General features: G+C 44.7%; 7 protein-coding genes and 2 long non-coding RNA genes across 13 annotated transcripts; 3 read left to right on the top strand and 6 right to left on the bottom strand.

Annotated features, from left to right (window-relative positions):
* Positions 1–2,296: 2,296 nt before the first annotated feature.
* Positions 2,297–4,120, bottom strand: LOC310748722 (olfactory receptor 5V1-like; the record flags this gene model as incomplete). Its single annotated transcript, XM_083584564.1, has 2 exons — positions 2,297–3,269; positions 4,116–4,120. The coding sequence occupies 2 exons, from the start codon at positions 4,118–4,120 to the stop codon at positions 2,297–2,299; spliced, it is 978 nt and encodes a 325-aa protein (XP_083440690.1).
* A 659-nt stretch (positions 4,121–4,779) lies between these two features.
* On the bottom strand, positions 4,780–7,374 carry LOC310748751. Its single transcript, XR_014541353.1, has 3 exons — positions 7,252–7,374; positions 6,903–6,975; positions 4,780–4,843 (listed from the first exon to the last, which is right to left on the bottom strand). It is a non-coding gene; the product is annotated as an uncharacterized lncRNA (long non-coding RNA).
* Positions 7,375–10,572: 3,198 nt separating this feature from the next.
* LOC310748966 (UPF0764 protein C16orf89 homolog) lies at positions 10,573–25,758 on the bottom strand. Of its 3 annotated transcripts, none has more exons than XM_083585359.1 (9): positions 25,369–25,758; positions 21,598–24,742; positions 20,542–20,691; positions 18,986–19,133; positions 18,288–18,402; positions 14,854–14,989; positions 13,333–13,437; positions 12,527–12,601; positions 10,573–11,950 (listed from the first exon to the last, which is right to left on the bottom strand). In XM_083585359.1, exons 2-9 carry the CDS (start codon positions 21,767–21,769, stop codon positions 11,880–11,882), a joined length of 972 nt encoding a protein of 323 aa, XP_083441485.1. In that variant the 5' UTR covers positions 21,770–24,742; positions 25,369–25,758; the 3' UTR covers positions 10,573–11,879. The 3 variants fall into 3 exon arrangements, with proteins under 3 accessions (XP_083441485.1, XP_083441484.1, XP_083441486.1); XM_083585358.1 differs by having other exon boundaries at positions 21,598–21,997; positions 22,131–25,653; XM_083585360.1 differs by lacking the exons at positions 21,598–24,742; positions 25,369–25,758 and adding an exon at positions 20,976–21,038.
* Positions 20,642–21,760, top strand: LOC310749050. The gene is made up of 3 exons (XR_014541462.1): positions 20,642–20,754; positions 20,996–21,169; positions 21,659–21,760. It is a non-coding gene; the product is annotated as an uncharacterized lncRNA (long non-coding RNA).
* Positions 25,759–25,838: 80 nt separating the features above from the next.
* Positions 25,839–38,836, top strand: ALG1 (ALG1 chitobiosyldiphosphodolichol beta-mannosyltransferase). Its single transcript, XM_083585287.1, has 13 exons — positions 25,839–26,063; positions 27,051–27,128; positions 27,376–27,479; positions 28,257–28,405; positions 29,974–30,063; positions 31,061–31,177; positions 32,168–32,292; positions 34,048–34,086; positions 35,100–35,159; positions 35,934–36,044; positions 36,963–37,077; positions 37,707–37,782; positions 38,568–38,836. The coding sequence occupies exons 1-13, from the start codon at positions 25,847–25,849 to the stop codon at positions 38,697–38,699; spliced, it is 1,413 nt and encodes a 470-aa protein (XP_083441413.1). The 5' UTR covers positions 25,839–25,846; the 3' UTR covers positions 38,700–38,836.
* A 531-nt stretch (positions 38,837–39,367) lies between these two features.
* On the bottom strand, positions 39,368–41,400 carry LOC310748973 (olfactory receptor 10A7-like). Its single transcript, XM_083585370.1, has one exon. It carries the CDS (start codon positions 40,613–40,615, stop codon positions 39,683–39,685), a length of 933 nt encoding a protein of 310 aa, XP_083441496.1. The 5' UTR covers positions 40,616–41,400; the 3' UTR covers positions 39,368–39,682.
* Positions 41,401–54,293: 12,893 nt separating this feature from the next.
* Positions 54,294–55,971, top strand: LOC310748972 (olfactory receptor 2K2-like). Its single transcript, XM_083585369.1, has one exon. It carries the CDS (start codon positions 54,366–54,368, stop codon positions 55,299–55,301), a length of 936 nt encoding a protein of 311 aa, XP_083441495.1. The 5' UTR covers positions 54,294–54,365; the 3' UTR covers positions 55,302–55,971.
* Positions 55,972–56,315: 344 nt separating this feature from the next.
* EEF2KMT (eukaryotic elongation factor 2 lysine methyltransferase) lies at positions 56,316–67,268 on the bottom strand. 2 transcript variants are annotated; one of them, XM_083585347.1, is made up of 8 exons: positions 66,893–67,267; positions 62,847–62,909; positions 61,579–61,659; positions 60,536–60,637; positions 59,881–60,014; positions 58,463–58,773; positions 57,202–57,351; positions 56,316–56,984 (listed from the first exon to the last, which is right to left on the bottom strand). In XM_083585347.1, the coding sequence occupies exons 1-8, from the start codon at positions 67,013–67,015 to the stop codon at positions 56,884–56,886; spliced, it is 1,065 nt and encodes a 354-aa protein (XP_083441473.1). In that variant the 5' UTR covers positions 67,016–67,267; the 3' UTR covers positions 56,316–56,883. The 2 variants fall into 2 exon arrangements, with proteins under 2 accessions (XP_083441473.1, XP_083441474.1); XM_083585348.1 differs by lacking the exon at positions 61,579–61,659 and having other exon boundaries at positions 66,893–67,268.
* An 845-nt stretch (positions 67,269–68,113) lies between these two features.
* Positions 68,114–133,521, bottom strand: LOC310748939 (ectonucleotide pyrophosphatase/phosphodiesterase family member 7-like). 2 transcript variants are annotated; one of them, XM_083585286.1, is made up of 7 exons: positions 133,416–133,521; positions 122,955–123,152; positions 98,759–98,942; positions 93,876–94,021; positions 79,075–79,701; positions 73,689–74,020; positions 68,114–69,164 (listed from the first exon to the last, which is right to left on the bottom strand). In XM_083585286.1, the coding sequence occupies exons 3-7, from the start codon at positions 98,850–98,852 to the stop codon at positions 69,104–69,106; spliced, it is 1,260 nt and encodes a 419-aa protein (XP_083441412.1). In that variant the 5' UTR covers positions 98,853–98,942; positions 122,955–123,152; positions 133,416–133,521; the 3' UTR covers positions 68,114–69,103. The 2 variants fall into 2 exon arrangements, with proteins under 2 accessions (XP_083441412.1, XP_083441411.1); XM_083585285.1 differs by lacking the exons at positions 122,955–123,152; positions 133,416–133,521 and having other exon boundaries at positions 98,759–99,032.
* Positions 133,522–134,052: the final 531 nt, after the last annotated feature.

Genomic DNA, 134,052 nt, shown 5'->3' with positions numbered 1-134,052 from the left:
CACCAGGCAAACCGCAAGGGAAGGGGAAGGTGCTGGGTTGAGGAGGAAAGGAATATTTATTTATTACTACATTTATATCCCAATTTTTCTCCAAGTAGCTCAGTGATTTGAACCCTGCTCTCCCAGCAACTAGTTCAGCTTTCTAACCACTACACCACATTTTGATTATCCCAGCTACATGTTGCTTAGGGTTGGGTGCAGGCTCCATTGCAATAGTGCAGCTAAGGCAGCATCCACATCAGACATTTAAATCACACGTCTTCCCCCAAAGACTTGGGAAGTGTAGTTTACCCCTCACAAAGCTACACTTCCCAGAACCTTTAACAAACTACATTCTTTGGGATTCCAGGGATTGATGTTAGCTCCAAATGATTGCTAAAAAGCGGGTTTTTGCGTGGAAAGCTCCAGAGCCAAAAAAATGGTGCTCAGACACGGAGCTTTAAAGGATGGACCACGTCTGGAAAGGTAAGTGTGGATAAGCTGATAGTTTCACTAAATTCAGTGGAGCTTTACTCCCAGGTAAGTGGGGCTAGGATTGCACCCGTAGGCCATCGCGTCCTTTCCACTCTGCCTTATTCCAGTCCGCTAATGGTATTTTGTTGGGATAGATGAGCATTTTCCACCCGCTGCTTTGCACAGGTTGCTGCTCTGAGTGATGATTTTGCATTTGACCCTGGGACTTGCTTATCTACTAGTTTCCTCAGCTGTGTTTACATGAAGCAGGTGGGGATATGAATCTGTGAGCGAGGGACAGCACATCACAAATCACTGGCCTAGCTCCTTTGTCTGCCCATTGAACTCACCCAACCACACCCAGCACCTGCTGCCTGAGGACAACACCCCACTGTCTAATGTTAGGGCAGGCCCTGAAATCTGTCAGCACCCCCACCTGCATAGCAAAGGTGGAAAAAGAGGATAGAGAGAAGTTTTTTTCCATTAATTGTCATAACACTAGAAACTGGGGCCATCCAATGAAGCTGAATGTTGGAAGATTGTCAGGACAGACAAAATACTTCTTGATGCAGTGCATAGTTAAGGCACCAAGTAAAAAGTTTGCTCTATAACCAGACCTTCAACTATTTGTGGCCTTTTAGAAATGAGTGGGATGTTTTAAATGCACCCCCCTCCAAACTCACCCTTGGTTTTAATATATCTATGTGGGCTATGTGGGTTTCTTGGTTTGTTGGCTGTAAGTCACTTTGGAGAGTCTTGGGCAAGATAAAGCAATGAACAAATTTAATTAATAATAATAATAACAACAACAACAACAACTTTGGACTCGCTCCCACAGGAGGCAGTGATGGCGACCAACTTGGATGACATTAAAAGAGGATTGGACAAATTCATGGAGGACAAGACTATCAATGAGCACTAGCCAATATGGCTATGCTCTGCCTCCTGGTCAGAAGAAATAGACCCAGTTGCTGGAAACCACAGGAGGGGAGAATGTTGTTGTGCTCCTACCCCACTTGTGGGCTTTCTGTGGGTATCCGGTTGGCCACTGTGTGTACAGGATGCTGGACTAGATCTAGGACTCTTGTCTTATGTTCTTAAGTCAGTGCACCTAAGAGGGTTGTGGGACCACCACATCTCTAAATTGATGTTTTGCATTATCTAGGGTTTTGTTTTGTTCTGTTTTCTGAGGGGGGTGGAAATTTGGTTTATAGATGGACAGCCTCCATTTAATGAATGAGAGCTTGGTTCGGGAACAATTCGAAGCGGGGCATATCCACAACCGCTGCCACCAACTGTCCTATCCAGTATAGAGTTCCTCTTGCTCAGAGTGGATTTTTCAGGCGACTTTGGCTTAAGTGATCGGGGGGGGGGGGGGGCGCTTGTCATTACGATAGCAAGCAGAACATGGTGCTCAAAGTGGTAGGGAAGAAATTTAAAGTGTTCTTCAAAAAAAAAATATCTACTCTTAACAGCACAAGCATACATGTTTACTCAGAGATAAATCCATCCAAGCTCAATGAGGCTTATTCCCAGTGTACAGGACTGCAATCCTAGTTACTTATTTGTCTTTTAAAGTGTCCTGCTATATCCACAATAGGAGTAGCTAAATGGGAAAGTATCTTCTCACAGGAAACCCCAGTGTTTCTACATGAGTTATTGATTCTAGGTATGCCTCGTGGTTGGAAGGAGAAAAGCCAAGGGAGCAGGGGCTCATCCAGAGAGACACCAGGCAGCCGCCTCTGTGGATGGGTCTTTCTGCTTTCTGAATCAGGAACCTCAGGGTTCTAGCAAATAACGAAAATAGTAGATCTAGTAAGCCTGGTATCTGCCCATCTTTGATTTAGAAGACGTTCTGCTTTGCACTTGCCAGTCTTTTCACTGCCAGCTTCACTTCCTGGTTCCTTAGGCTGTATATAATGGGGTTTAGCATGGGGGTTACAATGCAATAGAGGGCTGAGACCAGTGTGTCCACATCTAAGGAATAGCCTGCGCTGGGCCGATTGTAATTAAAGAGAGCAGTCCCAAAGAACATAATGACCACTGCAAGATGAGACGTGCATGTAGAGAAAGCCTTCCTCCTGCCCTCTGTGGAACGGATCTGGAGGATGGCTAAAGCGATGAAGACGTAGGAGATGATGATGAAGAAGCAAGGGCTAACCCCAATGAACATGCTGGCTGTGTGGAGCACAATATTATTCAGGGCTGTATCCGTGCAGGACAACTCCAAAAGCGGGGGGACGTCACACATAAAATGGCGGATCTCCCTCGGCCCACAGAATGACAGGGTGGATGTCAAGAGAGTGTGTACAAGGGAGTTGAGGAAGCCCCCTGTCCAGGACCCAGCCACCATTTGGAAGCAGACTTTCCTATTCATGATGATCGTGTACAGCAGCGGGTGACAAATGGCTACATATCGGTCATAAGCCATGGCCGCTAGGAGGATGCACTCTGACCCAACACAAGAAATGAGGGAGAAGATTTGGACCATGCATCCAGCGTAGGAGATGGTCTTGGACTCTCGGAGGAAATTTGCCAGCATTTGGGGGACGGTGGCGGTCATGTAGCAAAGATCAATGAAGGACAGGTGGCCGAGGAGGAAGTACATGGGTGTGTGGAGACGGCTGTTGGCCATGACAACCAGAATGATGAGGAGATTCCCTGTCAAGGTCACTGTGTAAACGATGGAGAAGGCCAAGAAGAAAAATATTTGCAATTCGGGATGGTTTGAGAATCCCAGGAGGACGAATTCACGGATGGAGGTTTGATTTCGGAGGTTTCCTACACATTGGGAAGAAGAAAGAGTATGAATGAAGCTTTGGAAGTCATGTGATGTAGTGATGGTCACTAACCTAAGCCTTATTTAGGTGTTTTCATCCCCAAAAGTTAAAATCTTGAGGGGGGGCAGTAATGGGGCAAGCATTATAACTCTGTGCACGCACACACACATGGCCCCTCCTGAAGTCCTTTTTATTTTGCTTGCAATTATTTGTGCTCATGATGCTGTCAGGACTATTATACAAGATCCCACCTTCAATGTTGTTTGAGCCTGCAAAAGTTTTGGGGTGGACGTGCTCTTTCGTCTTCAATTTGTGCCTGTTCTGCAACTTCCTGCCAAAGTCCCGCAACTCTTTATACTGCAAACATTCTTGCTTATTTTTGTTTGGCTTTTGTTGTACCGTAGTGCAAGGGAGCCCCTCTGGGCAGCAATAATGCAGTAATATGGGGAAGCATCACAGAACAACGAAGAAAATGGAATGAGGCGTGGACAGTCCAGTATAAATCCATGCACAATGATTGCATTAAGAGAAATTGAGTTCATCTGAGGCTTTGGTTAGATCCAGAATGTGCAGAATGTCCATTGTCTTTTGCATACACACTTGACTTTCAGTTTTCTCTCCTTCCTTTGAAGTCTCTTTGGGAGATTGATATTGGAAGTGTATTGGATAATGTGCAGTGGGAAAAGCTATGGCTTACTACTCCCACATTTAGATCCGTCTCAAAAAAATACCAGTGGAAACCCCTTAAAAATAATCCATCAATGGTTCTTGACTCCAGTCTGCCTGGCACATATGTTGGATAATTTATGCCCCCTTGTCTGACCCCCCCCCCCATGCATGCCAATATCATCATCACCCTCCAAGATATGGAGAGAGAATTACTTCATTTTTACCTGTTGATTATATATTTTTCACAAAAGTTACAAAAAAAAGCAACACTTATTAACAGAGTAAAAAGAGCAACGTGTGTGGGGAGGGTGGTAGTTTTGAAGAAATCCAGCAAAAAAGATTTACAGAAACAGACTTCTGTGGTCACAACACACATTCCAGTAAACTATGAAATCCATCCATTTATCTGCAACATCCATCTATTCATTGCTTCTGGTGGGTCATTTCAATCAAATTTCTATTTTGTCTCCTTTTCATGAACCATGTATATATGATATGCAGTGCAAAGTTATATGGGGACATAAGCAAATAAAGGTTTTATTGGGAAATGGCGCAAACCTGATTTTCTGGTTTTTCAGATCACAGGCAGGCTGAACTAGTAAGACCTACTCAGCAGCCAACTTTTGTTAACACCACCAACTTTATCTAGGGAAATTCTAGAAAGCATTGTGGAAAAGGAGGAAAAGAATAAAGATTGAGGATTTCTAATAGCAGAATGCTCAGGTTTAAATACTTCTAAGCCATTGTTGCTCTTATGCTATATAAAATTTATTTAAGATATTTATACACCATTTAATTATTCACATTTCTAAGCAGCGGACTTAAAGAAAATGAGACAAGAAAACAAAACAAAAAATATCATAAAACCCCAATGATACCTTAAAATGCCGTATGGAGCAAGAAAGCGGGCTGGGGGTTCATCAGAAAAGATTGCAAAGCAGCTTGCAAGGGAAACAGAACAACAAAATTAAGTGATAGAATCTATAAAGCAATAACAGCATTGAAATCCATAGAACAGGGTTCCACTCCCTCCTTGCCGCATGGATGCCACACACATTCACACACCAAACAAACTACACCTACATTTACACACACAAACATGCCTTCCCTCACTCTCAACAATTCCTTGTCCCAACAGCCCCCTAGACGCAGATTCAAAAGGAGCATAAGAAATGCTGGCAGCCTAAGACCAGGGGACTAAAACCAAATCTAACTTGCAAATCTCTCTCTGTCTGTCTTGAGGATGCACACCCGCCTTTCAGTTGAAAGGAGCTCAAGGTGGCTTATGGAAGGTAAAAGGACCCCTGACCATTAGGTCCAGTTGTGACCGACTCTGGGGTTGCGGCACTCATCTCGCTTTATTGGCTGAGGGAGCCGGCGTACAGCTTCCAGGTCATGTGGCCAGCATGACTAAGCCACTTCTGGCAAACCAGAGCAGCGCACGGAAACGCTGTTTACCTTCTCACAGGAGCAGTACCTATTTATCTACTTGCACTTTGATGTGCTTTCAAACTGTTAGGTTGGCAGTAGCAGGGACCGAGCAACGGGAGCTCACCCCTTCGCAGGGATTCGAGCCACCGACCTTCTGATCGGCAAGTCCTAGGCTCTGTAGTTTAACCCACAGTGCCACCCGCATCCTGGCTTATGGAAATTATGTGGCAAAAAAGGACAGAGGCATACAAGTAAAAATCTACCAACCGAAAATCTAACAATGTTACTTCAACAGTTCTGGATCCAAATGAAGAATGTCGAGGAAAGAGCTGCAGCAAATGGAACCCTTTGTTTTAAATTCTGTTTCTGCCTTCAGCTGGTCTCTGAGCGGTGTTTTGCTGATTTGTGACGCCATGCATTTTACTTTAAGGGCTCGCCCACATTTCCACTTCTCTCGTGCCTAGAAAGCATGAGTCCAAGTGGTTTTCTGCTTGCCCCATGCTTTATTGCCATGGCTCTGAGCGGTTTTGCCTTTGCTCTGCTGCTTTCCCACTGAAAACCAACTTTTTAGCACTAAATCAGAACAAACAGCAATTGGGGAAACCGGAGGAAAGTGGTGGAGCAAAGGGAGGTTTGGATGAGCCCTAAATCAGAACCTTTTGCCTGCCAGGGGCTGCTGGACTACAACTCCCCTCATCCCTGGCAACTGACCATGCTGTCTGGGGTGATGGGAATTGGAGTCCAGCCACATCAGGAAGGCCACAGGTCCCCTGCCTCTTCTTCCTCATCCTCCTCCTTCTCCTTCTTCTCTACAGGAGCTATTAAGGACATCTCCTGTGTAGCTGTTCATATCAAACTAGCAGCCTCTTTTATACTGAGACATTGTTCCTGGTGCGGATGGGCAAATCTGTCAATTTCAGTTTCACCAATTTCTAATTTCCCCATTCTTAAGACCAGCTCTCCACATTTCAACAGTGCAGAACTGGCCCAGGTGCATTTGTAAGAGATCAATCTTTTGGTGTGGCAGCACTCATACTTTGGAACCTTGTTGACATCTGGCAGGTGCCTTCACTGTACTCTTTTCAGCACCTGCTATAAACATTTTTCTTTAGGCCAACCTATTCATCCATGTAGAATGTTGACATGGGCTCATGGGCTTTAGCTTAGCATTGATTTTAATTTTTTTAAAATGTTTTAAACAGCTATTTTTTCTGTTCTCTCTCTCTCTTTATTGATGATTTCCTTGTTTTATTCTTTTCGTAAACTGCTTTAAGTTTTTTTAAAGTAAGCTGTATATAAATTTATTTTATTTTCCAAGAAATGTCTTTTCTTTTCCAATATTCACATTTTCGTCTGCAATTTTGCTGCATATGTGGACATCTCTGCAAAGCAAATTTCCCCCTAATAAAATGCATTTGGGTGTGTTATTTTCACTAATACATGCATTTTAATGCACATTTTAGCCCAGTCTGTGCATTTTTGTACATATTACAAGCTACATGCAAACTGAACCTAATTTCTCCCTTTGTTCCTCATTACAGCTTCCACTTATACCATCTAAACACCTACCATTGAAGCCAGGAGCCATGATGGCCAATGCAGAAGGCTGCCTCACTGGAACAGAATTGTAAAGCAAAGGGACCTGCGGACATGAAAGAAGAAAATAGAGGTGCTGCAGAGCATTTGAGAATTTGTTGCATGTATCTGCTGAAAAAATTCAGTGTTTTTATAATGCGGCACAGCTACAATCGGTGATGATGTTCCCTCACTATTGAGTACCAGCCCTTGTCTTTTCCCCCAGAAACTTTCCACATTTGTATTAATGCTGAATCTTCCTTTCTGGACCATCAAAGCTGGGTTAGCTAGAAAAACATCTACCCTGATTTTAATAAGAGGTGGGGGAAGAAGAGGTGCTTACCTTGCTGGGAGCCAAGGTCTACAGAAATGTGCTTACTTGGGTTGGCATTTTAAAATACTGCTGTGCCTCTGAGGATATGTATTCACCAAAGGCTCTCAGATCCAGCAATCCACACCGTGGGGGTTCTGTTGTCACGGATAATGAAAAGGGAATAATTAACATAAGAAAATACGAAGAGCCTGCTGGATCAGGACAGTGGCCCATCTAGGACAGCATCCTGTCCTCACAGTGGCCAACCAGGTAAGAAAAATCTAGCTTAAAATCGTCTACATCAGGGGTTGTCAACCTGGTCCCTTCCACTCACTAGTGGGTGTTTCAGGATTCTAGGTGGGCGGTAGGGGGTGCTACGGCACAAGCTGAAACCTCCTTACATCGAGCACTGGTAGGCAGTAAGGAAATCTTACCATCAAGAAAGATGCATTAGTGGGCGGTAGGTATAAAAAGGTTGACTACCCCTGGTCTGGGACGCGGGTGGCGCTGTGGGTTAAACCACAGAGCCTAGGGCTTGCCGATCAGAAGGTCAGTGGTTCAAATCCCCACGATGGGGTGAGCTCCCATTGCTCAGTCCCTGCTCCTGCCAACCTAGCAATTTGAAAGCACACCAGCACAAGTAGATAAATAGGTACCGCTCCGGCGGGAAGGTAAACAGCGTTTCCGTGCGCTGCTCTGGTTCGCCAGAAGTGGCTTAGTCATGCTGGCCACATGACCCGGAAGCTGTATACTGGCTCCCTCAGTCAATAAAGCGAGATGAGCGCTGCAACCCTACACTGACAATGGCTGTCCAAGCTTTAAGGCAAGGGCCTCTCCAAGCTGCATTTGGAGATGCTGAGACCTGATCTCGGGACCTTCTGCATGCAGAGCACATGCTCTGCCACTGAGCCAGGCTCCTTCCTCAAGCATTTCTAGGGGTCTACCCTAAACAATCCTGTTTGTGATGTACCCTCCAACATTTATCTGATGAAACGGACATCCTAAGGAAAAGCGGGACATTCTGGGATCAAATCAGAAACTGGGACGGCTTCTGTAAATCCGGGTCTGTCCCTGGAAAATAGGGACACTTGGAGGGTCTGTGACTGAAGCTAGGGTGGTCACAGAAGTGTCACTAGAGAACCAAACAGTGCATATTTGCACAATCTAAACGGAGACACACTGCATCTTACCCTAGTGGGGAAGGTGGTGAGCAGGTGACTTGTGTTGTTGGGGTCTGCTAATCGGGCCCAAGCTGTCACTGAAAAGCCAATAAATGCTATAGACAGAGGAGATTCCCATAATCACTTGTTTATTCAGCTGAGTAAAACAGAGCAGGCGAGCCACACTCACCAGTGTGATGGTGAAGCCTCTCCAAATAGCCTTTGTTCATACTTTTTATAGGCAACCCCTCCCTTTCCCCCTATCAAAGTTCCTTGCACTGATCAAAACACCCTGCCCTCAAGGTCTTGAAGGGGAGAGTTGCCTGGCAGAGGGAGGTTTTCCTGAAAATCACCTAGCAACGTTATCTGGTCTTCATGTATTTGTGGCTCACCCTCCTAAATTCTAAAGCAGGCAGTTTTTTTACAGAAGCAAAATGGCGTTGGTTAGGCTAACCAAAAAACAGGACAAGGCCTCTGTGGCTTTTCCTGAGACCCCCCCCCCCAGTGTGCCTCCTCACTCTGCTCTGCTGGTGCTCACTGGGTGTGGGCAACTTTGAGGCCCCCTTTTCTCTCCTTCCTTGGGATTATTTGTCTTTAAACTGCTCTTGGGCCAGGCAGCCCTTCAAAGAGAGAACCCATCAGATGGAGAGAGTTGTCCTCTGTACAGTAAGACACACTGGCAGGTTCATGTGGACATAGGCCAGGGCTGGCCCACCCATGAGGTGAGGTGAAGCCATGGGGAGCAGTTGGGAGAGGTGTTCTTTGCTGCACAGTTTGTAGATATGCCTGAATAAAACTGCATATCCTAAAGACACCACTGTCTCCGCTGAGCCTCATTCCAAGGGAACCGAACCCTGGGCAAGTGTTGGAATCCAGTGAATACAATTGGTACAGTTGCTTTCAGTCCACAGAAAATACATTCTTGATTATGTCGTCCCCTATTTGCAGTGTGTTTCCTTTGCATGGAAACAAATGGGGTGAAATAACATAATGATGATGCCATTTGTGGAATGAATTATGTAAATTACATTAAGTGTGTGATTTTGCCACAGTGGACAGTGGGTTTTTTTTTCGTTTTGGGAAGATGATCTGCAGCAGAATGGAAACAGTGCTCGGTTTCAAATCCCCACTCATCCATTAAACTTACTGGGTGATATTGGGGTCAGTCGCTCGCTCTCAGCCTAACCTACCTCACAGGTTCAGGTAGGTAGCCGTATTGGTCTGACGCAGTCAAAATAAATAAAAAAACTAAAAAATTGTCCAGCTTATATCCAGAACAAACTTAGTTGGTCTCTAAGGTGCTACTGAACAATTTAAAAAAAAATTTAAATTTATTTCTACCTCACAGGGTTGATGTTAGGACAAAATGGGGGGTGGGTGGGAGGAGGACTGTGTACGTCACCTTGAGCTCCTTAGTGGGATATAAATGTTATAAATAAATGCATGTGAAATACTGGGTGGAGCGGAAAACAATGGCTTCTCATATCCCTAGTAGCAGCCATTGTTTTAAGGAATACCTTGACTGAAATTTGGATAATGGACAGATGTAAATGCCTCAGGGGTCAGATCCAGCTGCTGGGCCTCTGCCCAGATAATGCACACTAGGAGGACAGCAGGCTCATAAGAGATGCAAGCGACTTAACTTCTTGTAGTGTTTATTTTTTAACCTGTTCCCGGAGGAACTGTCCCTCAGCTACTGCTACGTAAAGCACAATGTGTGGGATCATTAAAAGTTAGCTGTAGTTTTTTTTCTAGTAAAGGACCTGTTTAACTTTCAGGTGTGGTGCCTGGGGCCTTATTATTGTCTCCCAGCTTTCTTTAAAATGCTTCAGGGGGGAATTCCTTATTAAGATACGTTTGAGACTTATTTTCTAGTCTCCGGTGCATTCCAAACTCGAAACCATCCCTCTGGCTTTTGGTTAGCTCAAAACCAAAATAAGTATATACATGGGAGACTTTGCTTTGTTTTTGTTTTATTGTCAAGAAAAGCAACATTATGTCTTCTAAACATACATTTTCCCTCTGCGTTCTAAATAGCTGGGGGGGGGGGAATCACACATGCACACTTTAGCGGGTTTGTTTCATATTGTCACAAAGGTTGCACCACCCCTAACATCTACTGAGTGGTAGGAAGATTCCAGGGGCGTTCTTCGTGTTTCCATTAGGAATCAAAGCACAGCAGAGGCTGTCATGTCTTTAAGAAATATGGTTTATTAACACACTTTTACAACTTGAGTGTAGATGCAATGCAGACTCGAACAGTGCCTGTTGGGGTCTTGAACCAAAAATTGTAATCAACCATGGCAGAAACCTGAGCATCCAGGTGGAGAGACGACAAGTCAGATCTTAGGGTACTTGAAAATGCAGTTTATTGCAAAAATAGGTAGAGTAAGTACATGGGTGGCACATTCAGATGGAAATGGCAATTATTTGGTTAAAACTATAGAGAAGGCAGAAGATATGGAAGACTGGGAGAAGCAGGATAGCACACGGTGCCGAAGGAGGGAACAATGCAAATGGAGCCAGATAGACAAGTGAGGAGCCTAATTAGATTGGATAAAAGAGATTAAAAAGTAAGTGATGCCTAGGCTAGGTGTGGATGAAGCTGTCCATCTGAGGCCACATCTGCACCAGACATTTAGAACACAAACCTCTGTGCAGAAGCCTCTGGCTTTCATGTGGCTGGAATGTAGCCTACTGTACAAAAGTTAAGAGTCACATCTGTTGTGGCACTCACTTTTTGCCTCTGGCCCCACCCACACCACTGGTATGTGGTCCTTGGGTTGAAGAAATTGACTTAAGTTGTGCACAACAGAACCTGCACACCACTCATTCCCTTAAAACTGCAGCACCTTGTGTTTTCAGTGTCCCTAAATGCTTAGCTTTGGAGCATGCCGTGGCTAAACAGCTCCCCTTTCGTGCTTATTGGGCGACTCTAGGAAAATGGAGACAGAGACCCTGCTGCAGAAATTATCATCTTTAGCGATCACTCATAGCTGAGTAAGATTGTCTTCCAAAAACACAGTTTTAACAATGAGTCTGTAAGTGACTGTGGAGGCCAGTTCTGGATCCACACGTCCTTCCACAGTGGGGACATTGGTTTCTGGGCGGGAGTTGATCACGGTGTGGATCTGCCAAACGTGCCTTCCTCTTAGCACGTTTCTCCCTTGCTTCCTGAGTTTGAGTGTTCTTACAGAAGTTTCTTACAGAAATTGTAAGAGGTCTTCAACCCCAAAAATCCTGGGCCAGCACATCACTGCCCCTGCCCCATGCTGGAGAGATAGTTCAAGAAGACGGTGAGTCTTCTCCCCGTCCTAATGAGGGAGCAGTACAGCACCCCACAATATGAATATGATTTTTCCAGTGCCCTGGTTGAGAGCACAGTCATGTTGACTAGCACCCAAAATGTACCTAGAGAGAAGAGCGACAGGTCCTGTATTGCATAATAAAGCCAGAAAGTTAAGCTCAGTTGCATAAGAAAAAAGAAGCACGAAAGCATCAGAACTCGTAGTGGAGAAATCCTCCAATCGCTCCTACGGCCACGGCGGTGTTGTGAGAAGCGCATTCACCTGCAAGGAAATGAGACCTTTGGTTATCAAAGGGAAGAGAGGGTCATAATTTAAACTAGGGTTGGGGAACCTTTAGCCCTCCTGTTGTTGCTTAACTACAGCTCCCATCAGCACCGGGAAGCATGGCCAAGGCCAAAGGATGCTTGGAGTTCTAGTTTAGCAAATTCTGGGAAGGTTCCCACAAACTATATAATCTCAACAATGGGCTCTGTGCTTTATAGGTTTCTTACAAACATGGAACAAGTGTTATGTGGCACTTGTAATGGTGCCAGTTTTGCAGCTCAAAGATGTCAAGCGGACACATACAGGGTAAGGCAATCTCACAGATAAACTGTTTCCAAGTTGTTATGGTCTTCATATACTAATAGTAACAGCTTGAACTTTGCCTGGTAGCAAATTGGTAGCCAATGCAGGTCTCTGAACAAAGTATTAGACGTACTTTGTGGCATATCCATTGAAATCAGTGGATCCAATGAGTCTACTCTGTGGATGACTTGGTACATTATTTTTAAAATGTGTGATAGATTGGGAAACAATTTTTACCCATGCACCCACACCAGTTGCCATTATCTTTACCTTCAAGAATCTTCTCTGTTCTCTTTACTCTTCGTGCTTCCTTATGATGGTCTTCAGAAACTGGGCTGGAGGAGTCTAACAGGTCACCAAGAAAGAAAGAGTCATTTGCTTGAAGGCAGAGGATATGCTTTAGAATGTGGGTCCTCATTCAGTCACAAACTTACGAGGCAAACTGTGCATGTTACTCAGTGGGATTTCCCACTGAGCTTGATGGGACTTTCAGAGTAAACATAGACACATCTGCTCTGAAGTAAGTCTTGTTCTCTTCCATAGGGTTTACTCCAAGGTAAGAGGGTATAGGATTGTAGCCTTATTCTTTACCAACAGTGCAATCCAAACCCAAGATCTGCCAAGATGAGAGTTTGGATCTGGCAGTTCTTGGATTTTCCCAGCTTGGGTACCTTACGCCGGTTGAGCCAGAGATACACCAGGGTAAGTCCCTCAGCCAGTACAACTTAAACCAGAGTAAGTTAAAAAATGGGAGGTTATCGGAGGGCGTGAACAAAGCTAGACTCGCCCAGTGGCAGAGCTGCATGCTCCGGCACCGGGAGTGGAGAGCAGGCGGGAGTGTGGCTCGCCATCCACAGGGGTGTGGCGCCCGGTTCGGTTGGAGGGTTCATGGTGAGCATCTGGGGGAGCGGCCATGATGGCACCCCCTTCCCCAAAATTTGCCTAATCCTATTGAATTTGTAGCAACTCTACTCAAGTTGCAGCATTCATTTTCTCCATAGATTTTTTTTTTAAAACACAAATTATGTAATTTGCCACTCTAGCACTGGATGAATCAAACAGCTGTGCTCACTCACCGAACATCCAGAAACATCCTCTTTCCCTTTTTTGCCAGTTGAGAATGATGTCCAGCCACCGTGGTTTATAGAAATCAGAGAATCCAGCCAGGCCACAAAACAAAACTGAGAGACAGAATGCAAACATGTTAAATGGCAATTATTGTCTTCCATCCATCCTTCCTTCTTTCCATCCATCATAGAACCCAGCAGTCAGTCTCTCACCCAAACACCAAGCAGACTTGGACCAGCTTAACTTCAGCAAAGATGGTAGCCTCACATGTCTTCATGGGGTCCTGCCCTTCTTATTGTGCATTTGTGATGCTTTGTGCTCATGGTGCTATTTGGATGGCCCAACACAATCCTGCCTCCAACCTTATTCATGCCCGCAAAAGTTTTGGGGTGGACATACTTCTTCATTTCCGTTCAGTGCTTATCTTGCATTTTTGTTGTTGTTGTTGAAATCCTTTAACTTTTCATACCACAAATGTTCTGAGGGTTTTTTGGTCCCATTTTTATGCAGTGGTACCTGTTAGGATTGTCCTACTTTCGTGTAGGACCCTGGCAGAGACACATGCCCGACTGGCATGTCCTCTCCCTCCTGGTCGATCGTTCACGAGCTTCAAAAGCTTTCTTCAGCCTGAACATCACAGCGACTGATGCCAAAAGGCATTAGCACGCTTAGGGATCCTGCAGAGTATTGCAGTTCACGTAACAGAACTCAGTAGCACAGCATTTTGGCTAATCTACTTTATTTACATATAGTACACTCGGAGCATTCTGACTTAACTCCTTCCTCTTTCCCATCAGACAACAAAGAAAGAAAGAAAGAAAGAAAGAAAGAAAGAAAGAAAGAAAGAAAGAACAATAGCCCTACATTCTGGAACACAGTAGCACAAAACATCCTGTCTCCATCACTTCCCACATTGTGGAATGAAAACATATACCGTCATGTGACAGACAACAATCTCATGACTGCAAACATGGAGCAAGCATCCTAACAGTACCTTGGTTCTCAAACGCCTTGGGCTCAAACAACTTAGAACCTAAACACTGCAAACCCGGAAGTAAGTGTTAGGATTGCGAACTTTTTTCGGAAGCCGAACGTGCTCTGTTTTGAGTGCCATACTTCAGTTTTGAGTGTTACGCTGAGGTCTGCCTGTTTTTTGCTATTTATTTTGCATTTTTGTTTTTGCGGCTCTTTTTGTTTTGTTTTTGTGACTGTGTTCAGCTACTGATTGATTGTGTGACCGCAGTACATTGTTTAGTGCTTTCATTTTATGGATCAGTGATCTTGTTAGATAGTAAAATTCATGTTAAACTGCTGTTTTAGGGGTTGTTTTTAAAAGTCTGGAACGGATTAATCCATTTTGCATTACTTTCTATGGTAAAGCATGCCTTGGTTTTGGAACGCTTTGGTTTTGGAACAGACCTCCGGAACAAATTAAGTTTGAGAACCAAGGTACCACTGTAAAGTGGTTCCCTGAGTGAAGAACAGTGCCTTGAACAGTGACACTACAACACAGCAGTAAGGCCACTTACTGTTTTCCGTAAAAAGGTCTCCCACGGTCCCTAGGAGCGCTTGCTTTTCAGCTTCGACATTGATTTGCATCATTAAATGACAGAACACACTCTTGTAATATTGTGCATTGTGGAAGAGGGGATCCGAGCATCCTTTCTAGATGTGAACAAGAATCAGGGGAAGAAAGACTGTTTTTAATATACCATCTTGTAGCACAGTTTTGCTTTTCAAGAAAGGGATGGTGAAGAATGAAAATATTCAGCTAATCAGAGAAACTGTCATTGCTCTTCCTCCCAATATCATCATTAAACTAGGTACATAGAGAGAATCAGTGTAAATATTCACAAATATTCAACACTCTGAAGATTTCCAGTTTCGCCAGGACACATTTGAGTGGGAAAATCTAGAATGAGACTATTGAACCTTAAAAGATTCAAAATGAATGTGCTTTCAACCTGATGGCATTTTGTGATTGTTTTCGTAGGCAAAAGCCCCTATTCCCCTCACAGAGCTACAATACCCAGAGTGGTTTAACAATCAGTCATTTCCCCTAGCAATTCCCAGGGAATTGTTACTCTGGAATGGGAATAATAATAATAATAATAATAATAATATTTTTTTTATTTATACCCCGCCCTCCCCAGCCAAGGCTGGGCTCAGAGCGGCTTACAAACAATAATAAAAACAAGATGAATGATTACAACTTAAAAACAAAAATAAAATACAACATTAAAATAATGGAACATTAAAATATTAAAATGTAGCCTCATTGCAGGAGGAGAAGGAAAAGAAAAAAGAAAGAGAGGGAGGGAGGGAATCAAATTGGCTCCAAGCCAAAGGCCAGGCGGAACAACTCTGTCTTACAGGCCCTGCGGAAAGAAATCAGATCCTGCAGGGCCCTGGTCTCATGAGGCAGAGCGTTCCACCAGGCTGGAGCCAGAGTTGAAAAGGCCCTGGCTCTGGTTGAAGCCAATCTTAACTTCCTTAGGGCCTGGGACCACTAGGGTGTTGTTATTTATGGACCTTGAGGCTCTCCGTGGGGCATACCAGGAGAGGCGGTCCCGAAGGTACGAGGGTCCTAGGCTTTAAAGGTCAAAAGCAGCACCTTAAATCTGACCCTGTACTCCACCGGGAGCCAGTGCAGCTTGAAAAGCACTGGGTGAATATGCTCCCATGGCAGAGACCTCGTGAGGAGCCTTGCTGCAGCATTCTGTACCCGCTGGAGTTTCTGGGACAGCTTCAAGGGCAGCCCCGCGTAGAGCGAATTACAGTGGTCAAGCCTGGAGATGACCGTTGCATGGATCACTGCGGCCAGGTCGGGGCGGGAAAGGTAAGGGACCAACTGCTTGATGCGGCGAAGGTGGAAAAATGTCGTCTTGGCTGTTGCTGTAACTTGCGCCTCCATGGAAAGGGAGGCGTCAAGGATTACACCCAAACTCTTAACGGAAGGCAATGGCACTAATTGGGCCCCCGCAAGAGAAGGGAGTTGGTCCCTCATCCCCATGCCATCCCGACCTAGCCATAGGACCTCTGTCTTCGAAGGATTTAGTTTCAATCGGCTCCCACGAAACCATCCAGCCATAGCTTCCAAGCATCTGGTCAGTGTGTTTGGGGCCGAGTCGGTGTGGCCATCCATCAGCAGATAGAGCTGAGTGTCATCAGCATATTGGTGACAGCCCAGCCCAAAGCTCTGGATAATCTGGGCAAGGGGGCGCATAAAGATGTTAAAAAGCATTGGGGATAGAATTGCGCCCTGCGGCACTCCACACACCAAGGAGTGGCGCGACGACATTTCCCTCCCTAGTGCCACCCTCTGTCCCCGACCAGAGATAAAAGAGCACAACCAGTTACGGGCTATGCCCTGTATCCCCACGTCTGCGAGGCTGTGGTCCAGAAGATCATGATCAACCATGTCAAAGGCTGCTGACAAATCTAAAAGGATCAGCAGTCCTGACCCGCCTCGATCCAGTTGTCTACGGAGATCATCTGTTAGGGCAACCAGAGCCGTCTCCGTCCCAAAACCAGGACGGAAACCGGACTGAAATGGATCTAATGCCGATGTTTCCTCCAGAAACCTACCAAGCTGTTCAGCAACCGCTCTCTCAATTACCTTACCCAGGTATGGAAGATTTGAAACTGGGCGGTAATTGGATAGGTCTAAGGGATCTAATGAAGTTTTCTTTAAGAGTGGACACACCACTGCTTCCTTCAGTTCCCCTGGGAATGTCCCCGTGTCAAGGGACAAATTGATAATTTCAACCAGGGTGGTCCGCGCAACATCTGGACACTCCCTAATCAGCCAAGACGGGCACGGATCAAGGAGGCAGGTGGTGGGCCTACCAACTTGGAGGAATCTATCCACATCAGTAGGGAGTATCCGATCGAAATGGTCCAACACTGGACCTGAAGTCAGTCGAGGGGCCTCCAGTTCAGTCACTGTATCTAAATTGGCAGGGAGGTCACGGCGGAGCAACAGGACTTTTTCCGCAAAAAAGCTCGCGAATGCCTCACAGCTGTGGGTCAAATTTGTGCTTAAATTTGGTTGTCCTCCTAAGGACGTTATTGACCTAATTATTCTAAAAAGTTGTGCCGGGCGAGAGCTAGCGGATGCAATGGAAGCTGCAAAGTAAGAATAGGGGGGTCTCTTAAGAAGTCTCAGGACCTGGAACAAAGTATGGTTCCCAGGATTCCTTGTGGGAAGCCATGACTCTTTAAAGTGGTATAATACTTCTTTAGATTTTCTATTGATAACTGAAGCACTGGAAGGGCAATTTTCACCAAGATAGTGGCTGCATTGTGGTCCTGCAAGAAACCATCCCTGCTCCTAGCAAGGATTCTTTTTTAAAAAAAAACAACCCAAAACCCAGTACTCCATAACCCATAACCCAACTGCAATTTACACAATTATCTAACATGCAGTTAGCCCTAAATATAAGTGCTTTCCACCTAACAGCTGCTCTCAAGTACTAAATACCATTACATGTCAACCATTAAATACTACCCAGTACTAAACCAATGCATGTCAACTATCAATGCTGTCAAATATTGACACTGAATGTTAAAACCACATCAAATACAGACAGTACAACTTATTCTATGAATATTTGACCAATCTATTCAAGCACACACATTTATGTACAATGTGCCTTAGAAGTCATTCACAAACATTAACCTGTTTTAACTGTTTTTAATTCTGAATTAAATTGTCACTGGTCCTGCGTCCTGCGAGTGAAAGGTGGGTAATAAATTACTCTACTACCACCACCACCACTAGAGTAGTACTAATCTAGTAGTAGTAGTAGTAGTATTCATGGTACTTTTCGTCCAAGGTTCTTGATTCTGGATGAAAGGTGATATTCTGAACATAATGCTAGGCTCATTCCCATTCCCTACCCCTGCCCGCCCCCCATTAATGTTTCTGCCCTGTTAGCAAAGCATATGGCCAACTCCTTACCATCTCCGCAAACAGGAAGTAGAAAAGCTGATGGGACAGGCCATATCCCGAGCAGTGTGTTTTTCTCATGATGCTTCTGCAGTTATCTGGAACAAGGCAAGGTGTGCCACCAGCCCTTTTGTAGAAAAGCATGGCATTAGGCAATTTCAAGAGCCAGACAGGTGAGAGATTTGTGCAACAGGCAACCCATGCTTCGGGGGTACCTGGACTGCACGAGACACACCAGTACTGTGGTGTTAAACCAAGATGCTGTTGCATGCACCCCAATCTCTAGGTGGCGAGAGACTCCTGGGGTTCCAGCCATTACCTAGCATTTGGTTTTCTTAAAATGAAGGTCAACAGACACTGTGGCGTCTTTAGGATTTATGGTTTCATTTACATATATAAATCTAGAGCAGGGGTCGGCAACCTGCAGCCCATGGGGCACAAGTGGCCCAACGGGGATCATTTAAATGGCCCATGAGCCGCCCCCGAACTGCCTGCTTGGCAAGTCCCCCAATGCTGCACTAAACCGGTGCAGCGCGGAGCAGGGACTCACTTCCATGGCACCGGAAATCACGTTTGTGCAGATGCGATCTGGCCCACAGAACAATCTCCGAGGGAGTGAACCGGTCCAGGTGAGGTAAACCTTGCCGACCCCTGATCTAGAGTCACAGTGTCAACACTAGGTATGACAGAGAGGTAAGCAAAATTCCTACCCTGATCCTAGCAGGATGGATATGCAGTAATCGCTTGTATCCAAGTCCAGACATGAGCCGTTGGTTGGGGAGAAAGGAACAGGAGGGTCATTCTGAGCCCACTGATGGGGAATCTTCCAAAACCCTGGGCTTAAAGCTTGATGAAATGCTGCAGGGAGGGGTGGGTAGCAAGGGGAAGAGATAATTGTTATTATTTTGCAATGACTTAGTTTGTAGGCAATAATACTGAGCTAGAGAGACCATTGTTACGACTTGGAATAGGGGAGCTTCCTATGTCCCAATAGGACAGGGGTAGGGATGCAGGTGGCACTGTGGGTAAAACCTCAGTGCCTAGGGCTTGCCGATCGCATGGTCGGCGGTTCGAATCCCCGCGGCGGGGTGAGCTCCCGTCTTTCGGTTCCAGCTCCTGCCCACCTAGCAGTTCGAAAGCAACCCTAAGTGCAAGTAGATAAATAGGTACCACTTTATAGCGGGAAGGTAAACGGCGTTTCTGTGTGCGGCGCTGGTGCTGGCTCGCCAGAGCAGCTTCGTCACGCTGGCCACGTGACCCGGAAGTGTCTCCGGACAGCGCTGGTCCCCGGCCTCTTAAGTGAGATGGGCGCACAACCCTAGAGTTGGACCCGACTGGCCCGTACAGGCAGGGGTACCTTTACCTTTTACCTTAGGAACGGATGACAGCAGTGAATCTGTGAACCCTTACATAGCTAAGAGACGGGTACATCCTGCCTGAGGGCCTCATTGCCCTGACTACATTCAAACATATTTCATACACATGTCAATTTTGTGTGGATACCTATTTGAACTTAGGGAGGGCTGGCAGTATATGTTTCATTTAAGATTCATATACTGACGATCACTGTAACTGCAATGTGAACTGATGGTGGCTTAATGTTTTTATTAGTACAATTTATATATTAAATTTTATCATATTTTATTTTATTTTCTCTCTTTTTCTTCTTCTTCTTTCTCTTTTCTTCTTATTTAATTTGCAAATAAAAATCAATAATAATAATAAGACAGGGTGGTTAATCGTTTTCTGCCCAAGGGCCACATTCCCTTCTTGGCAACCTCCTGGGGGCCATATGCCAGCGGTGGGTGGGGCCAGAAGCAAAAGTGGGTGGGGCAGTACATGCAAATTTTACCATTGTTCTGTAGGCTAATTTCTGAACACACTTGCTGTCTTCCACAGGGGCGGCCCATCCCGTTTTGCCGCCTGAGGTCTACCTCAGGGACAGGCTGGTCCTGATACTCCAACCAGTCCAACGTGAGGGGTTATCAGAGTTCAGGGACACATTCCAGCCAGGCAGAAACATTTCTGGGTGAAGCAGGGCCATTGAGGGTTGTGGCCTGGGGAGAGTTACAGGGGCCAGAAAGAGAGGCCTGGGGGGCGACATTTCCCCCCTGGGGTTGAGCCTTGATAAGTCACCTTGAAACATGGGGATAGCAGATATTTGGGGAACGTCTTTGCCCTAAAGAGAGATTCCTGCCTGCCTACCGTCCTCTCTAGCTGCAGCCCATCCCTACCCCCATTCCACTATGGTGAGGTTTGATGCTACCTCTGTAAGAATCCGGCTGGTTCTTCTCTAGAGCACGCTTTGCCTTTTCAATCAGAGCTGACACCTTCGCATCCAAGCGTCGCACTCGCACTCGCTCCGACTCTAATCCAGACACCGAGGCCCATTTCTCCAATGTTCCATTCAGATACGCTGGATATTTAGAGAAGGGAAAGAAGATGTTTGAATCCTGCCTCTAAAGGATGAAGAGTTGGGGTGGGTCAATTCCCCCCCCCCCGTTATATCCAACTAAGTTCTATTCACTGTAAACCTATTGACATTGGTGAACCTAAGTGAGTCATGCCTATTTACTTCAATGGGTCTACTCTGCGTAGGACCAGCATTGGACACAGCCCACAGTTCTTCACATTTCTGCACTAGTGTTCTCTCTCTCTCCCTCCCCACCCCCCTAAATAAATCTACACTTATTTATTTACTTTCTGGCCCCTTCATTCAGTGTTATAACAAAGACAATTTTGCCTCTGTCTAGAAGAACCTGAAGGAAAAGCTGCTTGGTTTTTAATGCTCAGAGGGGCAGGAAGCACTCCTCACCCAAGAAAGACGTCTGGAAAATGACTGTACAAAATAAAGTCACACCCAGACTTGACGAGTGAAGCTGGCAATTTTTAAGGTGAGAGGAAAGAAAGAAAGAAAGAAAGAAAGAAAGAAAGAAAGAAAGGCGGTGTAATAGGAAGAATTAGTCTAAAACACACTTAGCTAGGGAGGGAGCCCCATTGAACATAATGGGACTTAGGGCTCAGCCACACTTTCCTTTTGCCCTACTCTTCGCAGACAAAGGCCCACATTTTGTAGGCCCTGAGCTTTCCCTACAAAAACCTGCTCAGTCAGAGCAAATGTCATTTTAGGTTTTCTAGGGATTGCTTCAGTTCAGCTTCAAAGAGCGAGTTTTCATGGGGAAAGCTCCGGAGCTAAAACACCAAAAGCGCACAGACCATGCCTGGAAAGAGGGGAGGAAAGGTGAGTGTGGATAAGCCATTATTCCTGAGTAAACATGCCTAAGGGTTGTGCTGTATGTCTCCAAATTAGCTGGAACTGTACCTTGCAACAGACGATATCCAAGCACTCCATCTATGTTGAGTTCATTATATTGCTCTTCCAGGAACAAAGCTGCTTTCTCCAGTGCGGAGATGATCAAATTCCTCTTGTCCTCACATCTGGATAAATTCAGGTTAAGGAGGAAAATCAACAGCTGGAAACGGAGGAACAGCATGCTTTGCTAGAAGGGCTCTGCCACTGAGGAGTGCCAGTTGCTTCTGAGCGGTGCCTGGGAAGTGTCCTGCTCCACTCTTTCAAAGCAAAATATTTTCTGTGCAAATACTTGTCAAAGGGAGGGACAAAGCACTACACTATGACTCCGTGGACACCTTCGGGAAACATTTGCATGGTATGTGAATGTCCAGGTGCTGTTCTTCTGATGAATCATTTGCACACATCCTTTCTCCTAGATGTGCAGGGTAGCTCAGGTGGTACAGCATGAGAATCTCGGGTTTGTGGGTTCAAGCCCCACGTTGGGCAAAAGATTCCTGCATTGCAGGGAGTTGGGCTAGATGACCCTCATTGTTCCTTCCAACTCTATGATGCTATGAATTTCATCTTCCTCTTGGTCCTTTAGTCAGTCCATGTATTCTCAGTGGCTGTTTCTTCTAGAATTTCAGCATGAGAGATACCTGAATCCAATCCTCTTCAGGGGACAAATCAAATCTACTCCAACCCCCCTGAGTTAACCATTCTGAGCTTTCAGCTTGAACAACTTCAGTTGACAAGTTTACCTCCTCTTCTTTAAGAATTTCTCTTTTTAAATTAGTGTTTCAGGCTTCTTCCATAAATGTTCCGCAGTTCAGTCTAAGGTGTTTGTGTATAGAGTGGATGTTTCTTTTTATTGTTCTCCTTTTCTTTACTTTTTTAAAATAATATTTTTATTAAAGTTTTCTTGGTTTACAAAGGTATGCGCAATGTCTCTTTTTTCAAGTTACATTTTCCATAGGTCAGTTTCATTTGTTGAGACATTAGGGTTACATTAGGAAGAAACGGGGGGGGGGGGAGAGGTGGAGGGAGGAAAGGCGAGTGGGGGTGGGGTCAGGAGGCGATGTTTCTATTTTGCTTAATGTATGTGTAGGGTTTTGCATCAGCATCGTTTGTGCAGATTCTCTTTGCTATTCGCTTGTGTTTCTTTGGTGGTGAGAGAAATTGGGGTTGGCCTAGGGTGCGGTCGCCGGTTGCCTGTTTGTGATTGGCTGTGGTGAACTTTGTTTTCGTGTGTGAGTGGGGTGGGTGGGTGTTTTTGAATCAGGTTAGCCATATTGATTCGTATGCTGTTGGTGGATTCTTGTCATTGTCTTGTTGGGCTGTGTATGTGATAAAGGGGAGCCATTTCTAACAGATAAATGGGTGAACGTCTTGTCTGCCTATTCCTTTGTGGTGATTCATGCTCTGTGAGATGGGACATCCCCAGGGACTTAAAGCACCAGGTCCCAGTTTTACAATTTAATGAGCAGAGTTGAATCTCCTTTGGTTGTTTTCTCTCAGTCTAGTTTTCCTGCAGAGTTTAAAGGCTTATCCACATTAACCTTTCCGCTGCTCTTTCCAGGCACAGTCCATACTTTAAACCTCTGTGTCTGAGTGCCCTTTTTTCTTCTTTTGCCCTGGATCTTTCCCCACAAAAACTCACTCTTTAAAGCTGATTCAGAGGAAATGGCAATCTACAGAAAATCCGAACCAATGTTTGCTCTGATTGAGTGTTAAAAGAGCAGCTTTTCATGGGGAAAGATCGGGGGGGGGGGGGGAGAAAAAGAAAAGGAGGAAAGAAAAACACTTGGACATGGAGCTTTAAAGTGTGGACATGTGCCTGGAAAGAGTGGATCAAAAGATAAGTGTGGATATGCCCTAACTGGAAACACAAGCTGAAAACCAGAAATTTGTATACGATCTTGGATACCTGTAGATCTCAGGGCAGTTCACTACATAAAATCACAATGTAAAAAACACAAAACATGTAATAAAAATATGAACAAAAACAAACACACATTTAAAAGGGCATTGGATATCAGTCAGCCAAAGACCAAGGGAAAATGTTCTAAAAAGACTTTATGGCATGGTTGTAAACTTTTACAAAGTTGTAAGTCTTATCCTGTTGCCTTGCAGAAGTCATGCCAAAAAAAACCCCTCTCCCCTCTGCCAACTTCCTCACTAAAGAATCAAGCAATTCTTAAAAAAGATTTTCTGTAAGTACAATGAAGAGCTTGTCTCCCAACTATCTCTGTTGCCATCTCGATCATTGGCAATTTGAGTGTTTTCAGCAGGTGTGATTTCCCCTGCCATCATCATGCTCTGCTAGTTCTTGGCATAAAATTAAAGGGGATATGCCCTTTAAATGTTGTATTAACATTTCAAGGTTAAATTGGTGCATTGTTGTAGTCCCCTCCTTATTCATGCCTTGACAAAACACCCTTTTTCAAGCAATTGTGACTGTGCAAGCATTTATCCAGCTGAGCTGGGAATAGAACCATCAGGTGGCAAAGTCTTGGATGAGTCCAGCTGGTGACCCCTGATTCCAATTCCCATTTTGGTGGGGTGATTGTTTTTATTTTTACTTTATAATACACAAAAAGCAATAGACAAAGCAAGTGAGTTAAAGAAAAGAAAGCAAGGCAGTGAGGAGAGGAGAGAGTGCTAGTATTCAAAAAACAGCGTTATAATTCCTAACAATTGTCCTTCACAAATACATTACAGTACTATTCAAGAATGTTTCTGCATAGCGGTCCATGAGAAGTGGGGGGCTGCCAGTCATGGTCCTTTTACCTTAATGTATTCAGTAAATGGATGCAAAACATTTGAAAAGTTGCTGTTCCTTTTCGGATAGTGTAGGATTTGGGCATCTTTTGTTAACTTCTCCATTAGAGCAATGGTCCACCAGCTCTGGAGGTAAAATCAGCATCCTTGTGTGCAGCCTGTAGGGCTTGGGGATGTTATTTGCAGCATCCTTGGAATAGGCCAGCTTCTGGACCATCCACCGGTCACCAGCCTTCTCTCCTGTGCCCTCTAGGAAGAAGGGGAGATCACTGTGGAGAGCTTGCTGAACATCTCCTGGCTGCTCAGGTCCATCTGCTTGCAGATGCAGGATGACAGCTAATGCATCTGCCCATTGCCTTCCTCCTCCTCCTTCTCCTGGCATTCCAGCTGCAACCTGGGAACACACTCAGAGTATAACCTACCTCGCAGGGTTGTTGTGAGTAGTGCTTTTTTCTGGGGGGGAGATGGGACGCAGGGGTATGCATACCCCTAAACATTATGTTAATCTAAGTTTGGCCTCATTGAGGAACAGTATTTCATATGGGTAGGAAAATGAGAGTAAAAAGGTAAAGGTAAAGGACCCCTGACAGTTAAGTCCAGTCGCCAACGACTCTGGGGTTGCGGCACTCATCTTGCTTTACTGGCTGAGGGAGCCGGCGTTTGTCCGCAGAGTTTTTCCGGGTCATGTGGCCTGCATGACTAAGCCGCTTCTGGCGAACCAGAGCAGTGCACGGAAACACCGTTTACCTTCCCGCCGGAGCGGTACCTATTTATCTACTTGCACTTGATGTGCTTTCGAACTGCTAGGTTGGCAGGAGCAGGGACCGAGCAACGGGAGCTCACCCTGTCGCGGGGATTCGAACCGCTGACCTTCCGATCGGCAAGCCCAAGATGCTCAGTGGTTTAGACTACAGCACCACCCGTGTCCCTAAACATGAGAGTACGTACCCCCTAAACATTTTTTTAAAGAAAAAAAGCACTGGTTGTGAGGATAAAAATGGGGAGAACTATATAAGCTACCTTGAGCTCCTTGTAGGAAAGGTTAGAAGTCTAATAAGTTCGTGAGCAATTATTGGTAGCAATGGGCTTCCGTGGTGGTTTGGGGCAAGGACTAGCTCACTGGACTCCACCACTCGCATCACCCACACTTTCCGTGAGAGAGGGTCAACCGAGTCACGAGTTGCACATAGACAACTTCCCTTGTCATAACCAGCATGCATTACATATTACGTAGTTCTCTTGGCATATTTTAATGTCCTTGCATGGGTTGGGCTAAATGACCCTTGGGATCCCTTCGAATTCTACAATGCTACGATTCCTCCGCACAGGGAAGAAGAGAAGAATCCCGCCCATCCAGCCTCGATTTGGATCCAAGATGGCGACCGATCTGAAAGCGGCCTATCTCGGCAATGATTCCCCACCTACATAATGCAGGCGATACTTCCTTGGTCAGATTCAGCGGAAGGCGCTCTAGCCCTCCCACTCTATCTCTCACAAGATGGCGGCCCTCCTTTGGCTGACGCTTTGCGGGTCGGCGACGTTAACGCTGCTGCTGCTGCTTCTCCTGTTACTATGGCAACGGCAGCGGACTGCTGGTTCCGAAGACCGCGTGGCGGTGGTAGTGCTGGGCGACCTGGGCCGCAGCCCCCGCATGCAGTACCACGCCCTGTCGCTGGCCCGCCGCGGCCGCCGCGTCGACTTTATCGGGTACCCGGGTGAGTCCGAGGTGCTGAGGCTTTTTCGAGCCTGGAAGCCACGCCTCCTACTGCCTTGCTACAACCCCTCGTTCCAAAAGATGTCCGAGGGCTTTTGCGCTTTCCTTTGGTTCGATGAAATGCACTCCACATATGCTCAGAGGCACTCTTGCACTACATTGTTATTTTTAACAGAATACCGCTAAGGTATGCAGCCGGGGATCTTGCGGACCCTCATTGCAGAGATGTGCGGGAGCTTAAGCGTTGTGAAAGGTACTCTGCATATGTTCAGATGCACTCTTGCACGGCAGTGTTGTTGTTGTTGTTATTAACAGAATGCTGTTAATGTAGCCAGCCATGCATCTTATTATTAATATTTTTTTGCTAACCCATGTTCCAGGTATGTGAGAGAGTTTAAGTGCTTGGGGAAGAAGGGGCACTCTTCATATGCTCAGAGGCAACCATTTAGAGAGGGCTTCCTTTAAAGTGTTCCGGAGAAAGGCTTTCTGTATATGCTCAAGAGTCATAATTCACAGCATGTCTCCAGGGGCTGAAAGCTCTGACTTTAAGAACAGCCGCTGCCCCCACATTTAAGTCCTCCTGGACAACCACATGCCCTCATGCTTTTCTGCTCTGGAAATTTAGAAGTATGATTTGAATGGTGTTGTAACAAGGATTGGGAATGTGTAGCCCTCCAGATGGCCTTAGACTCCAACTCCCATCAGCTTCACTCCATGGCTAACAATGAAGGATAATGGGAGTTGGAGTCCAATGTCATCTGAAGGCCTACAGGTTCCCCACTACTTCAACAGTAGGTGTCCTTTTAAACTGCCATAGGTATACACTGAATTATCCTAATATGTGTATAGGTTTTTGCCCCCAGAACACCCACATTGCTGGCTTATATACTGAATTCATATTTGCTGTTCCCACTTAATTTGCTTTCACATTCTGTTCTGTTTATGTATGTGCTGGATGGATTTTCTTAATTGTTTACTTTTCTTTCAGGCACAAAGCCACACAGTGAGATTATACGTAATGGAAACATACAGATTGTTCATATCTCTGAGCTCAAAATTTGGCAAGGTATGGTGAATGTTGCAGTATTTGGAGGTGTTTTTTTGTTTTGTTTTTTTAAAGGATGCACCAGTTTTTAAATCAAGGCTCCTTTGAGAGAAAAAAATGCATTTGTTTGCTATTTTGTATTTTAAACATATTGTGTAACTTGTGTTTAATGTTTGTTATTGGTATTTTTAATGAACTTATTGTAAACAGCTTTCCATGTTTTATTATGTGTGTTGCAACTCTGATGACTGTTTATTTCCTCTTGTAGTTGGGCCAAAGATGTTCCAGTATATCGCAAAAGTCATTTTACAGAGCATCCAACTATTGTATACAATGCTGAGGATAGCTAAACCAAACTATGTACTTCTCCAGGTACATATGCGTCATGAGAACTATATACAGTTTTTGTGTCTCCTAGGTCTGTTTAAAACATACCACTTTTAAAGCAGTGGCAGTTGGGAAATGTTTTAGTTAAAGTGTGTTTTAAGTTGGATACTATATTTGGAATATTGATACACGTATGCTTTGTCTGCAGTAGTCCAAGGTTTGTGCTTAGAGCAGATTCTTACATTTTTGCCTTAACTTTTTAATTTGGGTAGCAGCCTGTTATTATATAATCACAAGCAAATATCATTAGGTGATGGTGAAAGCTGTAAGAGCAGGTTGCTGGACTAGATGGGTCTTTTGGTCTTAGCCTGCCAGCAGAAGGATAACAATGAAGCAGCCAGCCTAAACTTTCTTGGGAGGGAATTCCACAAAATGGTTTTGATGTTCATGGGACTGAGAGAAGATGCTCACCTGAGACTCTTAGCACCCAAACATCCTAAAGAATCTTGGGAACTGTAACTTGTTAAAGGGACTGGTAATTCAATCTCTGTGGGTGTTAAACTACAGTTCTCAAGATTCTTAGGGGGAAGCCATGTGCTTAAAATGTGTGGTGTTGATATGACCTATGGCACTGAGATAAAGGCTTTGGGGAAAATGAGACTTAGGAGGAAATATTTGAAGGGTAGCGGAAGAGAGATGTGGCATTCTGGGTAGGAGTTAAAGGCCCAGTCAGAGGAAGAAAGCAAGAGCTCTTATTCTTTGGTATTGCACTGTCTCTTGCTCTCTGAAACAGGCTCTCTTTCTCTTCATTTTTATGACCAGAATCCTCCAGGTCTGCCCAGCATAGCTGTTACCTGGGTGGCTTGTCTTCTAAGAAGCAGTAAGCTCATCATCGATTGGCACAACTACGGCTATACCATAATGAGCCTCACACATGGAACGAGGCACCCTATTGTCCGGATTGCTAAGTGGTTTGTACAACAGCTGTTTATAGTTTATTAGACACCGTTGGCCAAGTCGTCAGTGAACCATGGGGATTATTCATTTTTTTATATGTGTGTGTGTGTGTGTGTGTGTGTGCGCGCGTGCGTGCGTGTGCACGTGTATTTATGTAGGTTTAAAAATAGCCATCTCCTTCCTTATGGGTCAATATAATGGTTTTGAAACCCAACAGAAGATGGTTTTGAACCCATGTGCTTTTTAAAGGGCCTATGAACAGTGTCCTATATTGCCCCGTCCCCCCATTTTATCTGTATAACCACCCTGGGAGGCAGTTTAGGCTGAGATTTGGTGATTGGCACAAGGTGACTTCATGACAGTGGGCATTTGAACCATGGCAGAGTGAGATCTTCCTCGTCTGACAGTAGCCACTGCACCACACTCCCTCGTAATGCTCCTTTGTGAGTATTTCAGAAGCGCTAGAAACTTGATGAAATATTTGTACATCCATTAGCAACTGGCCTCATGCAGTGCATTGCTGAAGGTGAATACAGTATGATCACATCTTACACACAGTTAACTGGCAGCCATACGTGGTTGAAGGCAGACTGGTTGAAAATGCACAAGTTAAATCCAAGCAAGGCAGAGAGCTTGAAAGCTGTTTTTGTGCCAGATCCACTTGGGTTACCTGGCATGAAAAGAGCTTGGTAAGCTCTCCACCTTGCTTGCTGGGCAAGGCTTGCTCGCCATGTGGACTCTGGGAGTATTGGGGATTCTCTCTCTCCCCTGCTCCAAGAGTGGCTCCAAGAGTTTGGATATACACTGTTTTTGTGTATACGTAGAACCCTTTGAACCGAACCCCTGCTTAAGATGCAGTTGTCCTGTATTTAGGTAAACAGGACAGGTTTGCTATATTTGAACATGTTATCATATTGATATTGATTTTATTAGTCACATACTAGAATAGTCTCTGCCTTACATAGCATGTGGATAAAATTGTTGGTGTGTATCTCGTGATAACAAATGGGGGCCCCGCTCCAGCTAAAGCTAGTCAAGCCTATGGCTGCCATCTTTTATGCAGTGGGCTGCATCTGGACTAAGTTAATTGAACATGGGTTCCATTGAAATCAATGTGAAAACTTCAGGCCACAGCAAGACTTAAATCTCAATTATTTCAGTGGGAATTTCATGCAGTTAATATAGTCTGGATCCAGCTCTCTCAGTGGAGTTTACTTCTAAGTAGTTATTCATAGGGTAATAGCATAAAAGCTGCTGAAAATGTTTTGAGATGGAGTTGGGCCATGACGTTATGTGGTGGGCAACTTTTTAGGTTTGACGTTATTCTCAGGTTGTTGTTTTTAGTGTGTGAGACCATTGAATTCCCAGGTTATGAGGAATTGTGTATAGGAAATACATGAACATATATTGCATTTTTGAGGTTTAAATGGATTTGAGAAATGAAGCATATGATTTTGCTTTATTTTTTATTTTTTAAAAAAGGCATTGCAACCGGGGAATAAACTTATATTCCCATGAAAGCATCTGAGATGGGTTAGTAGAACCAGTATTTAGTAACTGATGGACATTCAATTTATTTCAGGTATGAAGAATTCTTTGGGCGCCTGTCTGACTATAACATTTGTGTGACTAACTCAATGAAAGAGGATCTTCTGGTGAACTGTAACATCAGGTAAATGAGTGGCTCACAATTGGCTCTACCAAATGAGTATGTGTTGCAAGGACCTTTACTAGACCGTATAGAAATATCCAGCAGAGCCAGTGGAATATTAACAATATTGTTAATATTAACAATTAACTAAAACATAACTTATATATAATATTGTTAATATTGGTATTTTTTGTCTCTGCAAATTTCTTTGAACCTTATTGTATTGAAAAACAGCATATGAAAGTATGCATATCATAAGAACAAATGGGAGAGCAGGGTCACTTCCTCCAGCACTTTGAATGTTAGGTTTACTGAGGGGCCTACAGAGGTTTAGCCCAAAGTGCTTCGCCTCAACCCCTGGGATCTTGCCCCACAAAATCACAGGGTCCTAGCTGCATTAGCCTACTCAGATGTGATGCCCAGTGTGTGAATATCAAGCATGGATGAAGCCTCAAGTGCTCTCACCACATGTACCCTTTCTCTTCTCTAACATAACATCTGCCCATAGTTTTCCTGCCTTAATTTTGTGTAAAAATATTTCCAGGGCACTTCTATAGTACCTTTTTACATTCACCGATTTTTTATATATATATTAATATTTTATTAAGATAATTTCAGTTGGAAGAAACAGTGGCGTAGCACCCGGGGCAAGGTTGTCAGCACCCGGGGCAAGGCAAGTAATTTGCGCCCCCTTACCCGTGGATTTGCGCCCCCTAACCCATGGATTTGCACCCCCTAACCCTAACCCCCAGATGTTGCGCCCGGTGCGGCTGGCCCCCCCTGCACCCCCCACGCTACGCCACTGGGAAGAAATAAAGCGAAGAGAAAAACAAAGAAAGCAAAACATAAAGAATACAATAAGAAAAAAAGATAAAATATGCTAAATATAGCGTAGTTACATTTCCATACATTATTATATAGATATATAAGTAATATTATTGTCATTTTGGCTAAGATCAAGTATAGTATCTGATTTATATCTTTATTGTTTTGACTCCTGGGCCCCTTTGCGTTGCAGAGCGACAACCCTCTATGACAAGCCAGCTTCTTTCTTCAAGGAAACGCCATTGATCGATCAGCATAAGTTGTTCATGAAACTAGCCAAAGAATATGCTCCGTTTAAAGGCCAACTTGTGTAAGTTAAAATGTGCTGTTGTATACACTCCTACCTAGTTTGGAACTGGCGTGCTTAAGAACACAGGAGGAGCCTTCTGGATCAGGCCAGTGGCTCAACTAGTCCAGCATCCTGTTCTCAGAGTGGCCAACTAGATGCTTGTGGGCAAACCTCAAATAGAACCTGAGCACAAGATCCCTCTGCCTCCCTGTGGTTTCCAGCAACTGGTATACAGAAGCATTACTGCCACCAAACTATAGAGGCAGAGCATAGCCATTGTGGCTGGTAGCCATGGATGGCCTTTTCCTCCATTAATATGCCAAACTCCTCTTTTAAAGCCTTCTAAGTTGGCCATCAATGGGACGTGGGTGGCGCTGTGGTCTAAACCACAGAGCCTAGGGCTGGCTGAAATCCCTGCGACTGGGTGAGCTCCCGTTGTTCAGTCCCAGCTCCTGCCCACCTATCAGTTTGAAAGCACGTCAAGTGCAAGTAGATAAATAGGTACTGCTCTGGCGGGAAGGTAAATGGCATTTCCGTGCACTGCTCTTGTTCACCAGAAGCGGCTTAGTCATGCTGGCCACATGACCCGGAAGCTGTCTGTGGACAAAAGCCAGCTCCCTCGGCCTATAGAGCAGTATGAGTGCTGCAACCCCAGAGTCGTCCGCGACTGGACCTAACGGTCAGGGGCACCTTTACCTTTACATTAGCCATCACTGCCTGCCGTGGGAATGAGTTCCATAATTTAACTATGCTCTGCATGAGTTAGTAACAATGCTTTGTGTTCATTTGGTACCAAGGCAGCTTGGTTAAATACTAATGGGTTGAGGAGCTTAGTAGGGAACTTTGAGAAGGGATAAATATTGACAACATCTCCTGCCTAAATATGGAGCTGACCTTTATGGCTTCCATTAATCTGATTTTGGGAGCTATAATGTTTGGTTTGGCGCGTGTGCTTTTGCTGATCACACATGTTCTTTGAAGGTTAGTCTTCAGAATCCTGTTTCTCCTCAGAGCAGAGTCCAGCCTCCCAGGTGATGTTGAGAAAACTGCCTTTACACAACTAGACACCAGGAGCGGAAACGTGATGCACTGCATGGGCCGGCCAGCTCTCCTCATCAGCAGCACCAGCTGGACAGGTCTTGGCTCTATACCATTGTCTGTGTATCTTTCCATACAGTATGCTTGAGATGCTTGTACATGAAGCTGTAAAATAGGGATGCAGAACCTCAGGTCCAGGGCCAAATGCAACCCTCCAGGTCTCTTTGCCTGGCCCCTGGGACTCTCCGTAGGCCACACCCCCTCCTAAGCCACACCTCTCACCAGCCCTGCTTCATATGCTTGGGTATTTTGGCCTGGCTGGAATGTGCTCTTGAACCTCTGATAATGCTTCTTGCTTGTCTGGATGGAGAGGGGTTTGGGAGTAGAAACTAGCCTATTGTAGAAAGTTAAAATTCACATTTGCAGTTCCCATCTCTTTTGCCCCTGGCTCTGCCCCCCCCCACGGCAATGTTTCCTCTAGAAGGGAATGCTGCCTTTGGGCTGGAAAGGTGCCCCACTCCCGCTGTAAGACTTTGCACTAACTGTGTACCAAGTACTTGAGCAGAGAAAACTTCAAGATTGCTTGGAATCCTTTTTTTAAAAATTAGCGGAAGTACATAATCATGGTTGTTTACAGAAGCTGATTGCATCCCACTTCCAAGGAGAGGATAATTTTCATGTCCCTCTTTCCTTGGATTTCTGATCATGTATGGCTGTGTTGAAAAATATAATCTCATCATGTGGGCAGGAGCTGTGAACATAAAGCTCCACATGAAGAGTATAACATAAACATTGTCTTGTTCTGTACTAGAATTTCTCCAAAAACTGTTGTTAGGCCACTAACTTTTCAACAGCCTTTCTCTTCCCCTTCATTCCCTTCATGATGATGTTGCTTGGTTTTCACAGTCTACTTGCAAATGTTTGGAAAACATTTGTTTTATTAGCAAATATTAATTGAGTTTTAATTAATGTTTGTAGGTTATGAAGCAGTTTTGAAATTGACAGGATGAAATAAGTGACCTGGAGCACACGGCAGCCTAATATAAACTGGGTTTATTTTTTTATTTATGTCAGAGCTCCATTCTTTTCCCTAGTAAAAGTAACAGAGCTGACCCTAGGACTAGGCAGGGTAAGATGGAATATTTTGAGGGAGTACAATTTATTTAGGATTACAGTATATGGTTGGGAGACTCTTTGAGTCTTCTCCCTTAGGCACCAAAATATATTGGGATCATCTGTGTGTGTAAAGTTTGTAGACAGTCATTTTATGTATTTAAAGCATTTTAACTCTTTCAGTCAAAATGGCTCCCAGAGCTGCTTATAGAGTAAATGAATCCCTGCCCTCAGGTTTCCACTCAAGAAGACAAGACACAAAAGCTAAAAGGGATGGGAAGGGAAGATGAAAATGAGCAACCTCAGGCAGCGGTTTCTTAAAGGTTACAAAGTTCTTATAATGGCAAAACAGTTCAGTTAGCTTCTGTTGGGAGACAGTTGTGGAAGAGCCAGTGGAATAGTCAAAAGGCCTTAAGGAATCCAGCAAATGCACAAGGCATTTGGAGTTGATTTCAGAGTTGGTCTCAGTGGGCTTAAACATGTCTAATGCCAACACAGAATACATTGCTATTTGAATGAATGTGACAAATACAGAAGAGATTACTTTAGCTGCATGTCTTCTAGCTGCTGTGAGCCCCTTTGGCTGTACAAGAGAGAAGCACCGTGTTGATTGCCTCATTTGCTCTACGTTATACAGTTGCTACAGAGACAGCACTCAAAAGCAGAATTGCTTCAGGTGAAACCAGAGTTATCGCTGTGATTCTTGTATATTAACTGCAAACTTTTTCTCCCTTTTCTAGAAGATGAAGATTTTTCCATCCTATTAAGAGCTTTAGAAGGTGGGTTATTAAGGAAGCATTCTGTCTTTCTAAACAAGCAAACCTGGATCCACTGCTGTCACTGGAGGCACAGGCGGCCTCAACAGTGTGGGCTGCCCATAATTTGATTTGTTCTGGCCCTCCTGCTGAAAGTGATTCCCCATCCCTGCATTAGCGGAATTGGCAACTGGATCAGAAAGCAGGAACTGTGGTCTATCCTCTTCCTTTCTTCACTTTCTGGGAACAGTGTACTATTAGGTGCCTAAGAGTGGGGAGGGTATTTTGAGCAGTGGGGGAGAGACATTTGCATAGGTGAACACACCTCCTTGAATGCTAATAAGCAGAACTCAACTGTGGTTACCCCCTACTGCAACCAAAGCTATTGTTTCCTCAATCCTGTGAACCTCAGTCTTCCACTTCTCCTGCCCACAGCTGCAAGAAGAAAAGGGGGGCTGGAGAGAAAAGCAGTGGCAGCTGCATGCTCTTCTACCCTGGCAGAGCATCTTTCTCAGCAGAGGACTGGGACCAGCAGTTCCAACATGTCTATCAGAAAAAGCGAGAGCAGTGAGAGCACCAAGGAAAAGGCCCCCATCAGAGAACAGGCTTGTTCTCTTATGGGGAACAGTTCTGTTTGCATTGCCACATGTGTTCTGTGCATATCTGGGATTCAGGTGTTGGCTACAAAGTTTCCTTCTGCGTCATTCTTGACTTAAAATACTCTTATCAAGGCATGCTGAAAACTTGGTTATAGGGTGACATCTAGATGCCTAAACTAAAAAATAGGTAGCAACTACAAGGGTGCCCACTCTCCCCCCCCCAATTTTTTCTCTCCTATTGGTGCAGATTCACTTTGGGATCTGTCTACAAACAATCTTGGCTGTAAGACTGTAGCTCTTCCCACCTCAGTCTTCCTGCTTGCTGTAGAAATCCCAAACTTGTTAAAAATAAAAAAAGGTTGCCTTTTGTAGCCTGTCACTTTTTTCCAATGATGGTTTTGGTAAAGTCACAACTCTTACTGTTTTTTTGTTGCACAGAATATGAACGCTATCTCAACGATGGAGCAAAGCTTCCTCCTCTTGTGTGTGTGATAACAGGTAGCAGCTTTTAAATCATTTGTCTTCTTTTCATCTTATATATTCATACTGGGAAACCCATTTTCTCCACCACCACTGAAGAAGCAAGGAAGTTTCTGTGAGCGCCAGAGCTCTCTGTGTGTTGAGTGCATTAGTGAGGACCCTGCTTTCATTTTTGTACAGTGGTACCTTGGGTTAAGTACTTAATTCGTTCTGGAGGTCCGTTCTTAAGCTGAAACTGTTCTTAACCTGAAACACCACTTTAGCTAATGGGGCTTCCTGCTGCTGCCGCGCCGCTGGAAAACCATTTCTGTTCTTCTCCTGAAGCAAAGTTCTTAACCCGAGGTACTATTTCTGTAACCTGAAGCGTATATAACCCAAGGTACCACTGTATTCGGTTTGTGCCTTAAGCCGCTTGCCCTAGGTTGCTGGCATGGTGTCAGCCCCCCCCCCCCCCGGGAGAACTATATAATTGTTACATTTACATCCTACCTTTCCTCCCAAGGAACTCCAGGTGGCATGTTTCTCCCCCCTCTGTGCTTTATCTTGGCTACAATCCTGTGCAGTAGGCTAGACTGAGAGACTGCGACTGGCTCAAAGTCACCCAGTGAGCTCCAAGGCTGAGCAGCGATTTTGACTCTGTTCTCCCAGCTCATAGCCTGACATTCTATAACCATGGCACCACGCTGGTTCTGGGCATTCAAATGAAATCTTGCCCAGAGGATGATAACTCTCACAATGCTCCCTTTTGGATCAGCAGCAAACCGTTTTGTTCATTTTCTTTCATTTAAAAAGGCAAAGGGCCTCTGAAGGAGTATTACAACAAGCTGATTGCAGAGCTGCATTTCAAGCATATCCAGATCTGTACTCCCTGGCTGGAAGCAGAGGATTACCCCCTTCTGCTCGGTAAGGAAGGTCTTCGAATTCTCAGTGTGCTTCAATGTGCCATTTTGAAAATTTACAGGAGCAGACTCATGAGATCTTCGGAGTATAGGATAGTGGTCCATTGCAGGACTGTGATAGCAGAACCTGCTTTTGAATAATAGAATCATAGAATTGTAGAGTTGGAAGGGACCCAAGGGTCATCTAGTCCAACCTCTTGCATTGCAGGAATCCTGCCCACAGCCATCCCTGGGTGGGCTTGAACCACCAACCTTCTGGTTAACAGCCAGATGTCCCGACCCACTTGAAATGGGTCCTTTGAAGTAGGAGAGGAACTTGCACCCTTTCCTCCCTTTTCTTCTCCACAAGGGTGCTGACTGGCAGGGCAGAGGGAAAACAAGATGGCAGTGATTTGTACAAATTGGCTAAGGTAAAGAACTGTCTCTTCAGCATACAATGGAAGCTACATAATGGAAGGCACCAGAATTACCTCTGCAGTGGGGGGAGGTATCCCACAGCATGGAGGCTGCCAGTGAGAATGGCTTCCCCCAGGCCACCACTCCTAGAAACTCCAAGGGCAGTGGAACTACAAAGAAGGTCCCTCTCTGCTGGTCTTGGCACCTGAGATGATCTGGGGGGAAGAAGATGTCAGTAGAGAGGGTCTTGTATTCTGGCTCAGGTTCCTAAGTGACCTGGGCTTGGGAATGTTTGAGCGACAGTGAAACAGTTTCAAGTGGGTGCTATGCAAGAGCTGGTGTACAGTTCCTGCGTGCCTCATTTTAACTGGCCCACAACTCCTCCTTGGCAGGCCTCAATACCACTTGATTTGTATGCCTCATTTTTTCCCCCAGTGACAAGCCATCCATTACTTGAGCAGCTACAAAAAACAAAACAAAACTCATTTGCAGAATATACTCAATGCGGGGTTGGTTTCTCTTACAGGCTCAGCTGACTTGGGCGTCTGTCTTCATATGTCCTCTAGTGGCTTGGATCTACCTATGAAGGTCGTGGACATGTTTGGCTGCTGCTTGCCTGTGTGTGCAGTGCACTTCCAGTGGTAAGAGCACACCTGTGTGTTTCAGCGTTTCAAAAGAACCTGGCGTTAGACCATTGGTCCATCTAGTGCAGTAATGTTTACACTGGCAGGCAGCACCTCTCAGGGGTTTCAGGCAGGGAGTCTTTCCCAGCCCTGCCTGAGGATAATGGGATTTGAAGCTGAGTCCTTCTGCATGCAAAGCAGATGCTCTACCGATGAGTTACAGCTATTCCCCCATCTTGTGTATCCCTTGTTGGTTAACCCATCTCTCTATTCTTTGAGATCTTTATTTGTTTATTATTATTGGTGGTGGTTGTTACTACAAATGGGCCCTGCAAAAAAAAGTTGCAGAATGCTCCTGTTCAGGCTGCAGCCAGTCTGGAGCTCCTTGCAGATTCCTCTGTTTTTTTTATACTCCCTGGCAGCTCACAGGTCCTTGTCAGCTCCCTTTAGTTAGAAACTATTGTTTTTATTTTAATTTGGAAATCTTGCTGTGCTTTTCTGTGCTGTGTTTGGGGCTGATGTGGTCCAAAATACCTGGAAGGCACCAGGCTGGTGCATTAATGTGGTATGTTAACTGTTAACCCGCTCCCTCACTGAAGAAAACAACTTTGAGATTCTTTCTAGTGCTGTTTTGCTTATTTTTGCAGTATACATGAACTTGTGAAGCATGAAGTAAATGGTTTGGTGTTCCGGGACTCAAGCGAACTTGCAGAGCAACTGAAGGTAACTTAGAAAAAGAGAACTTTGACTTGCTGATGGGGCTCATTGAGCATTCATTGCTCTGGAAACATCAAGGAAGCTGGATGTTTTGGTGGCAGGAGGAAAGTTTCATATTTGAATGCTGCTTCATATTTTAAAAACAAAAACTTCCTGATCATAGAAAATTAGGAGAAATATATAAGCTAACATGCTCCCTGAAGCACTAGCTTTCTATGTGCAGGGAGTTGCTTTTAAATAAGTGGAAAGGGACATTCATTCTCTCTCTCTCTCTTGTGCATATGTTGTCCTTTTAAAAATATATAGCTTGATTATTTTTTTATTAAGGATTTTCCAGTATATGGAATTCTAAACATATAATCAATTTTCTTAAAGGAAAAAAAAAATCAAACACAACCAATTTAGTTAGGATGCATAGAGTATAGAATTGCACCCCCCTCAAGCCCTTCATTATTTTCTCAGTAGGTCAGCAAGATTTCATAATGATCTGGCATGGGTTAGGTTATTGAATCTTGGAATACATAGTTCTGACTATAATTTACTTGCGTAAACAGTTCTTTGATAATCCCAGGGACTTATCACATTATTACTGTTCATGTGCCAATTTTGAAGGTGGTACTTTTCTAGTGAGACATCAGTTTGTTTGTTGAGGAAGCAATTGATTCAATGTAGTTTTATCTGGGAAAAATACCTGCATCTTTCCATAATTGCAGGTTATAGAAAGTAGAATATTTTTCCATTTTCCTGTATACTGTATTAATCTGTTTCACTCACTCTTTCTAACCTTGCAGATGCTTTTCTTGGAATATTCTTCTGCAGAAGGCAAGCTCAATTTATTCCGAAGGAATCTTTGCACAACCAAGCAGCTGCGGTGGGATGAAAGTTGGGAGCAGACAGTGCTTCCTCTTTTTAGCAGCAGTTAAGCTGATACGACTTTGAAGTTAATTTATAACTTGCACATTCTCAAAATCTGTAACACCACAAGCGTGTTTGTATATCAAAAATTCTTTTTACAAAAGAAAAAGTGATTTTATATGGTGAATAAAAAGTTTTATCTGGAGCTTCGTTATAGGCTTATGCAATTTTTCCACTTTTTCCTCTTAATTTCTATGCTGTGGATTGAGCCAATGTTGTTCTGTATCTACTTACTGCTTCACTGTTGTTTTTTTAAAATGCAGTAATGAAGTAGGTTGTGGTGCCTTCAGTTATTGTTGCCTAAGTTGCAAGCTGGTAATTCCCTATTTGAAGTGGAAACATGTTACTGTGAATCTTGGAAAGTACCTTTATAACTTCTTCACGTTCAAAGGAGATACCATATTGCGATGTGTGTTATTTGTTTCCTACCTCACTTTATAACTGGTACAGTGGTACTTCAGGTTACATACGCTTCAGGTTACAGACTCTGCTAACCCAGAAATAGTGCTTCAGGTTAAGAACTTTGCTTCAGGATGAGCACAGAAATTGTGCTCCGGCGGCGCGGCAGCAGCAGGAGGCCCCATTAGCTAAAGTGGTGCTTTAGGTTAAGAACAGTTTCAGGTTAAGTACGGACCTCCGGAACGAATTAAGTACTTAACCCGAGGTACCACTGTATTTGAACATGAAATGGAGAATTTTACCCAGAACATGCGGGGTCTGAAACCTTAAACTCCACGGCGTATGTTGTGTTACAGTACATTTAGCATTTTCCTCCTCCTTTGAAAAAGGGGTCATGCTGGTATTTGGATTTCATGTTTAAAACAATGCCTTGAGTGTTCAATCATATTTCATTTTGGGATCTCTTTGTTCAGGGTAGACATTTGTATTGCAAGCGAAAGGACCAAACAGGCTTGGCTGATGAAATAGTAGGACTTGGAGATCTTGGCCCAAGGTGGAAAGAAGCTTTGCCTCTGTTCAAGCTTTGCCTCGTTTAAACCTTGGCCATTTTGCTTTGTCCTAAGACTCTCATCAAGGCTTCTTTGACATCTTTATTGCGCAGGCTGTATATGATCGGGTTTATCATGGGGTTGATGATAGTATAGAAGACCGAGATGGCCTTGTCCTCTTCCGGCGTGCGCTGCCCCTTCGACCGCATATACATGAGCATGGCAGTCGTGTAGAAGATAGTCACCACTGTCAGGTGCGCTGAGCAGGTGGAGAAAGCTTTCTGCCTGCTGTCAGCAGAGGCGAGTCGCAGTATGGCAATAATGATGCGTACGTAAGAGAGTACGATCAAGAGAAAGGGGATGATCTCCGTCGCTATGCCCCCCAGGTACATTGCACTCTCGCTCATAGAGGTGTCAGCGCACACCAGCTGAAGCATGGCTGGGACTTCGCAGAAATAGTGGTCAATGACATTGGAGCCGCAGAGAGGGAGCTTGAGGACGAAGAGTGGAACCACTGACCCCAGGAAGGTGCTGAGCCAAGACCCAGCAGCCATGCCGATACAAACCGATTTGTTCATTAGAACAGAGTAGCGCAACGGGTGGCAGATGGCGACGTATCGGTCGATTGCCATCACGGCAAGGAAGATACATTCTGCCGCCCCTAGGAACAGCGTGATATACATCTGAGCCTCACACAACTCTGCTGAGATGGACTTCCTTGTCACCAAGAAGTTCATGAGCATTTTGGGGACAACGGCCGAAGTGCAAATGATATTCAAGACTGCCAGGTTGCAGAGGAAGAAGTACATGGGCATTTGAAGGTGGTGATCCAGGCTGGTCAAAGTGATTACAGCAATATTTCCAATCAGAGTTACGGTGTAGATCACAAGGAATATAATGAAGAGGAAGACTTGGGCCAGTGGGGAGAAAGGGAACCCCAAGAGAACAAATTCTGTGATGACGGTTATGTTTTTCATTTCTATACTTTTCTGTGGGAAGAACAATAGTGGTTTAGTGGTCAAAAGTGCAAGAACTCATCTTGACAGCCCCTATAAGCTATGCCCATGAAGAGAGTCTACACACACTTGCATCCCATAGCAGCAATACATAGCATAATACCCAGTTGACTAGGATTGGCACATCTGCAGTCCAATGCAAAGATACCTAGTAGTCATTTCCGTCAATCTCATTTCTGACTTCTCAAAACGCATTGCGATCTTAACCCTGCTGAAATGCCATCTTCAGCTTTCAATTAGAAATGGAAGCTGTTGTTGCAACTAAGTGCCTGCATTTAAACTGCTGTCAATGGGAAAAAGAAATAGAGAACCATACCACTTTGTTTTCCTCATTCTCTGACTACCTCTCTGAGTTAAATCTGTCGCCCTTCAGATGTTGCTGAATTACTGTTTCCATCATCCCTGACCACTGGCCAGGCTGGCTGGGACAGATGGGAGTCGGAGTCCAACAACACCTAGGGGGCCACAAGTTGCCACAACCTGCCCTACATGCTGTGACAGACCAGCCAACCCACTTCTGTTTCTTTCCACTGGGTTTGCTCCCCCTGCTGTTTGAGATCCCTTTTGACAGGAGATGGTTGAGACTATACCTGTGACTTCTGTCTCAGAGCTCTGTAGCTCCCTGTTATGCCAAGATGGGATGCATCATTTAACTTCCACTGACAATAGATTACAGAACTGTTTTGTCCCCCAATCGCTCACCTTTTTAATTTGTTTTAAAATAAATGTGTTTCTTATATTTTTTAAAAAAACCTCTTGTCTCTGTGCTGCTTTGGGAAACTGAAGTCGGTGTAAGGTAGCTGATTGGGATGTGGGGACCACCACGTGCACAAATCTACCTAAGTAGGAGGCTCTAGAGGAGCCTTGGAGGCTTTTCAACACAAGTAACTGCCTTATGGCAAGCATGAGCCTTGGCCCACTGATGTGTAGCACCTCTCCACAATTTCATACTGGGCTATTCCTCAGCCCTTTTTGGAACCACTAGAGATTGAATTTTCATGCAGAACATGTTCTCTACCACAGAGTTGCAGCCCTCTTGAGTGCTGCTTCCACCACCGTTACTAATATATCCTGCTTAATGCCAAAATAGGATTTTAAGTGGTTCATGAAGTAGAAAAACCAAGTTACACAATTAAAATGTACAATAAGACAGCACATATCAGTTAACAACAAGGCACTCGGTTTGAGAAATAAACATAATGCCTGTGTAAACAGGCAAGTTGTCAAAAGCCGGTGGAATGCCAGTAGAGATGGGGGTCTTTTGTATTGATAGCAGGGAGTGCTTTTCCTAACACTGGAGATATTAGTGAAAAAAAGCCTGCTACTATGTTGCCACAGGCCAATAAATGTCAAGCTATGGCAATGGTACCAGCTGAAGACCTCTTTCATTTGCCTCAGTCTGTCATGATATTTAGACTTATTAGATCCAAGGATGCAAGTTTTCTAGAAAATTTTAAATTAGAACACTTTCCCCCCAAAATTATTTCGCATAGGGTAATTTGCACTGAAAAATCTTCCACCTGCATCAGAAAATGTTCTTTAAAAAAAAATCAATTTTATTAAAGGTTTTCAACCTAATATACCATAAATTTCCAACTAAACTAAAAAGAATAATAACAAATATATCAAACAGAAATAAAGGGGGGAAATTAAAATACATTAATAAATCTCACATGATCCTCATAAGACACCCTGCCTCTCATACAGGCCCCTTCCTTTTCTTGCAGCTCCCTGCATAAGAATATGTTCTGCCAACCTTGCCTACAAGTGTATTTGCAATTGGCATCTATTCAGTGCTGCTAATGAACTTACGAAACAGATAATTTTTTAAAGGAAGAAAAAAAGCAATGGGGGTGTTCCTGCCGCAGTTCACTGCTTTGATCAGGGCTAATTAACTCCTAACAGCCCCAATGGGGTAAAGAATGATGGGAGTTGTAGTCCAATAACATGTGCAGGGCACTATGTTGACTACCCCTGGCTTAAATAGTAGTCTTTTGTCTTCTTCTATGCTGAGTGGAGTATTGTGCTCCTGGTTTTAATTTGCCTGATTTTTATTTAAATATTGCTGTTATGGGTAGCTAACATACAGTTCTCCAGATGTCTTCCATCTTCAGTCTTTTAACAAGATCCACTGGAAAGAAACAACCAAAGAAAGGTGGATCCAGGTGGAAAAACACAATTAGCTCTTTCCTCCCATCCACTACTTCAGATTGCATCCAATCCTTGCTTCATAGCGACACACGCTCCCATGTTTGGTCCTGCCAGTGTTTTAGCTTGTTGCATCCAAGGAAGCTACTTTATACCTAGTCGGATCATTGGTCTATTTGGCTCAGGATTGTCTGCACTGAATGGCAGCAGTTCTCCAGGTTTTGAGATGGAGGCTTTCCCATCTCTATCTTATTAGTAGCTGCACGTATGACTATTGCCACTTTTTGGAAGGATCTTAAAGGAGCTAATTTAACAGCATGGTATAAAAGGGTTTGGCAGATGGCCGTAGCAGAGAAACTAGCATGTAAGCTAAGAATAGCTAGAGGAAATAAATGCAGCTACATGCTTGGGAGAGTCGGCGGAGGCTTGATTGCTTATGCAAAAAATTCCAACAATAGAAGGAAAGTCATAGCATCATAGAGTTGGAAGAGACTCTGAGGTTCATCTAGTCCAACCCCTGGAATGCGGGAATCTCAACTAGATCATCCATGTCTACCACCTCTTATGGGAGATTTCCACGATCAAACAGCTCTTGCTGTCAGAAAGTTCTTTCTGATGTTTAGTTGGAACCTCTTTTCTTGGAACTTGAATCCATTGGTTCGAGTTCTACCCTCCAGAGCAAGTAAAAACAAGCTTGCCCCATCCTCCATGTGACAGCCCTTGAGATATTTGAAGATGGCTATCGTATTTCATCTCATTCTTGTCTTTTCCAGGCTGAACATACCCAACTCCCTCAATCGTTCATCATAAGGCTTGCTTTCAATACCCTCGATCATCTTGGTTGTCCTCTTCTGCACACGTCCCAGCTTGTCAACATCCCTCTTAAATTGTGGCACCCAGAGCTGGACACAGTACTTCAGGTGTAGTTTGACCAAGGCAGAATAGAGTGGCACTATTACTTCCCTTGATCGGGACACCACCTCTGTTGATGCAGCCTAGAATAGCATTAGCATTTTCTGCTGCTGCTGCATCACACAGAGTTGACTCATGACTTTGTGGTCTACTAAGACCCCTAGATCCTAGATGACTGGCAGAATCCGTGACCAAGGGAAAGAGACGGTGGAAGAAGATTGGAAGAAATTTAAAGTTTATCTTAAGAATTGTTGTAAAATTAATGAATGTTAAAATGTCTTGGGTAATGCAAAATAGAATTGCAGTGACAAACAATTGGATATGAGAAAAAAGATTTAAAGAAAGTGCTATAAGAAATTGAAATTAGGGGTTGCTGGAATGATTTAAAACAGGGATGCAGAAAGGGGAGGTATGGGGAAGTCGCTGAAAGAAGGTTCAAGGAAAGAAAGGTCAAGAAATTATACGTGTTTATATGTTTGTTTGTTTGTTTGTTTATGTATTGTGTTGTATTGTCTTTTAATATGTGTTGAAAAACCAATAAAAAATTTATATATATATAAAAAAAAGACCCCTAGATCCTTTTCACGTGTACTATTAGCAACCCAGGTGCCCCTCATCTTATATTTATGCAACTGGTACTTCTTGCCTAAGTGCAGAACTCTACATTTGTCCCTTTGAAATTCATTATGCTAGCTTGCGCCCAGTTCTCCAATCTGTTAAAGTCATTTTGAGTCCTGATTCTGTCTTCAGTGGCATTCGCTACCCTCCCAGTTTGGTATCACCTGCAAATCTGATGAGCATCCCCTCAACACCTTCATCTAAGTCATTGATAAAGATGTTGAACAACAATGGGCCCATGAGAGAATCCTACGGCAGAATCCTACTTTGTAACTTTTTTCCAGGACGATGAAGAACCATTAACAAGCACTTAATGGATTTGGTCAGCCAGCCAGCTACAAATCCATCTAACAGTTACCTCACCCAGACCACATTTTATGAGCTTCTCTGCAAGAATATCATGGGGGACTTTGTCAAAAACCATACTGAAATCAATATACACTATGTCAAAAGACTGGCTGATATATAAATTTGTTAAACGTTTTCTCTTTTTATTACTTTAAATACTGCATCTCTGCAGTATTTACTTGAACACTTTCTGTGGGGTCTGCACATAGAAGCTTCTTAGTTTTGTTGTTTTTTGTTTTTGTACAGTTGGTCATGGTTTAGATTTTGTAATGTCGTTTTTCTCTTTTGTAAAATCTTTGATCGGTTACGCTTGTTAAGCAACTTTGTAAAAACGGAACTGAGAGTGAAAGGGCAAATACCCTATGGCAATCAGTATCCTCAAGCTATTTCCCACCCCAGGCCTGACCCTCTTTAGCTACTGAGATTAGTTAACATGTCGCATCTTCAGGGTAGCATAGCTGTAGGTCGTTCTACCAAACTGGATCACCCTGGGTTCTAGTGTTTTGAAAGAGAGAGAAAAATGACTTGTTACCTGCTTTCTCCACAACCATGCATCATTTTATACACCTTGATCATACCTCTCCTTTAATTCAACTTTTTCCAAAGTGGAACATTGTATTGTAGAATAATTTATTGTAGAATAATTCTTCTAGTCCCCTGATCATTTTGGTTTCCCCTTTCAGCACCTTTTGAGCCTTTCTCTTTTCTTTTCTTTTGGTGCAGTGACCACAACTGTGCACACAATTCCAGCTGAGATCTTGTGGTATTCATATAGACATTATTGCAATGTTACACTGGCAATTGCAGTCAGCATAATGGAATAGGAATCAGGTTTTAATTTTTTTTTTGTCTCCCCTTCTGTCCCGTCCCCGTCCCCCCCATTTACCTGAAGGAATGGCTTTTTATGTCATCATCACATTCTCAGCACAGAGTCTGTATGCAGAAGCAGTTTCTCTTTTTCCTCTTGTAGACCTCCCTAATTCTGAACTTCAGAGTCACGGGAAAGGGTCAGCCATATAAGACTGGTGAAGCAAAACTTCCCTCTTGCTTAAGATGCTGTTGGACTCTCATGGTGTTCTGAAAGAAACAGTGGATTCAAACCATTTCCTCTCCCCAAATCTAATACCAATCATGGGGAGAACTTCTTGGTGTTTTTCACCAAGAGAGAGGGAGAGAGAGAGACTCTGGAGGAAACGTATTTTCTAAATATGTTTCTTTGAAATAGGCTAACTCTTTGGGGATACAGGGCTCGCAAACTCAACTGTGCAATTAAACTAGATTAGCACATAGTTAGATACACAGGTATATTGCATGCCCATCCAGATGCATCTATCACAGTTAAGTAGAAAACTTAATCTTGTACTTAATTGCACAGAATAATAGAATTGTAGAGTTGGAAGGGATCCTGAGGATCATCTACGTAGTTCAACCCCCTGCAATGCAGGACTTTGCAGCTGTACCATACGGGGATCAAACCTGCAACCTTGGTGTTATCAGCACTGTGCTCTAACCAACGGAGCTATCCAGGCTGTCCATATTGAAATGTAGTGCTCATCCATCCAGTTGTTTAACATGGATAGTAAGTTTCCTGCACCTCCATTAATTCTCTGTTGCCCATGTGATGTTCTCCACCAAATGTGAGATTCATAGATCTTCCCACTCTCTCCCCTCCCACAGTCTGGATTTTCTCATACCAGGGATAGTCCAAAAAGCAGAGGGTATGAGAAAATCTGGATTAAGGGAGGGGAAAGTATGGGAATGCAGTGATTTGAACATTATAAGGGCTATGGAGAATTAGTGGAGGTACAGAAGGTTTTCTATCAACATTAAATAACAGGATGGATGAGAGCTTTAAGAACTTTAATTTTTTAAATTTAAGAACTTCTGGTGGTGTGGAGTTGTTTTGCTGTGGGACATGTTTTGCTGTGGGTGGCGCTGTGGTCTAAACCACAGAGCCTTGGGCTTGCCGATCAGAAGGTTAGCGGTTTGAATCCCCGCGATGGGGTGAGCTCCCATTGCTTGGTCCCTGCTCCTGCCAACCTAGCAGTTCGAAAGCACATCAAAGTGCAAGTAGATAAATAGGTACCATTCCGGCAGGAAGGTAAGTGGTGTTTACATGCACTGCTCTGGTTCACCAGAAGTGGCTTAGTCATGCTGGCCACATGACCCGGAAGCTGTCTGCAGACAAACGCTGGCTCCCTCAGCCTGTAAAGCAAAATGAGCGCCGCAATCCCAGAGTCGTCCGCGACTGGACTGGATGACCCTTCCAACTCTATGACCTATGAAACCATGGAATTCATTCTCACAGGAGGCAGTGATGGCTACTAACTTAGATGGCTTTAAAAGAAGATTTCGGACAAATTCATGGAGGGAAGGGTTATTGGTGGCTACTAGCTGTGATGCCTATCTCCACTGTTGGAAGTGCTATGCCTATGAATTCCAGTTGCTAGGAATTGCTAGCAGGCTTCCCACAAGCATCTGGTTGGCTGGACTAGATGGGCCATTGACCTGAACTGGCAAACCCTTCTTATGTTATCATAATCAGCAGCATTACCTGAAGGAGCGTCTCCACCCCCATTGTTCTGCCTGGACACTGAGGTCCAGCTGCAAGGGCCTTCTGGCAGTTCCCTCACTACGAGAAATGAAGCTACAGGGAACCAGGCAGAGGGCCTTCTCGGTAGTGGCGCCCGCCCTGTGGAACGCCCTCCCACCAGATGTCAAAGAGGAAAACAACTATCTGACTTTTAGAAGACACCTGAAGGCAAACCTGTTTAGGGAAGTTTTTAATGTTTGATCTTTTATCGTGTTTTTAATATTCTGTTGGGAGCCACCCAGACTGGCTGGAGAAACACAGCCAGATAGGTGGGGTATAAATAATAAGTGATGGTGATGATTACCCCATCCCTCCTCCCCAAAAAGCCCAGGGTGGCAAACAGATGCACAACTTTAAAAAACCCTATCTCTAGATTAAAACATTCCAAAAGCAATTACAATTACAAAGGTTCTTCCCTCCAACGATCTTGAGGTTTCCAGAAACAGTATTCTTCATCCACCAAAAGCCAGTGTCAACAGGAATGCTTAGATTCCTCCTAACTGTTAATAGTGGTGAAGGCAGGCACACCTCACTAGTGAGGGCATTCCACAACCAGGGAGCTACCACTGAAAAGGCCCTGTCAAGTTGTAGGGTCCAAGGTAGTCAGTATTAGAGAAGGCATTATTTTAGGTATTTTCATACAATTCTCATCACTACAAGAAGCAGTGATGGGCACCGACTTGGTTGACTTTAAAAGAGGGTTAGAAAAGTTTGTGGAACATAAGTCTGTTAATGACTACAACCAGGATTAGGTGTGTGATATAAAAATAATGTTCTTATCCCTAGCTGTTGGCCATGCTGGCTGGGGGCTCATGGGATTTGGAGTCCACCAAATTGGCAAGCCCTTTTGAAGGACAATCCTGTACGCTTAGATCTTGCATTGAACTGAAAGTTCAAGAAGATGACCCCCAGGTTCCCTCCTCTCCCCACCTAAATTATATGATTCCCCAGGCACTAGTCAAACACATACTGCAAAGTTTATTGTCTGAGTGGGATTTTGACTTGGTGAGCCAAACAGGGAGAATTTCCATAAATGAACTTTGCGGCAATTTCTCCCGGGGCAGCCTCTCTCCTTAAGGAGAATGTGTCACCCCATAAAGCTGATTGGTCCCTTAGCACCCATTACCCCTGTTCTTAAGGGGATTCTGGATGAAGCTGACTCACGTTTTTCTCTTTACAGATTTTTGGCAACTCATGTATTCAGCTCATTTCAAGTCAAATAAGTTCTCACTCATTTCTATTGCTTGTACATCAAAAGTGCAGATATTTACACAGGCACAGAGGCTAAATTGGGAGAGGCATTACCTTAAAAAGGCCTTAACTGAAGCAGTGCAGATGTTCCTGCTCAGGGGTTATAGCCAGCCATACCCTCCTCTGCCTATTCCATTCCATTTTCCCTCTCTTTGATTTTCTGGTTTTCCCCTTTCAATTTTCTATTCTCACTGAGCATACTCAGTCCTTATTTGGTTGCAAATACTTCTGCAAAGTTTAGCTCCATTCCCCCTTAGGCTGCTGCTATCTCCCTTGTGTGCATGTAGGGAGTATTTTGGCTACATAGTACAGTTGCTCAGAAAACAGAGGGCAGATCCATGCCATACATTCAAAACATGTGACTCCCCCCAGAGAGTCCCGGGAACTGTAGTTTTCCCCTTACTGAGCTGCTATTCACAGCATCCCAAAACTACAATTCCCAGAATTCTTTGGTGGAAACCATATGCTATAAATGAGCATCAAATGTGCTTTCAACCCATGGTGCAGATCTGCCCTGGGTTTGCTGTTAGGATGTTGCTTTGTGGAGTATTCCTGTTCAGCATTCTAGACATTGCATTCCATACCACCCTCCCCAGGTTTCTGTACCCCACCCCCCATTCTGTACCCCCAACCTTAGTATAAAGGTCAATCTGCAGTAGGGTTTCCCAGTAAAATCTACTTCTAGCCGTTGTCTGCAGTCTATGTCAACCATAGCAAAGTTTTGCCAAACTTTTTAATAGGGCCCATTTGGACTTATTACCATTCTTATTGCAAAGTTTAGAGTGATCCCTGCATTTGAAAACATTCAGTTTTAATTGCACCCATTGCTACCGGATTGTCCATTGCTAATGAGCTCAGCGTCTCTGTGTGTCTCATTGCATTCCTAGAAGATGCTGGATCTTGTGGGACAATGAGTCTAAGGGTTGAGCCATGCACTGCCTCAGGGAGTAGGCAGCCCAGGGCCTTCCAGATATCGCTGGGCTACACTTTCCATTGTAACCTGGCCATTGGCCATGCCATACCCTCTAACATTTCTCCAATTTAAATAGGGACACCCTATTCCATCATGTTTTTTATTTACTTAAACCCCACCCATCTGACTGGGTTGCCCAAGGCACTCTGAGTGGCTTCCAACATATATAAAAACGTAACGAAACTTTAAACATTAAAAAAACTTTTGCATACAGGGCTGCCTTCAGATGTCTTCCAAAGGTGAAATAATTACTTATCTCCTTGACTTGAGGGTTGCATAACTCAACACTCCCCCAACAGTTCTCTGATGAAAATAGGGATGTCCTACCATATCCTCCAACATTTTTCCAATGAAAATAGGGATGTCCTAAGGAAAAATGAGACATTCCAGAATCAAGTCTGCCATGCTGGCTTAGACTGATGGGAGTCCAATGACATGGAGGGCCAGAGACAGGCAATGCTTTCCCAGAGTCTTGGACTTGACAAGGGAGCATTAATAGGTTGGGATGTCCGACTGATGTGCCTTCTCTCGTTGGACGCTAATGGCTAGATCAGGAGTAAAACAAGATGCCTTCCATATATTCTGAACTACATATGGTGCAGTTTTTTAGCGTGTCAGACTTGAATCTGGGAGACTAGGGTTCAAACCCCCATTTGGCCATGACCCCACTCCACCCATGAAGCTCACTGGATGGCCATGAGTCAGTCACTCACTCTCAGCCTAACCTACCTCTCAGGGTTTTTATGAGGATAAAATAGGGAGAGCAATGTACACCAACTTGAGCTCTCTGGAGGAAAGGTAGGGTATAAAGCAACCAATCAATCAATCAATCAATCAGTTTGTGAGCCAGACTTTAGAGTAACCTTATTCCAGGCAGGTTTATATAGGAATGAGGTTTATATAGGAAGGAAGGAATGAGATAGGTTTTAGGTCATGTTATGCCTTTAAATAGGTTATGTTATATTCTGGATTATGTTATGTTTTATAGATTATGTCTGAATAGGATGAGAGTGTTGGAGATACGTGTAAATGTGTATGTGAACCCGGTCTTTGGGGGGGTGTTTGATTTTCGTTGTTGTGTATACTGTGTATATACGGACAATGACAATAAATTTATCTTAATCTATAGGCAAAGATGGTTGTTCAAGTAACTTGGTCCCAAACTTTGACGAATGACATCAACACTTTAAATCCATACCATGGGGTGTGGGGCGGAGGTGTAAGAGATAAAAGAGGACACAGAGCAGTTTTCAATGGAGGCAGAGACAGCTGAGTTTGCGGACTCTGAAAGTTGAGGGGAAAAAACTTACTTGGAGATCTGTCCCACCCTCTCTAGAATTCTCTGAAAGTGCAGTATATTTATTTACTGATCTGTTTAAAGCACCTATACCCTACTTTTTAGCCCAGAAACAGCCAATGTGGTTCCCTCCAGTTGTTGCTGGAACCTAACTCCCATCAGCCCCTGACAGCATAACGACTGGGCTTGATTTGAAATGTAGTCCAGCGAAATCTGGAGGGAACCACATTGGCCATCCCTGCTTTAGGTAAAAGATCTGCAACTTCCAAGAACTGGCACTGAGCTTGCTTTTTTTTACTCCTCTCTCCCCATCCCCTTTTCATGGTGTGTCTTTATTATTATTATTATTATTTGCCTCAGGCATTTTAAACCTTTCTGCTTTTTTCCTGTAAGTCACTCCAAGAGTCTTTTTAAGCTAAAGAGCAGGGTAACAGGAAGTAGGTAGCAAGGCTTGCAGTGCCTCAGGCTTACCATCTGAAAGACACAAGGAAAAAAGGAGCCAGTTCTTAAAGTTACAATTCCCATAATGATCAGTGGCTGCTGACAGTGACAGTTGGGGGAGAGCCCAAAACAGCTTTTCTCTCCACAGAGGTGATGTCCGAATAATGAGAGGTCTGGGTGCCAGGGAGTGAAGTCACAGCATGAGGTACTGAGTCATAGAGTTGGAAAGGACCACAAGGAGTATGGCTGATATATGGCCACCAAGGCCCTTTGAGTTCAAATACTCCAGGGGTAAAAGGCTTCCCTGGAAGACCAGAACCAGATCAGTTCCCTTCACCATAGCCTAGCCCTCTGGGGGGTAAGTAACAAATAGGCATTGATGAGAGAAGTAATTCCAGAGAAGAGAAGGCATTGCCAGGATTGCTAGTCGGTTAGAAAAACTCAAGTAAAAAAAAATTACTTGGAACTCTCTCCTCATTCTAGGAACAATATCTTCTTGCCATTTTTTTTTAAGCTTTCATGATAGTGAGCCCAAACTAAACCCTACTTAAATGGTCTCAGATGCTGAAGGAAGTGAGTGATGCAATGTTGAGGGATTTTGGATTTCTATAGTTCCCTTCCATGAGATGTACCTTTAACTCCCCCACCCCAAATCCAAAAATATACCAAATTGTCATGCAGAGGTAAATGAGGCTTCCATGAAAAGCATTCTGCATAAGGAAGGCATTGCTGAATATTTGGAACGGACATCTTGAGTTCAGTCACCTTGTTCTGTTACCAAGAGATGATGGAGAAGGAAACAAAAAGAGAATTAAAGGCATCAAACATGTATGTAAGTGTTATTTATCGTTGTTGGTTGGTCAGAATGTATTCCTAGTTCAAAGTTTTATTTGTGAAATAATGATTGTTTGGGTGTATTTATCTGAGAGCAATGGTTTAAGAAAAATGTCTTCCTTCAGGGACCCTTTTGTCCTGTTGATGTTGTCAATGAACCCCCAAAATCCTGCTAAGGAACCTCTGCACAATTCAGAGGACCCTGGAGAATATGTTTAAGGGCTGGAGAGGGCAAATATTATGCTTGTAGGAGCTTCCTATTTTTTTTCCTTTTTGCTAGAAATTCACCAACTGGTTCAAAAGTGTTTCAAGTCACTCAGAAATTAACACTTGCCTGGGAATCTACAGTGCATCTACATGGGAAGAGCTGTAGCTCAGAGATAAGAGCATCTGCCTTGCATGCAAAAGTCTCAAGTTCAACCCCCAGCATCTCCAGGTAGAGCTTGGAATGTTTCCAGCATGAAATTCTGGAGAGACATTGCCAGTCAGTGTGGACAGTACAGACCTGATGGACCAGTAATTATAAGGCAGCATCCCATGTACCTTCTATCTGCTCAGCTGCTCAGCTGCTCAGCTGCTCAGCTCAGGCATTCCTTCACAGATGTGGTTTCGGAAGAGGGTTGGTTGTGGATTTGCAAATGTGGGTTAGAAACTAAGTCAGCTAGCCGTGAACAAGCCATCTTCAGGGGTGCTATTTCACCACTACTAATCTTCAGATTGTGAAGAACCATTAATTAGCTTCCAGTGTACCCCAAAATTTGCTGTTTGAAAACCACTGCCTTTAAGAAAATGTGTTTCAGGAGGGAATTACAGATGCTCTATAACACTACTTTCCATTGTCTAAGCAGATGGATGATCGGGAAACAAGAGAAGACAGTTTAATTTTGTTCTCTATATGCCAGATATCACATTATGTACCAACAATTTACAACTGACCCCACCTTGCCAGGAACCCACCTACTCCCAATACTAGAGATACAGAGACCAAGTAAATATACTTGGGGACCAAGTAAATGGGAACCAAGTAAATATATTTATTCCTGCTTGCAAATCTTTCCAGTGATGGTATTCTTTTATCCCTGAACCCAACAAATGTGTGCCGATGTCATCGTAACAACATCTGAAAACTTTCATGCCCAAAGGGTTTATATTTCAGCTCAGGGGTACTGCGTGCTGTGAACCAAATAACTTACGATCAAATGAAATGTTATCTTAGCTGCATATAGCTCTCTCTCTCTCTCTCTCTCTCTCTCTCTCTCTCTGTCTGTCTCTCTCTCTCTCTGTGTGTGTGTGCTGGCAAAAATGCCAGCAAAAAGATGGGTGGTCCAAATCTGTGGAATTGTGGCTGTTTCACAATTTCCATTTGCTGGAAAAAACACACCAGCGCTTAGCTCCTATCTGGGTGTATCTTTTCTTTTGTTTACGGTGGCGAAATATCTTTGCAGTCTTCTTCAGCCACTGACTTTGTTTTTATCTCCCTGGCTTAGGGTGTTGTTTGGGTTGCAGCCTTAACTGATCATTTCACACCCATCAGCACCATTACGAGATTCCTTTAGTGTACACCCTGAGTACAGATGCACACTCACTTCTGCTCTCAAAGGTCAAGCTAAAAATTATTATTTGTTTAGAGCATTTGCATCCCGTTCCTCAGCCAAAAAGGCTTCCAGATTGGCTTCCAGACAGTCAATTCAGACAAGACAGTCTCGGCTTGCAAGCTTACTACAGTCACACAAGGGATAAAAACAGGGAGGGACGAACAGGTGGGAAAATCAAACTCAACACCAATTCTTAAAACAGTCACTCTTGGAATGACCAGCTGGCACACTTCAGGCGTAGGAAGCGTCTGATGTGTGAATGTTACAGAAAAGTGTGCACAATTTTTAAATAAATAAATAAAAAAGCACCTCCAAGAGGCTGCTAGTTTGACTGGAGTGGTAATGATGAAGAAGTACGGGGTCTTCCAGAATTTTTCCAGGTAGTGGACTGAGTAAAACATTGAACATAGGAAGCTGCTTTATACTGAGTCAGGCTATTGGTCCACCTAGTATTGTCTTCCCTGACTGGCAGCGTTTCTTCAGGGTTTCAGGCAGGGGGATCTCTCCCAGACTTACTTGGAGGTACCAAGGATTGAACCAGGGTATCAGCTGCCAGTCAGTGTAGACGATGCTGAGCTAGATGGAGCAATGATAGGTCCACCAAAGCAGCTTCTTATGTTCTTCTGGAATATCTAAGCTTGGTCCTACGGGAAATGTGACTTCTCCCTTCTTGCTTTTTAAGGTAGGTACTTGTGACCAGAATGGAAAGTAGGAACCTCACTATTTTCACCGAGTTCATCCTCCTCGGATTTCTGGGCCACCCCCAACTGGAGATCTTCCTTTTTGTGCTTGTGTCCGTGATGTACACGGTGACCCTCTTTGGAAACATCTCCATATTGACTTTGACTTGTTTGGATTCTCGCCTCCACACTCCAATGTACTTCTTCCTCAGCAACCTGGCCTTCTTGAACATCTGCTACACATCTGCAGTGGTCCCCAAGATGCTGGCCAACTTCTTAGTGGCCAGGAAGACCATCTCGTACCAGCTGTGCGCTGCGCAAGTGTACATCACGCTCTTCTTGGGGGCGGCTGAGTGCCTCCTCCTTCTGGTGATGGCATTCGACCGGTACGTTGCCATCTGCAACCCTCTGCATTACACGATGGCAATGAATAAGGGCACCTGCCTCGCTCTGGCCATCGGGGCCTGGCTTGGCAGCTTCCTCATGTCCGTGGTCCCTTCCTTGACCATGAAGCAGTCTCTGTGCAATTCCGTCATTGACCACCTGTTCTGTGAAGTTCCTGTCCTCCTCCAGCTGGCTTGTCCCAGCGACGACACATCCCTCAATGAGACCATGATGGTGGCAGGGAGCACGTTCACTTTGCTCATGCCATTTGTCTTAATCCTGCTGTCCTATGTCCGCATCATCTTCGCCATCCTCCAAATCTCCTCCATGGATGGGAAGCGGAAGGCCTTCTCCACATGCTCGGCTCACATCACCGTGGTGACCATCTACTATGGAAGTGGGATGTTCATGTACATGAGGCCCAAGGCCAGTTACTCAGCAGAGAAGGACAAGCTGATCTCTCTCTTCTACTCAGTCATCAACCCCATGCTGAATCCCATCATCTACAGTCTGAGGAACAACGATGTCAAGGAGGCCCTCCTGAAACTGCTGAGGAGAACCAAAGCACCTTGAGCAAGAAGACAGGGGTGGAGCATCTCAGAACCCTGGGGCCAAATGTGGCCCTCCAGCTCTGTCTGGCCCTTCAGACTCTCCCCAAGCCATGCCCTCTCCGTGTCCCCAGATCATACCCCTACTTCACACCCTCCTTGAGTATTTTAGCCTGGCTGGAACACATCCTTGAATTCTGATGGTGCCTCTTGCATGCCTGGATGGAGGATAGAGAGACATGTGTGTAGAAACTAGCCTGCTCCAGAGGCTAGGATTCGAACCAATGGCTTCAAGTTACAAGACAGGAGAATCCGACTAAACACCAGGAAGAACTTTCTGACAGTAAGAGCTGTTCAACAGTGGAGTGGACTCCCTCAAGAGGTGGTGGACTCTCCTTCCTTGGAGGTTTTTAAGCAGAGGTTGGATGGCCATCTGTCTAGGATGCTTTAGTTGAGATTCCTGCATTGCAGGGGGTTGGACTAGATGACCCTCAGGATCCCTTCCAATTCTATGATTCTATGAAGCGGTGCAACACAGCTTCCCATGTGCCTTTGGAGGATATGGAACTCTTATGTGAAGCCTATTTTGTCATGCTGTTTTAATGTCTTAATTATTTTACTAATTAGCTAGCATCCCTGAAACGTAACTTTAATAAGTAGCTATAGTAATTGGTAGCATGATTTTGGCCTTCCTTCCTTCCTTCCTTCCTTCCTTCCTTCCTTCCTTCCTTCCTTCTTTCCTGGCACTTTTACAACTTCTACTTGGCTTTCTTTTCTCATTGAGGAACCTCTGTGGTGGTCAATGTGACAGGACGCAAAGGCTGCAATAATATCAGACACTCACCTGCTGGGAGTAACTCCTCTAGGTGATCCGGATGCTGAGGGTAAGGTGGTAGCAACTGGGGAGAAGGCCTACATTAGGAGCAAGGAACCTTTATTCAGGTGAGGGCCACATTGCCTTCTGGGGAACCTTCTGGGGCGCACGTTGGTGGTGGGCAGAGCAATAAATTTAACTTTGACCTTTGCAGGGAAACAGTTGTTGGATTTTTTTAAAAAAATCATTTTTATTAATTTTCCAAATTATTACAAATGAAGCCAAATTAATTTAATACAATTTCTCAAAATCAGGTTTCCCGCTCCTGTTTCAAACATATGATCACCATCACCATTTCCTTCCATTGCTGCGACATTTCTTACTTAGAGTCCAGTTGACATCCTTCACTTGCCGTTAAACAATTATTCCAGCAGGCTGCTTTTTTTCACCTTACGAACAGCACCTCGGTTATGTACAGTCACAGTTGCTGGATTTTTCGCTCTGTTGCAAAGCTTAGTAAACCACTTTTGTGAGTTCAAAAGTGTTGTTTGAGTTCTTCTCCTCTTTTTCGTCTTTTAAAAATGCACCATGTTGTTTTAACTCATATTCTGGTAGAATTTGCTTTTTCCTTCCCCAACAGATTTTATTAAAGTTTGAAAGAAAATACAAAAGTTAGTATGAGATATCAAACAGTTCTGGTAGAAACTGTATGCAGACATTTAACAGGTCTGTGACGGCATAATAAAATTTGATGGATTAACGATAAAATGAGTGTTTTAGAGAAACCATAAATTTAAACATGCAATCTTAGAATTGTTATATTAGCATGTTGGTCATAAGAGAAAAGATTCTTCTGAGGGCTGGGGACAACTTGCCATCTGATCCCAACTTTACCTGGAATGAGAGACAGGAAGAAAAGGCTCAGCAAGGCTGCCAAAATGTTCCTCATCCCAATTTATCTGCAGAACCTAGAGATTCAGATTACCTGGACCACATGCACTCCATACATTTAAAGTACTACAATGCCAACTAAACAGTCACGGCTCCTGCCCCCCCCAATATATTCTGGGATCTATAGCTGGTTCAAGGTTCTGAGAATAAGGACACCTACCAAGCTCTGTTTGGAACTGGCAGTAAGTATCTGGGTTTCGAATTGTGCAGGCGATGTAGACTTCTGGGGCCTCCCCATCACCGTTGCAGCTGGAAAGCTTTTGCAGAATGCCAATAAGGGACTGTGTCAGCTCCGGATCATATACCACATCTGCTTGGGAAAGGTGCATTCAAAAAACAGACACACAAAGAAAATGAAGAAAGCAGGAAGTACATGGGGGAAAATCTGGGAGAAAGCTATTGGATAGAGTCTTTACTGGCTGGCAGGCTAAATTTTTATCTCCTCCACCCCTGGGCCCCCCAACTTTGAGAGGTGGGCAGGGTCATCCACCTGTCAGTCTCCTGGTGTCATAGTGACATCAGAGGATGCTGCTCTCTGAAACCCCAAATGGTCAGACCCTGGAGTCCAGTTCTGGGCACCACCATTTTTAAGAAAGATATTGACAATGTGTGTGGAGGAGGGCAACTGAGATGATCTAAGTGTTTGGAAACTAAGCCCTATGAGGAACAGATGAGGTTGTTTAGCTTGGAGAAGAGAACACTGAGAAGGGATACAATAGCCATCTTCAAATATCTAAAGGCTTGCTGCATGAATGATGCAGCAAGCTTATTTTCTGTTGCTCCAGAGGGTAGGACGTATTTAAATTAGAAGACAGGAGACCCCAAGTTGGAAAAGGCTGATCTGGAGTGGAATGTTGTTGAGATTATATAAATAGTATGGGGATAAAAAAATTAACTGCCTGGTCTTGCTGGAGGCACCACATTGGAGCCACTCGTAAAAAAGCCCACCTCTGCTTTACTGCAAGGCGATAACCATTAAGCTGTGGCAAAAACAGCAGAGTTCCACATATAATAATGGATAGTGAATACAGTCTTTCAGGTAATATGCTCCAGAGATCTTCAGGACTCTCAATGTAAAAAACAGGATCCAGGGGTTAATGGGCAACCAATGCAGATCCCTGAGGACTGGCAAGATTTGCGCCCGATATGGAGAACCAGTCACCACTGGGCAGTGGCATTTTGCACCAGCTACAGCCTCCAGACTAGTCATAAGGGAAGCCCCACCCACAGCACATTACAGTAGTCTAAACCAGGCATAGGCAAACTCGGACCTCCAGATGTTTTGGGACTACAACTCCCATCATCCCTAGCTAACAGGACCAGTGGTCAGGGGTGATGGGAGTTGTAGTCCCAAAACATCTGGAGGGCCAAGTTTGCCTATGCCTGGTCTAAACATAACACTTGCATTCAGCGTACTGTACCTGCAGCAATGACGACGTCAGGGCTCTGAAGTTCTGCCAGCCGTTCTTTTGTAACTAGGTTCCAGTCAAGCTCTGCTACGGTTATTTCAGGGCCCTGGATTCTAGGAAGCTCAGCCTCACAGGTCTCTTGTTTTGCCACGCCATGACCGCGAGTTCCAGGTGGCAGAAACAGGCCGTTCAAGCGGATATTCTCCGACAGCTGTTGAAGAACACACTCGTGGTGATCACTGAACGTGTACGTCCTGGGACGGCAAGCTTTGGAAATTGCAATGCCTGTCAGTCCGGTTCCACTTCCTAGTTCCAAAACACTCCTAAAAAAGAGAACAGCAGCAAATCATGTTAAAGAAGACGAGGATATGAGCAAAAAATGTAGGAAGCTAAAGGTTTCAGGGAGGTAGCTAAGCTGAAAGCAGGTTTTCCATACATTCAGATCCCACATTTTCAAATCATTTTTGGGTTTCAAGCATCTTTGGAGCAAAATATACAACACACACACACACATATATACAATTTTTTATATATATATAAACCTTGGGACGTATCCAATGCACTTATGCAAGGACTTTTGTGTGCACAACAGAACTCCACTCTTTTTCTCTCCCTGTTTTCCCCTTCACCCTCCCTGAATTTGCTTGTGGGGGGGTAGGGGACTTGAGAAGCGGGTGATGAGGGAGGGAGAGAAAGCTGTGTTGCACAGCCAAAAGTCCTTGCACTGAAAGAACAAATTGAATATTACACTTTGTTTTGGTTGACCACGCCTATCTAGACATGTACATTTTACGTGTATTTAAAATGTAATTTTATCTAATAACATACATTTTTTAAAATGCTTTGATTTTGAAAAAAAAGTTAGGCAAGCTTTTTTTTAAAGTCCAATTTCATCAGCCATTTTAATGGATATTTTATATTTTAGGTATTTATTACATTTATATCCCACCTTTCCTCTAAGGAGCTCAAGGTGGTTCTCTTTCTCCCCATTTTATCCTCACAGCGACCCTGTGAGGTAGGTTAGGCTGAGAAAATGACTGGCCTAAGAAAACTCCTTAAAGGCTTTGACATTTTAATTGGTATATAAATCCTGTTAAATAAAAATAAATAAATATACCGCCAAATACTATTTATTTAAGTCTAATCATAAATTTATTAATATATCAATCTATCTAGACATGCACACACCACCTTTCCTTGTCAGTTCCAAGGTGGCTGACAAGATATAGTAAAACAGCATTAGAAACAACAATGTCTCAGAATGTCAATACCACCGTGGAAAAAAAATGTCAATACCACCAACGGCAAAACTAAACTGCCGTCTGGTTTGCATTCCAACAGCTCCTCACAAACCTCTGCATGGATCCCAAGGCTAAGCCCTGACCAGCACTGGGGTCTGCCTATGACCGAGCACAACAAGAAATAGCTACCTGTTGCAAAAAACTGCAGAATTCTCTAGCGCCCATTCAGCCAGGAAGAGACCAGCATCCCACGTGACAAGGCCTGTGGTTCCCCGTGAAATAATTGCTACGCTCTCACAAAGTGTAATGGCATCTCCAGAGGGCTACCAAAAAAGAAAAGACAGCAATACACCATAATATTTTAAGAAAACACTTAAATACCTGAGCACTCCAAATCATTTCCCCATGTAAAATGCACAGAAAACAGTAGATCTAACAGAAAGGTAACACATATAGAGTTCTGCCCTGATGGTTGCAATTCATCCCCAATTATTCTTATTGTATAATTATGCAATAGTCTTATAAAGGTTGCATAATCTTAGAAGGGGGGTTGACTGTTACTATCATGAAGGAACCCCGCACCTCTGACTTTGCCACTACTCCACCGGCTAAGATCTGGCAGTCCTGGTTTCAAATCCCCACTCAGTCATGCAGCTCACTGGTTGATCTTGGGCCAATTGCTGTCTCTCACCCTAACCAACCTCGCAGGGTTGTTGTGAGCACAAAATGGGGGAGGAACCACATATTTCACCCAGAGCACTTTGGAGGAAAAGAGGGATATCAATGCAAATCCATAAAGAAAGGTCACCCACAGTACACACAGAATAAAGACATTCTTATTTACCAGTAAATAGCTTTTATAACACTGTGTGGTTTCTTCAGTGTTTAAGACATCCCCAATCGCTTCGTACAGCTGTTCCAGAGGTTCAGCACCCATAGACTCATGCTGCATGGAAAAAAGAAAGAACCATTGGGCTAGAGTTCTGTGGAGATTGCCAAAGGAGGGAGTCAGGCTGTGCCCTGGCCAAAGGCCTGGTGGAACAGCTCTGTCTTGCAGGCCTAACCTCTCTGTGGCCTGGGACCTTCAAGATATTATTGTTTGAAGACCGTAAGTTCCTCTGTGGGACATACCAGGAGAGGCAGTCCCGTAGGTACGAGGGTCCTAGGCCATATAGGGCTTTCCAACAAGTCACATAACCCAAATAGTCCAGCATCTTGCCCTCACGCTGGCCAACTGGGTGCCTATGGGAAACTGACAGGCAGGAAGCGTTTTTGGCTGAAGAGTGGGTATAAAATTCTGCAAATAAAATAAAAAATATAGGATCAACTAGTTCCAATCAGCAGTCCGGCAGCTGCATTTAAAACCAGCTGAAGTTTCTGTACAGCAGAGAGCATTGTTGGCTGCCCACTTTCCACCTTAGAGCAGATTTATGCCACAAGGTGCCATAGGAAGGCACTGGACATAGTAAAAGATCCATCGCATCCTGGTCACTATCTCTTCGAGCTCCTGCCGTCGGGACGGAGATACAGGACGATGAAGACAAGAACGAGCCGTCTTAAGAACAGCTTCTTCTCCAGAGCGATCTCAGCCCTGAATGGGAAGCCTGGACTTTGAAAGTCATCTAATCTTCCTTGCTGTACTATACTGTATTGTTTTAATTAGTGTTTTTATGGAGCAGTCAAGTAATTTCATTGTCCCTGAGAGGGGGCAATGACAATAAAGATATTATTATTATTATTATTATTATTATTATTATTAGTACTGTCTTCAAGGGGCAGACCCACGAAGAGTGGCTTAGAGTGGTCTAATCTCCAAGTGATGACACCATGAAGGACTGAACTACCAGAACTTCAATGCTATAAGCCATATTACTATCATATTTTTACCTTCTTAATAAGCTCTGATAAGAAGCATCTTCTATACTTCACTGAGAGAGGGTACTTCAAACACAGCGGGTGAAAAACAGTCTGAAACAAATAAACGCAACAGCCGATAAATGCAACACATTGAAATAACTGAGTGTGTCAGCTAGAAAATTCCCAGGCCAAAGTAGGGGTAGCCAATCTGCTGCCTCTCCTGATGTTGTTGGCTCCAACTCCTATCAGCTGCAGATAGCTAGTGGTCAGGGGTGATGGGAGTTGTAGTCGTAGACGAGTTGGCCACCCTTGGGCCAAAGTTAACACACACAACTACAGTGGTGCCTCGCAAGACGAAATTAATTCGTTCTGCGAGTTTTTTCATCTTGCGAATTTTTCGTCTTGCGAAGCATGGAACTGCACCTCTTCAAGCAATGCACCCTGGGTATTAACGGTTTTAAGAAAAAGGAAACAAACTTGCAAGACGTTTTCGTCTTGCGAAGCAAGCCCATAGGGAAGTTCGTCTTGCGAAGCAACTCAAAAACGAAAAACTCTTTCGTCTTGCGAGTTTTCGTCTTACGAGGCATTCGTCTTGCGAGGTACCACTGTATATGTTACAAAACATGCTGGAAAAGTGATGATGTAATCATTGTAATTTAAAGCAAAAGGGAAACCTCTTTGGACATATAATTGGCAGGATTTAGCTGGCCAGCTAACACTATTATATTATCCAACCAGTTCAGCTTCTTCTTCTATTAAGAGTCTAAACCTCATAGATGCAGGATAACAGGCCTGGAACAGACCCATGGATATAATCCAGGCAGCACCCCCCAACCTACACTATTATAATAGGTGGGAGTTTGGGTGACTGACTGCTGCCTCACAATATGGATTCACTGCCCACTGAAAGCAAGCGTTTCAGAAAAATGATAATTTTGGACCCCTTTTCCACCCAACATGCTTATTTCCCATGTTGTTTTACAGAGAAAAACCCTCAAAAAATCAAATTCCCCACCTGCTTTCTGGCGGCACAGTCTTTGAAAGGCTCTGCCGCATGCCTTTTTCTGAAGATGTAGATCAGTGTGAAGATGCACTGTTGCTTGCAATATGAAACTGGTCACCCGTCCTCCCAAAGCCCCCGAAACAAAACCCAAAGAGAAAAACTCATCACTAGAAAAAGCGGTAGAGTGTCTGTGAGGGGCCAGATTCACCCGCAGCTGCCCCACCACCTCAGTTTCTTCACAGTATCTAATTGCATATGGAGCATGAAGTATATTCAGTTATCCATAGATGTCTACCTTCTGTAAAACAGTCAGCAGTGGTGAGGAGTCTTCTGAATTCTTTAGTATCTGTTCAAGATCCTAGATCACAAGAAACATAAATGATCAGGTAAGGTGTGTGTGGGGGGGGGGGAGCGGCAAAAAAGTATTGTGGCACCCCAACTACGAATTTTATTATGGCATAAGCTTTTGCAGACTAGAAAGTGGGTTAAGACTTTGTATAAGTTATGGACACAGTTGGACAACTTTTGAGAACTGTCCCTCTGCAAACGTGTGTGTGTGTGTGTGTGTGTGTGAGAGAGAGAGAGAGAGAGAGAGAGAGAGAGAGACCCCCTCAAAAACACCTCTGGGCTAATGCTGCCTTTTGTATACAGTGAATCTAGCCACTAGAATCTGCTCCACTTCCATCTGCAAAGCCCCAACCTTTCATTTGCATAGCTCTGCCTTAGATACCACTTCTTGGTCACACTGCTTGGAATGTTTGGAAGTTGCTTCATGGAACATGACGTTGCCTTATAATGAGTCAGACCACTGGTCCATCTTACACTGACTGGCAGCGGCCCTCCAGGGTTTCAGGCAGGGAATCGTTCTCAGCCCTACCTGGGATTGAACCTGGGACCTTCTGCATGCAAAGCAGAGGCTCTGCCACCGAGCTATGGCCTCTTGCTACCCAAAGCAGCTAGGAAATAATGGAATGCAACAGGAAAGGCAAATGTAGCAATTAGCAGAGTGATATTTAATTCTATTTATTGTGTGCATTTGTAACAGCAGTTGCTGCAATGCTGCTTTTCTGATCTACGCTGGAAATATTCTCTGGTGGTTTCAGTTGCTGAAATTAAACTCTTTTGTTGTTGCTGCTGCTTTAAATTACCAAATGCTGTTAACAGATGAATGAAAGCATCAGGCAAAGAACTTTCTGGGAAAGAAGAAATCACCCCTATTTAATTTTACTTTGAGGGGAGAAACAACTTTATTAAAAAACTAAATTAAAGCAACACACTCTGCTACTAGCATACTGCACAAGAAATGCAGAGCTCTGTGCAGGCATAAGGGGCTAGTGGAATTTCTCAGCCGATGCAACACTGCATTTTGTTGGTTAAGGTTTTTTCTTTTTAAAAGAGTGAGATTGCAGGTTCAATCTGCAGCAGTTTGGCTAGTAGAGACTCCTTGCCTGAACTCCTGGAGAGCCTCTGCCAGTAAGCGCAGACAATATTGAGCTAGATGGACCAATGGCAACTGCCTCAGTTCCCAGGATGCAAATCTGTGTCACGGGCCTGTGGCTCAAGTCTTTTTAAGTACCAAGTAATGGCCGTGAACGGGACGCGGGTGGTGCTGTGGGTTAAACCACAGAGCCTAGGACTTGCTGATCAGAAGGTCGGCGGTTCGAATCCCTGCAACGGGGTGAGCTCCCATTGCTCGGTCCCTGCTCCTGCCAACCTAGCAGTTCAAAAGCACGTCAAAGTGCAAGTGGATAAATAGGTACCGCTCTGGTGGGAAGGTAAACGGCGTTTCTGTGCGCTGCTCTGGTTCGCCAGAAGCGGCTTAGTAATGCTGGCCACATGACCCGGAAGCTGTACGCCGGCTCCCTCGGCCAATAAAGCGAGATGAGCACCGCAACCCCAGAGTCGGACACGACTGGACCTAATGTTCAGGGGTACCTTTACCTTTAACTTTAATAGCCCTGAACAGCACAATCTCATGCATTTTTACTTAGAAGGAAGGCCCACTGTGTTCAATGGGTCTTATATCCTTAGAGATGGTAGGTCCTCCCTAACTGGAAGTCTTCAAGGAGTGTCAATCTGCTAACTATTGGGGATGTGCCAGCTGTACATTTCCAGCATGGAGCAAGTGGGTGGATTGCATTCAATAACCCCTCCAACACCAGGCTTCTCAGTGCAGGGACCCCTGGAGCATTTTAAAGAAGTAGCGGTTGTGTTCAAGGTGGTCAGGAGCTACTTTTGGCAGCTATTTTCATATCCGCTTATTTAGTGATAAAATAATACAGTGGTAAGCTGTCACATTCAATATTGCTGAGATGAGCTTGTTGCAAATCATATGAACGCTTGAACGAAGAAAGAATTTTTAGACCCGATCATTGATCAAAAGCGACAAGGATGCTTACAGAACATTCATCAGCCTTAAATACGAGTCTTTTTTGTTTGTCGCCTGGTTATCCTAAAGAGGTGGGAGAAACCAGCAGTCCTCCCCCACACGGGTCAAACGCAGGAGCAGCTCTAGCACCCTCTGCCTCCCACTTCTGAGGTTCTTATGTTTAGGATTCCAGCCTAAAGGAAGGTCTGAGAGTATCACGTACTGCTTCACAGAGAATGAGTTGAGCAAGCTATAAGTGGCTGAGCACCTGCTTTTCATGCAGAAGATCCCAGGTCCAAGCCACAGCATCTCTAGTTAGGGTTGGGAAAGGTTCCTGGTCTGAAGAATCATAGAATTGTAAAGTTGGAAGGGACCACGAGGGTCATCTAGCCCAACTCCCTGCAATGCAAGAATCTTTTGCCCAACACAGAGCTCAAACCCACGACCCCGCGATTAAGAGTCTCGTGCTCTACTGACTGAGCTACTCTCACCCCGGAGTCCCCAGAGAGCCAGTGACACACAGGGTAGGCAAATACTGAGCTTGATGGACTAATGGTCTTAACTGCCTTATACATTAGTCCATCAAACTCAGTGCTGTCTACCCTGACTGGCAGTGGCTCTCCAGGAACTGTTCAGATCAGGAATCTTTCACACCACTAAATGGCGATGCTGGAGCTTGACCTGAGATTTTTCTAGCCCTTCCCTTGGAAGTTCAAAAGTTTTTGCATTGGATTTGGCTGCAACTCAACCACCGTTGAGTTCATGTCCAGGTTAATTAAACCCCTGGGTAGACGGTCCAATTATGGATTAAGAATAGCTTTTCCATTTTAAGCCTTTCTTCCAGGAGCGGATTAGGTAGTGTATCTCACAAAACGGGAGAGACGCCAAGGCAGGTCACGCTCAGGTTAACCTAGGATCGAACGGGCACATTATCTATTTGTCAAAAAATTTCCTGCCTGACCTTCAACTAAAGTTCCGGGTGGACAATTTATAATAAAGTGCAAAATGAAACTATCTGCAAAGAAGGTGTAAAGCTACAGCTATGCAAAGGTCACCACCACCAGTAGCTACACAGCAGTACGGAGAGTCTTGTTGACAACTGCAGGTGGGGAGAGATCTGCTTGCAGGCGTCCCAACCAGGGGATCTGTTCGGCCACTGTAAGAATAGAATGCTGGACCAGGTAGGCCACAGAAGTACAGTGGTACCTCGGGTTAAGAACTTAATTCGTTCTGGAGGTCCATTTTTAACCTGAAGCTTTTCTTAACCTGAGATACCACTTTAGCTAATGGGGTCTCCTGCTGCCACTGCACGATTTCTGTTCTCATCCTGAAGCAAAGTTCTTAACCTGAGGTACTATTTCTGGGTTAGCGGAGTCTGTAACCTGAAGTGTCTGTAACCTGAAGCGTCTGTAACCCGAGGTAACACTGTATCTACTCTCTGATGCATTTAAATTCGGTGGCTACTAGCCATGATGGCTGCAACTTCCCGTATCAGGGGCAGTATGTATCTGAATAGCAGTTGCTGGAGAGTGTGCTCTTGTATACAGGAATTCTGGGATTCTGATTGGTCATTGTGAGAATAAGATGCTGGACTAAAGAGGCCTTTGGCTTGATTCAGCAGTCAGGCTCTTAGCAGCAGATGCTGGCTGGGATTAAACTGTGGCCGGGGAAAACTACTCTGTGCATGCTCTCAGCCGTTGTTCTTTTTCTTTTTAAAAAAACCACTTCTGCCCACGCGGCCGAATTCTTATTTCAGCCAGTAGCAGACCAAAGGCTCCGTCTGAGGCTTTTCTCCTAATGCAAAGGACTGCACCTCTGCCCCCCAACAAAGCCCCTCTGGCGCCCCCCGAACAGAACCAGACTCCCCCGGTCCCATCCTTAGCCGATGGGGCTAGCTCGCCCGGTCCCCTGCTTCCGCGCAAGGCACGCCCAGGCCAGCCCCCGGCAGCGCGTCCTTCGCTCCGCCTCCTCACCTCCCAGGGCAAATCGCGCAGCCGCTTCCCGGCGAGGAAGCCGCGCTGGAAGCGGAGCGCCACGCTCTCTTCGGGGGCTTCTCTCGGCTCGCACGCGGCGCGTTCCTGCTGTTGCTCCTCCATCGGCGGCGGCCGCTCCTCCTCCCGCTCCTCCTCCGTGCGCGCCGGCGGGCGGGCTTCGTAGCCGCGCCTCCTGGGCTCCGGAGCCCGGCCTTCCGGAACAGAGGGAGGATCGCCGGGCAACCCCGGTTGTGGGCTGGCTGGGTGTCTAAAGCGGCGTGTAAAACTCCCCAGGTTTTTGTTTTAGTTCCAGGGTTTTTTTTCCTTTTGTGAGCGGCTAGTAAATAGGGAAGAGAGTGCTGCGGGGCATGCGCAGAGTGGCATTTCGTGAATAATAATAATAGTTATACTTGCGCGGTGCAGACTACCCATCTCCAAAGTGCCAAATGTTTATGCACGTGTAGTCTCGGGTTTATGCACGTGTAGTCTCGGGTGTCAGACCTCTACCCCAAAAGGTGTGCCCTAGCCCTTCTATTGGGTAACCCTGGGGGCGGGAGACACGGGCCCTCTGTACATTATTTTGGCAGGTATGTGCATTTTATGCACACCCACCCACCCAATATGCGCATATGGTTCGTTGGACAACTGCATTGCAAAAATCAAAGAAGTGGGAGTTCCATAGGCTTGCCATGTTTTGGTTCGCTTATTGCATTGGGTAGTGCAGATTAGGAAGGTTTGATGTGAAATGTGAACTAATGAGAAATTCTCTCCCGTTGCTGGCTTGATACAAATATTTGCTTTCACTGCTGCTGTCAAAGGAAGCAACCAGTTGATAGCACTCAATTGGTGTGTTGAAACAACAGACGGTTTATGAGTTTGCTTTCTTCTTCTTCGCTTCCTGTCCCGTTTCCCCTTGTGTGTTGTGTGTTTTAGATTGTAAGCCTGCAAGCAGGGACTACTTTGTTTTAATGGGTTGTATGTAAGCCACTCTGGGGGCATTTTTGGCTGAAGAGCAGGGTGCAAATGCACTAAATGCAATACATACATACATACTGACAGTACTTTTCTTCTGGGGGAACGCAGGGGTACGCATACCCCTAAACATTTTGTGAATCTAGGTTTGGCCTCATTGAGGGGCAGTATTTCAATAGGAGTAGGAAAATGAGAGTGCCCCTAAACATTTTTTTAAAAGAAAAAAAAGCACTGCGTACTGATTTTCAAATCTCTTTTATTCCAAGAGGCAGCAAGACATCCCTTATTGTGGGGTGCACTTAAATGTTAATATAACAATGTGGGTGCAGATGACACCTCCCTATGTTCCCTTGTTAAATCAGCCCTTTATATAGAAACACAAATTTTGGTCTTGGATTGAACCAAGGCAAAGCAGGTGCTCTCTCACTGAGCCAAAGCCCTTCCCCAGTGGCTGAGATCTCACTTCACCCAGCTGCTCAGGAAGCAAAAAATGTATGGCTACCAAAAAGGCGGGGGGGGGGGGAGGGAAGGCAAGAGGTTCCGGGGGCCAGTGCCAAAGATTTCTACACCAGCCCCTAACGACACCCCTGGAGCTTGTGTAGATAACTTTGGGGGTGTTTTTAAGTGCACCCCTACTTTTTCAGGAGCAAAATGTTATTGGGGATGAGGTCAAGTCTGTAGCAAAAGAATATTACTTGGAGCATTGAATCACTGAGATGGGGGTTCTGCTGCTCCTGTTTTTGGTCAAGGATGTGGAACCAGGCTGCTTCTCTGGGAGAATTGATGTTGCAATTCCCCCCCCCCCCGAAAGGCAAATGGGTGTTTCCTGCCACCCTGTCCACCTTGCCAGATCACCTGGTGCCAAAGCCAATGATAGGCAGAGTCAACTAGTGCTTGTTTTGTGCCCATTCTCCCCACCCCCCCAACTAAGTCTACAAGGGCACCACTGAGGCTACGGGCAATGGAGATGACAGCCAGGGCCACAGCCCCCCATGAACTGGCTGTAAGTAAGAAGGCAGGGCGGGTGGGGACTGATGGAAAGGGAGGGTGGGGCAGTGCCCCATTTTCTCTAATGGACCAGCCTCTGTTGCCCTGCTGTGGTTTGACATGGTACAGTCCATCCAACCTCTCAGAGGACTCCTTTAAGACCTCATGAGCATCTCATTCTGCAGGGTGTGCAACCTAAGCCTTGGACAACGTCATTCCAAGAGTGCCTTCTTTGAACATGAAAGTGAGTCATCATAAGCCAGTTGACGGCGGCACTGTCTTTTTCATTTCTTTGGGATGCTCATTTTTCTTCCTGTGATGGATGGGAGCGTTTGGAGAGAGAGAGAGAGAAAATCAGATATGATTTGGAGAGCGTTTTTGGTATTCAAATAGAATTTAAAATTAACTTGCCTTTGGAGGGGAGTGTTTCATTGCACACAGCAGGGTTTCTAAATTTTAGAACTGTCATTTTAAGGTGACGCAGAACCTCTTAACAGCTCAGAGCAGGTAAGATTCCTCTAGGGGCACAGCAAAGACAGAACTGCGAGTGGAACCTGAAACTTTTACTAGTTGCTGCAGGTTGGGAGCCCCATCCAGACATCTCTTTTTATTGTGCATTCATGATTATTTGTGCTCATGGTATCGGGGTAGTTATAGGCATCCTGCTTTTAATACTGTTTGCACCTGCAAAAGTTTTGGGGCAGACATACTGCTTGGTTTCCAATCAGTGCCCCTTACCTTCCTGCTGAAATCCCACAGCCTTTTATACATCAAATGTTCTGGTTGTTGTTGTTTAGTCCAGCTTTTGTCGGACAATGATGATAATGAGGTGACATTGCGGAAGCAGCACAGAGCAACTAATAAAGCAGAATGAAGTATGGATGGCTTTGTATCAATTCATGTGCTATTATGGCATCAGTGGCATGCTGCGGAGCACACTTTCTCTGGAAACCTCATGGGGAAGCAAGATGTTGCAGTGTTAATGCTGTGAGCCTCTCCATCCTATTTTCAGGTTGTTTATAGGTGTACATAAAGGCATATATCCCAAAGACATTGCAGTCTCTATTGACCGTCATCCTAAGGAAATCGAACCCTGGGTACATTCTGGGACCCCCCAGAATCTCTCGCTGCTTGGATATTGGGGTAATGAGCAACAGTACTAGGTAATAGATTTTTATACCTGAGCTAGAAGCATAACAATTGACAAAATTGGTTTTTTGTTTTTTTAAAAAAGAGACTTTATATTCCTCTGCTCTGGCAAAGCTGTTCACAAAAAGCTGATTGCTTTCCCATTTCACAGCCCACAAAACCAGCAAAAAAACATATGTGCAATCTTTGAAAATGCGTTTTGAATGGACGCGTTTTGCCGCTGTTTATGTAGAGCGTTCTGGTTTCTAACAGATTGCCGAAGTCGTTTCTAGATGCTTTTTATCCAGAGATAGATGATATGCTTAATAAAACATCTGCTATGCTATTGTTAATTAGGGATTGGAAATGGTTTCTATGCAAAGGGAGAGAAAGAAAAAGAAAAGAACCCACAACTGGAGATATATTTCAAGTTAGGGAGTAGTGGAATATCATTATTTAATGAGATGGCAACTAGCTGTAGTCTTGATCGGATCCTGGCACACTCAGGAATGCAGGAAGTATTCCAGCTAAAACGCATGCCTATTAATGTGGACTTGTTCAGGGCTGACCACAAGCGTTTCTTTCTCAAGATCCAAAGGCTGTTCCTATGTTTCTTGTTGAACCATGACCTGCGAGACTTGGGTTCAAATCCCTACTCAGCTATGAAGCTTACTGGGTGATCTTGGGCCAGTCACTGTCTCTCTGCCTAGCTTACCTCACAGGGTTGTTGTGAGGTTAAAATGGGGAGGGGAGAACCATGTACACCACCTTGAACTCCTTGCCATTGGGGAGGGGAAGGTAGTGTATAATTAATAATAAATTCCTGGCTGGCAAAGAGGCAGGGGTGCCAACTTGAATAAAATATATGGGGGGCCCAGGTAAGCCCTACCCCCCATAATCGATCACATGACACGGTGCATGCACACCATTTGAATGGCAATGCCCATCAACTTTTGGGGGCCCAGTCCCCCTCAAATATTTTATTGGGGGGCCCAAAGACCCCTTGGCGCCTAGGAGTTGGCTCCTATGCAAGGAGGTATGGGCTGCATGGAGGCATTGCGGGTGCCAATCTGATAGTGCCTCCATAGAGTCCTAACCCTGCTGCCACCTTATTGCATCCAAATAAGCTGCAGTGACAATGACAAACCTAGACAGCATCTTAAAAAGTAGAGACATCACCTTGCCAACAAAGGTCTGTATAGTCAAAGCTATGGTTTTCCCAGTAGTGATGTATGGAAGTGAGAGCTGGACCATAAAGAAGGCTGATCACCGAAGAATTGATGCTTTTAAATTATGGTGCTGGAGGAGACTCTTGAGAGTCCCATGGACTGCAAGAAGATCAAACCTATCCTTTCTTAAGGAAATCAGCCCTGAGTGCTCACTGGAAGGACAGACCCGTGAAGCTGAGGCTCCAATACTTTGGCCACCTCATGAGAAGAGAAGACTCCCTGGAAAAGACCCTGATGTTGGGAAAGATGGAGGGCACAAGGAGAAGGGGACGACAGAGGACGAGATGGTTGGACAGTGTTCTCGAAGCTACCAACATGAGTTTGACCAAACTGCGGGAGGCAGTGGAAGACAGGAGTGCCTGGCATGCTCTGGTCCATGGGGTCATGAAGAGTCGGACACGACTAAACGACTAAACAACAACAACAAGCTGCAGTGATGCCAGGGCTGGCAGGGTGGCTCTGTTGTGCCACACTGGCTCCCACTCATCTGCACATCTCAAGATGAATGTATGGATTGGGATGTAGCTGTCCAGCAGGCAAAGCTCTCAGTATGGTCTGAAGGCACACAGGGCTACCACGAGGCCCTTGCTAAAGCCCAGTGGGTCTTGGTTTGATTGGTGCCTGGAACATAGGCAGCTGCCTTACGCTGAATCAGACCACTGGTCAATCTAGCTCAATGCAGTGCTTTTCTGGATGGATGTGTGTAGAAAATAGCCTAGGAACAGCCTTTGGATCAGACCAGTGGCCCATCTAGTCCAGCATCCTGTTACAGTGGCCAGGCAGATACTGGTGGGAAATCTTGAAGCAGTATCCAAGCACAAGAGCCCTCTCCCATCCTGCGGTTTTCTGCAAGTTGTACTTAGATGTGTTGGCTCTGATCATGGAGGCAGAGCATAGCTATCCTCGGAAGAAGAAGAAGAAGAAGAGGAAGAGGAGGAGGAGGAGGAGTTTGGATTTGATATCCCACTTTATCACTACCCTAAGGAGTCTCAAAGCGGCTAACAATCTCCTTTCCCTTCCTCCCCCACAACAAACACTCTGTGAGGCGAGTGAGGCTGAGAGGCCCAAGGTCACCCAGCAGCTGCATGTGGAGGAGCGGGGAATCAAACCCGGTTCACCAGATTACGAGTCTCCCGCTCTTAACCACTACACTACACTGGCCATGGATAACCTTATCCTCTAAGAACCTTATCTTTGGCACTCACTTTTGCCTCTGCTCCTGCCCATCACTGGTGTCTGGCCCCGAGAAGGTTGCCTAAAAGGTAATGTGGCCCCCCCTCGGCCTGAAGAAGGATCCCTACCCCTGCAGTTAGGCCTCTCTGATCTTTTGTATTGTGTTTCTGTGCTGCATCTGTGCAAGCGGGAGCGGGGTAGGGTAATGAAGCAGGCAAAGGAGAAACTTCCTGTGTTTTTCACTGCATTCTCTATGAATGCGGGTTGCATTTTGCGAATTTTACTGAGCCATAGTTTGCAGTGCAGATGTCTCTTTACGGGCCCAGCAATTTAGAAGGCGAAATGAACATTGCATGAGAGATGTTTTATAGTGTCGCAAGCAAAAATAAATAAATAAATGAAATAAATGGCCCTCATAATTGCCGGCTGATTGAATCCACGTGAAAGTTTTATACAGATACATGTTGTTTACTAGGATGTTTTCATAGGGTGTAATAAGGCTTGCATTGATGTTTCATTGCCGAATAATCAATGTGTGAGTGAAACATGACAAAATTATGACCGGGAAAAGAGCATGCTGGTGTTTTATTGTGGTTTCAGAGTGCGGATGTGATTTGTGAAGATGCGGATTTTTATATTTATTTATTAGAGGAGTGAATAAAACAGGATTTGCAGTGAATGGCTTGCTAGCTGGCGTTTGCTGATCTGCCTCTCAGGAATAAGAACACTCCTGTCCTTTGCCTTATGTAGTACATTATGAGTGGAAAGACCCTTTTTCAGCCTGAGGGACACATTGCCTCAGTGGTGGGTGGGGCCAGAGCCAAAAGTGGGCAGGGCAATTTATGTGATTCTTACCTTTGCACCTTTGACTGGCAAACGTTCTCCTGGATTTCAAGTAGGGGAGTCTTTACCTCCCCAACTGGGAGATGCTGGGGACTTCCTTCATGCAAAGCAGATGCTATACTACTGAACTGTGGCCCTTCCCCAAAGGGCAGATGGCCATAGCTCAGTGGTAGATCATCTGTTTTGCATGCAGAAGGTTCCAGGTTCAATCCCTGGCATCTCCAGACAGCGCTGAGAATGTCCCTTGCCTGAACTCCAAAAGAGTTGCTGTCAGTCACTGTGGACAATAGTGGACCCCATGGTCTGACTCCAAATAAGTTATTTTCCTGTGTTCCTGTGTAGCAATGGATCCTGTCAGCTGCCTGAGGGTGCCAGGTGCCAACACTGGCCTTCTTTACCCCTGCTTCCTCCTTCCACAACATGCCATTCCAGAACTAGAGAACAAAGAAGGAAACACGGCTTACCCCTTCTGACGTTGACTAGCCTTGTAGGACACTATGGAGATGGGTATCAGAAGAAGCAGGACTCCCAGGATGCCTCCTACAAGGATGGGAATAAGGATGTTCCTGGATGGTGCTGAATGGAGCATGTTGCGAGTGAATGCCAAAGAGCCATTGTTGGGTTCGGGGTGGACTCCCAGGAGCTCGCACATCAACGGGTAAATGTGGATGGTGTCAAAGGGTTCTGCCAAATAGCCCTTCTTGAAATCTGGACCAAAAGCTCTGAAGATGGTCTTCATATCCATGTCTTCGTTGTCAAATCCATGGTCACCTTTGTTGACGTAGAGGATGAACCTCTGAAAAGAGAACGTAAGCACATTTCCAATGGTTTGTGCACTTATATTTATTGCGTGCCTGAAGTGCTCTTAGGTTTCTGGAGGAAAGTGCTTCCTTAACGATTCCATCTGGGTGCATAGCTAAGCAACACAGAATTAAATTATGGAATTTGTAACCGCAAGCTGTAGCGATGGGTAGCAGCATAGATGTGTGTGTGTTTTTTGGGGGGATGAAATACTACACAGCAATCATAAAGTGGGTGTGGGAAGTGGAGGGAGAAATGAAGGTGGGCAATCCGCCTTTTCCTATGCCCTGCTGTGGAACACCAGAAGGTGCTGGTGGTGGAGGAGACATTTTTCTTTCAGTTCTCCCAGACCCTTTCTCTAATTTTGTTTTGGGGGGACACTTTTTTCTTCCCATTGATTTCAAAGGGAGAGAAATAAGGATCATAAGGGGATCATAAGGGTCAATCTAGCCCAACCTCGTACAGTGCAGGAATCTTATGCCCAACGTGGGGATTGAACCCACAACCCTAAGATTAAGAGCCTCATGCTCTGCTGACTAGATGAACAGTTTGTGGGGGAGTACACAGGGTGGGTTCTTTTAAGCACAGCGCTATCCAAGGTAGCTGGCAAAAGGAAGGTTACCCTTTGGATGGATTCTTTGGGGATCTGCAAAACAGCCCCAGAAACTGTGCAATAGCAGCAGCAGCAGCAGCAGCAGGGGCCTATGATTGTAATACAGTATAGTGATACCTCGGGTTACATACGCTTCAGGTTACAGACTACACTAATCCAAAAATATTGCTTCAGGTTAAGAACTTTGCTTCAGGATGAGAACAGAAATTGTGCTCTGGCGGCGCGGCAACAGCAGGAGGCCCCATTAGCTAGAGTGGTGCTTCAGGTTAAGAACAGTTTCAGGTTAAGTACAGACCTCCAGAACGAATTAAGTACTTAACCTGAGGTACCACTGTATTGAAAATATGCACGTTGAGTGTTTTATACTGTATTTTTACTGGTTTTCATTGTAAGCCCTTTGAATATTTTAACAGGAAAAATGTATTAATATTAAATCTAGATCTAAAAATGCGCCATGAGCATGCCATGTGTAACCCTCTGCAAACATGTCACTCGAGGAAATGTTGTGTGCAAAGAATAGATAGATAGATGATAGATAGATGATACATAGTTAGATGATAGATAGATAGATAGATGATAGATAGATAGATAGATAGATAGATAGATAGACAGATAGACAGATAGACAGGTAAATAGCTGTGCAATGTCAAAATGATTCATACAAAGCTTGACCTCTCATAACCTCTCAGTTCTCATCACTGCCTTCCAAATGTTGGAAGCCTTAGGACTTGGTGCATCAGCCACTATATGTCACTATTGCTCCACTTGAAACTGGGCACCAAGTTCACATCCGTGGTTTATTCTAGCCCAATGGTGTAGCGTGGGGGGTGCAGGGGGGGCCGGCCGCACCAGGCGCAACATCTGGGGGGGGGCGTGCTCACACTCGCAGCTCTCTGACCCTACCTGGCTCACTCAGGGTTAGGGGGCTCAAATTACTTGCCTTGCCCCGGGTGCTGACAACCCACGCTACGCCACTGTTCTAGCCTTACGCTTTGAAAACTTCAGACGTACACCTAAAAAAAAAGTATGATGTGTGAAGAGGTCTTTCATGCTTCAGGATGCATGAAATGTGTTAACTTGGTCTGAAGATCAGTCTACATGTTTAGAAATAGCTTGTGGAACTGCAGATTGCACTGCTTGAGAATGCAGGCCGGCACCTGTATGACCGAAAACTAGCTTGTTTGGGGAAATGGTTCTTTATCTTTATTGATACTATTTTCACTGTGCTCTTCAGCTGAAAAAAAAGGCCTGCAGAGCACAATTAGAGCCTGTTGGATCAGGCCAATGGTCCGTCTAGCCCAGAATCTTGTTCTTGCAGTGACCACTCAGATGCCCCGTTGAGGGCAAGCAGGACCAGAGCTCAAGAGCAGTCTCTCCTCTTATGGATTCCAGCAACTGGGATTCAGAATCATTTCTGCCTCCAAGCAGCTTACGAATATAAATAATGACTTGCACTCTGAAAGGTGCAACATAAATGGCAAAGGGATGGGGAGAGAGGAGGAAAGAAGCAAACTCAGGCACTAATTCTTAGTTACAGAGTTCTTGTAAGGACTAACCAGAATGTGGGTGGATTGGGGCATGCAAGGAGAGGAGAAAGCAAACATTGATGAGCTCTCTGCTGAGTGGGGAATGGACCTGCTTCCCTTCCCTTCTTCAGTCCGCTGCTGGCTCATGCAGGGTCTCCTGCCAGGTGACAGCTGAGGGAGGAGAGACCCTGCAGTCCCATCTCCTCCTCTGCTATAGGCTGGTCACTTCCTTGACATGCTAGCGGGGAGTTTTTAAAACAGAGGTGCATCCATTCCCCCTTCTCACCCCTTCCATACAATGAGGGCCATACTAGGTACCGTGTTTTTCACTCTATAAGATGCACCAGACCATAAGACGCACCTAGTTTTTGGAAGAGGAAAACAAGAAAAAAAATATATTCTGAATCCCAGAAGCCAGGACAGCAAGAGGGATCACTGCTCAGTGATCCCGCTTGTTGTCCTGGCTTATGGGATAGCCGCACACAGCCTCTCCCGGGCAAGGGGATGAAGGCTCCCCTTGCCCGGAAGAGGCGCGCCAGAAGCCAGAAGCCAGGACAGCCAGCAGGATCACAGCACAGCGATCCCGCTGACTGTCCTGGCTTATGGGGCACAGCCTCTCCCGGGCAAGGGGCTCCCCTCCCCTTCATCCCCTGCCCAGGACAGGCTACGCGCGACTAAGGCTCCCCCAAGAGCCACGCTCCCTTTAAAGAGTGTGTGGAGTGTGTGTGCGGCTCTTGGGGGCTTTTCCCTGAGGAGGGAGAAGGGCAGCCTCCACACACTCCACACAGCTCTTTAAAGGGAGCGCTGAGCAGAGCCTCTCGCCTGTATTTGCTCCATAAGACGCAAACACATTTCCCCTTAATTTTTAGGAGGGGGAAGTGCGTCTTATAGAGCGAAAAATATGGTACTTTTTCTGAATATGTTTTTAGGTTCTATGCACATTTTCATTTTGGATACAACAAGCTCAGTGGAGCACACAATTTTGCAATGGAAACATTTCCATAGGATGCACGCCCAGGTGGTGAGCTTTGCCATGTATTCCACTCTGCAGATCTTTGGAATTTCTTGTCTCTCCAGGTTGCAGCATGCCTGAGAGTTTGCCACATGGGGGCGCAATCAGAAGGAAAAGATCCCAAGGCGAAAGTGAGAGTAAAAAGCCATGCTGTGCGCTTACTGTCATTTCCCCACAAAAATTGTACTAGTCTTTACGATGTTTTGAATTTTAACCACTATTCTGAATAACAAACATTTAAGATCACAGCCAGTGGAGTGTGTATTTTGCATAGGGAGAATTCCATCAGAAATTGAAATGGGAGCATAAATTGGCTACGATTTGCATATTCAGGAATGGAAATCACACAGTCAAATATGAGCAGTGTTCAGTATTGTTTTTTTCTTTTAGTCCATAGTCTTTATGTTAAATAATATATTATTTCTTTACATTGCATCTGATGTTTCCCTTCCACTGAAATTGAAATAGTTTCGGCCACAGTGAATAGTGGGATGTAGGTTTTAGTGGAAGCCAAAGTGCTGTAGAAGGTTAAAAGTGCTGAGTGCAATGAGCACAAGACGAGACGGAAATCTCTGCCTCCTGACATGTCTAACAGTGCACCTCAACATGTAAAGCTTCTGTCCAGGATTACTTTGGGCTGCCTGCATGGGCCAGGTATGGTGGGTGCTGCCATTTATTTCCTCATTCCCTTTCATTTATGAATCATTTCCTATGAAACATCTTAGAGGGATAGAACAATAAAACATCGGGAACAAAAACATACAACAAACCAAGTTCATATATAAAAACAATTAGTTCCACAACACTTGGAGGACCACAGGTTCCCTTCCCCTGAATTATGGTGATTGCAGGATGGATGGTGGCTAACAGATTGAGGTTGAATCCTGACAAGACAAAAGTACTCTTTTTGGGGGACGGGGTGGGCAGGTGTGAGGGACTCCCTGGTCCTGAATGGGGCAACTGTGCCCCTGAAGGAGCAGGTGCGCAGCCTGGGAGTCATTTTGGACTCACAGCTGTCCATGGAGGTACAGGTCAATTCTATGTTCAGGGCAGCTGTCTACCAGCTCCACCTGGTACGCAGGCTGAGACCCTACCTACCCACAGACTGTCTCACTAGAGTGGTGCATGGTCTAGTTATCTCCCTCTTGGACTACTGCAATGCACTCTATGTGGGGCTACCTTTGAAGGTGACCCGGAAACTACAACTAATCCAGAATGCGGCAGCTAGACTGGTGACTGGGAGTGGCCGCTGAGACCATATAACACCGTTCCTGAAAGACCTACATTGGCTCCCAGTACGTTTCCGAGCACAATTCAAAGTGTTGGTGCTGACCTTTAAAGCCCTAAATGGCCTCAGCCTAGTATACCTGAAGGAGCATTCCACCCCCATCGTTCAGCCTGGACACTGAGGTCCAGTGCTGAGAGCCTTCTGGTGGTTCCCTCACTGTGAGATGTGAGGTTACAGGGAACCAGGCAGAGGGCCTTCTTGGTAGTGGCGCCCACACTGTGGAATGCCCTGTCACCAGATGCCAAGGAAATAAACAACTATCTGACTTTTAGAAAACATCTGAAGGCAGCCCTGTTTAGAGAAGTTTTTAATGTTTGATGTTTTATTGTATTTTTAATATTCTGTTGTGAGCCGCCCAGCATGTGCATGTGTTAATATGGCATTTTACCTTGAAAAGATCCAAGTATTATTGCATGGTGTGGAAACCACATAAGGATACTCCAGTTGGATCAAACCAGGGGCCTATCTAGTTCGGCATCCTGTTCTCAGAGTGGACATCTGGATGCCCCAGTGGGAAGGCATAGCCAGGACCTGAGTGCAATAGCACCTCTCCTCTGTTAGGACCCCCAGCAACTGGTATGCAGAAGCCATGATTTCATAATGAACTTACCCCATTGACACTGTAACCCGAATCTCCATAAACCAGGATTGGCAAAACCCGTTCATGTTGAGCGTAATGGAAATGCTCAGGAAACTCTCCCTTTTTATACACTTTGAGATGAGGGTGGGCATTTTTCAATGCCTGATAGATTTCCTCTTCTTTACCCGGTTTTGGGAGGATCATGCCAAAGCCACCATAGTCTACAATGTCAAATTTCACCAGGTCTCTGAATTTAATGTAGTTGCTCAGCATGATTTCAGTAACTTCCGGTTTCTTTTTGACCGTGGTCATTCCATGATCAGACGTGATGATGACATTGAGGGTCTCCTTCAAGCCATGTTTTTCAATCACTTCAAGGAGGTAACCAATGGTCCGGTCAATTTGTCGGATGATCGTTTTCCTGTCTTCAGTCTCTGGGCCAACCATGTGCCCCACCTTGTCAGGTTCCCCATAATAAAGTGTGACAAAATCAAAATCTTCCTCGGTGAACCATTTCATGACGATATCAATGTTTTCCCTCCACTCCGTCTCGTTGCTGTCGGGGTGAGTAAAGGACTCAACCAAACTCCTTTGGACTCCCTGGCCACTGTAATTGGCACCTCCACCAGGATAGTGAAATGAAGCTGTTTTCTTCCCCTAGTGGAGAAAAAATGAGGGGTTTTTTAAATTAAAAAACGGGGAGTTCAGGGAATATTCTTAACTGTGAAGGACAAGAAAAATCAAGCCAAAGGGCCAGTTACACCTAGCATCTCTCTTCGTTGTTGCAACCTGAATGCAAACATACTTCAACACACTCTGAAGCTGCTTCCAGACACTCTGTTTATTGAACATCTCCCCCGGTTTGTTAGCGCAAGTGCCACCTCCAGACTATCAGTGTTTTGTGGAAGGGATTCAGCTGCAATACTGTAAATTTAGATTCACACAATTATAGTGAATTAAAGTGCTCTGGTGTAACAATTCCACTTTTTGTTTTTTTAAATTGGACTCTTGCTGTTAGGACAGTGATGGACATTTGCGTAGGCCTCATAGAGCTCAGTGGGACTTCTGCTTAAACACGTATAGGGTTTAAAGGAACAAGACAGGGATGTCCGTTGTCGCCACTATTATTTATTACTGTCCTGGAGGTCTTGACAAAAAACCTGCAGGAATCTACAACTGTGAAAGGTATAAGAATCGGTGTAAAAAAGTATAAGCTAAAAGCCTTTGCAGATGATTTGGTCCTAACATTAGAAGAGCCACAAACCAGTGTAAGGGAAGCACTGGGAAAAATTGAAGAATTTGGGCAGTTGGCAGGTTTTAAGTTGAATAAAGGAAAGACAAAAATGTTGGCAAAAGATATGAATAAAGGAAATATAGATGAGTTGCAACAGGAATTTGGAATTACGGCAGTCAAAAAAGCTAAATATGTAGGAATTTGGTTAACCCCCTGTAATGGTTATAGGGGTTGCTCGTGCGTAAGTTGCCGCCACTCCTGGCTAGGTTGCCTGGTTAAACCTTTTCTGTCTGGACAGTCCTTCACTTCGTGGCTGCTTCAGTCGCTAGCAGAATCCGTCAGTGGGCGTTTCTTGAACCTCTTCCAGCATAGAAGTTCTTTGACGCCAAGTCTCCGCCTACTCTCCCTGCGTGGAAGTCTTCTGCGCAGGGTGGGTGTGGGCAGCGGAGGACCCGTGCTCTCCCCGCTGGTCTCCGGCGAGGAGTCCTGGAGCCCTCTCGCCGATTCCCCCATCTGCCCCCCTTTCTCCCTGGTGTCATGCTGATTTCCTTCCCCAGCCGATGAGCTGCCTCTCTCCCTGCTGGGCCCTTCTCCAGCATCACTTTGGAGCCTTGCCTCCGCCTCTAGCTCCGATGGCAGTTCCCTGACACCCCCCAAAATATTAATTTGTTTAATGACAATTATGTTTCAACATGGAGAAAAATTAAAAGAGATTTAAAAACATGGAACAGATTAAATATGTCATTGTGGGGCAGAATATCCTCTATAAAGATGAATGTTCTACCCAAGATGTTATTTCTTTTTCAAATGTTTCCGATAATTAAAGGAACAGAACAATATAAGGAACAGAACAATATAAGGATTGGCAAAAGATTCCAATCAAGATTCATCTGGCAAGGGAAAAAACCAAGGATAACATTTAAATTATTAATAGACAAAAAAAAAAAAAAAAAAAAAAGAAGGAACTTCCGGGTCAGCGCCATCGTTAATGGCGGAATCCCTCTGAGTCTCGGAGGGATCAGCTCCGCGGGATCGGGTCTTACCGCTGCGGCAAAGCGGGGGCCCTTTAAAAATCACAGGCGGGGGAAGCCTGTGAACGTGGGGACTTGGCGGGCACCATTTGCGCCCCCCCAATTTGCGAAGGGACCCTTTTAAGGGCTCTGGAGCGGGACGGGGTGAGCGGCGCGGTGCTGAGAGTCAACTGCTTCTTCCGCGGAGTGAAGCCACACAGCCGTTATCGGAGAGCGCTGACTTTTTCCTGGGACAATTGGACTTTGAAAGCAACTACCCGTGAGTAGGATTAAATTGGATTTAAAAGGAGAAAGAACAAGTTAATTCAACACTGAAGCGGGAAGGTATAAACAGGAAGTCTGCCTTCCTTGTAAACAGATCAAAGCAAAGAGACTGTAAAGCAGAAACTTGGAAAGACGTTTGGAAAAAGACTTAAATCTTAACATCAGGAAAGCGGTCTCCCCTCCGGATTGCAGGAGAGGAGGGGGGAAGGTTTGAGTTGTATTTACCTGCAAAAAAAGGGGAAAAGGAAGCTAAAATCCGCTGCCTAAAACCTGGGAACGGACTGCCCCTAGACAAGGGGGCTCAGAGGAAAGCCTATCGGTAAGCAGAGGACTTTTGACAGCTAGCTCTGCAAAAGAGATACAGTGTTTCTGGACTTCTCCTGGTTTTAAAGTTAAGTGCACTGAAACTGTTGTTTTTAAGTGAATTGGGGGACTTATAAGGACTATCTTTGTTTTTAAAAGTTGCAAGCTTTGGCTGTTACTGTGTCCCCCTAGAGGAGGATTGACATTGTTACAATAACAACTGGGTTAGAGGAAAATTCCATTTCAAAACAAACTTTCAACTGTGGGATCGACCTTGAATTCTCATGAGAGTGTTATGGCAGATGGGAGAGGAAAGTTAGAGCTGGCGCAGGAAAAAACTACTAGGTCTGGCAGACACTATTGGACAGACACTGCACAGCAGCGAAGGGCTTCAACATCTGGAGCATCTGGAACATCAGGGGCTGCTCCTCCACAGGTCAAACCAAAAGTTATGTCGTCCGAAGACGTTTTGGCACATGCACTTTGAAAAATTAATGAATCTTTGGAAAATTTAGCTAAGCAGGTAGCTGAGACAAATAAACAAGTAGCTGAAGCATCAGTTAAAATTGACTTGAATACTACAAGCATTAATAATTTGGGACAGAAGGTGAATACCAATACAGAGTCTATTGAAAAATTATTACAGGAATCTGCTTCGACCCGAAAGATAGCTGAAGAAGCAAAAGATATTGCAACTGCTACTCAAGAGAAGATACCACCAGTATATAAGCAATTGGAGGACCACGGTTTGACATTGTCTATGATTGAATTGAAAGAGAAACAAAGAAATTTAAGAATCAGGGCTGTACCAGAACGTGAGAAAGATAATCTGGCTGACTTTCTTACACAGGAATTTACAGATTTTTGGCAACAGGACTTGGGGAAGGAAGAATTTAAGATAGTGAATGCATTTAGACTTGGAAGAGGACAAAGGAGGAACAAGGTGAGGGACTGCTTGATTACTCTTCGAACAAAAGAGGAGAGAGACAAAATTTTGAACCTGCACTATCAAAGGCCTTTGGAAATTCACGACTCAAGTGTGGAGATATTTAAGGACATTCCAAAACATCTTTTGGACTTAAGGCTTAACTACGGAGACCTAGTTGCCCTGTTGAGAAGAAATAGAATTCTCTTTAGGTGGGAATTTCCTCAAGGCCTATCCTTTAAATACAAAGGAAGAAAGATAAAAATAAGATCAGTTAATGATAAAGACAGGTTTCTGAAAGATCACGAAGAAGATCTACAGAAAGAAGCGGAATCCGGAGAAGAGCCAAAAGCACTGGAAAAAGGAATACTAGACATAGCAAACTTATCTTTTGGATTGCACGGTCCAGAGAAAGAGACACCATCGACAGAACAAGAACAGACACTTGGTGCAGTCGGAGGCAAAGCGAAGTAACCCCATCATGGCTCTGCAAATTTTAAGTTGGAATTGTAACGGTCTTAACTCTCTGCTTAACTCTCGTGTGGGGCAGCAGGCTGCTATCCGCAGCTTGGAGAGCCCTGCGGGGAAGTCCTGCAGGGCTCCCTAAGCTGCAAATGTCTGCCCCGCACGAGGGGCACTCTGAAGCAGAGCGCCCCTAGCGCGGGGCAGCAGGCTGCTATCCGCAGCCTAGGCAGCCCTGGGGGAACTCTTCTGAAGGCTGGCAGCGGGAGAAGGGCTTTTCTTCCCACCGCCAGCCTTCAGAATGCTGTTCTGAATGTTGGCGGTGGGGAGGAAAACCTTCCTCCCACCGCAAGTCTTCAGGACAGGTCCGGGAACAGAGGAGAAGTGCTGCGCGCCTTCTCCTCTGTTCCCGGACCTGTCCTGAAGGCTTGCGGCGGGAGGAGGGCTTTCCTCCCCACCGCCAACATTCAGAATGCTGTTCTGAATGTTGGCGGTGGGGAGGAAAAACCCTCCTCCCACCACAAGCCCCGGGAACAGAGGAGAAGCGCTGCGCGCCTTCTCCTCTGTTCCCGGACCTCCCACCGCAAGCCTTCAGGACAGGTCCGGGAACAGAGGAGAAGGCGCGCTGCGCTTCCCCGCTGTCCCCGGAGATTTCCCTATGGGCTTTCGTCTTGCGAAGCAAGCCCATAGGGAAATTCGTCTTGCGAAGCCGCTAAAAAATCGGAAAACCCTTTCGTCTTGCGGGCTTTTCGTTTAGCGAGGCATTCGTCTTGCGGGGCACCACTGTAACAAGGTTACACAGGAAACTACTTATTAATAAGAGATTGACACAGGAGTTTATCTCATCTGACAAAGTTAAAAAAAGAGGAGTTGTGATATATGCAAAGGAGAGATTATTACCGAAATTAATCTTTAAAGATGAACAAGGAAGATTTCTGGCAATTGAAATTCAAGTTCAAGGAGAGAAATTTCTGATTGTAGGAATTTATGCACCGAATGAGGGGAAATCTGAATTCTTTAAAAAGTTGCATGAGACCTTATTGGACTATTTGGATTACAATCTGATTTTGATGGGGGACATGAATGGAGTAGTATCTACAAACATGGACAAGGCACAAAGACAGGTAGTTACCAAGGATGGTAGACTACCAAAAACATTTTTTGAGATGACAGACAATATGGACTTAGTGGACATTTGGAGAATAAAGAACCCCTTGGGAAGAGAGGGAACCTTCTTTTCTGAAGCCAAGATGACATGGACTAGAATTGACCAAATATGGGTAACTAGAGGAATGGCACCAAAGATAAAGAAAGTGGAAATCTGCCCAAAAACTTGCTCCGAGCATAACGCTGTAAGGATGGAGATGAAGCAAATATCAACTGGCTCCTTCAGATGGAGGATGAATGACACCTTATTTAGAGATGAAGAAGTGTATAAAAAGGCCCAAAAAACTTTGAGAGATTATTTTGAAATAAATATGAATACCAATGTAGAAAAAAGAGTAATCTGGGACGCAAGCAAAGCTGTTATGAGAGGGTTTTTTGATACAACAGAATGCAATAAAGAAGAGAAGTCAAAATGAGAAGAAAGATAAAATTTTGGAGAAGATAAAAGAAAGTGAGAAGAAATTGAGAGCAAAACCAAAGTCGCAGGAGATTTTGAGAGAAATAAAATTATATCAAGTACAATATATGGAAATGATGAATCAGGAAATAGAATGGAAAATTAAACAAATGAGACAAAAAACATTTGAATCAGCTAACAAATGTGGGAAATTGCTGGCTTGGCAAATGAAAAAAAGACAAAAATTAAATACTATTACAAACTTAGAAGTGGAAGGAAAGAACATACATAACCCAATTGAGATTAGAAACTGTTTCCAGAGGTATTTTAAACAATTATACACACAAGGGCTTCAGAAAGAAATGGACATAGACCGATTTTTGAAGAATAATGGATTACAAAAAATCTCCCAAGAAAGCAAATTAATGTTGAACTATAAAATATCTGAACAGGAAGTAGAAGGTGCCATTCAAAATATGCAATTGGGCAAATCTCCAGGACCGGATGGGCTGACTTCTAGATATTATAGATCTTTGAAAGAGTGGCTATTACAACCTTTGAAGGAAATCTGCAATGAAATTCTGGAAGGGAAAAGGGCACCATAGTCGTGGAAAGAGGCGTATATTACACTTATACTGAAAACAGAGACTGAAAAGACTCAGCTTAAGAACTACCGCCCTATATCGTTACTTAATGTGGATTACAAAATTTTTGCTGACATTTTGGCCAAGAGATTGAAAAAAGTATTGATGGAAGAGATTCATAAAGACCAAGCGGGCTTTCTCCCGGGAAGACACTTGTCTGATAATTTGAGGAACATAATTGATATCTTGGAAAAACTAGAAGTGAATATAAACACTAAAGCAGTTCTGATATTTGTGGACGCGGAGAAAGCTTTTGACAACATCTCTTGGAGTTTTATGAAGAAGAACCTACAGGGGATGGGGGTAGGCCAAGGTTTTGAAAATGGTATAGGTGCAATATACTCTGAACAAAAGGCTAAATTAATTGTAAATAATGTGGTGACGGAAGAATTTAAGATAGAAAAAGGGACACGACAGGGGTGCCCAATCTCCCCATTGCTTTTTATATCGGTCCTGGAGGTTCTGCTGAATATGATTAGAAGGGTTAAAGGTATACAGGTCGGAGCCAAACAGTACAAACTGAGAGCATTTGCAGATGACTTAGTATTGACGTTACAGGAGCCAGAATCTAGTACTAAAAGGGTTTTAGAACTAATTCAAGAATTTGGTCAAGTGGCAGGATTTAAACTGAACAAGTTAAAAACTAAGGTTTTAGAGAAAAATTTAACACCGATTGAAAGAGAGAGGTTTCAGAATGAGATAGGCTTGACTGTGGTTAAGAAAGTGAAATACCTGGGGATTAATATGACAGCCAAAAATGGGAACTTATTTAAAGATAATTATGAAAAATGTTGGACGGAAGTGAAAAAAGACTTAGAAATTTGGTCGAACTTGAAGCTTTCACTGCTGGGTCGTATTGCTGTGATAAAAATGAATGTATTGCCTAGAATGCTGTTTTTGTTTCAAACATTGCAAATTGTGGACAAGATGGACTGTTTCAAGAAGTGGCAGAGAGATATTTCTAGAGTTGTCTGGCAGGGCAAGAAGCCCAGAATAAAATTTAAGATATTAACTGATGCAAAGGAAAGGGGTGGATTTGCCCTGCCAGACTTTAAACTTTACTATGAATCAGCAGCCTTTTGCTGGTTGAAAGAATGGCTGCTTCTGGAAAACACAGACATTTTGGACTTAGAAGGTTTTAACAATGTATTTGGATGGCATGCATATCTGTGGTATGACAAGGTCAAAGCGCATAAAGTATTTAAAAACCATATCGTCAGGAAAGCATTGTTTAACGTTTGTATAAGATATAAGGACTTATTGGAAAATAAAACCCCAAGGTGGCTGTCACCAATTGAAGCAAAAGCCCAGAAAAAGCTCAATATGGAGGCCAAATGGCCGAAATATTGGGAAATTTTGGAACAAGAGGGAGATAGACTGAAACTGCAGAGTTTTGAGAAACTAAAAAACAAAGTGCGAGATTGGCTTCATTATTATCAGATAATGGAGGCATATAATTTGGACAAGAAAATTGGCTTCCAGGTGGAAAAATCAAAATTAGAAACAGAACTGTTAGAACCCAAAACTAAGATTTTGTCAAAGATGTATAACTTGCTGTTGAAATGGAATACTCAGGATGAAACGGTGAAATCTGCTATGATTAAATGGGCACAAGATGTTGGACATAACATTATGTTTGCTGACTGGGAACAGTTATGGACCACAGGTATGAAGTTTACAGCATGCAATGCCTTAAGAGAGAATATTATGAAGATGATATACAGGTGGTACATGACCCCAGTCAAGCTTGCAAAAATCTATCATTTGCCCGATAATAAATGTTGGAAATGTAAAGAAACTGAAGGTACATTCTTTCACCTTTGGTGGACGTGCCCAAGGATTAAGGCTTTCTGGGAAATGATCTATAATGAAATGAAAAAGGTATTTAAATATACCTTCCTGAAGAAACCAGAGGCCTTTCTTCTCGGCATTGTCGGCCAATTGGTGCCGAAGAAGGACAGAACTTTTTTTATGTACGCTACAACAGCAGCAAGAATACTCATTGCAAAGTATTGGAAGACACAAGATCTACCCACTTTGGAAGAGTGGCAGACGAAGGTGATGGACTATATGGGATTGGCAGAAATGACTGGCGGAATCTGAGACCAGGGAGAAGAGTCGGTGGAAGAAGATTGGAAGAAATTCAAAGACTATCTACAGAAATATTGTAAAATTAATGAATGTTAGAATGATGTTGGATAGAAATTAAGTGGTTTCCAGCTGTAATGCTTTAAGAGAATATGAAAAAAGGGTTATAAATAGGTAAAAATCTAATGGTAAGGATTTGCTGAACCAACAATTTGAAGTGGAATACAAAAAAGGGAGGTATGAGGAGGTCCGGGAAACAAGCTAAAGGAAAATAAGCAATGGAAAATCTGTGTGTTTTTAACTATTTTTATTTTGTATTTTTGTTATTTTTTTCATTCTTATTGTAATACTTTAAAAAATCTTAATAAATATCTTATATATATATATATAAAAGAAACTCCTTGCCAGATTTGAAGTTCTACTATGAGGCGTCCTGCTTGTGTTGGTTGAAAGAGTGGATAACATTGGAGAATACAGATTTATTGGATTTAAAAGGTTATGATAACAGATTTGGGTGGCGTTTGTATTTGTGGTACGATAAAGTAAAAGTGCATAAAGGATTTCTAAACCACATGATAAGAAATCAATTTATGAAGTATGGGATAGATATAAAAATCTGTTAGAATGGAAAACACCTTGTGGCTATCTCCAATAGAAGCACTGACTGTTAAAAAATTAAATATGGAAGAGAAATGGGCCACCTATGGTGAAATGTTGATAGAAACAGAAAGGATGGAAACTCAAACCATATGAACAGATAGGGGAAATGTTTACTGGTTGGCTGCAATGTTACCAAGTAAATGATATATTTAGTCTTGACAAAAGGAATTGCGGATTTGAAAGTAAGAAATCTAAATTTCAAACTGAACTGCTGGAGGGTAAAGTTAAACTGTTGTCAAAGATGTACAACTTTTTGTTAGAATGGCATACTAAAGACGAAGAGGTGAAAGAAGTAATGATGAAATGGGCTATAGACTTTGGGCATAATATCCAGTATGAATCTTGGTCAAAATTATGGAATCAGAATTTAAAATTTAAAGCATGTATGGTACATTGAAAGAAAATGTAATGAAAATGATGTATAGGTGGTATATCACTGGCCAAAATGTATAGGATGAAAAATAAATTATGTTGGAAATGCAAGGAAAAGGATGGAGACTTTTACCATATGTGGTGGACTTGTGATAAGGTGAAAACTTTTTGGGAAATGGTCTGTAATGAACTAAAAAAGATGTTAAAATATACCGGTACATTCCCCAGTGTTTTTGCTTGGGTCGATGGTAGAAGAGATTGCAAAAGTAGCCCAAAGACTATTTATGCATCCCACCACTTCAGCAATAATTTTGTTAGCCCAAAGGTGGAAATCACAAGAATTACCAACGATTGAGGAGTGGCAGATGAAGATGATGGACTATGCGGGGCTAGCCAAACTGACTGTGAGGATCCGGAACCAAGGTGACGAGAAATTCCAGAGAGATTGGAGTAAATTTATTGAGTACTTGAGAGACCATTGCAAAAATGTGAAGACACTAGCAGGATTGACATAAATCCTGCTACACAGTATAAAAATAGTATCTGAACATGGATAATAGAAGGATTTGATATATATTGAAGGACAGAAACTGACAGCAGAAATGCGTATACAATTTTTTAGGAAATTGGAAACCAGTTGAAGGGAGGGAGGGAAGTCATGAGCTTGGCGAAGTAAATGCTTTTGAATAGCTATCATAATGTTGTTATATTTTATGTTTTTGTTTTATTACTGAAAATAATAAAAATTATATTAAAAAAAATAAACACGTATAGGATTACGGCATAAGGGAGAAATTTCCTCCACATATGAAATGCCTGTCAAATCAGAGGTAACCTCTGCCATAAATTATACAGAGTAATTTTATTAATTCAATTAATTTCAGAGTAGCACCAGCCAGATTATTATTATTATGCTTATCATAATGTTCTTACTGACATTTAATATGCCATTTTGGGGCTGAGAAAAGGTCAAAGCTGATTTAAAACCCAACTTCACAAAAACAGGCAAATCCTGCCAAGGAATGAAAAGATCAATCTGAGTTCATAATACTGTCCAGGTACAGTGGACGCTTGGGTCGCGAGCGTGATCCGTGTGGGAGGCATGTTCGCAACCTACAGCGTTTGCAACCCGCAGCGCCGCATCTGCACATGTGCGGGTCACGATTCGGCGCTTCTGCGCATGACGCGATTTAGTGTGTGCGCATGCGCGAGCGCCAAAACCCGGAAGTAACCCATTCCAGTACTTCCGGGTTTGGTGCGGTGCACAACCCGAAAACGTGCAACCTGAAGCATCTGTAACCCGAGGTATGATTGTACTAAAGACAGAGTCCAGCTTGTAACATCAGAATCTCCACTGTGATATCTGGCACACTTTGGGATACCAGTTCCACATTTTTGTAGTTTCACAGTGCAATCCTGAGTATGTTTACTCAGAAGTAAGTCCCACTGTGCACAATGAAGGCTAATTCCAGCTGAATGCAAACGGGATTGTCATCTCAAAATGGAACCCTATACATTTCTACTCAGAAGTAAGTGCCATAGCATTCAAGGTTGCCCCTCTGGGTGTTGTGGGATTACACTGAACATTACAGAGTTACAGGACCGGGGTGGGGTGGGGGTGGGAATAGACAGATCCCCATCCCCAAAGAGTTTACTGTCTATACTTTCCCTGTATAAATTAAAACATGGCAAAGTGATGGCTAGCCTAATGTGCTAAATTTCAATGCACAAGGAGCTGTATCTGCAAACTTGCTACCCATGCCCTACCAGAACTGGCAGAGTCCTGAGAACAGTTTACCCCTTGATCCCAACTATCACTGCATAAAATGACTTATGAATTTCAGGCACTGGGGTGTACATACATCTATATTAAGACGGGGCACCCTTTTCTGCTAGAGGGCCACATTCCCATCTAGGGAAGCTTTTGGGGGCCACATGCAAAAGTGGGTGGAGCAACAAACGTTTATTTACTCATATATCTCTGTCCTCCATGCAGACAAGCCAGAAACATCACCAGAGTTCAATGATGTTTTCCAGCCTGCCAAAAACTATCAAGAGGGTGTGAATCAGGGTTGGTGAGGGGTTTGACATGGGGGAAAGGGTGTGGCTGGTGAGGGACCATCTCCTAGGGAGAGTTCTGCGGGTGAACTAGAGAAGCCTGGAGTCTGAGGCTCATCTCCCTCCAACTTATATGCATAAACAGGCCCGATGGAGGGCAGTGACTATGCTGTCTTCCTCCCCCTCTTTATCCCCAGAATTGTACCTTGGAGAGCTTTGACGTCTGGCTCCAGATCTTTTTAACCCAAGTAGCTGAATTCACATTGAGTCAAAACCTGGCAGGGGAATTCCTCCTGTTCATATTTCCAACAAAACAATTTAATAAAGCTCAATAAAAATATAATTATGTAGAAACAAGAGGGTATTTACTGTTCTTGCCTCCCCATTTTATTAACATAATCAACTTTACTAGCAGCTATAAAATTTGTGATTATTACCAGTTTTACTGGGAATGTTATTTTCTGTTAATATTGCTGCTTTCTTTTATTGCAGAGCGTCACAGACATTCTTATTATTCCTCAAAGTTGTGAATTGAGGCAGCTGGCAGGTTTGCGGGGCTGTTTCCACCCACCCCCTTTCCTGATCGTACCCTTTGCTTAAACTAAAGTGCTTTGTAATTTTGGTTTCTCCTGCTTTTCACTTTGAAGGCTGCTTTCAATTTGACATAAGCTAGATTTAACCTTTAGCTGCACAAGCTCTTTAAAATTCCTGTTCCATGTGTCATTCGAATTAGCATCACTCTTCCCCGCACACCCCCCCCCATGCGAGGGCAAAGAAACTGTAGCTACATTTTCCTTCGCTAAGAGAAAGAGTGGAAGTAGTGGAAATACAGAAAAAGAAAAGAAAGGGAGTTATATTGTTTGGCTGGAGATTTACAAGGTCACTGTTTCTCTTGACATTCTATTTAGTCTTCTGCTAAACAGCTTAACATATCTTTAGAGAAATACTTCAAGGCTCTCATATATCAATGCATTTTCAAAAAAGAAGAAGAAAGAAATTAGATGTATTATGTTTAATCTCTGAGTTGCTAGAGTGACGTTTGCTGAGACCAAATTCCTTTGCCTTGAATTCAAGACACATTTTGTCTTTTCCAAAGCAATCAGTACACAAGCTTTCAACGGACTAAGGGATGTTCAGCCATTTCATTGTCTCCCTCTGAACTTATCAACCAACCAACCAGTCGATCAAGAGGTAAATAGTATGTGGTCAGGAAATTCTGGCAACCAAACCTGGGCTCTTGACTCTCTGTGTAGGTTTAGGAACAAAAGAACTACCTGCCTGGATCAGGCCAGTTACCCATCTAGTTCTGCATCTTGTTCTCAGAATGAGGAATCAGATCTCCACAGCGATCAGGGCCCAGTACATTTTGGCCCCTGAGGCAAACTGCAAAATAGCATTCTAATGGCAAGTGCAATTTACAGTGGAAGAGGCTGCCTCTGGTGTGGCTGTGACGATCGTGAAGGAACCCTGCACTTCTGATTTGGCCACTACATGACTAGTTGTAAGTTAAGAAAGAAGGTAGGAAGGTGGGGACTGGCTGAGGGCACATTTACCCTAACGGATCACCCTCTTTGGGTTAACTTAGCCCTTCGTTACATGAGTCTACACCAAGCTATTTCTTTTCCAGTGTTTCCCATGGAATCCTGGCAGCATGGATTCTGTCAAAGAAAAACCGTTAGACGTGGCTAGAGGGTAACACATTTATCTCCACAGAAACATGCCCAAATTGGAGCAGAGTGGGAGGGACTGGTATCTTGATGATTAATAAACCCAGTTTTGTCCAAATCGCATGCAGAGTCAACATTTCTCTGAAAATGATGTAGGTGATGCCACATAAGGTGAATCGCTTTGCTGATCTTCATCTATCAGCAGGCTGTAACCTCTTGGGATTCCTAAAATGGGCATTGCCTAGTCATTGTTAATGTGATTAAGAAGTAATGACAATCTTTTGGACTACTGAATGATGAGAGATGGTTTTGGAAAGCTGGATTTACCCAGAATTAAGTGTGCTTTCTTTACAAGTGTTTACAAGCTCAGCAGCGAAGAAGAGGAGGGATTCAGGTGGAAATATGGAGCTCAGCTGTGTCAGAGGCAAGAAATTGGCCAAAAAACTGAGTGTAGAGATGGGAGAGAAATTCAGTTCATAAGAACATAACATGCTGGATCTGGCCAGTGGCCTGCCTAGGCCAGGATCCTGTTCTCACAGTTGCCACCCTGATGCCTGAGCACACGATCACTCTCCCCTCCTGTGATTTCCAGCAACTGGTATTCAGAAGTGTTACTGCCTCTGACCACATCCACATAAAGATTCTTTCAGGCCATCTGTATGTATAGGTTCTTCTTATAGGTTAAGGAACACAAGAGTTTTTCATTAAAAAACAAGACACGCCACAATGATGCTGATTCAGTCGTGCTGTTTACAGATCCTTAGGTTTATCTGTATAGAAAGGTGTGAACACCATCCACAGTGGTGGAGGAAGGGGGAAGGTCCGTCCTGTGTGCCATCTCTGAGGGGGGTGACAAGAAGGCACCCTGTGGGAGACTTGCTCAGCTGTCCTGGGAGTGGCGACACGAGCCGCCACCATCGCGCCACCGCAGCCATGTGCAAAGGATCCCTTCGCCACCACTGCAGCCGCAAGCGGAGAACCCCTCCACCGCCACCGCGAGCAGAGGATCCCACCGCGGCGCTGTCGGCAAACCGCCTGGTGGCGCACGTGCAATGCTGCTACGTACAGCACATGCACATGCACTGTATGTAGTGCAGCCGCACATGCTCTGTATGTACAGCGCATGCGCATGAGCTGCCGGGCTGTTTGCCCCGCCCCCAACACCCTGCACTGGGTGCCGGTTACCCTTTGATCGCCCCTGACCATCCATCAGAGTAAACGGCTTTGCTGATTTAACCTTGATCATCCTTCAGTCTGCATCCACTTGTTCATCACGTGAACTTATGACGATCGTGCTGGATCAGGTCAAAAGCCTATCTGGTCCAAATTCTTGTTCAAACAGTCAGATGCCTGTGAGATACCCTCAAGCAGGACCTAAGCACAAGAGGCCTTTCTCCTCCTGTGGTTTCCAGCAGCTCATATTGAGAAGCATTAATGCCTCTGACAGTGGAGGCAGAACATAGCTTCCCCATGAAAATGCAACCCTTGATCCACAGAAACTCGAGGATGCCCTCAGACAATTCATTATAGCAATATAATCCTTGCTCTGGATCCAGTACCTGGTTTTGAGCTGTGATCCACAGTGGCAGAACTCCATTGTCCCACCATTCGGTCTTGTTCTGTGTTTCTTTGTGGCCATACTTTCTCAGAGTCTCTGTGTTGAACATCATATTGTGGATGACACCATGGTCTTCGATCCAGCGGCCTAGGTTTGGAAAAGAAAAAGGATGAAACGTGGGTGTCCTGTTGTGACTGTGGATTCACTGCCCCATAGGAGACTTGGACTCCTGATAGTATCTCCCCTGCTTGTGCAGTAGTATGATACTTGACTCACTTACTTGAGTGTTCTAGACCTATTTGTTCTGCTGCCATCTTGAATACAGAAGAATTTTTGATACTGAGCCAGTGAGAGAGACTTCAGGCTCTGAACACTTCACCACTTCCGCACTTTATTAGTGCACACTATATTGCATCCTAGAATGAATTTCTGGCAAAGATAATCTTTTTTAACCAATCACATTCAGATACTAATTAAATCATTATCTGAGTAATGTATTTACTTTACGGGAAGTTCTTTTTAATGAGGAATATTAATTAAAACCTGTTGGATGGCTGGTAAGCATATAAGCATATCTGCCTGTCTGTTTTAATTAATTCCCAGTAAATAATGAGACCATATAAACATTTAATTGCATTACAGATTTTTAGAGCTGTGTTGAACATAGCAATATATATATATATATATATATATATATATATGGGAGAAACCTTTCTGTTTCTGAGTTTTAAACCTCAAGGGTGGAACATCTGCCTTGCAGGCAGAAAGTCCCAGGTTCAGTTTCCAGCATCTCCAGATAGGACAAGGGAAGACTCCTGCCCAAAACCCTGGAGAGCTGCTGCCAGTCAGTGTAGACAATACTGAGCTAGAGGGACCAATGGCCTGACTTGGTATAAGGCAGTTTCCTGTGCTCTTCTGTTATCCCTGTGTAATCAGTCTTCCATATCATAATCATGGATGTTTCCTGGAAATATCAACTTACATGTATAAGGCAGGTTGGCCATCACTTGGTCACACTGGACTTCTTTTATGACCATAGGATGGATGCTTTCAGCCATGACTTCCTGGGCTCTCCTCTTCATGGAGAAAGGCAACTTCCAAAGATACTCTCCCTGGAACCACAGCTGCCTGCCTTGAGTTCAGACCTGGGTGGTCATGCAATCTACTTTATAGACGGTAGTCCTCTATTGGAAGGTACCTCAGAGGACAGTCCCCCTGCTGGTAGGACTTTCAGGACCATGCCTTGTTTAATAATAAAGAACTATAAGAATAGAGACCAGGTGTGTGTGTGTAATTTCTGTGTCATGATGGCCACCAATTTGGATGGCTTTAAAAGAGAATCAGACAAATTCATGGAGGAGACACTATCAATGGCTACCAGCCACTAAGGCTATGTTCTGCTTCCATAGTTGGAAGCAGCAATGCTTCTGAAGACCAGTTGCTGGAAGCCACAGGAGGGGAGAGTTGCTCTTGTGCCTGGGTCCTGCTTCTGGGTTTCTCAAGGAGACATCTGGGTGGCCACTCTGAAAACAGAATGGTGGCCTTGATGGGCCATTGGCCAGATCTAGTTGGACTCTTATTGTGTTCTTACAAGTGGCAGCAAGGGGAGGGCTATTGCCTGTGGGCTTCCTGGAGGAATCTCATTGGCCACTGTGAAAAGAGGATGCTGGACTAAGTGGGCCTTTGATCTGATCTAGCGGGGCTCCTCTTCTCTCACAGATTAGCACTCTATATGCCACTCTCGATCCCTAGTGATGCACTCTTTATTTTTTGGAGATGAGTAAGTGGGCACCCTCGATTTGGGCTTTGAACAGGGTGAGAGAGGCTCTGTCTGAAATAACAGAAAAGGCTAAAAACGGAGAGAGAGGAGCATGAAGAAGGTGGTGGTGGTGGGGAGAGAAGCCTGGGACCAGCCTTGGCAGAAATCAGCAGAGGGAAGTGAGAGTTCAGATTCATTGTGGGCACAGGGCACTGCCTCTGCTAAATTAACTGCTGAGCGATAGACTTCTTAGCAAAAGGCCAAAGCTTATAGTATTCAGCTGTACTATAAATAATGATCTACCCAGAGAATGAGTCACAGGATCTGGCAGGGAAGAGAGAAAACAACAGCTTTGGTCTTGGAGAATAAAGTTCTAAGCAACAAATATTGAAGCTGGAAATAGACGTCCCATGATATTGGGCCGTTGGCCAACCAAATGGCACAGGCAATAGAGGCGAATGTTTGCCAGGTTTGAATCAAGAGCCAGAACAGTGGCAGTGTGGTGTAGTGGTTAGTGTGCTGTACAAGGTCCCAGGAGACCAGGGTTAAAATCCACACATAGTCATGCGTCTGGGTAGGGTTCTGAGCTTTGTAGGCACAGAGGAAATGCCTCACGGGTTCCATTGACTGCTCCCCACCCCACACATAAAGTTTTTAGCCTTGAATGCTTTCAATTAATTAGGATTGACTTCCAGCATATCTATGTGCAATAAGAATTATCAATTTTCCTCAGCTTTCAAAGCTATTTGTTGGCAATGATTGATTAATTAATTAATCAAAGCACCCACCTTCCCGTCCTGGAAACGGACCTTATAAGGTGGCTCACTACTGTGATGGAACATCTAACAATAACGTAATATAAACACTAATTAAACAAGATGACAACTTAAACTTCTTTCCCAAAGGATTTTTCCAAAAGACTATACAATTTCCCCCTAGATAATTCTGTAAGGTGTTCAACTGCAGCAAGGTCAGTCAAAGCTGAAGCCGAAACAAAGTTGAATTGGGGGCCTCTGCAACGACTGCACCATCCCCCTTTGTAAGAGATGCCCCTTTTCTTAACATTTTTTTTTTCCTTTTTGCAAAGAGCAGAAGGATCATTATAAGGTAGTTGCTTAATTGGTCCCTGAACTTGAAGATAAGATTTTATCTTGAGTTATGTAAGGTTTATCTCTTGGTATCTGATAAGGGCTTTGATTAACATGCACACATACACACACCCTTTACAGATTATTCTTTCCTCGGAGGCAGTCACAGGAGTCATATACCAGAAGCGTTATTCCACCCCCCCACTCTTGTTTTATTGGTGAAATCAGTTCATTGGAATGGTGAAGCTATGTGAACAGATCTACTAGTAAATTAAAAATTGTCCAGTAGCACCTTAGAGACCATCTAAGTTTGTTCTGGGTATAAGCTTTTGTGTGCATGCACACTTCTTCAGAAAGCATGCAAGCTACTAGACATTTTTTTATTTATTTCGACTGCGTCAGACCAACACAGCTACCTACCTGAATCTAGATCTCCTAGTAGAAGAAGCAGTGTTTTGTCTCCCTGCACCAAACCCCTGCTTCTATTACCTGTTCTGTTCACATAGCTTCACTGTAACAATGACCTCTCCCTGTCAGATGAGTTATGCTGGAGAACGGACAGCAGGGTTGTGATCCTGTTAGTTCTTCTAGACCCCTTGGTTGTTTTTGATGCTGTGCCATTGATTTTGTTATCCTTTTGGACCATTTGTCTAGCATTGATTATATGATGGTTTCAGTTCTTCCTGGGTGAACATTTCCAGAAGGTGGAGCTTTTCCTGAACCCCCTAGCAATTGCCTATGTGGCACCACAGCAGTTGGATATAAATCTCTGATACCAGTATGCTGTAGTGCCTAGGGTGTAAGACCCTGGAAGACCAGGGTTCAAATCCCCAGTCAGCCATGAACTCACTGAATGACCTTGAGCCAGTCACTGCCTCTCAGCCTAGACTACCTCACAGGGTTGTTGTGAGGATGAAATGAATGTGGGAGGGAACAATTTACACCACCTTGAGCTCCTTTGAGGAAAGGTGAGCTATAAATGCAAGAACAATGCTATTTTAGCATCTATGTCAGGGTTGGGGAACTCGAGCCTGGGAGCCAAGTGTAACTCTCCAGACCTCTCTATCCCTTTGAACTTACACCCCTTCTCAACCACACCTTTCCCCCCAGGCCACACCCCTCAGTAGCCCTGCTTTGCCCCTCCTTGAGTGTTTTTGCCTGGCTGGAATGTGCCCTTGAACTCTGATAAAGCCTCTCGCTGGTCCCAGCAAATGGAATTCCTCAACTTGCAATTCCCAGCAATTGGCATTCAGAGGCATACTGCCAGGCGGCAGAGGAACCAACCCCCATGGCAGGTTGCCAGGAATGGACGCGACAAGGAAAAGTCCTTACCATCTGCTTTTATTCAATATTCACAGAAAGAGGCTTGGGAATGCAGCCTCTCGTAATAATGGCATTGTCCTGAGTGACTCTCCACCCCCTTTTCCTCCCAATTCCTCATTCATCATCTCTTCTAGGGGTGGCGTTAAGGACCGTTTGCTTCTGAGCCCTTTGCTCTACTATTTTCAAGGCATGCCGGTTTCTAGGGGTGTCTGGAATGCTTTCTAAAGACGCTGTGTCCATCAGCTGTTGCCCTCCTGGTGCTTCCTTTTCCTCTCCCATTATTTCCCAGCTTTCCCCCTCATCTGCCTCTGAGCCGTGACCTCTCTCAAAGCCCTGCTGTAATTCTGAACTGTCATCTTCTCTGGAAGAGTTAGGCTGGGGAGGTGGTCTCCACCATTTCTCCTCTGCCCAGTCTCTGACACATACTCAGTTAAAAACACAAGAAGAGCCTGATGGCATCTGTTCTCACAGTGGTCACCCAGATGCTTCTATGGGAAGCAGACAAGCAAGATTTGAGTGCAACAGCTTCCGACAGCGGAGAAAGAACATAGCCATTGTGGTTAGTAGCAACTGATAGCCTTTTGTCAGACCCTTTTTGAAAGCCATCCAAGTTGATTGCCATCGCTACATAAACAAAATAATACATAAATGGAATAGACATTTTTTTTACTAAAGATGAACGCCAGATAGCTGGGGAATATGGGATGGGCTTACCTGAGATGGTTGTGAAATGGGATGGTGAAGTCATGGTCACAAAGGGAGGAGTTACATATTCCGCTTTCACCCCTTCTTTGACCAAGTGGTCCATGTTTGGAGTGTCGACATCCTGGTCATAATTCCACCGGAATCCATCGAAGGAGATCAAGAGGAGTTTATGGGTATTTGCTTTCACCTTGCTCTGTGTAACAGGGTAACAAGCAGTGGCTGTCAAGAGGGCAAACACCAGAGCAAGGAAGTTTGTGATCTTCATCTTGAGATGTCCAGCAGTCGAAAGAAAGTTCTCTATCTTACGTCTGCTTTTCTAGCATGGTTTAAAAATACATACCTATTTACATATATCTAGAGCTGATCAGAGTAAAGTTCAGCACAGATAAGACTATTCATAGCTGCATCCTCATCTTCTTACTATCACCAGTTTTTATGAAATGAAAACCATGCAAATGCAAACGAGATAAAAAAGTATCTTTTGAAATCTGAAATGATACTAGCAAGCTGCTAGTAAGGATGGATTCTTGGCCATTGGCCATGCTGGGTGTGGCTGATGACACAGGGGATAGTGAGGGCCACCAGCTTGGGTGGCTTTAGAAGAGGACTGGGCAAATTAATGGAGGAGAAGGCTATATTGATACCAGCCATGATGGAGGTTGTGCTCTGTCTGCATAGTCAGAGGCAGTAATGCTTCTGAATACCAGTTGCTAGAAATCACAGTGGGGGAGAGTACTCTTGTACCTGGGTCCTGCTTGCCAGTGTCCCACAGGCATCTGGGGGTGGAGCATTGTTGGACAAGATGGGTCACTGGTCTGATCCAGCAGGCTCTTCTGATGTTCTTAAGTGTTGCCCAACAGCTTCTGGAGGCCATCACGTTGGTGAAGGCTGGGTGTCCTGATTAATTGGGCAGCATTTTTAAAAAGCTTTATTTAGTGCAATGCTCTCCCCAGGGAAGCTCACCCTTCAGTGTATCTGAAGAAGTGTGCATGCACACAAAAGCTTATACCCAGAACAAACTTAGTTGGTCTCTAAGGTGCTAGTGGACAATTTTTTAATTTTTTAATTTATTTCGACTGCGTCAGACCAACACAGCTACCTACATGTATATTAAGTGCATTTAAAGCCCATGCCTTCCTCCAAAGAATCCTGGGAAGTATAGTTTAGTACCTTATACTGTACAGACTGAAGCTTCCAGGATTTTTAGGGGAACTCATTGGCTTCAAATGTATGGTGTGCACAGCATCTAGAAGGCAGCAGGTTATTGAAGATTGGCATAAACCATTTGGGAAAAATTAGATTTGCAGCTGATTTTCAGTTATCCAAAATTAAGCTTGGCCTTTTGAGAATGCACACTCTTATTGCCATGACCTCTCTTAGCTCTCCAGATCTCTCTAGATTCTGGAACTCTGACCCCCCAGGCTTTCATCTCTGATTCCTGATGCCTTAGCCAGCCACCACAGCCCATCATTGACTGGCTACACCAGTTGCATGCCAAATGGGCCTTCCAGGGGAGCAGGGGAGAGTCTCCCACGTTTGGAAGATGGGAAGGTCAGTAATTCAGGCAATCACTTGTTCTAGGGAAGGAGAGTGAAGAAAATTAAACTGCCAACAATGAATAATGAGAAATCTTTGATGGAATTAGTGATGCTGAACAGGGGCTTAATGCTTCCTTATTTCCTCTGAAGCCTAAAGTTTTAACAGAGAAAGAACAAGAGGAGAGAGAGAGAGAGAGAGAGAGAGAGAGAGAAGAACAAGTGTGCCAAGAATCCAGCTCTGAAGATGAAGAACCATGGGTTGGGCAGGAGATATTTTTTGGAGAAGACAATATGGACAGTTGAATTGATAGGTTAGCCACTTTAGCATGGAGGAGGAGGAGGAGGAGGAAGAAGAAGAAGGACAACAACAACTACAACAACAACAACAGGCAAATGAAGTCTGCTGTGGTCCATCTTTCCCACCATCCTGCTCTAATACTGGCCACCAAGATGCCTCTGGTAAACTGGCAAGCAGGACCCAAGCACAAGAGCCCTCTCCCCTCCTGTGATTTCCAGGAACTGGTATTCAGAAGCATTACAGCCTCCAACCATGGAGGCAGAGCATAGCCATCATCACTGGTAGTCATCGATAGCCTTGAAATAGTGGACAACAGAGGACACAGGATTTGCGCAAATTTGCACATACTAATGGATTTATGGATGCACATTTAGAAAGAATTACTATGCTCAGCTGGCCCCCATCTGCCACCTTCCTTACTTCCAATGAGCCCCGGGGGCTGGTGGCAGTGCCTGTCAGAATCCTCCTCTTAAGTCTCAGTGTTGCCCTTGTAGAAGTCAGTAGCGAGGAGGAAGACAATATTAGAATTAGTTGGCCCTGGCTGTCATTGGCTCTGGCTCCACCTACTGTTTTGGCTCTGTCTTCCACCCATCACTGACCATACTTTCAAAAGAAATAGACTCCATTTCACCCTAGTGAGGAAGACTGCAGCCAGGTGACCTGAGAGCTTCTTTGTTCTGCTGTCCGGCTGCTCACTGTTGATAGGCAACTTCAAAGCCCTCTTGGTTCTCCATTCTTAGCTTTCTTTATTTTTAAACTGGGCTTGTACTAGGCAGTCCTTGAAAGAGATTACTCCTTCAGATAGAGGATTGCCCTCTGGCAGCCCTTCAAATACATCAACCTTGAATTCCCCAGATGTTGTTGGACTACTATTCCCATCATCCCCGGCCACCTTAGCCAGCAGAGTTGTGCTACGTATCCATTACTGTCAGACCAAACTGAGAGCACACTATCGCTTTGCCAGTGGGAACAGGATGGAAGACCAAGATGAAGCATCCATGTAGATTATGGATTGCTTTTCCCAGATGCATTTGGTATGGTTTGCCAAAAGTGAATATGTACCATCCTTTGTAATCTGTGTAATGTTTTGCTTGGCTATATGTACCAAGAAGGCACGAGCATTTTGCATTAGCTTGCCGTCTGCTGATCACAGTGAAAATATTAGGGGCTAATCAAATGACTTATCATATAGCATAACCCTGCCTTTCCAACCCATAAAGAAGGGTTGACTAAATGCCCAATAAGATATGATGTTCATTGCATGAATGCAATTAACATTGTGCTATGTAAATATCAGCTGCTGAGAAGCCATCAAAACAGGAGAAGCAAATCCCAATGATGCATTGCTAAAACCTGCTCTCATTGTGGAATTGAAGTCAGGCATCAAGGACAACCCCAAAGAGAACATCTTACTGTAGTCTAGCTTTTGGCTAGCAAAAAGAGGTTCAGTTTGGGATTGTGGTTGGACTAGGACCAGGGAGACTAAGTTCTGACTTCCCACTGAGCCATGAAGGTCTACTGGTCCTGAAGACTATATATAAACTCCAGGATCAGAGGCAGAATTTCTTTGAATATCAGTTTCTGGGGTGCAAAAAGGGAGAGAGGGGTGTTGCACTCATGTCCTGCTTGTGAAATTCCCAGAGGCACCTCATGAGTGTTGAAATAGGGGTGTTGAATTAGGGCTTTGACCAGCAGGCTTCAAATCATCACACAGTCATGAAGCTCTCTCAGTGACCAGCTACTGTCTCTCAGCCTAACCTACCTTCCTGGGTTGTTGTGAGAATAAAATGGAAGCAGGTTGAGGAAGAACCATGTGCACTGCCTTGAAGTATTTGGAGGAAAGGTGGGATATACATGTTACAAATAATAAATTTTTGTGGTCTTTATCAATTGATCACATCAATAAGTCTAGAAGAGTGACTAGTGGGGTGCCACAGGGTTCTGTCTTGGGCCCGGTCTTATTCAACATCTTTATCAACGACTTGGATGATGGACTCAAGGGCATCCTGATCAAATTTGCAGATGACACCAAACTGGGAGGGGTGGCTAACACCCCAGAGGACAGGATCACACTTCAAAACGACCTTGACAGATTAGAGAACTGGGCCAAAACAAACAAGATGAATTTTAACAGGGAGAAATGTAAAGTATTGCACTTGGGCAAAAAAAATGAGAGGCACAAATACAAGATGGGTGACACCTGGCTTGAGAGCACTACATGTGAAAAGGATCTAGGAGTCTTGGTTGACCACAAACTTGACATGAGCCAACAGTGTGACGCGGCAGCTAAAAAAGCCAATGCAATTCTGGGCTGCATCAACAGGAGTATAGCATCTAGATCAAGGGAAGTAATAGTGCCACTGTATTCTGCTCTGGTCAGACCTCACCTGGAGTACTGTGTCCAGTTCTGGGCACCACAGTTCAAGGACACTGACAAACTGGAACGTGTCCAGAGGAGGGCAACCAAAATGGTCAAAGGCCTGGAAACGATGCCTTATGAGGAACGGCTAAGGGAGCTGGGCATGTTTAGCCTGGAGAAGAGGAGGTTAAGGGGTGATATGATAGCCATGTTCAAATATATAAAAGGATGTCACATAGAGGAGGGAGAAAGGTTGTTTTCTGCTGCTCCAGAGAAGCGGACACAGAGCAATGGATCCAAACTACAAGAAAGAAGATTCCACCTAAACATTAGGAAGAACTTCCTGACAGTAAGAGCTGTTCGACAGTGGAATTTGCTGCCAAGGAGTGTGGTGGAGTCTCCTTCTTTGGAGGTCTTTAAGCAGAGGCTTGACAACCATATGTCAGGAGTGCTCTGATGGTGTTTCCTGCTTGGCAGGGGGTTGGACTCGATGGCCCTTGTGGTCTCTTCCAACTCTATGATTCTATGATTCTAAGTCAGCACAGTTATTGCGGCCCCCAAAACACATGTATCTCTATGGAGAGGACTAATTAATCAGTGAACCTATTATGCATGTTCCTTACTGTTACGTTTTGTAACTGACAATCCAATAACATGTACTCCATGAGTTGTCTTTGTTTTTATGTTATGTTTATGGTGTTACTGTTGAAAACCAATAAAATACACACACATATATAAAATGAAAAATAAAACATTACCATAGTTTAACAGAATGCTGAATAAGACAGGCTCTTTCAATGGTCATATATTAATATGAAAGCAGCTTCTATAGTAAAGTGTTTTGCAAACTGTCCTAAGTGGTCCACCAAGGATTCCTCCTTTCCTCCTTAGGGGCTGAGATGTAACCAGCCCCTCCAAACTCAGGGCTGCACCAGCAATGCCCAAATGGTCATCAATGGGATGTTGAAACTGACCTTAATTAAACTTAAAATACAGCCTGTTCTCTCTCTCAAGGTTCTCTTCAAGGAGCCTGCTAATTTACTTAGCGAAGGGAAACAAATGCAGCTTTAACTTTACTTTGATGGTGCTTGGATTTTCCAGAGGCAAAAGTGTCACTTTTCAGAGATTATCGATCTGTTTCGAAATAGCCTTCCTCATGGTTAATCATTAATGAAAGGGTCACACTTTTGTCCCCTCCGGAAAGATATAGTAGGCAGACAGAGACTTCTCCCTGCCCCATCTCTATCCATGACAATAAGCCTGACATCAATAGAGATGGGCCTGTCCATCCCGATTGCATTTTGCATAGATCAAGGCATTTAACCTGTCACTCTTTGTTATGCCACCCCTGTTCCAGGGGAGGAGGAGAGCTACCTCTGTATTCAGTGCGTGCCCAGCTGAATTCAGAGGGAGTGGGGAGGTGAACATGGGCCAGAGAGAACTTCCAAGCTGGATTGGGGAGTCTGAGGCCAACTCAAAGTTTCGTTGTTGAATTTGCAGGTATGTCTCTGGGAATGAATGAAGAGTAACATAGTTCAGTAGTGGAGCATCTGGGGGAGAGTGTCAGGTTCACTCTGTGGCATCTCTAGGTAGGGCTGGAAAAGACTCTGAAATCCTGGAGAACTGCTTCAAATCTGTGTAGGCACTGCTGTGCCAGCATCCTTTTCCCCACTGAGTTTGAAAGAGACCAGAACACCCAGAAAAGGCAGAGACTCCTTGTCTTGCTATCCCAGTTGTGGGAACCGTTTCAGCCTGAGTGTTGCATACCTGAAGGAGAATCTCCACCCCCTTCGTTCAGCTTGGACACTGAGGTCCGAGGACCTTCTGGCGGTTCCCTCACTGCAAGAAGTGAAGTTACCAGGCAGAGGGCCTTCTTGGCAGTGGCACCCTCCCTGTGGAATGCCCTGCCATCAGATGTCAAAGAGAGAAAGAACTACACAACCCAGACAGATGGGACGAGTATAATAATAATAGTAACAACAACAACAACAACAACAACAACAATCTCCTAGGCAAACTTCTGTGTGCCATCTCCTATGAAGAGTCAAAGTGGGCAGGGCAATAAGTGCAAATTTTACCTTTGTACCGTAAATTTGTTCAGAAGCAGGTTGCTGGGTGGGGCATAGCCACTATACCAGTTCCGCATCAGGCTTACTGGAAAGCAGAGGGTCAAAGTGGCAGAGAAGCCAGCACAGCACCAAAATATCAGCCGAGCTAAGACAGTGCTCCTGCTAGTGTGTTTGCACCACGCTGAACTTACCTGCATACTCTTCCTCTCATATCCAGCAAGCAACTTGCTAGGAAGCTAGTAGAGCATCCACTTCTAGGCTTGTTTCTACATGTGCTCCCACATACCTCTCTATCCTCCATCCAGGCATCATCTGAGTTTGAGGACACAGGCCAGCCAGGGAAAAACACTCCAGGGTTTGGGAGGCTGGTGAAGGGCGTGGTCTGGGGAGAGCTCCGAGGGCCAGATGAAGAGGCCTTGGCGGCTGCATTTGACCCCACCTAGGGCTGTGGTTCCCCATCCCAACACTATCCCAAGATCACATCAGCTATTTGCAAAACGTTTTGCACCTCCTGCTTAAGATGACCGGTGCCAACAGCCACACATCCAGACAGCAAAAACAACACGCTGCCTTTGATCTGTTCCTCCACCCCCACCCCGAACCCCCTTCCTTTGCAAAGAACTGAAACAAGCTTTTGAAGATTTCTTGGAGATGCTTTCTCCAGTTGTCACGGGGATGAGGGGAACCAGCCTTTGCCGCTGCTTAAAGCCTACTGAAATTCCTGGATGTAGAAAAGGACCTTTAGAGCACATGCGCAGCCCTCCACCTTCTTCACCAAAAGCATCTCTTTAATGTTTTTGACTCTAATCCATTATCCAAGGCCTTCATGTGCACACTACATCATCAAAGCGATATCCTTTGATGGCTATGGAGCTCTTTTTATAAATTATTCATCCCTCTTTTTATATCACCTACTGTGGCACCAGGGGACAAACAAATATTACAGACATGGCACCAATAATAATAATAATAAAAGTATGTATAATAAGTCTTTAAAAACCCTTCCTCCCCTGCCAAGGTTTGCATCTTGCAATAGAATACTAACCTCCACCACCAGGTCCTTCCTATTCCAAAAGCTCCCTTGTCACACACACTCTTGTTGATTTTAATGCTGTTTTGCCAAATTGCCGCTCATTCCCAGATTTCATAAATGTGATTGATTCCTTCTGAGGACGAGCCAGCTCCCCCACCCCACCTGCCACAATTCCCTTCTCTCTTTAAATATTAGACTTGTAAATCTTAAAACAGGGTTCTGGGTCTAATTTGATGATGTGGGGGGGCGGGAAGGAAAGAAAGATGTAACTCAGTCTGAGACATTGGAAGAAGCTTCTGAACAAGATTGCTTCAATTAGTTTCTGGACTTGATGGTCTTGTGCAGAAAGAGGGGAGAAGGATATTTCCCAGCTTGAGGGCCACATTCCCTTCTGGGCAACCTTCCAGGGGCCACATGCCAGTCGTGGGCAGGATCAGAGGGAAAAGTGGGCAGAGCAATGGATGCAAACCTAATAATAATAATAATAATAATAATAATAATAATAATAATAATAATAATGTTTCCTGCTTATTCAAATACTGCCCATCTGACTGGCTTGCGCCAGCTATTCTGGGTGGCTTCCAGCAAATTAAAACTTCAAACACAGTAAAACATCAAACATTAAAAACTTCCCTTTATAGGATGTCTTCTAAAAGTCAGATAGTTGTTTATTTCCTTGACATCTGTATTCATGTTTTTTTTTTAACTTTGCAACATTTATATATATCACTTGCCTATAATAAAACCTCAAAGCAGTTATAGAGTAGGCTAGTTTTTATGTGTGCTTATGCACCCCTCTGAATCCTTCACTCAGGGTGCGAGGCAAGGCTGGTGAGGGGTGTGACATGAGGAGAGTCCCAGAGGCCCAGATAGAGAAGCTTGGAGGGCCGCCTATGGCTCCCTAGCCTGAGGTTCCCCATCTATAGGAACCTGCAAGCTCAGGTCCTGCTATAGGCGCCTGGTTGTCCACTGTGGGAATGCTGAACTAGATGGGCTATCGGCCTGATCCTGCGGGATCTTTGCATGTTCTTATCTCAGTTCATTGGAGATGTGAAGTTTGACCCAGCAAATTTGTGTCGGTTGTTGATCCTCAGCTCTCGGTTTGATAAAGAGCCAGACTTTGATCTTCTCATTATCACGGAGATAAAGGATATCTGCTTAGCCTTCAAATCCAATCCAGAAGATTGCTATTATTCCAAGCACATTCTCACTCAGCATTGTTGAAAGAGGGATCTTCTGCCAGGGCTGCCCTCTCCCATTCCAAACCCAACAAGGCTGCCAGTTGAGTCTCCAACATTGCGGGTGAGACAACATCCTCTACTGCAGGGGGTGGAGAATACCTGTGGCCCCCCAGGTGCTGCTGGAGAACAACTCTCACCAGCCCCTGCCAGCACAGCCAATGGGAAAGGATGATAGGGGTTGTGGTCCAACAACACCGGGGGTGCGGGAGGGACACTACTCATTGTCACCCCTGCTCTACAGCAACAAAGGGCAGCAAGATCATTGCGTGCCTGGCAGTGGAAGTGCCAGTTTTGTAGCCTGCTTAATCTCAGCTGCCTTCTGTGACAGGAGTGATAGGAGGAACCCTTTAGGAGGTGCCCACAGAAGTGGGACGCCCTGCTTGAACTTTCCCCAGGATCCAACTTTTGACACTCTGAATCACTGGCCCCCTCCACCAGCTCTTTCTTTTATAACACAATATTTCCAACATTACATTAACAAACAGTATACTCTTGGTAGCCGTGTAGGTCTGACGCAGTAGAAACATTATATAGGACTCTCTCTCTCTCTCTCTCTCTCTCCTTCAGTGTGCATGCACACAAAAGCTCATACCAAGAACAAACTTAAGGTAAAGGTAAAGGTAAAAGTACCCCTGCCCGTACGGGCCAGTCGTGTCCGACTCTAGGGTTGTGTGCTCATCTCACTTAAGAGGCCGGGGGCCAGCGCTGTCCGAAGATACTTCCGGGTTACGTGGCCAGCGTGACGAAGCTGCTCTGATGAGCCAGCACCAGCGCAGCACACGGAAACGCCGTTTACCTTCCTGCTATAAAGTGGTACCTATTTATCTACTTGCACTTAGGGGTGCTTTCGAACTGCTAGGTGGGCAGGAGCTGGGACCGAACAACGGGAGCTCACTCCGCCGCGGGGATTCAAACTGCCGACCATGCGATTGGCAAGTCTTGAGGTCTCCATTTGCCTCCCTGATCCTGCTTGGGCCCTCCCCCAGGCAATCTAGTTCCAAGTTGTTTAGAGTGTGGTGCTGATAACATTAAGGTTGCAGATTCGATCCCTGTAAGGGATAGCTGCATATTCCTGCATTGCAGGGGGTTGACTAGATGAGCCTTAGAGTTCCTTCTGACTTTATGATTCTACGTCTATGTCTATCTTACCCTCCTTCTCAGAATCCACACCCTTTGTGACATTTCCACAGGAGTCATGACATCAACTCTTCCCAATAATCAACCTCAAAAGAACATAAGGAGAGTCCGGCTGGATCTGTGAAAGTAAGTGGGTATGAGCATGTCTGACTAGCAAAATGATAGCATACCCTCTAACATCTTGCTGATCAAAACTGGGAGGCTCATATTTTGGTCCCAAGCTCTTGTGGGAGCCAGGTGACTTGCTCTTATTTTGGTCTGACGCTCTGGCGTGAGCCAGGTGACTCATGCCAGAGCCATGGAACAAAAAAATGGGACATCCAATCAGAAGCCGGGATGGCTTCTGTAATTCCAGAATGTCCTGCTTAAATTTGGATGGCTGAGGGGTATGTGATAGCCAACAGACAACCTCTTCGCCAGTCCTCTGCACCTCTGTGTGTGTGTGTGTGTGTGTGTGTGCGTGTGTGTGCGTGCGTGTGCACACGCACTGGTTGCTAGAGAAAGAAAGGGCCTCCCATAAGCTAAAGTTTTATACTTTAGGTTGGGAGAGGGAAACCTCAGGCCTGAAGGCTGAATGTGGCCCTCAAGGCCTCCTTTTCCGGCCCTTGGAACTCTCACCAAGCCACAAGCCTTCTTTGGCCTTGTTTTGTACCTCAGGTGTTCCTGCTTGGCTGGGATGCGTTCTTGAACAACAGCAGGACTTTGCAGGACTGGAGCCTTCCTAAATTTGTTCTGAAGAGGCAAGGTGCGGCCGCACAGGTGAGGCCGATTGATAACTCACAGCACCTGGTGGCAAGAGCCGGGAAGGGATATAAGTTCAGCATTTCCCTTTGGCTCTTTGCCACAGCAACACGTTCCCTGTCTTGCTGCGTTTGGCTCCTTGACTCCTTGCTTCTTGACCTTGGGCCCTTAACTTCGTGACTCCTTGTTTCCTGACCCTTGGCTTTCTGACTCCTGGCTTCTGGACTCCCGTTCCTGCTTCCACCCCACCATCTTGCCCCCAGTCCCGACTCCCCCAGCCGGGACTGCGATCGCCTGTGATCCAGACCATGACATAGAGAGGGCCGTGCATGATTGTGCATAGAAACTAGTCCTCTGTATGTACAAAGGCAAAATCAACTTTAATTGTTCTGCTCACTTTTGCTTCTGGATCTGCCTGTGACCTGTGGAAGGTTGCCCAGAGGGGATTGTAACCCTCAGGCAATAAAGCTTCCCAACCCTTGCTTTAGCTGAAGACACAGATTTTGTGATGGGCTCTAAGCTTTTGAAGACGGGCCATAGCCGACTGGTGTCCTCGCCAAAGGGGCCTAGGATCAATCTGCAACATCTCCAGGAAAGGCTGGAAGTGAAATTAGCCTTAAATTTTGGGTGGCTGCTGCCAGTCAGTGCAGGCAATACCTAGCCCCAACCTGGTACCAGACAGAGTCCTCAGAGGATGAACTGCATACCACACAAGTAAAAAAATCTTGAGTAGGCATGGCCCCCCAAATAGAATGCTGAGATACGCTTGATCTTTGGGTTGGTACTTAATGAAGAAGCTCTGGAGGAAGACACTTTTCAGGTGTGCTGCCACAAAAAACTTCTGATCCAGGTGAAAGGGCAATCCCTGATACTCCTTAACTGCCAGCAGCTGTGATCAGGGTGTTTAGGAGGCCAGAGTATATAAGGCCTCCCTCTAGAACCTTCTGCTTTTTGGAACTAAAACAAATCCCTGGCTTCTTGGTGCGTAGCCCTTTGATTTTGACCATGGACTGTTGCCTGCCTTTGCCTCTGGATCATGTTTGGACCTAGACTGCTTCTCTCTTTACATTTGACCTTGGTTTGTTTGTGCTGTGTTGCATCTACAGCACTCCTCTTATTGGTGGGCACTTCATTCAGGTTTATAGTTTCTGCAATGGGTAACTGGAGCCTCTGGAGTTATGACGGCTGGATGCACTCACTTGAGCAACCAAAATGGTCAAAGGCCTGGAAACGATGCCTTATGAGGAACGGCTAAGGGAGCTGGGCATGTTTAGCCTGGAGAAGAGGAGGTTAAGGGGTGATATGATAGCCATGTTCAAATATATAAAAGGATGTCACATAGAGGAGGGAGAAAGGTTGTTTTCTGCTGCTCCAGAGAAGCGGACACAGAGCAATGGATCCAAACTACAAGAAAGAAGATTCCACCTAAACATTAGGAAGAACTTCCTGACAGTAAGAGCTGTTTGACAGTGGAATTTGCTGCCAAGGAGTGTGGTGGATTCTCCTTCTTTGGAGGTCTTTAAGCAGAGGCTTGACAACCATATGTCAGGAGTGCTCTGATGGTGTTTCCTGCTTGGCAGGGGGTTGGACTCGATGGCCCTTGTGGTCTCTTCCAACTCTATGATTCTATGATTCTATGAGCATAAGAAGAGCTTGCTGGATCAGGCCAATGGCCCATGTAGTCCAGTATCCTGTTCTCACAGCAGCCAGCCAGATGCCCTCAAGCAGAACCCAGGCACAATGCATTCCTCCTCCTGCACCAACTGGTATTCAAAAGCCTGACTCCCTCCAACCTTGGAAACAGAATAACCCTAAAGGTTAGTAGCCATTGACAGCCATATCCTCCATTAATTTAACCAATGCTCTTTTAAAGCCATCCGAATTGGTGGTCCTCACTGCTTCCTATGGGAGCAAGTTTCTTTCTTTTATCCTGAATCTTCCAACTTTGAGCTTCTCTGGGTATTCTTGAGTTCTAGTGTTAAGGGAGAGGGTGAAAAACCTTTCTCTGTAAACTTTCTTCATGCCATGCATGCCTGGTATAAGATGGTTGCCAATGTTCCCAGTTGTTGGGTGTTGTGCTGGAGCACAGAATTGTCCCAACCTGATACGGATGAGTGTTTGCTATTCCAGTCTTCCCTGCTCTTGACCCTCTCCCTCCTGTTCACTTTTATATAACTATTGTCAGAGCCTTTTATTATTATCTTTATTAATTTACTACCAGGATGAAACTTCTAATCATTAAGATGCAGATAATGTAATTCTGAGTACACTTTAGCTGATTTTGGACTATAAAGTCCCTCTTCGGTGAAGATTTCTGACTGGCTTGCACAAATGGCCTCTTTTTCTTTTAATGCTAATGATGTAAAAAGTGAAATTTATTGAATCCGAGCTCGTGCTAATGTTCAATAAATCACGCCTTTGGAGATTTTAGGTGAAGTTGGCGATAAATACTAGGTTTAAATTACCGTTTATGTGAGTCTGGCAAATTGGAGGAATCTTTTTCTTTCCCAAGGTTACATGCTCAGGATGTGACCCGATCACCCCCAGATTGCATTGTTTCAAATATGCCCCCCTCCACTTTGACTGCTCATAAGAACCAGTATCTCTGGAGTGTGTAGGCTAGAGGGCGTGTGTTGTTAACAGATGGGGGAACTGAATAAGTGGAAGAAATAGAGAAATGTTCAATAGCCTTTTCTGTTTTCGCTATTGGGGGCTCATGTGCAGGGATGAATATTATTGGAAGTCCAGGGTTGCAATAATGTCTCCTCTCACCTACACCTTAATTTGGGGGATGTGTTTTGTGAGTCGTGAAATTTTGGGGCAGGGTAGACCTTGGCCTTTAATTATATATGTTTACCAGTCACCTTGGATGATAAACCTCTAGGCTAGAAGTAGCCAATGCAGTACAATCTATAAGTTGTTGGTATATAACTCCCCTGTGGGAATACAACTTTCGCCTGGGTCTGAAGTTCCACATCCCTGATTGTTGGTGATCATTCTTGGGTGGGGTGTGTGTCGTTACTTTGTTGCCGAGTAATTTTTGTGGATGAACAAATTTTAAAGATGTTTTATTTTAATGGGTTTTTTTTTTACTATATAATTTGTACCCTGCTGTCCCTGTAAATTGTTCTGGGACTTTCCTTGGACACTTAAAGTTGTCAGGAGTAAAGCAATGGTGCTTCCAAAAAGTTACCTGAACCAGTGTGTGTTGGGGGGGGGGGTGATAGACAGGAAGTATATCTGAAGGAGCGTCTCCACCCCCATTGTTCTACCTGGGCAATGAGGTCCAGCACTGAGGGCCTTCTGGTGGTTCCCTCACTGAGAGAAGCCAAGTTACAGGGAATCAGGCAGAAGGCCTTCTCAGTAGTGGCACCTGCCCTGTGGAACGCCCTCCCACCAGCTGTCAAAGAGAACAACAACTACCAAACTTTTAGAAGACATCTGAAGGCAGCCCTGTTTAGGGAAGCGTTTAATGTTTGATGCATTACTAATTTTTAATATTTGGTTGGAAGCCGCCCAGAGTGGCTGGGGAAGTTGTATTAACAACAACAACAACAACAACAACAACAACAACAACAACAACAACAACATTGTTGTTATTATTCCTCTTCACTGACTCCTTCCCTTTTAGCAACAGCTGGTTGGCACTTACTTTCATATTTTACTTCTTTCCTGCATCTTCTCCAAGTTTGGTATCGCATTGATATGAGCTGGCATATGCTAGTGTTAACTTTCCTCTTGGCCATTTGTAAAACCTATGCACAAAATGACTTTATAGAATCATTGAATTGTAGAGTTGGAATGGACCACAAGGATCACCTAGTCCAACCCTCTGCAATGCAGGAATCTTTTGCCCAAAGTGAGACTCCAACTCACAACCCTGAGATTGAGTCTCATGCTCTACCAACAGAGCTATTGTTGGCCACAAGTAATAAACTTTAAGTTTATTTTATCCTTCCAGCCAGCAGTCTTATCAGACTATTTCATTCTGCACATGGTTGAAACCACTCTGAGATCTACAGATGAAGGGCAGAATACAAATTTAATAATAATAATGATAATCTTTACCAAACTCCATTGAAAGCAATACATGAAGGCATTGGCACTGCATTGAATTGGCCTTGTTAACTAGTCTGTGCTGTGAAATTCCGGTACGGGGAGGACTCTTAACTGAAAACAAAGCACACCCATTGGAGGAAATTCCCTTTCTAGCATTAGCTCATTTCTTAATGAGCCTAAGAAATCAGGGAGGGGGGGAAGTGGGTCTAGCTTCCCACCCCCCAGCAATTATTACCTCCTCTGCAGAGTTGACATGCACAATGATCATCATTACTGTGTCATGTTTTATTCACTGCTCTGGCTTTAATGATATTGCTTAAAAATTGAAGTTGCTAGCATGTGCCTTCATCTCTAGGCTAATAATGCCTGTTCAATGTCTGCTCCGTGCTTGATGTTTCTGGTCGGGATTATAGTGGTGGGAGTGGTACCAGGATATTCAAAGAGCACTCCACACTCCCAGGGATACAAACAGCCCTAGGCAAAATGAAACCACCTCTGTGCCAGAAGTAAGCATTCTACCAGGGAAAGGGGAGTTCAGGTTACCCACCAGGGGGGTGTGGGGTGTGGGGTGGGAATGCTTTCCTGACATCTTGGCAGGTGAATTTCTGCGGCTTATGACAGTAGTGGGGAAGAGACCAGCATGGTGTAAACAGACACCCTCCAAGTTTCCCTATTTTCTAGGGACGTCCCTGATTTAGAGAAGCCGTCCCGGTTTCTGATATGATCCTGGAATGTCCCACTTTTCCTTAGGATGTCCCTATTTTCATTGGAGAAATGTTGGAGGTTATGGAGTTATTCAACCCCTGAGGCATCTGAAGGCAGTACTGTATAGGAAAGGTTTTTTGTTTAATGTTTTATTTAAAGCCCTATACGGCCTCGGTCCAGTATATCTGAAGGAGCGTCTCCACCTCCATCGTTCTGCCCGGACACTGAGGTCCAGTGCCGAGGGCCTTCTGGTGGTTCCCTCACTGTGAGAAGCCAAGTTACAGGGAACCAGGCAGAGGGCCTTCTTGGTAGTGGCGCCTTCCCTGTGGAACACCCTCCCACCAGATGTCAAAGAGAACAACAACTACCAGACTTTTAGAAGATATCTGAAGGCAACCCTGTTTAGGGAAGCTTTTAATGTTTGATGCATTACTGTGTTTTGATATTTTGTTGGGGTATAAATAAATTATTATTATTATTATTATTATTATTATTATTATTATTATTATGACTTTACATATGTTGGAAGCTGCTCAGAGTGGCTGGGGCAACCCAATAAGATGTGTGGAGTATAAATAGTAGTAAAATTATCATTATGGGATGGGACACCCCTATTTTCATTGGGGAAATGTTGGAGGGTATGTAAAGACACCAATAGACCCAATCCAATACTCCTGCCTTGTCTCTCCCTCCCACAATGGTGTTCTCCCTGCAACCTTTCCCCTCTCCCTGCTGGTAAGTAGTAGTGACTCAGCTGCTGGGAGGTTTGGTAAGTGTCTCCACCCCACCAGGTCAGCAGGTCCTGTTACCCACTTCAGCCTCAGGTCAACAATGTCTTTCTTCCAAACATTTCTATTAGTTGCCTTTTACTGAATGCCTTATTACAGGATGACCTGGTCATCATTGTGGATTTTGTATGGTGAACCCCCAACCAAGCTGGTCTCTAAGATTCCAGTCTTGAGTCTTGCCTTTGTGGCCTTAGGAACATGCCTGATTTGTTACAGGGGTCAGATCCTGCTGCTGACGTCAGACAGCAATACCATTGGCTTCTAACAAAGGTGGTTGTAGGTACCCACCCACCTGTCTGGCTCCTGCACAACTCACTGGCTACACTGAGGGCCACCTCCCTAATACCATAAGGCTCTGTGGCACAATGCGTTGGTGCGTTTTGCTCTTTACCAGAAGGTGGATGTTTTGAGTGCATGCAGGGATGGCTAGGGGCAAGATTCCTGCATTGCAGGGGGCTAGATGATCCTCGTGGTCCCTTCCAACCCCACAATTATATGGCTGGGCACATGCTGCCCCCTCCCAAGACTGGCAAAGGAGCCAGCACCTCAAGATTACCACTGCTCTCATTTTGCATGGAACATCCAAGAAGATTGTAAGCAGCATGCAAGAATTCTCCGTTTGCACTGGCCTTATATATGTCCCACAGGATGAGCTCCAAGCTTGATCAAACTGGCATAACAGGAGTGGTCCCTTAAGCCGGTTTATCTGGCAGTGGCAGGAGCAGCAGACAACCACAGTTGCAATTTCTCACAGTGCCTCTGATGAAGCCTCCTTCTGAGGCACCATGAGATGGCAGCTCCCAGACCCAGGGGTCTGGTGCTTGTTCCAAGTGAGGTGGATTCTTACCTCAGGCTCGGGAGTGAAATGCAACCCTCTGGGCCTCTATCTGGCCCTTGGGACTTTCTCCAGGTCACACTCCTCACTGGTCCTGCTCTGCCCCTTCCTTGTATTGTTAACCATGACAATGCCTCTTGCTTGCCTGAATAAAGGCTTCTGAGATGGGTATGTGTGGATGTAGAAATCTGACTTTTGTGTGACTGGAATGTAGCCTATTGTATCCAGCAGGTGTGGGGAATCTTTTTTGGTCAGAGTGCTGCATTCTCTTCTGGCGATCTTTTGATGGCCACATGCCAGTGGTGGGCAAGGCCAGAGGCAAAAGTGGGCGGAGCAATGAATGTAAATATTGCAGTCTACTAGTTTCTACATGCACACCCTTCTCTATCCTCCATCTCATCCAGCCTTGGGTCCCCAGCTGTTGTTGGACTACAACTTCCATCATCACTAGCCAGCAAGCCCAGTGGTTAGCGATGATGGGAGTTGTACCGTAGTCTAACAGCAGCTGGGGGCCTGAGATTGGAAAAGGCTGATGCAGACAAGTAAGAGGCAATATCAGAGTCTAAGGACACATGTTCTGGCCAGTTGGAAACTGTTGAGGGAAATGAGGAGCACCAGTGAGGGGTATGGCTGGAGAGAGTTATATGGCTGGGGAGAGTTATGTGGGTCAGAGAGAAAGGGCATGAGGTTCTCCCACTCCTTGTCTAAAGGTCTCATCAATTACTCCATTCATTTTTGTCTCTGGCCACACCTTCCTCTAGCATGTGGCCCTTGCAAGGTTGTCCATGAGATAATGTGGTCCTTAGACTGTCCAGGGCTGGCATTGGTAAGGGCCCCAACTGGGGCCAAGGAAATGCTGCCAGCTGCTACCAGGCATATGATAGGTCTGAATAGGACAGCTCCTTTAAAACAAACAAACAAACAAACAAAAACAAACAAACAAACAAACAAACAAACAAACAAACACAAGCACCCCACACTGGCTCCACCCTGCAAGGTCTTCTCTCTCCGACTGTCTTCAGCTTCTGCCAAGGACCAGTCCTTTGACTTTGCCCAGTAGATATTGGCTGCGGAGTAGTTTATAGCTCTTCCTTAACATTGCCGAACAGCAATATCATTATCTGGCACACGAGTCAACCTTGTGTTATCCGAAATGTCGCTGACTGGTAGGGTGGATTGAAACAGTTGACAATACAGCCTCCCCCCCCCCCCAATTTATGGCCAGATAAATGTTAAGTAGTCAGCTTTCCAAGGTGTGTAAGAGGCTATTGCTTTTTAAATCCGATCAGCATTAATTGGCGTTACGTAACTCTATCCCGTAGGTGGGGTAATCAATCAGTAGAGGGCAAGAGAACAATTTGTGCTCAAGAGTACAGGTAGGGAACCTGCACCCCATGGTTTCATTTTATGGTGAATTCACATGTGGGGAATATTGCCTTAGTTTTCCTGATTATAAAATGGAACAGAAGTGCTAGCTTTATAATGTTCCTTTCACACTGCAGTACCTGTTGTATATATAACGGTGGCTTTTTGAACAATATACTGGTATGTTGTGCTAAATTTCATTCACACGGGTGGGTGTGGTGTGGCACAACAACAACAAACATCATTGGACAACTTCCCTACGCCCTCCACCCTTTCCTCACATGCCTGCTTCTGTTTCCCCATGACGGTAAAGAACTATATGCTGTTATACCTCCTCAGATTTAATCACTTTACTCCCACAATTTCCTGGGTTAAGGGGTATGCAAACTTGTTTTTCCCCCTGTAATGAAATAACACAGAAATGAGCACTAAACATGCACTGTATTCCATTAGTGGAATAATATGGAACATGAGATTTAAGGAAATAGAATTTACCCAGGTAAATGCTGCCTAGGTAGACTTCTCCTTTGATCCAAGAGGACTTTCATATGTGCTCATGAACCACTGAACATTTCATACTAAAGTTTGCATTTCATACTCAGGGTAGTTAAAAAATATTGTGTCAACATCCTATTGTTTGAATTTGGGAAGGGAGGAGGGGGAGACCCCTCTAAAAGTGCTAATGAATTTGACAAACCTCTTCCCATCTCCTCCACAATTGCTTGTAACTTTTATTTATGACAACTTTAATGTCTCCCCATGTGGCAAGAATAAAAATAAATGGGAGAGAACATCTGGCAGATTTATTTCTGGTATTATATTTTCTTGCATGCAAAGATTCGAGGCATAGGCATTCCTCTTGCAATACTGCTGTCCTCCAAGAAAGCAAACACTTTCTTAGGTTGAGGGCACTGGCAGGGAGTGGGGACTGTGGAAAGGGGGACTGCTTGGGCCTGAGAGTATTATTTTTAGCCTGCCCTTGGTGCAAGGCACTCCTGACACCATACACCGGGAACATTATCCCATTTGATCCCGACAATGCCCCTGAGATAGGTTGAGTTGAGGGGAAAATTAGATGTTGCATGAAATGAATCCAGCTCCACTGCTATCAGTGGTGGCTGGTCCTCCTTAGGACTTATAGGGCGAAAGGCAGGGAGACCAACAGTAGGTGGCGATATAAACCAATGGCGGGCAGAGCCACCCCCTAGACTCCTCATAAGGAAGAAGGTTGGCTGAGGGCAGACTGAAGTTGCAGGGACAGTGTCCTATTTGCCCTAATAGACAAGCCTCCACTGCCTACTGTAATGTATAATACAGGAGTTGGCAGCCTCTAACCTTCCCGATGCTGTTGGACTCCAACTCCCAACAGCCCCTAGTCAACTTGGCCACAGGTTTCCCACCCCTGATCTAGCAGGTCAGCCTTATCTTGACATCATGTCCTTCTGGACCACTGATCCATTTCATTGGCTCCCTCTGAAACACAGGACAGAGAGGGCTTAAATACACAGTACTGCCATTTTTGATAGGGCCATTTCCTTGCTGTTCATCCATGTGTATAACCAGCTACCCCCCCCCCCAAAGTTCAAGTACTGCAGAAAGAGGGAGAAAAGCACCACTCTTTCACTAGTGAAAGCCCAGATGAGTTCACCTGAATCATAGTTGGAAGGGACCCTGTGCATCATCTAGTCCAACCCTCTGCAAGGCAGGAATTCTCAAGACGTGGTCCCCCATCCAGTTTGAAACCATACCAAACTCTGCTTAGCTGTGCAAATGTGCCAGCTGCTTCACCACTAATCTTTTGCAAATATAAGCATTTTCAAATTTAGCTTTATAGTAAAAGGACAAGAAACTAGATTACAAAGCAAAATAAAAGGCAGAATTGACCAAAATATAGAATTCCATATATTTTGGAATTCCATATTTGAATTCAAAATATTTTGAATTCCAATATTTGAGAGCACCCACTCTCCTTGTTTCAGCAGGACGCTCTGGGCTTCATGGTTTGAAGGCACATGACATGACAAGTCTGCCAAAGCTGAGCAGATCTGAGTCTGGTCAGCTCTTGGATGGGAGATCACATAGGACTCCTGCACACGCTGTTTTGATTTCCATCATGGATGAAACTGGTGTTTGGATGGGAGATAAGGTAAAAAAGGGTAGTGTTGGCGCCACAATGTTGGGGGTCCTCAAGCAGGACTGTTTCACTTCGGTTGTTTCCCTTAAGCATCAAGAGGTAAGGTACACAACCCTCAAATCATATCATGCTACCTCCGTTTTTCTTGGGTGCACAGCAAAATCGGCATAGAGGCTTTTGTGGAGCTTCAGATCCTTTCCCAGTCTTTGGTCCCTTCCCAAATGTCAGGCTCTGGAGTGTATTTGTTACATTTTATATCACATCTTTCTTCCAAGGAGCCCAACGTGGTATGTGTGGTTCTTTCCCCTCCCCAGTTTATCCTCACAACAACCTTGCGAGGGACAGTGATTGGCCCTAAGCCACTTTGTGAGTTTCATGGCTGAACAGGAATCTGCACCCTCGTCTCCCACGTCGTAACCACTGCACCACAGTACAGGCCCTGGGCATCCATCTCTCTCTCTCTCTCTCTCTCTCTCTCTCTCTCTCTCTCTCTCTCTCACACACACACACACACACACACACTGCCGCTGCCTTTAATTCAGCTCAACTCCTCCTTCAGCATGGGAAATCTTTCTAGATGTTGTCAACTTGACGGGGCACCATGCTGTGAAGATAATAGAAGGCCTTCATTGGGTTGACCATGAAATTGACCCGAATAAGGACCCGAGGGCTGGATGGTTATCTGTGAACAAAAACCACAAGCAGAACATTGCTCTTGCTGTTAATAGGCATCGCTCCCCCCTCCTCCACCCCACCTTTCTCCAAAGGTGACTCTTTAATGAGTTTTGATGACTGCACACTGAGTTTATGGCATTGCATGGGGAGAGCGGAGAGCTTTCTCCTCCTGTTGATGTATTTAAAGATTTGTAAGCGCTAGGAGGAGGGAAATCATCTGTTTGGTGGTGTTGATGGGCACCTGCAGTGTGAATTTATGTACGGTTCAAAAACTCAGCAACCCTCCTCCCCTTTCCCAGCTCTGCTAAGGTGATCTGGATAGTGCTTCATGGGGTGGGGGTGGGGAACAGCCGTATTTCATATCATGCGTGCAATATAAAAAGAATGCAATAGCAGCACCATGCAGGAAGTATGAGGTAACTGGCAGAGAGGGGAGTCAACAGTGTAGACTTTAAAATTGGGATCTACTGTGAGCAGAAACTGTTGTAGGACTGGAGCGGAAAACTGCTGCCTCCAGTTCCCCCACCTCATTAACTGGCTGCATAATCGGTGTATATGTGTGATTTGTACATATTCTAAGTGGGGCTGCAGAAGGGGCAGTATGGAAAATATCTCTCCTGCCCCGCTCCCCCGGCCCGGTGGGGAAGACTCATTGAGAAGCCCTTACAGAGTTTGTCCCGTACATCATGAAGCACTTTGCCTCAGGTGCCGAAACGTCTGACTGCTCCTGAGTAGCTGACTTAGTAGCTGCCAACTCTTTGAGCTATCGGATACACGTTTGGTAGTTTGGGAAAACGTGAGCGCCAGCCATAAAGTGGAAGCTGCAGGGTGTGTGGCATAGTGCACAATGACTGCTACATCTAAAAAAGACAGAACTGTGTAGGCATTTTCTTCTATCTCATGCATTGTGGATCTGGATATTTACTGATACCTTTTGCAGGCACTTTAAGAGGGGCTGGTGGTTGCCCACAGGCGGCCTGCTGGCGACTCCTGACCTAGGTCAGTCTACTATGCCTCAGACTTTCTTACTGTCCTTAACCATTATGATGTCTGCTACACAGGGCAGGTGACGGAACAAGCAAGGTGGGGACCAAGAGGTCTGCGGTTCTGGAACAGACCGGTAGCTAAGGCCAGCCAGGTAGTTAGGGTAGACTGAGAGTGTGTGTTTTGCCCAAGGTTACCCGGTGAGTTAATTAGAATCCTTCTGACAGCCATTAGCATTATGTGCGCTTCACCTTTACTTGACAAATCACCAGTGACAAAAGCTGTTTGCTGCTGTGGGCGCTCAAGCAATGAGACCTTGTACTTATTTTAAGATTTGCACTTTTGGAGGTAGGGTGGGATAATGTGCAAACAATTTGTGCTTTGGAAGCAATTGGCTGGACAGGGCAAAACCAACTGGTGAGCTTGTTTATTTGTTCCATCTATAGGAACATAGGGCGCTGCCTTGAACTGATCATTGGTTCATCTAGTTCAATATTGCCCACACTGACTGGCAGCAACTCTCCAGGTTTCAGGGAGGTGACATTCCCAGTCTTACTTGGAGATGCCAGGGATTGAACCTGGGACCTTCTGAATGCAAAGCAGACACTCTACCCCTTTGTCTCCTGTTGATCCATCTTGTTCAGTATTGTCTCCATTGTGGTCTTTCCCCTAAGCAGAGGTCCAAATGTTCCCAGACTTTTGACTGCTGCCGTGTAGGACCCCTTCTTGCATGCACCAAAGGTGTGGGTGTCAGGGGAGGCTGTATGGCTGCAGGTCCTGACTTCTCTCCACCTCTAAACCCATGAGGGACTTTGCAACACACCAGTCATGGTTTCTGCAAAGAATTCTGGGGACTGTGATTTGTTAAGGGTGCTGACAGTTGTTAGGAGACTCTTATTCCCCTCACAAGGCTACAATTTGTAGAGTTCCCCATGAAGCAGGATTGACTGTTAAACCACTCTGGGAACTTTCTGATGGTAAGAATTGTTCAATAGTAGAATGGACTACCTTTGGCTAAATTAAACCATGGTCTTTTAAACTGTATGTGTGTGTGTGTGGGAAAGGGTTATTGTTTTTGTTTGTTACTCTGGTATGCTTTTTTGTGTTTTTATATTGTAAACCATCCTGAGATCCTTGGATAAAGGGTGGTATAGAAATTTAATAAATACATAAATAATGAAGTACATTGGAATGCGGTGGACTCTCCTTTGGAGGTTTTCAAACAGAGATTGGATGGCCAACTGTCCTGGATTCTTCAGCTGCTATTCCTGCATTGCAGAATTTGTACTGGATGGTCCTTTTGGTTCCTTCCAGCTTGGCAATTCTATGATTCTATGACAGCCCTTTAGATACTTGAAGATGGCTACCATATCACCCCTCAGTCTTTTCCTAGCTAAACATACCCAACTCTCTCTCAAACGTTCCTCATAAGGCTTGCTTTCCAGACCCTTGATCATCTTGGTCACCCTCCTCCTCTGCACATGTTCTAGCTTGTCGATATCGTTCATAAACATTGGTGCCCAGACCTGGACACAATCCCTCAGGTCAGATCTGATCAGATTGATTCAGATTATTCCGTTGAAAGAGTTGGACGGCCAGTCCTGGGTTCAGAGTCTGGCAGTGTAACATATCCTCTATGGGGAGCTTCTCCAACTCCCAGACTATATCTGGCTGCTTTTGGACATCTGAAACCTTATGCTTTGCATTCCACCTCTGGTTCTTTGCCCCCTTTACAGCACTCTCTGAAATATGCTTACTCAGAAATGGGCTTCCTCCCAAGGAAGTGTGTCTTTCTGTAGGAGGCTCCAAGCAGCAGGCAGTGTGAGAAGATTCAAAGGGTTTTCACTCTGCCTGGCCATCTCCTCATAGCGAGACTTCTCACTTCTCTCTGGCTTCAAATATATCACCTTGGAAACATTCCTAATTACTGCAGATCAGAAGCCAAACATCACATAATAGACATGATTTCAGTAAGTGTAAATGCACTACGGTCTAGGGTTCATTTCTTTGCACCTCTGGCCAAGTTGTGTCTTGGGTTTCTGGCTTGCTTGCTGCACCCATCACTCTGCTAGTGAAGTTTCTAGATCTGTGTGCAAATGGGCCCCTCAGAATTTTCCACCCTATTTGCAGGCAAAGAAATTTGGTGGACTGTGTTTGCATGTGTTCTGCCAAATTTATCCAGTGGGAGGAGAATAGTTCCTTAAGGTGGGACTTGAAGGAACAGGAACACAGTTTGCACTTTACCTAAGAGAAGTTCTTTGCTGCTGCCGTCTCCAGTTAGTGCAATATCAGTCACCGTGTGACAGTCTGGCCAGCATTCTGCGCTTTCAACAGTGCCCTGGCCCTAGCGCCATTTTGGGGCATTGTGGGTGGGTGGTGAAAACGGGGGCTGCCATGCCAAAAATGGAGAATATTTGCAGAAAATTCTGCAAGCATTTCTTTCTGGGGAGAAAAAGAAAAACCTCAATATATCCCCCCTCCAAACAAACAAAATAAAACAAAACCAACTGAGAAATTTCAGCTTAACTCTAGAAATTTCAGTTAAATTCCCTGTTAATTGGCACACATTCATTCTACTAATTATATCAGAGTCCAAGCTCAAAACCCTCTAGAATCCCTCCTTTTCCTCCCCCTAGATGTTTTCATCATCCATAGATTTATGGAATGCTGCGTTGTTCCCCATAGGCATCCATCAGGCACATTATTACTGTTGCTCTGTCCTTTTAATTGCTTTTTTCAGAGAACTCCCTTCAGCCCAATTATACTCGGGGTGTTTTTGTTTATTAACCAAAACACATCTGCAAATTGATGCCGTTACCACTAGTTAAACAGGCTGTAAATCAACTGACTATCTCTACTGAGGGGGTGCCAAAAGATCATTGTAGCTTAGCTTCACTGCTCAGCCTATGGGCTGTATTCAGAGTTCAGGGTTTGTCATGATAGGCCAATCATACGGATATTTGATAGGTCTAGCAGCCAATAACCACTCTGGGCTTAATGAAGTTACTTGGGGGTGCGGCTTCTTTAGAAAGGAATTTGTCTGACTTCTCAGAGTTCCCTGGGATAGAGGGATTGGTTGTTAAAGCGCTCTGGGAACTGTAGCTCAGTGAGAATCTCCTGACAATTCTCAGCACCCTTAAACTATAGTTCCCAGGATTCTTTGGAGGAAGCCACAACTGTTTTAAAGTGGTATGATACTGCTTTAAATTTATAGTGCAGATATGGCTATGCTTACCTTCAACAAAATGGTGGTCCCATGTGCCTTATGATCAAACCCTGGGACCCTCTATTACAATATTTTTTGTATCATTGCATAAAATACCATATTTTTCGCCCTATAGGATGCACCGTCCCATAAGGCGCACCTAGTTTTTGGGGGGGAAATAAAGGGGAAAAAATTATTCCCCCCCCGGCGCGGGGCTGGGGCGGGGGAGGCCCGAGCTTCCCCCGACCCCAGCCCCCAAACAGGCAGCTCTCTGCAAGCCGTGGGAGCCCAGCGCTGGCTTCTGCTGCTTGCTGAGAGGTCCGCGAAGCCTGGGTGCGCTGATCTCAGCGCGCGCAGGCTTCGGCATGCTGGCAACTCTCCGCAAGCAGCGGGAGCACTCCCACTGCTTGCAGAGAGGTCCGCGAAGCCTGGAGAGCGAGAGGGGTCGGTGCCCACCGACCCCTCTCGCTCTCCAGGCTTCAGCAAAAGCCTGCATTCGCCCCATAGGACGCACACACATTTCCCCTTCATTTTTGGAGGGGAAAAAGTGCGTCCTATAGGGCGAAAAATACGGTACTTTCTTTTATACAAAACCACTCATCTTGCCCAAACATGTAATATAAATACAAAGTAAGATGGATTTTTAAATATATATGATAAATGTTTCTATATTAAAAAGAGATCACCAAGAATGATGACCCTAAATACCAGCTTCACATTATCAAAGTCAACTTAAGCAAATGTTCCTGGCTCCCATTTCAGAGAATAAATCTCTTCACCATTTCATATGACTCACATGGTTATAACAGCCAAGGGAGCTACAATCAAAAGATTGGCATTAACTCTGATGAACATCCACTCTTCATCTCCAGAGTAGAAAGGAAATTAAAGACAAAAAGAATTCTTTACAACTGTGTATTGGAAAAGTGGGTTTATCACAAGAAGGAAGCCAAGAAGTTTCCTTCAATCTTGGCAATGGGGAAGAATTGCTTCCATCATGGGCTGGGCCAACTCTCACACCCCAGAGGGCTTCCGTGGGAGCTGTTGCCTGGCAACTGGCCACTTCTAGAAAGAGTAAGTGTGCCTCCATTATGGTCTGAGCAATGGTTAGCTGCTCAGTCCCTCAGTGGTTAAGAGTGGTGGACTTGTAATCTGGGGAACTGGGTTCGCTTCCCCTCTCCTCCACATGCAGCTGCTGGGTGACCTTGGGCCAGTCACACTTCTCTGAAGTCTCTCAGCCCCACTCACCTCACAGAGTGTTTGTTGTGGGGGAGGAAGGGAAAGGAGATTGTTAGCCGCTTTGAGACTCCTTAGGGTAGTGATAAAGCGGGATATCAAATCCAAACTCTTCTCTTTTTCATGCTTGGAAGAGGTACCATCTCATTCACAGAACACTTTAGAATTTCCACTGGGGTATGGCGTTGAACTTCACCTCATCACTGCAAGGGCATAGCTGTCAACTTTTCCCTTTTCTTGTGAGGAATCCTATTCGGAATAAGGGAATGTCCCTTAAAAAAAGGGAAAAGTTGACAGCTATGTGCAAGGGTGACGTGTGATTTTATTTTGTATCAAACGTTTTCCCATCACCTGACGGCCTCCTGACTGCCCAAGTTTACTGGTCTAACTAATAAACTTTGGCAAGTTGCAACGGCAACTTCCCCAGTTCAAGCCCCAGATCTCCTTAAGAAGACTTCTTGATTTACCTCACTTCCTGATCTAAGCAAGACACTTGTGGCACAGCATCACATTGGGACTGAACCTTAATCCTACCCCGCAGTTTCTTAAAGAAGCTGGCATTTGGCCCACTGCTCCTTCTTGGTAATCCACATGGAAGATCTCAGCCTGATATCTGCTGCATACATACTGAGAATATAGGAGCAGCTGAACCAGGGCTCCTGAATCAGTTCCTTCACACATTTCTCAGATGCTGCAGTTTGTAGCACACTGTCAACTTTTCCAAGGGGGATGGGGAGGGGAAAGTCAGCTCCTAGAGAAGAAACTTTCCTCCTGCAGTCTCCGAATCAGCAAGTCACACAGAACCAGAAAATGGAAACAAAGAGGCTTTCCTTGAAATAAGAAAGTAAGCACTTTGGAAAGAGCTGGGGCAGCAGAACGCTGCGGAGCCGAAGTATCGCTTCACTGAAGCCATTTTTTTTTGCCAGGCTTTCTTGTGGTTCTGTTTGCTTACTGCTTATGAAAAGCAATTTATAATTGTCATGGACTCATTGATTTAGGAACACCTGTGGTTTGAGGGCACATCACGGCTGCGGAACTCGACGGAACTAATTTAACATAAAACACACACCATCTTGTAGCTGCTGGGCTGGGAGCCTCCAGCACAGCAACCAACACAGAGTCTGATTCTTCACTTGAGCTGGGCACATCTTGACATGTAGATTCTATGAAGCCAAGTGCTAACTGTGCTCTGCCTGCTCCCATGCAGAGAGGAGGTGCGGATGAATCAGTCGATTTCTGGCCTGTGTCCCTTTCACACGTATTTAGGAAAGGGGGAGGAATGGTAATCTGCAGTCCCTGAAACAACGTGTGAACCAAAACACAGCTATCCTTCAAAATGTGAAGGTCACCAAATTTTGTGACGCAGTTTTCCAGTGAAAAAATGTGCATGTTAGGGGAAAGAGTGTATAAAAAGGCAAATATTAATGAAAATGGTGTATAACAATGCATGATATTCTTCGCTATATATATATTAGACATGCACACAAATGCTGGTGATTTTTATGCGGGCTTTCAAAATTAAAAAATCTCAAAGTTGAGGACTGGAAGTGCAGCAAGCTGATGATTAGGAGAATGAGAAACTGAAATGTCTATCCTGAAATCATCTGCAGTTTATTACAAAGATGGCTGTATGGAAATATGCATTTTAAAACTTATTTCTCTCTTCCATTCCTAAATGTGTATTTTCTAATAAAAAATGTTTCTAAGTATGCATTTTAAAAGCACAACTAAGTAACTATTTTGAGCCAAGCACCGTGCTGGGACATGCAGGAATCATGCACACTGGTAGCTACCCAAATCCCAATTCGTTTACTAGTCTTGGGAGTCATGGATTATATTCGAATTGCATACAAATTTTGTAGAGATTGTTTATCTCAAGCATTTTTGCCTCCAGGATTGGTGTAGGACTTGCAAGTCCTGGAACCAAATGCATAGCCTTTCTAATTCTTTTCCCTCCAGGATTGAGGGAACTTTGAAATGAGTCTTTTTCACAGCAGGCTTGGGTTTTAAACAGGAACACTGCAAGACTGCTGATCAAACACTTCAACAGTCAGAATCTACTAGGGACAGTTCTAATTCTCTGATATTTGTCCCTGATAAATAAATATGCAGTTAGGAGGGAAAAGGAGATGCATGTGCCTCCCCCTCTTGTTGTCAAACCACCCCCTACCCTGACAGCCCCAAATCACTCAGGGTAATCTGAAACTGCTGCAACCTGTTCTGGTCAAATCCTACGCCAACCCCAATTGGCTCAGTTCAGGATCCAGCCAGAACTAGTGCATAATCCTTTGCTTGTGTGTGTGTGTTCATGGGCTGAAGAACTTCTGGTCTTTAGGTCTCATGTGACCCCCCAGCCTAATTTTATGCAGATAAGTGGAAGGCTTAAAGAAACGAAAGGGCTTTTCTGGGAGGTGGGAAGCTGAAATGGATAGTACAATGGAAGGAGGGTGGAACTTTTTTGTAAGCAGAGAAGCTAAGCAGTGTCAAAAATAGAAATCGAAAGTGGGATGGAGGAGTGTCAGAAAGAGTGTGTGTGTGTGTGTGTGTGTGTGTGTGTGAGAGAGAGAGAGAGAGAGAGAGAGAGAGAGAGAGAGAGACAGACAGACAGACAGACAGACAGACAGAGACAGAGACACAAACAAATGGCAGGCTGTCCACATTTTGGCTTTAGCTCTGCTCACTGCCAGCATGCAGCCCTGACAGAACACAGCAGAGGGAATGAGACCTTCAGGGGACAAAAGTTTTCCCAACCTTGGCACAATTTCACCCATTGAGTTTTATAGCAGGCAGGGACTGAGGCCCACATGTCCCAGTTCTAAGGCCAACACACCAGCCACTGCCCCACACTGGTACCCCCTCCTCCTGCCCTGGGTGCAGTGCCATGGGCAAGTCAGGAGATACAGGCTCTCTCTGCCTTGCCCCTGCTAGAGAGTTTTAAAATAGGGATGCAAACACCCACATGGGAAGGAGCCATCTGTCAGCGGTCCCAATGGTAGAGAGCAGGAATGCGACAAACCACACTATCAAGAAGTGGAAAGATGTGGGATTTTTTGGGTAGATGCGGGATGATCATGTGCATCATGGGGCTGGAGCAATTGGACCACTCAAGCATTCAAGTTCACACTTCAGCAGGCCAAGGGGATTTCAAGCTAAGCAAGAGAGTGCTTATTTTTATGGAGCAAAACACTGCTAAGGAGGGCGGTGAGTCAGAGGATGAGTTCAGAAGGCAGCTGATAGTAAATAGATGTTTTACTACAGGGCTGGCGAGCCTCAGTCCCAGGGCCAAATGTGGCCCTCCAGGCTTCCCTGTTTGGCTCTTAAGACTTTGGCCACACCCCTTACTAGAGCTGCTTTTCACTCTCCCTAAGTGCTTTCTGTGTGGGACGTGGGTGGCGCTGTGGGTTAAACCACAGAGCCTAGGACTTGCTGATCAGAAGGTCGGCGGTTTGAATCCCTATGACGGGGTGAGCGCCCGTTGCTCGGTCCCTGCTCCTGCCAACCTAGCAGTTCGAAAGCACATCAAAGTGCAAGTAGATAAATAGGTTGCGCTGTGGCGTGAAGGTAAACGGCGTTTCCGTGCACTGCTCTGGTTCACCAGAAGCGGCTTAGTCATGCTGGCCACATGACCCGGAAGCTGTATGCCGGCTCCCTCGGCCAATAAAGTGAGATGAATGCCGCAACTCCAGAGTCAGTCACAACTGGACCTAATGGTCAGGGGTCCCTTTACCTTTACCTTAAGTGCTTTCTGTACTACCAAGATGCTCATGCCCAGAGGTGGGCATCTTTTCCCATGCTGAACCTCGGATTCCCTCCCTCTCCCCATCTTCCTCCTCATTCAGGATGATGGCAGGAGAAGGACAGTTCTCTTTCCCCAGCAGTTTGGATGGTCCACTTGCAGAAGGTTTTGGCTGCTGTGCCACAGGGCTGCAGACTGCCCACCTTTTTCATATGTGGTTCTCTCCCCCTCCTCTCCTCTCCTTGTATCCTCACAACAACCCTGTGAAGTAGGCAGTGCACAGGCTGGCTCCCTGCCTGACATCATTGGTCCTCTCTGCTGCCTCGAGGATGCTGCGTTTATGGGTACAGCTGGCTCCTTCTGTTAGACGATGAGAAAGTGTGACATTTTGGGAGCACTTCCAGAGAACAGCTTTCTCAAAATAGCAATCCAAAAGGCCCCCATTTCCACTTGAAAGCCATATGCTTTTTTTTTCCGAAGGAGCTTTGCTTCAATCCCCCTCATCCTTAACCCTGCATGGCGCTTTAGGAAATCAGATGGATGCAAATTTCCCATCCGGCAAGTCCCATTCAGATCTGGCTCTATTAGCTCATATTCCATCCTGCAGACTTGTCAGGCCTGTCTGAGGCAACCTGACAACTCTCTGGAGTTCACATCCTTTGGAAGGAAGGGGATAAACTGCAGTTTATCCCCTGCCAGCCATTTTTCATTCACAAACTGATGGTGCAAATTCGTTTCTCTTAAGAAGTAACTCTGATTCAACCGAGGCAGCAATGAATTGCAGATATAGCAAAATTTCAGCATAGGTGGGCAACTGACAGCCACCACCCAGGCCCTCATCCCAATTTCAGGTGAATGGCGAGGAGAAGTTAAATGGGAAAAGGAGAAGGAGAGAAAAGGGGTGCAAGAAAAAAAGGTGTTTGTGAGTATGGAGGTACTACTCACCTTTGGTTCTGGCACATCACTGGCTTGAACTATTGCTTTTTTCCTCCCAGCATGCCTTGGGACAACTTGCCAGCATCTAATCTAATTAGGCAGCAGTCCTAACACTGCATATCTGGGAGAAAGCCCAATTGAACTCAATAGGACTGACTTTTGAGTGGACAAAGTTAAGATGGCTTTGCTTGTTTTGCAGAGCTTCCTGGATTATTATCTGAAGACTGTAACAGACTACAGACTGAGCAACTTCTTCCCTCTCATCCTTGTGCTTGTTTTCTGACATCAAAGCCCAAGGAAAAGTTCTGTGAAATGCTAAAGCTTGCTCAGTGTTCTTGATTATTCATTGTCTTGAACAAATGTGCTGAATATTCAGTTTGCTGCCTTGAATGCATGCATACATAGCTTCACTTTGCCTGTTTAGCTTTTTTAAAAATCCTGTTTTTATTTAATAGGATTCATAGGCCACAAAATCTTCAAAATCTCTAAGGGGTTTACATAACATAAAATTACCAATATAATCAGATTTTAAAAAAAACAAGTTAGCCCTTTTTGGAATGAAAGCAGCAGATTTATTTAAAATGCATTATAATGCACATACTAAAATACACATCAAATGTACATTTGTGGGCAGGCCTGCTGAAACATAGTGTTTCAGCAGGCACCGAGAAGTTTGGTGAAGGTACCTGCCTAGTATCAAGAGATAGAAAGTTCCAAAATGTAGGTGCTAGCTATACCCTTTCTGGTGTAAACTGTCACTGGTAACCTAAATCTACTCCTCCCAATCTAAATTGAAATGTTAGTCCTGCAGAAGATGCAGTTTCTCCTGGGGGTGGGAGGGCTGTCATATTTGTAGTCAAAGCACTTTCCAAAGTATATCTGTGCAACCCCCCACCCGGGTTCAATCCCTAAGTGACCTGCAGAAACTGGAGCTGATGAATAAATTGAGCACAAGCACTTGCTTCTTCCTAAAACCTGACCCCTGTTGATTTGAAATTCCTCCCCCATCCCTTTCATCCCTCCATCCTGAAATTCCATGTGGCTGTTCTACCTACTACCCAAAATAAGCAGTCATGCTTTCAGTCGTGTTTCATTTAATAGAGACCATTAGGCTGTTCTGTTCAAATCAAGGCATGTTAGCAACCATAGAAAGTGTTGCAGTTAAGGACTTATAACTCTGCTTCCTGGCAAAAGCAGACTGACCAGTGCGGACGTTAACTGATAAATGCTTACCCATTACACAACCAAAAGCAGGAAATGGAGAAGAAAGAGCAGGGCATTTAAATGAGCCTTTTATCTTTGCCCTGTTTGTAAAGCAGGCATGGGGAACCTTTTGCAGCTCCAAGACCATATTCCTTGGAGCAACTTTCTGCAGGATGCATACCAGTGGTGGGTGTGGCCAAAGTGGGTGTGGCCACACCTCCCACTCTCCATCCTCTGTCTGGGCAAGCAAGAGGAAGCACCATAGTTTAAGGACACATTCCAGCCAGGTAAAATCACTAGAGGAAGGTGCACTGTAAAGACTCCTCAAAGGATTCCCAAACTGGAAACTGGTCCTGTTCTGTTTGGTTTGGCTTTTTTTTTTTGTCTTGCTGCAGAAACTGTGGCAGGTGGACCAAGAAAGAGCTCGGCAAGGATTTCCTTCAGACAAGTTCCTTAGCAATACAGATAAGTTGATTTCAATGCACAGCAGCTGTTGCTGACACAAGCTTTGAAGTTTGTTCCTAGCATGAAATCTAATGATGAATGAAACTGGAGATCTGGAACAGCCAGTACATTATTTGGAGGTGGTAGACGCAGATGGCAAGATAGAGGAATGCGGCAGGCATATGGTTAGGAGAACAGACCAAGAAAGTGAAACCGAAGGGAAGGAAATAAACAGGCAACCACTGACTGGTTTGGGCTGGATTTGTAGGGTTCTGGCTGCAGAGAAATTGTTTGCGAGCCAGAAGAGGGACTTAGCAGATCATGGTGGGTAGTGGATTGGGGGAGAAAATTGTTCAGTTTGCCTTTTAGTGGACACTTCCCAAATTTGCACTCCCCAAACCAATGTGAACTGATCTGTAACTGTACTTCAAAATTCTCACTTCTCTGAATTTTGCAATGCAGTTCTAAAAAAAACCATACAAAACTGCATGTCTTAGGGGAAAGTATACTAAAAAATGCATATGGTAGCGAATGCAACATACAAAAAAAGGACATTATATTATTGAAATGACTTGCAGAAGTTTATTTGTTTAGAGAAATGTATGCAAAAATGAGTATACACGTCTTTGTTTATATATACATGCATACATGAAAACTGATGCAGAAATGGGATGAATTGAATGTAATATTTGCTATTTGAAAAACTGAGATAAACCAAAACTGAGATTTGTCAATCTCTAGTGGTAGATTTCAGTCCTAATGCCAAGTCCTGTAGCCCAAGGCAGGATTTCAGCTCAGTCCTCCTTGGAGGTGCTGGGGATTGAAGCTGGTACCTTTTGCATGCAAAGCTGGTGCTCTGCAGCTGAGCAGGGATCTCCTTATATTCTTGTCTTCCATTTCTGGTGTGATGTCGTTCTGAGTTTCTCCATTTCCATCAAACTTCATTGGCCGCTGTTCACAACCGAAGCACTGTGTGGTGCAGCGATGCCTTATAACACTTTTCATTCTACAGCACATAACTGTGGGAAAGAGGAGTGCTTTGCACTCGTTTCACTGGGGGTGTCAGGAGCAGGTGAGCAATAACTCACACAGTGCCAGTGAAAAAACAAAACAGCTCAGGAGGGCAGGCCTAGTGAGCCCAGCAATTCTTCCTGGTATATCTTGTTCCTGTGAGGCAGTTGCCAGGACCAAAGATCTCCGCCTTCCCACAGCTCCCTAAGCTGTCTCCTCACCTGGTTCCTTCCCAAGTAATTTGAGTCTCCATCATCTTGCCTGTTTTTGCTCTGCCCTCTGAATACCTCTTCGAGTTCTGGGAGGTCAAGAGGGAGGGAATCTGCCAGTCACAGCCTGCCTCATCTCTGCCTCTCCTCTCCTTCCTCCGCCTCTGTCTCTGATTCTGAACTGCTCTCTGCCATAGCCTTTTCCTGTTCACTAAACCCTGTTACCTCTTCAGTAATAATAAATAGACACAGGAAAAAGTAAAATATACAGAAAGGTACAAAATCCATAAAACAGGCCCAGTAAATAATGAACCACCCAACAGATCCATCACGAAGCAAACAAAACTAAGCTGCAAGGAAGAAAACAATTAGAATTTTCAATATTAGCAAGAACATGGATAAAGAAAACAGGACATTGAACTGACTGAACAACAAAATTGTCTTGGCAACATTTCCCAACTTATTTTTTTTTCTGGGGCAGTCCATTTATTCCTCCCCTCGGTCTTCCACACTAGGGAGGCTCCATTGTCTGTCCAGGGACTCTCAGTAGGCAGCTTTTGCACCCTTCGCTCCTCCTCTGCAACTCACCCAGGCTCCCACCCTGCATGGTATGATGAATTGTTGCTCATCCACAGCAAGAACTGCTCACTTCTTTTCCATGCTAGTAACAGAACATAAGTCAAACACAGAAGAGAAAGAAGGTGCCAGTGGGCCTTGCTTCTTACCATGTTTTGGCCTGATGGCAGAACTCACAGGAGAAGCAGCAAGGCTGGATGAAAGTTACTGGATCACAGAAAGTGCTGGGTGATCAATTTGCTCCAACAATGGTTGGGAGGAGACTGAGATCTTTGATGCCTCTGTCTCCCCACAACCTCCTCCAGGCTCCACCCCTCTGAGAGAACTTTAGAGTTCTCTGAAGAGCCAACCCTCAGCCTTAAGACGGACCACACCTCCTTAATTCCAGAGCCTCCCTCTTGCTGCTCTCTTGGACTGGTGATGTGTAGTGGGAGGCATCTGGTCCCTCAGGCTCAGCGGAAGGTGTCTGTGAGGGTTCAGGTTTTGGCCCTATAGACTCCGGTGGTCTGGGAGGCCCCTCCAGGAGTACTTTTCCAACCGCCTCAGGCAGAGTGGTCTCTTTATCTTCAGCAGGCAGCTCTGAGCCCTGACCCAGATCCAGCTCCTCATTCGGTGCCCCAGCAGCCTCCAACTCTGTCCAGATCACTGCTGGATACAGGGTTCATGACACTTCTTCACAATTCTAATAAGACTCAAGAAACATTCACACTATACATTTAAATCACTATACTACTTTAAACTACCACTGTAGTTTTTTTAAGCTTAGGAGACACCCCCCCTTTTCCT

The sequence above is a fragment of the Podarcis filfolensis genome, assembly GCF_964270895.1.
Source record: "Podarcis filfolensis genome assembly, chromosome: 14".
NCBI classification, from domain to species: domain Eukaryota; kingdom Metazoa; phylum Chordata; class Lepidosauria; order Squamata; family Lacertidae; genus Podarcis; species Podarcis filfolensis.
Note: the sequence above shows the minus strand (reverse complement) of the source record. Positions and strands in the feature narration are given on the sequence as shown.

Bases quoted from the DNA above. Each gene is read 5' to 3' on its own strand.
- LOC310748966 (XM_083585359.1), bottom strand. From the start codon at position 21,769: ATGCTGTTCCTCCGTTTCCAGCTGTTGATTTTCCTCCTTAACCTGAAT. The intron at 19,134-20,541 runs GTAGCATCAAAC...CCCTCCCTGCAG, and splicing joins CCAGCCGGATTCTTACAGAG to CATTTCATCAAGCTTTAAGC. The intron at 14,990-18,287 runs GTAAGGAGTTGG...GTTCACATCTAG, and splicing joins ACTTCCTGTTTGCGGAGATG to AAAGGATGCTCGGATCCCCT.
- ALG1 (XM_083585287.1), top strand. From the start codon at position 25,847: ATGGCGGCCCTCCTTTGGCTGACGCTTTGCGGGTCGGCGACGTTAACG. The intron at 30,064-31,060 runs GTAAATGAGTGG...TTTGCGTTGCAG, and splicing joins CTGGTGAACTGTAACATCAG to AGCGACAACCCTCTATGACA. The intron at 37,078-37,706 runs GTAAGAGCACAC...TTATTTTTGCAG, and splicing joins TGTGCAGTGCACTTCCAGTG to TATACATGAACTTGTGAAGC.
- LOC310748973 (XM_083585370.1), bottom strand. From the start codon at position 40,615: ATGAAAAACATAACCGTCATCACAGAATTTGTTCTCTTGGGGTTCCCT.
- LOC310748972 (XM_083585369.1), top strand. From the start codon at position 54,366: ATGGAAAGTAGGAACCTCACTATTTTCACCGAGTTCATCCTCCTCGGA.
- EEF2KMT (XM_083585347.1), bottom strand. From the start codon at position 67,015: ATGGAGGAGCAACAGCAGGAACGCGCCGCGTGCGAGCCGAGAGAAGCC. The intron at 60,638-61,578 runs GTAAAAATATGA...TTTTCCATGCAG, and splicing joins TATCAGAGCTTATTAAGAAG to CATGAGTCTATGGGTGCTGA. The intron at 57,352-58,462 runs GTACAGTACGCT...TTTCCCAAGCAG, and splicing joins TGACGTCGTCATTGCTGCAG to ATGTGGTATATGATCCGGAG.
- LOC310748939 (XM_083585285.1), bottom strand. From the start codon at position 99,014: ATGAAGATCACAAACTTCCTTGCTCTGGTGTTTGCCCTCTTGACAGCC. The intron at 94,022-98,758 runs GTAAGCCCATCC...TTCCAAACCTAG, and splicing joins CCATTTCACAACCATCTCAG to GCCGCTGGATCGAAGACCAT. The intron at 74,021-79,074 runs GTAAGTTCATTA...TTCTCTTTTCAG, and splicing joins CGGGTTACAGTGTCAATGGG to AGGTTCATCCTCTACGTCAA.